We start from the raw sequence: 144,179 nt of genomic DNA on the forward strand, positions 1-144,179 counted from the left end.
AAAACACAAGAACATGAAAATTGAAAGATAAAATTCTATATAAATAAAAAGAGCATTACAAAAAGAAAAAAGGAACCACACCTAAACATCCTAACTTATTGCTCTCCTTTGGAAGAGAGAGAGAGTAAACTATCGACTCCTTATTATTCTCATTCTAGATAGATTAAACTACTGACTCCCTCTTATTATTCCCCTCTGAGAGAGTTGTGTACTATTTATAAGTCTTCTATTTATAGGTAAAAATCTCCTTCCTCCTTTATTGCTCTTAAGCTATCCCTCTTAGCTATGCCTCCTGTCCATGCCGACGATGTAACATGTTCATATAGCCATTGACTACAAAATGTTTGTGGGAAGTGCGGGACTGCGACTCCTTTCTTTTAAGTGCAGTGACATAGTGGTATGGATAGATTGATCAAATCTTCAGGGGCATTATTTAGTTGTGTAGCCTTGATCAGTGCATAATGATCGAAAAATGTGGTTTGACGACAAGGTGGAGCAATTAAGGCAGTGCACTGAAATGTAGGCTTTATAAGGTGCGGTTCATAGGTGGATGAGAGAGAGGGCGCTTTAATGAGGTGTACTGTTATTGACCAAAATTGCGTGCCTCGAACTACTGGTGCGCGCTACGTTTTATTATGAACAATAGTGCAATTATGGTTGTTGAGATGCGCTTTTGTGAGCCTGATGCAGGTTGGAATGAAGTAGTGTGCTCCCTTCCTCAGTGTGCTTGACATTGCACAGTAGTGATCACCCAAGGGAAATGGGTTATTCACTCGCGCATCCTTACACAATTTGGGCAGAGTCCCTTTAATGCGCTTGGTGAAGCACACGGTGTAAATTGGGCTTCTAAGTGCGCAATCCAAACTGCCATTGGAAGGTGTGAACTATAAGCGTGCTTCTCTCAATGCGCGATTAGAGTTAGCATTCCCATAGCACGCAATTTAGACTTGGCTCATACTAGTGCACTTTTTGGGGAAATTGGTGCTAATTAGGGTGTGCTATGAGTGACAATGCACTCCATTTAGGTGCTTTTTGTTCATGAAGTGTTGGAAGTGCGCCAAACGTGTCTTAACTTTGCAAAATTTTCACAAAACACATCAAATGAATTTTTCTAAGGTTTTAATAACAATCTGAAGTTGGGCATGTCATAAGTGCCTCAATCATGCTAAAGTTAGCTTTCTTGGAGCCATCTCAATATACAATCTGAGTTCTCATCAAGGAAATCTAAAGGTAAGTGTGTTTTAGGATCTAATGATTAGCAAAATTTTGAGGAGATTAGATGGGTGGAAAATAATCTTTTTGTCCCTAGGGCATAGAATAACTCTAATTCAATCATACTTGTCTCATGTCTCTAACTGTTTCTTATTTTTTTCGAGATTCCAACATTAGTAGCTTTAAAGATTGAGAAGTTGCAAAGCGATTTTTTTGGTTGGGGGCTTGGGAGGGCAAAAAGATCATCTTATCAGTTAGGTTCTAGTGTGTCGGTCTAAGGAGCTTGGAGGTTTAAAGTTTGAGAATATTTTTGTGAGGAATTGTGCTCTCTTAGAGAAATGGCTTTTAAGGTTCCTTAGGGAAAGTTCTGCCCTTTGGCATCAAGTTTTTTTTTAGTATTTATGGGATACATCCTAATGGATAAGATGCTAATATTCTAGTCATAGGGTCACATTGGTGTCCTTGGAAGTATTCCAAAAGTTTTTTGTACACACTCGTTTTATGGTGGGTGATAGTGAGACTTTGTTTTCAAAATATTTTTGGTGGGGAAATCAACCATTTTATTCACAATTTTCAAGTCTTTATAGAGTTGTCATTGTTAAAAATTCACCATATCAACTAGCCTTTGTAACTCTTCTTCTTTTTCTTGGAACTTAACTTCCATTGCAATCTTACTTATTTGGAAGTTGAGAACCTTCAAAGACTCATGTCTTCACTCACTCTTGTGCATTTGTCTCCATTTGTCTCATATGTGAGAGCTTGGTCTTTATCCTCTTTAGGCTTATTCTCAATAATATCATTCTTTATGGTTTTATCCAAAATATCAGATCTAATTGCTATCTCTCCAACCAAATTTTTATGACAAGACCTTTGCTTGGTTAGTGGTGTACAAGAAAGTAAATACTAATGACATGCTATAGTCGAGAAGACTTTTCAAATTCCTTAATCTTGATTGGTGCATCTTACGTATGAGTAGTGGAGAGTCGATTGACCATATTTTTCTGCATTGCCCGATTACTTTGGGGCAATGACACAATTTGTTCATATAAACTAGAATGGATTGAGTTCCAACTAGAAGTGTATGCGGCATGATGATCATTTCATATAGGGATTTTGGGAGTCCTATTGGAGGCAAATTGCTTGTCTCACATTGCTTTGGATTGTCTGGCGAGAGAGAAATGCTTGGATCTTTGGGGATAAGTGGAGAATGGTAGAGATGTTGTGGTATCTACTTCACTTTTATTCCTCTTTTTGGACCTCTTGTACGGATGCCTTTAAATACACTTCTCTCAATGTTATTCAACTCAAGTGACATTTGGTGTGTAAAGCAAAAGGGTTTGGGCAACAATGAGAGAAACTTAGTTAGGGATTCAGGAGATGACATCTATGTATATCCTTATGTAGAGTAAACCATTTTGTATAGATATCCTTGTATAGTGGAGTTTAGTCATACTTTGAACAATTTTTTGTAAATTCTGGGGAGGACTCGTCATCCTTCTCGTGTACTTTTTATCAATAATTAATACATCTTTTGTTTTTTATATAAAAAAAAATGATTATTCTGCCAGCTTGTCCATGTGGAGCTTGGAGCTTGAATCTAACTTGGTGGTTCTATTTCTAGATTCAGTTGTATTTTTAGCTATAACTTATTGGGTCATGCTGTTTATGCATGATCGACCGTGCTTAATTCTATATATGTAATGGAGCTGGTTTTTGTAATTTAGCTTATTCTTATTGTCTATTTGTTACATTAACTTGGAGCTTGTTGGTTAACACATGGTTTGATTAAGATTATTGAATTAAACTTGTTTAGGTGAAATCACAATGAGTGTTACTTTTCAGTGTGTATCTCTACTTTCATGAACATTATAGCTCTTGTTGATGTCAATTTCATTCAATTAGTAAGCATTTGTTTACATGTGTGAGTTTCTATAATCCTATGTGGCTACATGTTTGATCCTTTACATCTAGAAATTTTAAAATACAGAGGCTGAGAAGGGTCTCAATAAGGGGTATTGACACTTAAAAAAAATAGTGATAGGGGAAAAGAAAGAAGAAAGAAAAATCAATTAGAAATCAATCAAAAGAAAAGACATCTTTAAGTTCCTTACCTTCACTTGTTCACTTCACCAGCATCTTCTCACTATATCAATAGGATGTCTTTAATAGTTATGTTCTTACTCCAACAAGAGGATATCTCTAATAGTTGTTTACATGCTCCTCCAAGAGGGACATCTCCTTATCATATTATCATCATATGAAGATATCTTCTATATTTTTGTGGAAGATGTTTAGTGGCATAGCAATCAGATGCTTCATGGTTAACCAAGTCAGGACAAAGAGAGCCCAATTGAGCTTTGGGCTTGGTACACCATAGTGGTGGGCTTTGCATGCCTTGCCATTGGGTATGTGAGATAGTCTAAGGATTATGTTTTTCTGGCCAAATTTGGAGGCTTGCTATATGAAATAGGCCTAAATATTGTTAAGTTCATTTGGATTGGATTGAGAGGGAGATAAGACCATTTGATGGGACACATTCCACATTCACTGCTTGCTTCTCTAAAAGAATAAACTAAGTTTAAACACGATCCTGTCCTATTGCTTCATGTAAACATGGTACCATCTCATTGTTTCATGTAGATGTGGCACTATTTTCTTGGTTGGTCAGTTAATTAGCTTTTCTCCATAAAATCCTTATAAATAGGTCTAAGAAGTCACCATTTCAAAGATTGAAATTCTTGTTGTCGAAAATTAATTCTTTCCATTTCAAAAGTCTATTGATATTAACTACAATTTTCTTAAACCCCAATTAAGTTGTCTTTCACTTTGCTCGACTTTCAAAGTGGTACACCTCATCATCCATGTGGTTGACCCTGTCTTATAGTAAACATTTTGGTGACTCCACCAAGACACTTGAAGATGGTGACAACACAAAGTAGCGTACAAGATAATGAGGCAGAACTAAATGAGTCTTGTCAGCACCAACCTTGTGCCCTAGACTACTTCAAGGTTCATTGTGACCTAGTTCAAACTCTTAGATAAATTAAGAGCCAAATCTTGGAGCACCTTCAGTCTCTCAAAGTTTCTTAAGTCATTGCTTCTCATGGTCTTTCTGCTATTAGAACACCACTGCTTGCAGTTGCTTCTCATCATCCTAGAAGGGATACTCTCAAAGGAGTAGTTTACCCAAGCTACGCTAAAGTACAGGTCTTAGTATAAAGAAAGAGAAAAAGACACTTAGCTGCTACAGCTTGAATATGACATTTGTTTATCATATCCCGTTGAACTAGCTAGTCACCCCTTCTTACTTGGGTATTTCACCCTGACCTTCATTCCATCCAATGGTCACATCAACAACGCACATGAGCATCTTCACAATTTATTGATGCTCTCAGTATTCATGGTTTAAATCATGACCTTCACTTTAGAAAGTTCTCCAAGTTCCTTATTGATAGGACATATTCATGGTACTCCAACTTAACTCCTGAGTTAGTTCACTCACAGGATCAAATTGAAATAGTGAATCTTTTCCATGGCAAGTTCTTTAATGTAGAAGAGGATCTCATGGTCCATGTCAGCGGCTTCCATCACAGGGCAATGGATGGTTATCAGCCTATCTTTGAGAATTGTGCTATGCTTCAACTTCTAACATTCTCTAGGTCTATGAAGCTTGAGCCTCACTAATGCTTCCATCAATGGAAAATGAAGTAGAATTTGGGAAAACATCACCTTATGTAAGTTTGATTGTTAGTGTTCAACCTTGTGTGATGAACCATTGGTTAAAGTTTCATGAAGACCTAGCATCATCTCACCATCATACATTGAAGCCCCCCACCCCCCTCCTTCTCCCAACCTTGTTACTTACCAAGCTTTAAATGCGAGTTTGACAAGTTTGAAGACTTTAACCAATCACTTCAACTCTTACCAGACCACTAATTAGTATCTTTGAATTTTTTAGCCTTTTTGATAGGTTTTGGAAGCTCAAAAAGAGCAGAAATGACTTAGCCTAATGGTGGAAGTTGAGCTGTAGGAGTAAAAATAAGCAGTCCACCCAAGCAGATGAAGTAAACCCCTTTGAGAGTTCTTGAGGACTTGTGTATCCCAGTGGGCAAACTTAGTTATAGTGCTAAGAATGATCAGTATCAATTCTCAGTCTGCCTGAGTGGACTTGTAAGCCTCAAGGGGCAAGATTAATGAGACTACCTGCCATCACAGTTTCTGAAAGGAGAGACTATAGGCATGCCCAAAGAGATGTGCTTCACGATGAGCAAAGTGGGGATTAGTGCTCTTTCCAACACTTAAAGACCTTGTTGTTTGAAGTGTTTATATTTTGGGTTCTGGGCTGCCACTTGTTGCAAGAAGAATGGTTACTGGATAACAAATTTTGTTACATATGAGGGAAAAAACGGGTGTATGAGAACAAGTAGAAGACAGAGAGTGAACCAAGAAGCTTAGGCCTTACACTCCTGTTACCTTCTCTTTTCTGTATTGGACTCCTTTGTGTTTTTAAGTAATAAGAGTAGTTTCCTTTTACTGTATTCTTCTTGTTTTTCTGCAATGGGGAGTAGCTAAACTCTCACTAGTTGGAGCTTGGGGAAGCTGTGATTGCAATCTGCTATGGGTATTGCCACTCTGTTTATGGGTTTAGTGTTTGAACTTGATATTCTGGTTCAGAAAACTAATTTTTAGAAAATTGCATTGTTGTGGATCAAAATTAGTGTTAAGGGTTCCACGAGATTTTGGTATTGCTCTTAGCTTCCTGAGGTTGAGGGAATGTCAGTGTTTGATTATACCATTAACACCTCTTTTGAATCTGGTTGCAATTTTGACTTGAAGGGATCATTCTGAATTAAATCTCAGGCACTTTTGTGTTGATTTGAGCTTAACTGAATATATTCCTCTGCCTCTAACCTGACTATGGGAGGTACAGAGATTCTTTTTAGGAATTGAGATACTCCAGTGGGTATAAGTGAGTGGATCTGAGTTTCAAAATTCCACAACATGATCCATCTATTTTCCTCCATCTTTGTTTTTTGACTGTTGGAAACAAAATCCCTGTGGTTACAAAACTTCGGGGTACATTAATTGAGGTCTGTGTGCTTAGGGATCCAGCATCTGAGTTATCATTTGAAGTCTAGTTATACTTTTGACATGTGTATTTGATTCTCTGATTCAAGCAAATTTATCAAACAAATTCCAAATTTTTTGACACCAATGTCAATATGTGAGAGATTCACCATATGCTACTTCGCTCTAAGGAAATTTCTGTCCCTTTTGTTACTCTGGTTCCCATGTTGGCTTGTCAATTCCATGATGGTCATAAACATTTTCATTGCTGGAGCCACTTTGTTTCCGCGCCTCCGTTCTCTGTACTACAAATCTCATCCTCAATCTGAAAATCTTGCCAGTCAACCACATGAGACAGATCTAATTCATATTTCCTGAGCATAGATACATAGAACACATTGGGGCTGGGTTGCTTGGTTGTTTTTATTCCAAATCTGATGTTATTTTTACATGAGGATGCTTTCAGAAACAACCACAAGCATCAAAATTTTGAGGATCTCCTTCTGCGATCTATGTAGCTCTTTTGGCGATGTTGAGCTGTTTTAAGCCCATTCTTAATCACTCTGATCTTCTCTGTGGTTTCACGGACAATTTATGGTCCTATCAGGTGGCTATCTGATGACTCAACCCAAGGGAGGTCTACAAGGTCTCCCATAAGCTTCATTTAACAACACGCCAATGCTTGTTTGAAAACTGTTATTATAAGCATACCCTGCTAAGAGTTGACAGTCTCTACAACTGCCTACTTTTTATCTCCAAAACCTGAATAACTGTTTCTTACTGACCATATGACTGAGCATATCTTCCAATGTGAGCTCTCACTTGTTTTCTTCTTCATCTTGTACACATTCATCAGTTAAATCTCCCTTTTGAGTAAGGCTTCTGAGACTCTGACTACAGTTTTGTGATGAATGATCTCTGATTAGTGTCTATCATTCAACGCTTGTTTTGCTTCCCCAAAATCACTTTTTTATTTTTGAATTATTTAATGTACCATAGGAATTATGTAAATAACCTGGGAAGGCTGGGAGGGTATCCATAGATGGCGTCATATTGGTAGTGTGCTGATGGAGCATGATGCGGTAACCTCCATTAAGTTTCACCTTCACATTCCTTTTAGCAGGTTTACTATGATATTCTCTATTGTCTCGGATGCTAACTGCTGCTAAACCATGTCAGGTTTCAAGATTTTTGCCTGCAAAATGGAGATGAGGAAAAGGTGATGGAGTTCTTGAATGCTGGCGCTGGATGCAGCTGCAGTGGTGCTATCATTAGTTACTTATCAGTTATCAGGATCACATGAAATATTCATATTCAGGGTATGAACTAGCACTGATGCTCAATTTGCAGACTTTATTCAACATAAATTCGTTGGCACTTTAAGCTCAGTCCCAAACTTTGAAGTATGCATAATTGCGTCACTCTTCTTTTCTCATCGATTATACATGCCTCCTTCAATTTTGGGAAACAATAAATACAATCAGGTTATGATCTTTTACAAAACCAAAGGGTGCACTGTAGAACACTTACTGCTAGATTGGTTGCCTAGAAAATGCCAGAAACAAAATGAAAATTTACATCAGTTTTCATGTTTTTAGAAATTTTGCAGATTTTCTTTGAAGTAAATCCAGTGAAGTGATTAATTACATATATCATGGATGGATCCAATAGAAGATGAGTAGCTGATGCTGATGAAGAAAGCCAAGAGATCTGAGGCCTGGATAAGAGAAGGCATGGTGTTCAACTTGGAACTGCTGAGATTCCACCTCAAAGCCTGGATTACATTCTCTCATAATTGAGCTTATCTGACTGCAGACAAGCACAAGGATCAGGTAAATAATGATGACTCTCTGAAAGCTGTTATAAATAAAGCCTCAACATCGATTCATTTAAAATTTTTTTGACAATAGTTGCCACACAGCCTTTATAAATAGAGCTCAAAATTCAAATTTGATTAATTAAAAAACCAAACTTGAGCACATCAATGCTCAACCTTATTAAGACAGAAATTTAATCAAACGTTCAGGTTATGTTTGATTCCCGAAAAAATAAAAATAAATCTTTATATACTATTTAAAATTCATTATCTTATTTTACATTTTTATATGAAGATTAAATAATTTGAGAAGGTCGATGTTTTTCGTAGTAAAACCAAAAATGGAGGTGAGGAGGAGCAACCATGGTAAATAAGGGGAAGAAATGTAAGTAGTACCTTGATAAGCATATCTGTTGGCAGCCAAGCAGGAGCAGTTGGAATCCCAACCCATGCAATCTGTAAGAGAAGTAGTAGTGTTATAGTCAGTCTAGATACAAAACTGAAAGAGATGAGCTTTCAAAAGCTTTGAGATCATTCAAATTGGGGGGTTCTTGTTTATAAGGGATTAAGCTCTCTTATTGTTGAGAACTTTAAGCTAGTAAAACAAATGAAGCAGACATGGAAGCAAAAGAAAAGCAAATTAATCAAATATGAAAGAGTAGAGTGAAGATGAAAGTTACTGACAAGGGCATACTCTCCTGTCTCAAAAATACGTAAATCCAAGACCTGAAACACACATTGAGGCATCAAGGCAAAGCAGTTAAAAAGTATAATATACTTGAAATGGGCTGTGCCTGCCTTCCTGTCTCAATTCTCAATTCTGAATTCTCACCTCACCCCGGTCTTCATAGATGTAGTCCAAGCCCTTGTAATAAGGCGGATGCCCAACGGACAAATACTGAAATTTGAAGCCAAGGATTTTCAAATGAATGAATGAATCAGATATTTTGTATAAACATAAATCCAAAGGCACTTCCCCTTCCTTCCTGAGATTAAACAAACAACATGCCATTTCTTCTAGACATTGATCAAGTCAGCTTACATTGATACTATTAAGATACTTCTCCTTGTCCACCCTCACTATTTGGCCTTTCTTCACTGCCCATATCACAAATCAAAACTGAAAAATAAGAACCCACCCCACCATCAATTTTAAAACCAAGAAAAAAACAGAAGCCCAGAGATACTCACTGGAATAGACAGGTTTCTTGGGATACTTGGGAGCAGTGGTGGGAGGCTGGGCATTGGAGGAGTCTTGCTGGGTGTTGGATTTTGCAAGCTTCTCCTTGTCGGGTTCCGCGGATTTGACTGCCCTGATCGAAGTGAAACGAAAAGGGCTTGGTCTTGGGGTTTGTGGGAATGAAGATGAGAAGCATGACAAGGAGTTGTGCGAGAAAGTTGAAGAGAAAGCCATGGAAGATGATGAATGAAACACTCCTAACTTCCACCTCAACAAGCTGTGATTTTGAGTCTCGGGTTTCAGATAAGCATTTTTACGGTAAAAATCCGTTGCTTCGCGCTAACTTCAGCCAATCAATTTCTACCAACCACATCACCGTTTTCAGGGTCTGCTTAGTTATTATGAGAAATAGAACGGGGTATTATTGTGATTTCGTTCCTTGGACATAATTGTGATGTTGACGTGGCACATTCTGATTGGAGAATGTGGAATTAACAAGTTTGTAAGAGGAGCCAAAGCAGCATAACTTTCCTTTTTTTAAACTCGAATTTGAATTTGCTGAAATTATGGTTATGGATGACAATGAAGTGAGTTTTATTGGCTGCGTATCTTGTTTGTCTCTAATGGATGAGTTTGAAATTAAATAAATAAGTTAATAAGGGTGGCTTTGAGATTTAAAAAAAAAAACTCAGGTTCATGATGAGTTCAGGTATTATTTTTTTCCTTACCTTAATTATATATAAAATTAATTTAATTTAATTTGTATTTTCTTATAATAATAATAATAATAATAATAATAAATACTTTTTAATAAAATAAATTATAAAAAATTATAATATTTTAATTATTTATAAAATATAATTTTAATGTAATTAAAAAAATTCAAAATTTTTTTTTTTTTAAAAATAGAAATTTTACAAAAAATTAAATAGGGTGAAGTAGGACGGGTATGAGAATTTCCCCTACCTATTTTGTTTAATTTTTTTTAATGGAATGAGAATGAGAATTATTTGAATAAATGAAGTAGGGTTGGAATGAGGGCAACCCATTTCGAACTCATAGGTTGTCATCCCTAATTGTCGTATATCAAGAAGACCCTGGATGAAAATTTTATTTTGGTGGAATTAACAAAATAATAACACTAAATAGGAAAATATTTTTTAAGAGAAAGGTTAAATGAGATGTAACAAAAATAATTGGTAAGAAAAATTGTAGAGTATTTATTCCGTATATATTATGATTTAGACCAAAGTATATAATGAAATTTAAGTAGAAATATATCAATATCAAATTATATATAGAGGTTTAATTAGTAAGTTTATGAACTCCCATTTTGCCAAGTAAGAATGAGAACTGTGCAGGAAATAGAGGTTTAATTAGTAAGTTTATCACTTGATGTGAGATGAGACATACAAAGTTTTCAGTGTGCCATTTTGAATCTTCTCTCCAACTAAATGACAATCAATTTCTATGTGTTTGATGTGTTCATAGAAGATTGGATTGACTAGTGTATGTAAAGCAGTTTGATTGTTGCAAACAACATCACAAGTTTGTGATGCTTAATGTCATGACCCAAGACCCACTCCAAGGGCTTGACGGTCATTTCACACCTCAAACCCGAAGGTTTAAAGTGTAACCTGACCCAAACAATCATATTGTAACTGGAAGTAACCAATTACCAAAAACCTGTTTAGAGTAGCGGAACAAATTTTAAAATCTTCAGACTTAACTTTAAAACTAAGTATCCATCAACCAAAATCCATTATCTAAATAGATTGCAAACTCAAATAAATCAAGTGCTAACCAAATTTTCATTATCTCCAAATCTCAACTTCAAACTTATCAAAAAAAATATTTAAAATCTTAATATCTAAATAGCTTCCAAAAACCAAATAATCCAAATAAACATAAACTTATAAATTAACAATGTCCAAATAACATCCTAAGCAAAATCCTAATGATGACCATTCCCTGACCTAGCCATCACTCCTCGTCCGAACTAAGGGTGCTTGAAAAGTAATCAACAAATATGAATGAGCTCAAAGCTCAATAAGGAACATTAATGCAGTTCATGGATCAAATATTTCAAGTTCACTTGCAAAATAGGAGATATTATAACTAATTATTTTCATAAACCTTTGAGTCAGTTTTGACAATACATTCAAAACTTTTAATTGTGCACTTTCATTTCTGATTCAAACATTTTCATAACAAATTCGATCAAAGCATTCAAATTATTTATTTACTTTGATCATCAAACATCAAATAGTGCCCAATTAGGTAGGACTTTTCAAATAGGTGGCTAGTCTCAAATTGTTCCTTTAAGGTGGATGAAACCAAATACTACTAGTACTAGTAACCTCTAACTAAACCTCTAGAGGCTGGGGTCCAAATCAATTACATTCCTCACCAAGAAATGTAAAGGTCAACTATTATATCCCGTTGACAAGGGTCAAAAAGTCATAAGTCAACTAATATATCCCGTTGATAAGGGTCAAACAAACGAGAGTCAAACACTTATTTCAATTATTCGAATTTGCAAAACATAATATCTCCACATTTCTCCGTTGTAAACAAAATATAAAGTTCTAACATACTTTTCATACAAAACACATTTGATCCATGCATAAAACGAATATTAATTCAAAATATTTCCAAATAATGTATATAGAAATTTGTTTCTAAAAAAAAATTATAATTGCATTAATTTCCCTTACCTCAAAAGAAGTCCTCAAAAAACTTTGGAGAAAAAAATAATCCTGAAAATCTACTCTTCACCTAACAAAATATAAGAGAAATAACCATTACTATTTATCGAAAATTATAGGTTTGACAATCTTAAAATTTTAGGTATTCAAATTAATGTTTTTAAATCTGAAAGATAATTTAATCTATTCATATTTAAAAAAAAATTAATAAATTTTTAATTCATATAAAACTTAATTTACTTTTAATTTATTTCTTGGGACACAACTTAATTTAAATAAACTATAATTTATTTCACTAATTAATTTCTATGTTATTTATTAACTTACACTCATCATTAGTATAATTATAATACTAAAAACTTTACTTTCTGTTATTTAAAACTTCTATTCTCTCACTTTTTTTTTTCAAACATAAACTTTATCCCCAACAATTCTCCATTATTGCTGACATAATATATATATATACATTAACTATCAAACACCATCCATCCGTACAGATCTTCCCTTATTATTTATCTATATATATATATATAATTTTTTTTTTTTACCATTCTCCAACTTTCTCCTGTGTGCATGCGTGTTCTCCATTTTCTATTTTTTTTACATCCTCAGTGTGCACATGCGTTCCTTTTTTTTTTTCATCTAAAAACTTAAGATTTCCCAATTTCCAACAATAAATCAAAATCTTAAATTTTCACTATTTTGATATTAAAACGATTTAAAAAAAAAAAAACTAACCCTAATATAGATTTGGGTTTTCCAAAAAAAAATATCTAATGTGCTTAAAATTAACTAATGAATCTAAAATAATTTAGGGGTTAGAATCTTTCCTATAGAGATCTGTTCTTCAAACCTTGAAATCCGACTCCAATCTTACGTTCTTAGGAACTCTCTGCGAACAGGAATGAGATTAAGAAAAGAATAGGAAGAACATAATTCTAATTTATACCTAGGGTATTTATTCGCAAAATTACCTTTTCACACCTCTTCCATTTTATTAAATTAATTAATTAATTAATTTAATATTATTTTTATTAATAATTTCCTAAAAAGAAACTTGGACATTACACTTAATATTCAGATCCTTTAAAAGGTTGAGCAACCACATTAATTCACAAATAGCATTAGCCATGGACCTATATTTAGTCTCGACAGAAGACTTCGAAATAGTATGCTGCATTTTAGACTTCCAGGAAACTAAAGAATTTCCAATGAAGTTGCAGAAGCTACTTATAGACCTTCTACTGTCTGGATATGAAGCCTAATTCGAGTCTACAAATCCTTTTAGCTCCAGGGTAGAAGATGATCCAAAAAATAATCCTTGTCCCATCGTTCTCTTTGTGTATTAGAGTACACGATACACTGCTTGCAAATGTGGAACCCTTGACTTGGCTAGAAATTAACCAAGGTGATTTACAGAGGAAGACAAATCTGGCCTTATAATGGTGAGATACAACATCTTTCCAATTATTATCCTATATTGAGTCATTGTCTAATAGTCAAGTCTAGCAACTCTCCCTCATCTTGAGAGAATTTTACATTAGGTTTCATAGGAGTTTTACGCGTATTATAGACAAGGTAGCCATTGTCTAATAAGAGCTACAATGCATAGTGACATTGGCTAAGAGAAATGCCCTTTGTCAATCAAACTACTACAAGAGCTAAGAAATATTTTAATTAACTAAGATCTTTAAGCTTAAAATGATCATCAAGAAACCTTTTAATCTCTTTTATTTGTTTGACATTATTACTAGCTATGACTATGTCATCCACATAGACCAAAAGAGAAAGAAAAGAAGTTCCACTAAATTTGGGGTAAAAAGAGAATTATCAACAACTAATTGTTGAAAACCATTGTCAAGCAACATAATGGAAAACTTGGAGAAACATTGTTGGGAGGCTTGCTTCAGGTTATAGAGCAATTTATGAAGCTTACAAATGGCATTAGTGGGCAAAGGCTCCCCTTCACGGCGATAACCAAGAGGTAAGCACATGTATAGTTCTTTCAAAAGATCATTGTGGAGAAATGCATTGCTCTCATCGAGTTAGGTGATACTCCAACCAAAAATAGTAGTAAGAGAAAGAAAGACTTTTGCTACAATAAGCTTAGTAACAGGAGAAAAGGTATCTAGGTAATCAATACCTTTTTGTTGAGTGTGTCCCTCGACCACAAGACAAGCCTTGTACTGTTCTAAAGTCCTATTGATGTGATAATTTTGTAAACCCATTTACATCTAACTATGTGCTTACTTGGAGGTAAAAAGGCGATAAACCAAGTTCCATTACTTTTAAGAGCCTACAACTTGGCAGCCATGGCTTGTTGCCACTCAGGAACAACAACTTGGGAATAGATGGTTGGTTCAACATGAGAAGAAATAACATTAACAAGGACACGATGTGTTAGGGAGAGTTTGTCATAACCAAGACCTTGAGAGAGTGGGTCAGAATTTGAGCAAGGAGAGGGAAAAACAAAGTAGAAACATAGTCATAGAGATATGAGGGTGATCTGATAACTCAACAAGATCGAGACTAAGTAGACTTATTGTTGTTATGAGAAGAAGATGTTGGAATTGAGCCCTTAAAAACAAGACATAATGTAGCAAAGTCAGACTTGCCCCTGTTAGGACATTGAGTCTTGTTTATATGTTAGCAATTTTGTTTGATTTATGTTAAGAAGTCTTTTTAGATAATGAGTTGCTCTCCTTTGAAGATCAATGGTTGATGTTCGTCTAGCCACAGACACGTTTAAAAAGGTTTTACTTATGGCATATAAAACTTATTTGAAGTATAAAAGGTTCGGTATCATTTTTTGAGATAAATTGTTTTAAAATGATTTTTCAAAAGTAGCAGGGGTTGCTTAAGCGGTCAACTCACTCAAGTAGTATGGACCGTTCAAGTAAAGCGCTTAATTTAAGTCTGCTCAAGAAGTCATGATAGTCCTATTGAGTTTAGAAATGCATTTTGAATGAATTTCACTCAAACTCTAATTTGAAAACTTAAGATACCGAAATCTTATGGCTTTTGCCTATAAATACCTCTTTTATAGCCTTTTAAGGGTTAGAGATTCAGGCAAAGAGATAATAGAGATCTTAGAGTTTAGAGACCTTTCATTCTTGAGAGAGAGAGAGACTTCTTATGAGAAAGCCTTATTGCCACACCATTCCCGATCTCTCACTTAAGGATTTGATTATTTGAATTGTGGGTTGAAGACCTTAATCCCTTCGGAGGGACCGAATGATGTATTATGAAGCAATAGGGAGTTACTATGTAGCGGATGTGGATCAAGTTATAGGTGTTGGAGAGTAAGTCTTTAGGGTAAAACGACCAAGAAAATTTGTGTAACTTGATTTCAAATAGTGGATTTAGATTGGTAGGTCTTATGCCTCGTGGGTTTTTTTTATCTCCACAAGTTTGTGGGGGGTTTTCCAAGTAAAAGTCTTGTGCCTCATTATCTATATCTTTTATATTTTATATTCTATTTGAATTGCCTAGAATGGGTCAAATTGATTAATCTAGGCCATTCTTAAAAATGTGCATATCTATTTATTCTTGCTTATATTTTGTTTGATGACATTGATCATCTTAAATGGATTGGTTAATCGATTATTAAGATTGTTGGATTGGTTATCTTGGTGATTGTGGTAGTTATACTTATAATCAATTATTGATTGATTTGTTAGGATTGTTGTTGAGTTTGCTAGGTTGGTTATTTTTTGTAGTTATTGTTATCTTTAACATATCTCAACATACATTTTAGATATTAATAATTATATTATCTTTATCCCTAACTAATTGCAGGGTATCCCTAAAAGTCAAAAATCATATTTTATATACCTAAAGATTTTAAGTACAATCATTTATTTATTTTGAACATCCCTATTATATCTCAGGATAAAAAGTTGGTTATAATTTACAAATATTGTTTTTAAAAATTTTAAATCACCCATCACACACACCCCATCCCCCATTCCCTCATTTAAGTGTTTCCTATTGGAATTATGGTTATTATTCGAGTGGTATGAGTACGATACCATTTTTTTCAACCCCTTACCATCCATTTTATGCATTGACATTGATTTGAACATTTAATTCATATATCTTACATTGGACATGATTGGGGTGCATTAGGAATTGCACGGAGGATACAAGTCATAAGTTCCTTGTACGTAGATAAGTTGTCCACAATCAGTTCATGAATTTAGGAAATTTAGAAGAAACTGTAATGCATTACCTCCTAATTGAATGGATGACTTGTTTTGGCTATTGGGATGAGTTTCTCATGTTGAGTGCACTAGTGTATGTGATGCTCATTGGATAGGACCAACAGTGAATCATGATGTAAAGTTATCGATTGTCATGATCCACTAAACTACTATACTGTATGAACTTTCAATCTTGAGATGATATTAAACTTGTGCTAAAATCAATAAGAGACTTTGACTTATAGGTGAGACCCTAAAATGACCATGTATTCCTAAAAAATGGGTTACTATTAATGAAGGTTGATAGCAACAGATATTTTCAATAGAGGCACCATGATATCTTGTAGGTTTGAGACAACATATTCCCTTAAGTGATCCACACGACATGTAATCATGAAATCTATGATAATAGTAATTCCTTTACTGGAATTTGATATGTGCTTCTTTGAGTTAGAATATGTTAATTGATCACATAATAAGTGGAGTTTGTAACTTAGATTGGAGAGATAATCTTGATAGCCTTATTAGATTATGAACACTAGTTCATGAGGAGTCTACATGTAGTGGATAGTAGATTATAGACCTAAGCTTCGTTTTTTTGTTATTTAGATAGGGTATTGGAGTGCGAATGCTTCTCTATAGTGGGATGTTGAGTCAACTTCACAATTGGATTTTAAGGGAGCCAGTACTCCCGTGGGTCCTAATTATCCCTGTTTTGAACTCATATACCATAATGACACGATTTATGAGGGTTGAATTAACTATAAGTTTACTCTTGTATATAAGGGCATTTTGGTAACTACGTAAGGTTGTATAGGGGATGATGCAATTGGAACTTTGGAACCTTAAACTAGTAAATCATTAATGTGTAAAAATATGGAAAGATGTTCATACTATTAGATTTTGCCTTTAACAAATACACCCAAGTGAAACGTGTATAATCATCAACAATGGTGAAATAATTGGAAAGGCAAATAAGATAGAAATGAAGAATTGAAAGGCAAATGACATTGTTTAGCTAAATAAATTATACATTTAACATTAATATATGTGTGTGTATTAGAAGTGTTTTTTTGAAAAACACCTATCATGTGTTTTTCAAAAAGTACTATAAATAATTTTTCAACTTTTTAAATGTTTTCTCTAAATTTTGTCAAACACTTGAATTTACTTTATTTTTTTTATGCTAAAAATGCTTTGTAAAAGTACTCCCAAGCAGACTTTTAACTTTGGAGACTAATTGTTCCTTTGATGGTGCTTTTAAAAAATACTTTTAAAATTTACAAAAAATCACTTATAGTACTTTATGGAAAAACATTTGATAAGAGATTATTTTAAAAATGATTAAAAAAAAAAACATTTCAACTAAAAGTATTGTAAATAGAAACATTCTTAAATGTGCTTTTGGGCTCAATCCTACTAGTATGCAAGGTTTTTTTGGAAATTTTTGGAAACCATGCATCCCACATCAGACAAGTTTATTATCAAAGCAACATCCAACTATCTTAGGCCAAAATGTAGCCTAATGATATGGGCACAAACTTTGAGGAAAAGTTTTTTTTTTAAAAGCAAAATTAGGCTAGGTTGGTTCATCCATTTCATGGTCCAATCATTGATCAACCCTATTTAATACTAATTTGGTCCTTCTCGGTTTAGAAGGCGAATCGAAGTGGACTAGGTTTAGTTGATGTTTTAATTAATTGAACTAATCGATTTGGTTCTATTTTTAAATCATTGATGCCAACAATGAACTAAGTATGATAGTGTGGACTCATATTTTTCACCCTCATCCAAAGGTAAATCAGTGTGTCCTCATTCAATGGTGACACCAGGACCTTATAAAAAGTAAATATAAAAAAAAAATTGAAAACGGTTATAGGTTTGGAATTACAACTTATTTTATTTATTTAAAAAAAAGATAAAATAAAATAAGATAGGAAATCGTAAATGACTCCATGAATGGATAAGACGAGTCCACGAACCAAGATACATTCAAGTGTCTGGTTACTTGTAGTGCAACAAAAGGTTTGTTTCGAAATGAAATGAAAAAACACTTAAAAACAAACACAAAGATCATAATAGAATTTGGAAATTAGGGAATAATTATGATTAATTATATTGAACTCTTCTAACAGTCAATCTTTAAATAATGTTTGTAATACAAAAATAAAGGAAATAATTGAGATAGAAAACTAGAATAGGAGACGAACATAATTGGAAACTATAATAACTAGGAAATTAATCTTAGACAAAGTAGCAAAGCAAATAAACTTAAAATAGGGAATTGATGATGATCATGTGTTATAGGAAGGTACAACCATATGTCGTAGTACCCTTTAAGCTTGTACACATATAGTCTTTAGTAAATGAGTGGATGAAATATGACGTTTCAACAATTAACCACTGAATATATAACAAATGATATATTACATAGAGACACAAAAGTTACGGTGGATTTCATTTAAATGGAGAATAAAGATAAATAGAATTTATACACATCAATTACTAGCAATGAACCAACTAGGTGTATGTATTTTCAATCTCCATATTTATATAATTATTTTTTTAAAATAATTAAAACAATTAGCATATATTTTCAGAAAATACTATGTTTATTTTCTATTAAAAAATTATCAAAGTGTTTTCAAGTTTGGTGTTTTTAAGGAAATAAAATTGTTTTAAAAAACAGTTATAAGGGAAATCCCAATAGCACCCGACAACAATCCAATGGGTGGGTGGATGTTTTTCGTGTTTTAATTTATGGTTATCCAATCTAATTCTAATTGATGGGGAAAGTTCTAGGGTTTTATATTAAAATACAATATTATTTAAAATTGATTTAGAAATTAATTAAAATTAATTTATAGTTAGCAATAATTAAATTATATGTGGTTTTCAAAAATTGATTTAGAGCTTAATTAAGAGTTAATTAGAATTACACAATTATTAGAGATTAGATTATAGGTGGTTATCTAAAATTGGTTTAGAAATTAATCAAAATTAATCTAATCAAGTAAAGTATCTGTTAATTTAGAATTAATTTGAGTTGAGGACAATTTTGGTATTTTGATAAGAAAAATTGGCTAACTTTAATACTTGAGTCCTTTATACATTGCTAAACAACATTTTAAATAATTTAAAATACAAGAAAATTGCACTTTCACTCACTAATTTGAAAAAGTATAAAAAAAAAAATCAAACTTTTATAAACCAACTTTATCTTGGTACATTTAAAAATATTTTAAAATATATATATTTTTTTCATAAGTTAGATAATTATTTCCTAAAATACCATTTTTATTGATAATATTAAATAAAGTTATCAAAAAATTAATTTATCATTTTAATTTGATAAAAATATCTTACAGATAAATATATTATAAATTTTTTTACTATATGATATGAGATACAAATCGTTATAAAAAGATTCTCCAAAATTCTCGATGTCTATATTTTTAACTTTATAAAGTTTTTTTGAGTTTGAATTGTATTTTTAATTTTTAGAATTTTTTATTTTATTGATCTCAAATCAATTCTCACAATAAAAAAAATAAAAAATAAAATAAATTTAATAAGTTGTTCTCTATTATTTCTTAAATTTAATCATCTTTTATACAAAGTAACAAAGTTGGTCGTGTCCTCTTTGATCTTCTCTCTCTCCACCATTTTGCAAAAATGGTAGGTAGTGATGGAGAGAGAGAAATATGTATTTGATTATGTCATTAACCCCATACCCTAATCCAAGGGTCTCCAAAAAGCCCGTGGCCCGCTTTAGGCACGGCCCGGCCCGTAGGCCCCCCTTAAAAAAAGAACTACAAAAATAAAAAAAAATGTAACAAAAAAATAAAGTAGTAGGGGTGAAGTATGTTACTCAATTAGAGAACCGATGCAGAAATTCCTAGCAAATTTGAACTCTTGGAGCCACCAATGCTTGTTTTGCACCACCAACAATATTGTATAATTTGAGGGAAAAATAAAAGAATTTGAAATATTGTAGAATGTGAGAGAAATAGAGAGAATTTGATGAAAAAAATGAAAAGGAAGAAAATATATTTATAGGAAGGTTAAAAAATTCAAAATTCAAAATTCAAAATAATTGGTCATGTGACCGTTGGAGCCTTTAATTTTTTTTTTTAAAATAATATACTTTATTTATATATATATATATATATATATATATATATATATATATATATATATATATATATATATAACTAACTCAATTAATAAACATAAAAAGAATGTAGTTTAGCTGGTTAGAAGCTTAAAGTTTAAACATGAGGGTCCCTTCCCTTGGCTTTTTTGAAAGCCATTTTGGCTTAATTCAAAAAGCCCACCCGCCAGCCCGTGGGCTCATAGGCCGGGCCGCGGGCCTAGCATTTTAGCATGGCCCGGCCCTGCCCGGCCCGTTGAACAGTCAACGGGCCCATAGGCCCGGCCCGAGCTGGGCCGCGGGCCTCCTATTTACGGCCCGGCCCGGCCTGGCCCGCCCGTTGGAGACCCTGCCCTGATCCATGCGAGTAAAAAGATTGTGAAGCTGCGTGGTTGGTGGTTAAATTTCGTTTCTCTCTCTATTACATGCTATGAACTACTCTGCTCTCAGCCGCTCCTCTGCGCTTCATCTTCCTAATCTTCACTCCACCAACCCCACCAGGTTCCGTCAATTCTCCTTTTTCTCTAAGCTTTCAGCTGGGCATTTCTTCGAACACGTTGACGTGTTTTTCTTGTTCTGGGTTTTCTATTTTTTTCAGGTCTGTTTCTCTCTCTATTAGGAGCTGCATTGTCACTCAGAATGATGCCATTGAAGGGCAGAGCCTCAACTACTCGGTCACCACCCGCCTGGGCCAACTCACTCCCATTCTTAAGGACTGTTCAATTCGGATTCCTTCCGGACAGTTGTGGATGCTTCTTGGCCCCAATGGTTGTGGTAAATCTACGCTTTTGAAGGTATATTGGATTTTTATTGTTTTAATTGACCTTTTGTTTTTGGTATGGATTATGTTGGACTGTTGTTTAGTATATTGATGTGCTTGTTGGAAACGAAAGTACGTTTGCTGGATATGATTTCTTGGAGACAAAATCAAAATAACAATAGAAAACACAGAAATCACATAGCAAAAGCAAAAGCTGGTATTAAGAGGCATGGAGTGCTTGAATTGGGCATTTGATATTTCACCTGTGTAAATGTAAAGGAATAAATAATCATAGGTTGCACTAATTGGGTTGTGATGCTAATTCTGCAGATTTTGGCTGGGCTTCTGAATCCGACCAGTGGAACTTTGTATGTGAAGAAGCCCAAGAGTTTCGTTTTTCAAAATCCCGACCATCAGGTCAGTTTTTCACATGCAAATGTATATGTGGGTGCACACGCATGGGCCTGCACACACACACACACACATATATAGGGAAGACGTAGAGTTTGAGGGTATACTGTTGCAAGGTTCAACTAGGGGATGGTGGATATGGCCACAGGTCTTCCAATTTAATTATATCAAATGCGTTATAAGGTACTTATTCAAAGATCAAGATGTTAAGAGTACACATGGGTGTGTGTGTATGTGTTAAGAATGGGATTTAAGCTTGAAGAGTTACTAAAATCCATTTTTTTTCTCTCTACAATCTAAGAGCTATGAAATTTGTATGACTTTATGGTTGTACTTAGTCGTATTGCACAGAAAGGATCAGCTTGGGTATTTTAAAAGGTTCAGAGATCAATCTGGGAACTAGGAGAATTAAATATCTTGTGATTATGAAATCAATATCCATATAAAGGTCCTAGTATCAGCATAATGCTTTATCCACCTTGGTCCTTTTTGAGGGGTTTCAAAAGATTGAGTGCTATACCCTTTTTTGCCAAAGTTCTTAAGGCATTTTACAGCTAATTTTAGTTCTTGAATTCTGGAAGGGCTCAATGATTGAGCCAAAATTCAAAACATTTCTATCTTTTATGCATTTCTGGTGAATTTTCATTCAAGTTAAGAAAATATCAAACACATTTACACTGAATTTGTCTTTTTATTCATTTTCTGCAATCAAATTAGCAATGGTTGAGTGAGAAACCCGTATATTATTAGTATCACTATCAATCTATGCTCATCATTTATCAAGTCAGTTAAAATATAATTAATATTTCTGTAAAATTTTCTTGCTACCAACAACCCTATATTTGTTTTTTATCTTGTATATATGTATTAGTCATAATTTCTTTTGGCCCCGTGTGATTCACTCACTTGTATGATTTGTTCAAATATTCTGCTTGTAAGTGTCCATTCCTTTAAGCTACTTTACATAGCAATGATTGGATTTCGTGAAAGGGTTTGATGATAAAATTTTCAAACCTTTCCATTTCTATGATGGACTCACATATTCATAAATTAGAAATAAAAATGCCATGTCAAATTAAAGTATAGTTTGTTAAGTATGCAACAATGTTGCTCCCAGGAAAAAAGGGCTGTTGAAAAATAACCTTGGGATGAGCTTGTAAGGCCAGAGATGGTTAGACACTGCTATAAGCCTCGGGATGAGTCAAGGCCTTGAAATGGCTGTATTGTGTGGGATACGTTAAGCCCTACTGTGTACCTCTGGATGATTAAGTCCCAAGTTGAGTCTGAACATCAAACCACCTAAAGAGGATTAGCTTGACCTCACTGACAGCCAATTGGTTTTTAGATGAGATGGCTAAGTCCTTCATCCTGAGAAGTGGTATCAAAGCCAGGTCATGGGTTCAAGTTGTAGGAGTCACCTATTGGGGGAGGGATTGTTAGGTATGCAACAATGCTACTTCTTGGGAAAATTAACAAAAAATGACCTTGGGATGAGTGTACCATATAAAGAGGATTAGCTTGACCTAATTGGTTTTCAGATAAGATGGATAAGTCCTTGATCCTAATATAGTTTTTATCTGGGTCATATTTTCTTGATAAAGATTTTGGATTTGATATGCTAAAGTTTGCAGCTTCTTGACCTCTCATGATACTAATAGAGAAAAAGAGTAATGTGGCTATGTGCTTTCTATAACAGTTTGCAAATGGTAGAAAACCACGATGAACTTCATCCGCATTGTTTTCCTGCATGGATCCTTTTAAATCTGGGTGCCTTCCATACCCTTTTTCTTCTTCCTTTCGTTCACTCTTTTTGGATGTTGCTTGTCTTATTTGTCTCTCATTGGGTTGAGTGACCCAAATTTACGTGTACAAGCAATACCCCACTGCTATAAGGTTCTTCCTTGAACTCTTTTTCCTTACTTCCAGCCATATCATGAAACTGCTCTTTTACTTTTGTCAAGTCATGAAAAAGCTGGCTAAGGTCAAGTATACCTGTAACTGATAAATTTAAGCAGAAATGACCAAAAAAAAAGGCGCCTCTTAGAGCTTGAATTCCATATTTTTTGTGTTTTTACTCTGGATGGGAGTAAGATTTAGTTGGTAACTAATTTTAATATTGTTGAGTGTCTTTTTTTATATAACATGTGGTGATAGATGCAAAGAACTCAATAGAAGAGTACCATATGATTATTTTTCAATTTAGTTATGGGACCTGTGAATGAGTGAAAATTAGATAATCCCTGCTTTTCTAGGGAATGAATTCTTCCAAAGAACTTAAAAGAGAATGAAATTTCATTACAATTATCTCCGTTATGGACTTGAAAATTCTGCTGTCTTGTTTCAGGTTATAATATGACATTAGGTTTTTCACCATCATAGACAATATACCCAGCATGACCTTTCATGATTTTTGACATTCATATAAACTGTGAATCTAGTTTGTTACAGGGGATGAAATTTTTTCTCCCTGTACAAACTTGGGAGCTAGCTTGGGGTTTGTCCACGTAGTTGTCCTAAATTTGTATTCCTTAACTTTTACAAAATTTCTTTTTCCCTTTATTGCTGCTGAAAAATATAATTGGCAGTATCTTTTTATTTCATCCTTCAGTTATCATGCTGCCAGGTCAGCACTGATTATTGATGGCCAGATATTAGTTTCAGTTAACAAACAATTGGCATTAGATACCTTCTATATTGTTTTATAAAGCCTGTCACATTTCACTCCAGCTCAAGTTTTTCCTCCTTTATAATTGCCTCCTTAAATATATGTTCACATTTTAATAAAAACTGCTAAGCAGCAGTACTCTGCTGATGCCACAACCACCAGCACCATTTCCTCTGCTGCTGTCACCGCTCCACCACCGTTACAGTTGCAGCTGCCACCCATCGATACCACCCTGCAATTATTTCTGGTTTTCAGAAATGAGATGTATTCATTAACTTTTTACTTTTGCTTCTCAAAGAATAAGCAAATAAATAGTTGTTGTTGATTCATTGGAAAGAGGACAAGGAAAAATTTGGAAACCTACCTCCTCCTGCCTGTTTTAGTGCATTTGGAAGTAGAATAACCAGAGGATTCTTGAAGGGGTAGAGATGTTTAAAGACTAAACCACTCTTTCTTGGAACACGGTTTTAGTGCTCAGGGGCTTTTTCTTTGAGGAGAATTTGTCTCTAGTAGATTTCTTAGACAGCATGAGGATTTTTTACTCAGTTTGTGTGGCTGTGTTCTGCCCTGACCTTGTTTGTTTCCTGTCTTGCTTTTGGATATTTCTGTGTACCCACATGCACTAAGGTTCTCCCCCTTGGGCGATATATCTATATATATTCTTATAAAAAAAAGCGTAACTGAATTCTGAGTTTCTGATTCATTTTTCTTTTTGAATTTGTTCTTGACTGAAAGTAGAGAATACCAATGAGTTCTAGTTCCTTTATGTTGGAAGTCCAATCTCAATGCTCCATCAAGGCACTTACCTGGTGATAGGTGTTCTCTTCAGGATAATAGGTTTGGTAGACATAAGATAGGGTAGGGTGGGGTAGTGAAAAAAAAATTCAAAATCAAACATCAATGTGGAAAAAGGGTGAAACTTGGTAGCAAAAATGGAAAATTTTGATAAGAAACATAGGGAAATATGTTTTGTTAGATTAGGTTGGGGTGAGATAGGTTGCCAAAAAGAGGATGCCAAACTATTCAATTCCATGCCTCATACTGATTGGACATGCTACTTGTTGGAAAACCGAAACTGATATGGAAAGAAATAACTTTGTAAAGCTGTAAATTATTTATTAGTTGTCAATCTTTGAATTTTTAAAAAAGTAATTGTTAGGAGTTATTCTTTCCTTTTAATCAGTGATTTAGTTTCCTAATTTGAAGGATTTGTATATGTTGTAAACTCTATAAAAGAATAATCTCAATGAAAGAATATTATTCCCGTGAAACCCTATTCTTCAACTTGGTATCAGAGCTAGCAATTTGCTTGCCGAAATCCTCCTTCTTCCTCTCTTTCAATCCCTGTTCTCTGAAACCATGTCGGATATTTCAAACGAGTCCACTACTGTTCCTCAACCTTCTCTGAACAATCCCATCATCACTGATTCTTCAAAAACCAGTCCTACCACCTCGGAATCTCACTTTGTCCAAATCACCACGATTCGCTTGAATGGTGACAACTTTCTGAGATGGTCTCAATCAGTTCGGATGTACATCAGAGGATGTGAAAAGATGGGCTACCTGACGGGTGAAAAGAAGGCTCCTGCAGTGGATGATTCGAACCATGCTATATGGGATGCTGAGAATTCCATGGTGATGACATGACTTGTGAATTCTATGGAAGAAGACATTAACTCTAATTACATGTGCTATCCAACAGCACAAGAGCTTTGGGAGAATGCAAATCAAATGTATTCTGATTTAGGGAATCAATCACAGATCTTTGAATTAACCCTTAAACTTGGTGAGATACGACAAGGGGAGGACAACGTCACAAAGAAAATGGAGCATCTTCTTGCATTGCTGAAATCCAACTTGACATCCGGTACTTCTAGTGTTTCTTTGGCACACACAGGTAATGAATTATATGCTCTATCTTTTCGTTTTAAATCTACTCCATGGATAATCGATTCTGGAGCATCCGACCACATGACCAATTCCTCAAACATGTTTGAATCCTATTCACCGTGTCCTGGAAATAAAAAGGTTCGGATAGCTGATGGTAATTTCTCACCTATTGCAGGAAAAGGTCTAATAAAAATCTCTGAGGGAATAGATCTTAAATCTGTTCTCCATGTTCCTAAACTTACTTGTAATCTCTTGTCTGTTAGCAAATTATCTAGAGATTCTAATTGTTGTGTTATCTTCTATGAATCCCATTATATTTTTCAGGACCAGAGCTCGGGGAAGACGATTGGCAGTGCTAGGATGATCAATGGTCTCTATTATTTCGAGGATAATTTACCTAGTAATAAAATTGCTCAAGGACTAAGTAGTATTAGTTCTCTTTTTGTTCGTGATCAAATAGTGGCTTGGCATTGCAGATTAGGCCATCCTAGTTTCTCTTATTTAAAACATTTATTTCCAGTGTTATTTCAAAAGGTTGATCCTTTATCATTTCAATGTGGAAGTTGTTTATTGGCAAAGAGCCAACGAAAAACTTACATTTCAAAACCCTACTATGCATCAAAACCATTTTATCTTTTTCACAGTGATGTTTGGGGACCTTTAAAAGTAACCACAATTTCAAGAAAAAAATGGTTTGTGACCTTTATAGACGACCATACACATCTTTGTGGGGTATATTTAATGAGGGAAAAATCTGAAGTCAAAAGGATTTTTAAAGAATTTTACAGAATGATTGAAAACCAATTTCAAACAAAAATCAGTATTTTGAGATTTGATAATGGGATTGAGTACTTTAATAAAGTTTTGAAAACCTTTTCAAATGAGAGAGGAATTTTACATCAATCCTTGTGTTCTGATACCCCTGAACAGAATGGAATAGTTGAACGTAAAAATAAACACTTGTTAGAAGTAGCACGGGCTATGATGTTTTACATGAATATTCCAAAATACTTATGAGGGGATGCCATACTAACTGCTTCATATCTAATCAACAGAATGCCTACAAAAATTTTGCAGTATACCACTCCTTTGGAGTGCTTGAAAAAGGTATTTCCAGAATTTTGAATTAATTCTGAATTACCCTTGAAAATATTTGGTTGCACTACATATGTACACATTCCAAAAAGGTCAAGATCTAAGTTAGACCCAAGAGCAGAAAAATGTGTTTTTGTAGGATATACTCCTAATAAAAAGGGTTACAAATGTTTTAATCCCCTTACAAAATGTTTTTACACAACTATGGATGTTTCCTTTATGGAAAATGTCCCATATTTTACCAAAAATTTACTTCAGGGGGAGAAATTAGTGGAACCAAATTTTTGGGAAATTGTTAAACCTTTGCCTAGTGTAATTCTTGATATCTCTCTTGAAAAAGAAAATAAGGAAACTAAGCCTACTGAATCCGAATCTGAAATTGGTCTGTCAGAAGAAGAAATAGTACGAATGAAAAAAAGTAGAAACAATCTTGAGTCTGTGGTTTATTCAAGGAAAAAAGTCATTGGAAGAAGTAAAAACCAGCCGATCTTCTCAGCACATGGTCAACCGAAAGCCCTGGGCAATGGCTCTCTAAATATCTCAGGTAACCCTCCTTTTATTCCTACTCATATACATGTTTCTTCTTCTTCTGTTATTGATCTAAGTTTACCATCACACTTTGGTCCAAGTCCAGAAATGTCTGCACTCGAACCCGGTTTAGGATTAGCCCCAATTGTTCCTGCACAGGACTTTGACCTTGATCTCCCTATTGCTCTTAGAAAGGGAACCCAAGCCTGCACTAAACATCCCATTGCCAAATATATCTCTTATAGTAACCTTTTTGACAACTATAAAGCATTCACTACAAATATTTCAAAACTTGTGGTACCTAGAAATATTCAAGAAGCACTAGATGAACCGAGTTGGAAATTGGCAGTGTTTGAGGAAATGAATGCCTTAAAAAAGAATGGCACTTGGGAGGTTGTAGATTTACCAAGGGAAAAAAAAGTTGTAGGGTGCAAATGGGTGTTTACAATAAAGAGTAAAGCAGATGGAAGTGTTGAGAGATACAAAGCCAGACTTGTGGCAAAGGGTTTTACTCAAACCTATGGGATAGACTACCAAGAGACTTTTGCTCCCGTAGCTAAAATAAACTCGATTAGAGTTTTGTTGTCCCTTGCAGTAAATTCCAATTGGCCCTTACACCAATTGGATGTTAAAAATGCCTTTCTTAATGGAGACCTAGAGGAGGAAGTGTTCATGAGTCCACCACCAGGTTTTGAAGAAAGTTTTGGAGTTGGGAAAGTATGCAAATTGAAGAAGTCCTTATACGGACTTAAGCAGTCACCTAGAGCTTGGTTTTAGCACTTTGGCAAAGTAATAAAGCATTATGGATATACTCAAAGTCAAGCTGATCACACGATGTTCTACAAACATTCAAATGAAGGTAAAGTAGCCATCTTAATTGTGTATGTTGACGATATTGTGTTAACGAGGGATGATTGCAATGAACTAGAGAGGCTGAAAGGGAAACTTGCTGAGGAATTTGAGATTAAGGACTTGGGGGCATTAAAATACTTTCTTGGGATGGAATTTGCTAGGTCCAAAGAAGGTATCTTTGTAAATTAACGGAAGTATGTTCTGATCTTCTTGATGAGACAGGTATGTTAGGATGTAAGCCTGCTGAAACACATATAGAGCTGAATGTAAAACTGCAACCTACAAAAGCCAAGAATGTGAAGGACCGGGATCGTTATCAGAGGCTTGTTGGGAGATTGATTTATCTATCCCATACACGCCCTAACATAGCATTCTCAGTGAGTATGGTTAGTCAGTTTATGCATGCGCTTGGACCAGAGCATTTTGAAGCTGTTTACAGGATTCTAAGGTATCTAAAGGGGACACCAGGTAGAGGTCTTCTGTCCAAGTCACGAGGACACCTACAAATTGAAACCTACACCGATGCAGACTGGGCTGGAAGCATAGTGGATCGAAGGTCCACCTCTGGGTACTGTTCATTTGTAGGTGGCAACTTGGTTACGTGGCAAAGTAAAAAACAGAATGTGGTTGCTAGAAGTAGTGTTGAGGCTGAGTTTAGAGCTGTAGCTCATGGTATTTGTGAGATTATGTGGATAAGAAGATTACTGGAAGTGTTAAAGATGACAGGTTCATCTCCTATGAAGTTGTATTGTGACAACAAGGCAACAATTTCAGTAGCTCGCAATCTGGTTCTCCATGACCGCACCAAACATGTGGAAGTGGACAAGCATTTCATTAAAGAGAAGATAGACAACGGATTGGTCTGTATGACCTATATCCCTACTAAGGAACAAGTGGCTGATGTCTTCACCAAAGGACTACACAAGAGGCAATTCGAATTTCTAGTTGGCAAGCTGGCTATGGAAGATATCTTTAAGCCAGCTTGAGGGGGAGTGTTGGAAAACCGAAACTGATATGGAAAGAAATAACTTTGTAAAGCTGTAAATTATTTATTAGTTGTCAATCTTTGTATTTTTAGGAAAGTAATTGTTAGGAGTTATTTTTTCCTTTTAATCAGTGATTTAGTTTCCTAATTTGAAGGATTTGTATATGTTGTAAACTCTATAAAAGAATAATCTCAATGAAAGAATATTATTCCCGTGAAACCCTATTCTTCAACTCATGCTACTAATATATGCAGTTCACTTCCAAACTAAAATTATAGAATCTGCAGATCACAATATGCATATTTTGACTGGTTGGGATCCTTTTAAGGCTGTTTTTTGGGCCTGTTGGTTTTTGGGTCTCTTTCTTTTTCTTTGGCCTTTTTGGTGGTGGGTGTATAGGTTTGTATACCTTGAGTCGCTTTTCCGATGTCTCTTTATAAATGAATTTATCTTTACTTATCAAAAAAAACAATATGCATATTTTGACCTACAAAATACTTTAACTGGGTCAGCTCATAGTTTATGCCTCAAATGATTTTAGGTAGCTATTAGTAACAGAATAGATGACATGTTCATGCGTCTTTGTTGAAGCTTAACATGAAATTCTCACATTTAATTTTATCAAGGCAACATCTTCCATGTTCTGCAGGTAGTGATGCCTACAGTAGAAGCAGATGTTGCATTTGGCCTTGGTAAGTTCAACCTGACAATTGAAGAAGTCAGGTCAAGAGTGTCGAAAGCTCTGGATGCTGTGGGCATTTCTGACTACATGCAAGTAGGTTGTATATTATGCTCTCAATTATAGAAGCATAAATTATATTTTATGATTACTTTTCTTCTGTTGAACTTTTCAGCGACCTGTTCAGACACTAAGTGGTGGTCAGAAACAAAGGGTTGCCATTGCTGGTGCTTTGGCAGAAGCGTGTAAAGTACTATTGCTAGATGAGCTCACAACATTCTTGGATGAAAATGATCAGGTATTATTACTTGATAGACTGAGATTTTCTTTTATATCTTCTTGCACATCTTTCTTGTCAGTGTGCTTGGATGTGTCTTGGGCTGCAACTGTATGTGCTAGGTGCAAATTTAATACAATTAATTCCTTGTGATGTGATCTTTTGGTGGGAGAAATCACCAACACATTAAAATTCATTAGAAAGAAAAAGATATAAATGACAAGTTTTTTGAAAGTGACAAGTCGTACAAAAGATGAGTTTCCTTTTCTCTCAAGACTAGGAAGTTTTTTGTTTTAATGGATAAAATGACTACATACTTCTGCACTAATATTTTATTAGAAGAATATCATGTTTGTTGAAATAACAAGGGGTAGATCTTTTAGCCTCTAGTCATGAGGTGTAGGGAGGGTATAATTGGACTGCAGGACCCTGATATAGTGTTAATTGGCTACCTGCGTATATGGCTTTCAATTTTCCGATGTTTACCAGAATTTACATTCTTAAGGAAAACTCGTTTTGCTTGAAGAGCTGTTCTTAAAATAAGTTTCCAGAGAGTGCTCATCCAAACACATCTCCAGGTTTCCACTCAGCATTTTTGTTCTTCGATCCTGCCTACACTCTCTCTTGTAACAAGAACAGTGATGAATGATTGTATAGTGTTTAACTTCTGTAAGATATTGGCATTGTGCATACACTTCACTGACATCAAAATTACCTGTGACATCTTTATTATGAACGAACATCCATCTATTCACCAGGCCATAAAAACCAAAATTGTACCACTATAAGCATTGTCTAAACAAGATGGTCTGCCATTTTTTACCAGGTCGGGGTGATAAAAGCAGTGAAGAACTCTGTGGATAGTTCAGGAGAAGTGACAGCATTATGGGTGACGCATCGTATGGAAGAACTTGAGTACGCAGATGGTGCTGTGTACATGGAAGACGGGAGAGTTGTAATGCATGGTAATGCTGCAAGCATAATGGATTTTGTTAAAGCCAGGCAATCCTCCTACCTCAACCAATTGAAACTTAAATGACATAGTTCTTTTTTGTTCTGCTCATGCTTCTCTGTTTTGTTCCTCCTTCATTTCCTTTCAATTGATAAAGAGAACTTACAAGAAAAGCAACAGAGGAGGTGTAGCCCATGTAAAAATAGGGTGTATGCCGGATAGGACACGTGTTGAGTGATAGACACATGCATGGGCATCAAAGATCAGGATATTTGTGCCCTTCGACGCAAATATTTCTATTTATAATGTGATTATTTTCATAGTTGAACTGTGCTTTATGCTCTAGAATGGGTTTGGTGAGACTCCATATATAGAGGAGTTCACTTTTTTAGCATATCACAACCACTATATAGGAGGAGTTAGTGGGTATTTGCCCAACTCTTGGCTTTTGTGTTCTGTTCAAACTCTTGGGTCTTGGGTGGGGGTCACTACCACCACCACCACCACCACCATGATCACCAACACTCAAAATCTCAAATATTTTTGGCAGATTGGTTTATTATTCTATTTGGGTGGGTGACAGATTCCTCCAATCACATGACAGAAAGGTGTTCCAAAATTTGATCAACTTGGGTGAGTGGAGATTCAACAATGGTTGGCCAACTGTGAGTTGATAATAGCACACAGCCCAAACCCATTTTGCCCCCTACAAAACAAATGCAGAAATGAAATTCAAATTCAAATTCAAATTTTGAATGATGAAATATGGTTTAAGAAAAAAGTATCAATCTGAGAAGGGGACAGGAGTGAAGTGGAGTCAGAGGTTTGGTGTTTTTCTTTTGGGTAAGGTTTGGGTGCTTCTAATGAAAATTTTCATAGTTGATGTGTTCCTACTTGTAACATGCGAGAGTGCATTTCCTTCACATGTTATAATAAATTATTACTTGTCCCAAAAATTGTATATATTAATAAATATAAAGTATTAAAACCCCATTTGAGATTGATTTTAGGCTCCTTATATTTATTATAATTAATGTATTTTTTTATAGGTAAAGAAATTATTATAATTAATGTATGTAATAAAAAAATATATCAAAGAATTTGGCTCATTTTGCAATAATTTTGAGAATTTGGTAAAAGGTAAATTTTCAAAATTAATTTTCTAAAAATCACAACTTGTATTTTAAATTATCTATTATTTCTTTAAATAATTTTCTTTCATATATTTTTTTTACATATCCTTTTTTTCATTTTTTATAATGGTGTTTGTTTTTTTTATTTAATTTTAAATAGTACTTAACAGTGTTAAGTATTAGGTTGCTTGTTTTTGTAATATTTTATTTATATTAAGTATTAAAATATAAAGAAAAATTAGTATATTACTTTTTTTTTATTTAGAAAAAACCAAATATTACGAGGGTGTTTAACTTTTTAGTTTTTCATTAAAAACAATTTTCTTTTAAAATTTACATTGTTTTTTTTTTTTTTACTTTTTCAAGATGTATTATAAATTTTTTACTGAGTAAAAAAAATCAAAACATTTAGTTTTTTCTAAATGGAAAAAAATAATATATTAATTTTTATTTTTTACTTTTTAGTGTTTAGTAGAAATAAAATATTACAAAAATAAATAACATAATACTTAACACTATTAAATACTATTTAATTTTAAGTTATATTTAGAATTAAGTAAAAAAAATATAAATACCATTTTTGGTTTTTTTTTATTCTGTAAAAAAGTTATAATAAGTCATAAAAAAAATCGAAAAATAAACTATTTAAAGTTTGAAAACAAATTTCCTTTAGTAAATTTTTTTTTTAAAAAAAAACAAACATCCTCTACAAGTTATTTCATCGGATTTTTTTTTTATTTTTTTTTTATTTTTTTTGAAAATTTTAATAAAGTTGATGCCACGTAAGCTGGCATTGGTAAAGTGTGGAGAAGTTGGTGACTTGTGGGTAGGCTTGAAAATAGTAGCCACTTTTGGGTGGGTTTGACATGGTCAACGCGTCCACGACTATCACTCCATTCACACTTCAACTTATTTCAATTTCGAACTCTCCATCCAACTCTCATTTCCAATGATTTTAGGTTATGTTTGGTTTTCCAAAGAAAATGTAAAAAAAAAATAATAATTTTTTTTTATATATTTAAGATTAATTAGAAATTTATATATTTTTAAATTATTTAATTTTTATATAAAAGTATTAATATAAGCAAAATAGTTTAAAATAACATATAATAATTTATTATTAAATTTTAATCTATATTTTATTTATTTTTTCATTATTTTTTCCCTCATATTTTTCAGAAACCAAATATAATCTAAGAAAATATTTTTAAAATAGTATAAACTTAAAAAAGTTTAAAAAATAGTTTTGCTTTATGAAGAAACAATTGATAACGATATTTTTTTTAAAAACTATTTCAATTAAAAATACTTTAAATAAAAAAAACCCGAAACGTATTTATAGAATATCTATTTTTTTGAATAAAAATCGAAAATATCTCATCAATCAAATTATATTATATCTATATATCCAATCTTGTGGCCTAATTTTTGAGTCACATTTATTTAAAATATTATATCTTTATGTCATTTATTTATAAGCTTATGAAACAATTTACATTTCATCATTACAACAATGAATGAGAATGAAAGTTTGATGGTCACGATATCTTAATATATTCTCCACCTTTATATTCCCATCATATATTTTAATTAAATTTTATTTAATTAATTTATTTTGAGCAATAAAAAAGAAGTTGACAAAATATTATGATTATTGATGCAATATTGTAATGACTCAAATTCTAAAGCCAATTTTTTTTTTAAAGATATTTATTTTTGGTTTTAAAAGCAATTGACTATTATAATAAGATAATGAAACTTAAGTTCTAAAAATAGATATTTATGACATATTTGGAAATTGTTTTTGAGAAGTTTTTATTTTTATTTTTTTAGAATAAAAAATATAGAAAATAAGTTTGATAATTAAAAATAATTTTTTATTTTTTATTTTTTGTTTTTAAGAATAGAAAATAAAATATTTTTAAATAATATTTTTAGTTGATTTTTGTTATTTTCACCTGTTTTTGAAGGGTTGTTTTAAGAAACATTTAGACAAATATGTAAAATGATTAAAAATAAAATATTTATATAAAATTATTTTTAAGATATATTTAAAAATATTAAAAATATTTTAAAATTTTAAATAAATTTTTATTTTATAAAAATTAGAGAGCAATCTTCATAAACTATTTTTAAGAATTGCTTCCGAAAACAGTTGCCAAACACCCTTAAGTGAGCTATATTTAACGGATCCACGAGCCCTTTACAGACATGGGATTGGGGAGTGGAAATAGCAATTCCGGTGGTGGGCCCAACCCAATGCTATGGTGTACCTCCCGGACGGCGCATCCTAGCACCCAATGGACGGAATCTGTGAAAAACACACCAAAGAAGAATTTTCAAATCTAAACAAGTTGGGTCTGATTGGTTTTACACGTATATATATGATTCTGACTGTGTCTTCTTCCCATTCCAACTTCTGCGTTTTTCCTTCTTCTCTCTGATTTCCTGACTTGCCAGACCTTTTATTTCATTTTCTTGCTCAATTTCTCAGAAGGGGTCTTCTTTTTTCCTCTCCATTTTCTTGTTCTTGGGCTATTTTTGTTGTGGGGTTGTTTAGGATTACAATATTGTACGTGGGTCTTCCTCGTGCATTTGGAGCTTTTGAGTGTTTGGCTTAAATAGGTTCAAGGTAATCTCTCTCAATCTTGATCGGTTTCTCAAATTCTTTTGCTTTCTTGGGTTTTCATTTGATCATTCCCTTATGAACAGAAGAAAGTTTGTTTCAAATTTTTTATTCTCTGTTTGTTGTTTCTAATTTAGAAGATTATTTGCTTCTGTTTGGGTTTAGAAATCAATAATAGAAACTTGAGCCCCCTTTTTTCGGATAAATTTGTATTCATTTTTATATAGTCAACTCTTTCTATATATAGATGCATGCCAAGTTCATTGCTATGAAGTGCCATCTTCTGCTCTGGCACTGGTTGATCGCTGAGAAACTGTAGCTAAGGAAAAGAAAACTTGGATCTCTCAAAACATCCTCCACAACCCCAACATCACATATCATTCTAATTTTTCTCATATTTTTTTACTAGGTCTTCTTGGCTATTGATCATGTGGAGCATTGTGATAAAGTTGAGTTCTAATAAATGGCAAGATGAACTGTTGGAAGTGTTTAACTCTAGGTCTCCAGTTCATGGTACTTCTTGGGCTAAACTCAATTGCCTAACTTGGTAACTTTCCAAGATACTAGGCAATAACAGTTGCCCATATCTTGATTGGGTTATAGGATACTTGGTGTTTTTTAGGTCAGTCCATGGGAGTAATGAATGATCAAATCTCCAATTTTTTAGTCAGTTTTATTCACCATTTGTTTAATTAAGAAAATAAATAAATAATGAATAAATATAACTACAAATCTTGAGCTTCAGCCTCAATTGTGCCTTTGACAACACATGTATGGTGTTTTTATTTAGGACCACTCTTGTTCCTTTCCTCTTGATGACTTATTTGTGATAACAGAATTAGAAGAAAAGGAAATTAGAAGTAAGATCCTAAGTACCCTGCGTGACTCTTTTTAATTTTTTATATAGTGGAGGCAAAGAGAACATAAGTGATTTTTTAAGGAGATATTTTAACTTAATATCTTTTAAACTATAGTATGATAATCTTTTTAATAAACAAGTTTAACTTTGATTTTTCATGATAACAATTAGAAACAGTCAATGTGCAAGTCTTGTGCAGATCTTAAATAGTATATATTGTGTTGTATATCATCAGCATATTGTAAGGTACATTTAAGATTCAATACATTAGTCATCTGCTAACATATGCACCATGTCATATACCATACATTTTTGACAACTATGGTGGGGATAGAGGTAATTGATAGTGTAACACTTAAAAAATGCTTGAATGTGATACCCAGTTTTTTTTGTGTTTCCTAAACAATAGCTCAATCTGGTACTCCTGCAAAGGCTTTGGGTGCTTGAGTGACCACCTGGCTAGTTGATACATGTAAATTCCACCTCCACCATGTGCTTGCAATTTTAGCCAAGTAGCAGTGGAACTGGTGTCTAGGTTCTGTTTTGGTCTATGATTATTTACAGGCCAATACCAAGGTGTTTCTCTGAGACCATATTTGGAAAACATCTGTGACAGTCATGAAGTTCAGTTAACTGGATGTATATCATCAACAAGGTGAACCATATTGCTATTATGTGCTCCTTTGGCAGTGCATGGGGTGTATGTGGGCTCTATTTCTTGACCAGCTTTGTAGATCCACATAGTTGTTGATCAAAGTAATTTGTTGCTTTCATAACTGGGTAGACTTGGTAGAAAATTGCTCATGTGGCATTGATGGTCATCAATTGATTGAAACCAATGACATTGTGGCCTTGTAATGTGTCGATGTGTCATGTCCGTGTTTATGCTGAATAGTTCCTGATATAGCCTGCATTTGAGCCTACATTTGTGAGAATGTGCTCCTGATATTATCAAATTATAAGTGGGTCAAGGAAATTGGAACCTAAATTTTTTGAGGGATTTCAATGATTGGGAGTTGGATACGGTTGGGGAATTTCTCCATATGCTGAGGGGTCATAAGCCTTCTTTGGAGGAAGACTCAGTCCTGTGGAGGCAAGGAAGAAGTGGCCGGTTCAGGGTCAAGGAAGCTTATAGTTTGTTGACTAGGTCTAATGACACAGGTTTTCCTTCAAGAAGCATTTGGGTGGCAAGGGTGCCAACTAAAGTTGCATTCTTTGCATGGGAGGCGACGTGGGGGAAGGTGCTTACTTTGGATAGACTTCAAAGAAGAGGGGTGCAACTTCCAAATTGTTGCTTCCTGTGTGGATGTGAAGAAGAAAATGTAAATCACATCCTTATTCATTGTACAGTGGTTAGAGCTTTGTGGGATATTGTTTTTGGTTTAGTTGATGTGAAATGGGTTTTTCCAGAAACTGTAAAGGAGGTCTTAGCTAGCTGGAGGGGTTCGTTTGTGGGGAAGAAAAGGAAAAAGATTTGGGACACCATTCCGTTGTGCATTTTTTGGACGGTGTGGAAGGAGATGAATAAATTAGCTTTTAGGGGGGGTGTGTTGAATATTCAGAAGTTAAAGAATTTTTTTGTCTGTAATTTGTGGAGTTGGGCCAAATTGTATGTAGGTGAGGAGGCGGTCTCCCTTATAGGCTTCCTGGAGTGGATAGCATCCACCTAAAGGGAGGTGATTCTTTTTGTCTTTGTTTTTTGAGGCCTTAGCCGCCTTGTATACTCCCTGTATACTTTGTGGCGTTCTGCCTGTTTAATGCATATCCTTTACTTATCAAAAAAATATTATCAAATTATAAGAGAGGCTTCTGCAGAAAATGGTAATTGTTAGTGAATTGTGATCTTACATTCCCCTTTGCAATTGTCTGTGCTTCATTCTGCAGTTTATAGTGTCTAGTCAGGACTTTGGAATTGATGACTAATATCCTTTTTCCTTCTTTTGTGTTGAAGATCTCTGTTTGGTCCTTCTCTAGATTCTCCTGATCCTGTTCTGGAAAGAAATCTCATGGAAGATACAAGAACAGTTATTCGAAGTGGGGAAAGAAGCCACAATCTTCATGAAACAAATGGGGTGCTAGATCAGGTCTCTAGTCCATTGAGAAGAGAAGTGCTTAACAGGTATGGTTCCCTTAATTAAGGGCAGTTGGACTAATTTGTTTACTTGATAATGCATTTTCCAGTGTGCTTATATACTTGTTTCCTTCAATTTTAAGAACCGACAGGTTTTGTTTGATAGTCTTTCGTTGCCATTTTCTTAATGCATATTAACTTTGTTGCTGGATTTTCTTTCTCCCCTTCCCCTCCAATGGAATTTCTATACATGAAAAGATAGACAGCATTTGATTTTGTTACTCATTTTATTTATTTTCATGGCACTTGACTTGATTCAGACAATGGATACTACTGAGGTGGTAGAAAATGCCAATCAAAGACCTTCACTTTGAATGGATTTTGGACCACCAATTCTCCTTGTTAAAAAGAGGTTCATCTTTGTGTTGTGGAGAACAAGTTGATGGAAATGCAGACTTACATGGGAACAGATATTAGCTTCAAGGTCTGAAATCCTAGACTGAAAAAGAGTCTGAAAGATACATCATATGGAAAGAACTTTGTGAATTTTCCCTAGAAGGGTAATTAGGATGGAGGATATGAGAGTTTGCAATGGGCACATCATTATCTTTTGAAAAAGAATATAGACATGCAGTCTCTCCAGTAATTATCACTCTACAACTTGATTGTGCTACCTGTCCTAAAAACATATTTGGTATGAGAAAAACCAAGAGTAACTTTGGCCAGTAACATTCAAGAACCATAATCAGTCTTTTTATTACCTGCATAAAATTCCCACCATTGACTGGATTCTTACTTGTTTAAAATAACAGCATTCCAGTTGTTGGTTCATCTTATTTTTGAATTTGTCTTACATTACCTCTTTTGTGTTTCTGATATAACCCCTTAAGGCTCCTAGTACGCTGATTTTTTGCTGCATATAGTCATTACTTTTTTTGTTTCTTATGCTTCTCCTTCTTGAGTATCTACTATCTCTCTACCATATATATATTGGTTAAGCATCCCTTTTCTCCATTTTTGCATGCACCTCAGTGCAAGCCTTTTTGTTTAAGAGGCTTCTCATGGTCGATAATGTGAACCCCATAAATTTTTATGAGAAAAAACTCTGATTGCAAATTATGATGAGTTTGGTTTCCCAGCAATAAAATGCAGTTATATTGATTATAATGCTTTGCTTTTTCTGGAAGTTGTCCAATTCAGAGTGCAGTCTCTTAAAATTTGTTACTTTGCTGCATAACAATGGGACTACCTCTTCCTCTTTAGTTAACTTCTGTTAAGTGGAAATTCTCTAGTTGTTGGCAAGCTCAAAATCTGCCAACTAATTTTAGGATGGTGCTTTGAATGGATACTTTTGGGTTCTTGACCTTTCTCTTTATTATCCTTCTTTGTTTCCTATTTTCACAGCATGGTCGGGTATGTGGAATGGTAATGTCATCTTGACACTGAGAGCAAACCGATATCATTAATATGTCAGAATAACTGCTACTATCTAAAATGTGGATTTTGGTCTTCTTGAAAGGTGCAGAAGTCTTATGGAGATTATTGATTGCTAGAGCTATTATGAAGGAGTTAGGGTTTACTCACTTCCCAATGGTTGATGCCAAAGGGGACATGATGGAAGATACATATTTAAGTCCACTTAAAAATATTAATTTGGATAACTTGATTTTGGTGGGGTACATTGTATTTCTTGGTTTATCCGTGTCTGACTCTATTCTTTGCAAAAACAGAGTTTCTTCTCTTTGGACTCAAATCTAATTAATAATTGATTTGTAAGTAACCAACTTCTAAGATTATTTTTGATTCATTGTCCTCAGTTTGCTTGAAAGCACAGCTAATAATCTTCCTGAAGTCTTTTTTTTTTTTTTTTTGATAGGAAACCACGCATGAATATATTGATAGAAAAAAAAAATAGTACATAAGGAGGATGAGAAATCCTCCAGCCAAAGGTAAAACTAAACAACAAAAAAAGATAACATGACACTACACCGTCCCATTGGAACTACACACTGCTAGCCAATCTAGTTGTAAAATGTTAAGGGGAATGCCCTTAAAACCCGCTGAGCAAAAAGCCCAAAACGAAGCGAGGAAATGAATGGAGTCCCAAAGATTCTCTGAATTCCTAGCTTTGTCCTCAAATATCCTAGCATTTCTTTCCCGCCACACAACCCAAATTAAAGCTATGCACGCGTTTTGCCACAAAACCAACCCTTTCTTGGACTTGCCAAAACCTTTGTAATTGTTGAACATCATGTCTGAAATGCTTTTCGGAGGAACCCAATCCATCTTGGCTAGCTGAAATAGTCTATGCCACAACCCCAACGTCATAGAACAATGAAGGAAGAGATGATCTGCTGATTCTCCTTGCTCCATACACAACTTACAAATGTCAGGGCTAAGAGCTTTGTGGGGTCTCCTCAATTGTAGCAAGTCATTGGTATTTACCTTCTTGTGTGCCACAAGCTAGACAAAGGCCTTAACTTTGAAGGAGACTTGAGATTTCCATACAAACTTAGTGGGGAAAAAAGGAGATGAATTAGGCATTTGGGACAAGGCTGTAAAGAAAGACTTGACTGTAAATAATCCTGAAGACAATAAGGACCAAGATCTCGCATTTGAAGCGGAAGTGGATAGATTCATACAATCAAGAGAGCGCATGAGGCATTCTAGATCTTCTATATCAGAATCGGTTAGATTATGACGGAATTTGGGACTCAAAGAAAATGAGCAGTGAGGACGTGGTAATTGGATCTTTTTCTGTGTCAGTCAAGTTCTTGTTGGATGGATGTAGACCTTTGTGGTTGTCCGCAGTTTATGGTCCAAACAACCCCTTAACTAGGAAGGATTTTTGGGTGGAGCTATCCTTCCTAAAGCCCCGCATGTCGGGAGAGCAGCCCACTCCTTATTCCTAACCGACCAGACACTTCCTACAAACCTTCTGTCGCACACTTCTCTTTTTGTTTCCTAAAACATCACTACATCCGGATTCTGAAGTCGCAAAAAATCCTTAACCACCCTTATCTTTTTCCTAGATCCCAACCCCTTGATATTCCAGCTTATGATCTTCATAAAAACACCTCACTGACCCTATACCTCCTAACCAACGCCAACAGAACTCAAATGTCTGTGGCAATTCTTTTCTTTCGCCTTGAATACACCTTAATATCCAAGGAGCTTAAGACCTCACAAACTTTAGCCATTTTGTTAGGGGAAAGACTCTCAAGTTGGAACCCACCCATCTGGTAGAACTCAGTGTCTCTCTGGCTAATTGTATCCAGAATAGGGGCCCCATGAGGCAAGCTGAGTTTGGTCTTCTCATAATTAAAGCTTTTAGACAAAAGATTCAATCTAGCCATCTGGGGCACCGCATCATCACGGTTAGGAATGCCAACAAACCCAAGATGATAAGCCCCAATGTCATCTTTTTTTGAAAAAATTTCAGATAACACTTGATTTTTCGTAAGAAACTGGGATTGAAAGGCTGGAATGGAGAGATTGATATCAGAAGAACTCGGGTGTGGAGGAGCCACGCCAGAGGAGAATGAAAAGGCTGAAGAGGCTGAGAAAAATGATGGGAAGATACCTAAAAAATTTCCACTTCCGTCATTCCATAGTACCCCTCAAAGTTGGGCCCTTTTTCTCTGGTTGCGGGATAAGAAAGATGATCCGTGACTGAAGATCCACTATGAGAACAACCCACAAAACCCTTAAAACCTGCTCCGTCTCCTCTTTTAGCAGTATTGCGCATTTTCTCCTTCCTTTTTGACTGAAAAGGAGCCCTAAGAAGATTCCTTTGCTCCGCGTTATCCTTCGTCGGCGTCGTTCCTCCCTCGGGACACCCTTGAACCAATTGTGTTCCCGCTTCGGCGACGTCTTCCAATGGAAGAGTATCACTAACTGGCATCGATCTCTCAGTCATGAGTGGCTCGCTTCGGCTTCGATCCCCTTGTTGGCATACAGAGCTTGATGGAAACAGAGCATTCCACAGCTTCCTTGAACCGCACTTCATCGCGGAGCCCCTCTGTTGATTTTCAGGATCCTCGTGGCCTATCTTCGCCTTCCCCTTTGCAGAAAGAATAGCTCTGTGTAAAGGGCCCTTCGAATATCTGTCTTGATTGTCTCCCATCTCTTGGCCCAACAACTGAATTGGGCCTTTCCCATGGACTTCCCTCTTCCAGCCCACGTCAATTTCAGATCGTGGGAAATTGACGTGGGCTGGGCTTACTAAAAGGATGGGCTCTTGTCATATATTTGGAGGCCCGAAACCCATCATGGAGAGTTGATTGGGCTTTGACCCCTCCAGCCTGCTTTGGCCCATCAGATCCAACTCTTTGCCTTTTTGAATTCGAATGCAGTGGAGGTTGGGACCAACTGTTTCCCATTGACGTCCTGTTCTTTCCACGTGTCCTCCCAAGAGCGTTCTCAGCCTTTTGACCACCTCTCCACTCCATTGTTCTGCCAACTGCCCCAACCGAAGACCCCTTTCCTTGATCTATCTTCCTCTTCCCTTTTTCTGCCAACTGTTCCCGTGTGAACCTCAGCCAATTGCCAAGTTGACTCACCCATCTCTCTAACCTGCCTACCGTCTTCCTTCCCGACCACTGCGACTGAAACTGTGAAGTCCCAACCCCCATCTAACACCTCAATCAAAGCCGGGAGAACCAATCGTTCTTTCATTACCACTTTTACCCTCGCTTTGCTTAGATAAAAAAGTTTCAATGTTCGCCAATCGATCTCTGTCACCGTCCCCCACTGCTCCATAATTTTCTTCAAGTGAACCTCAGACCATAAATGAAATGGTAAACCCCTTAAATCTATCCAACCTTCCTTGAATTTCCCCTCTACTTCTGAATTTTCCTTTGGCGACCATCCTCTCAATAAGACTGTAGTTTCGTCCTTAATCCTGATGAACCTTGAATCGTGTAGTGATAAAGCTTCCTCTAAGGTTTCTACAAAAAACAATCCTTTTCCTTCGGCGAATGGGACGATTGTCACCACGCCTTTGTGCCCTAGCCTTCTCGCCATGGCCCGGCCGACCTCAGCCCAGTTAACAGCACCATCTTGACATTCGCACACCACAACCCTCGCCCATCTCCCAACTGGAACAAGGCCGTCTTTCCTCGGACCTTCGTTTCTGACTACATTCGAAAAGGACCGTTGCTAGGGACCCGCATTTTTGTGCAAAATCCTTCCTTCCCTGCTCTGCCTTCCCTTTTCATCAAAACTCGAGGAGGGGACCACCAACATAGAATACAACGCAGACTTTAAAAGTTCCCATCCCCTGCCATTCTCTCCCTCAGGTATTACCAAAAAAGTTGACTTCCTATTGGAGGCGAACTCTGATAATCTTATAAACCTGCCATGAACATTGAAGCAAACCTCCAGTAGATGTACTCTGGTCTTTCCTCTAAATTTTCTGTTGAAACCCATAAAAATCTTCATCTCAATGGCCTTTGTCAACTGTTCTATCAACCAACTAACCTCCTCTTTCTCAAAGCCTAAGACGAAAACAGAGCCTTTACTGTGGTCTGTTATCGAACACCATTTTCCTCCGACCTCACCCTCGAACCTAACCTAGAAGGTCTTCCTCTCCATAGAGACCTTCAAGGTCCTTACCATTCTCTCTCGTTGTGTTTTGATTGTATACCCCAATTCTTCCTGAAGTCTTTTTTTATTACCCTCTCTATTGAAAGAACGTAGTACTGATCTTTAGGGACACATTTGATATTTTGTGTTTACTGATCTCTAAGGACACAAAAGCCAGTCTATATGTTTTATGCATTTCCCCCTCTATTGAAAGAACATAGTAAACATTAACACAATTGAGCTTCAATTATAGGTTCTTTATTAATTTTTGTTGCATTTTTATGTAGGTCAGTATTTTCAATGAAGCCTCTGGGAAGTGAAGAAACAGACTTGGAAGATGGGAAGTTGGAAAAGGATAGAGAGAAATCAGTACGAAGTAACAGGGTAGTTAGAATACACAATCAGGCTTTATTGTCTGGCTTTGCATATTGCATCTCATCCTGCAGTATGATTCTGGTTAACAAGTTTGTCCTTTCCAGCTATGATTTTAATGCCGGGATATCTTTGATGATCTACCAGGTTACTTTTCAAATTTGATATCTGTATTCATTTACAATGAAGTTTCTAATGTTGTGTTATCACAATTATTTCTAATGATCTCTAAGTAGATCATATTAAGACAACTTTTGATGGTTAATTGTGGCACTGTTCTGTTGATGCAGAATCTCGTCTCAGTGATTGTTGTTACTGTATTGAGTTTTTTCGGCCTAATAACAACAGAACCGCTTACATGGAAGTTGATTAAGGTCTGGTTGCCTGTGAATGTTATATTTGTTGGGATGCTTGTTACAAGCATGTTTAGGTATGGAGTTCTCTCTCTCTCTCTCTCTATATATATATATAGCTCTCTTCAAGCTGATTATTTTCAAAATCAGCTGAACACCTTTCATGTTAATTTTTGGGTAAATTGCAAAAATCACTTTTCTTAATTTAGCTTCAAAACTTTTTAAAGCAATTTCACCCCTAAATTATGCCCAAATATCAAACAAGATTCAGATTTTTCTTCAGAATTTGATGAAAAAATTCATATGACAATCATATATACATTTCCATGAACTTTTATATGATATGTTTGGGTGTCCAATTTGTCTGTGCTTGTCACATGAGCTTCTCCAGTCAAGTTTTTATGAAAAATCTGACCAAAAGGACCTATTTGACGATTGGGCATATTGTAGGGTTGAAAAAAATGTTCAGGGGCTAAATTGATACAATGGTAAAAGTATAAGGGTGATTATATAATTTACCCTTAATTTTCTGGATTTCAATGGAGATGCAAAAATATTTTTTAGTTTATTCTTTTTCTTTTGGTGGAGAAACTTCACTCTTTCCTTGCACATTGGAAGAATTTTTTATTTGATGTTGTCTACTGATTGAAATTTTGCAGCATTATGACTAGTTCCTTTTTGAATTTTGTACTGAATAATTGTAGATGGCAACTTGGTTACCTTTATTTCCTGGGTAGTTGAGCATTAAATTTGATGTATGACAAGGTGCAAACATATTAAAATATTTCCAAGTTCTAAGAGGATTCTATATGAGGAAACATTAAGTAAATGAACCTTGAAACATACGGTACAATGATTTATGCTTGTGAATTTTACTAATAGTTTATGTTAGTATAATAGTCAATTCAACAGTTTGTCTGTAATTTTAGTTTCAACAACAGGTTGAGATTTCAGCATGCATTTGTTTATGGTTCAAAAAACCATGAACTCTTGCTTGCATCTTGTAGTCTAATTGTAGTACCTAGGACATGCGAATACTAGTGGTGGAGGATGGTTATGCATCCTGAACTGTGTTTTATTGGCATTTGAACTTTTTTCTGGTGTATTTGTTGTACTAATTGTTGTGAAACCTTAGTGGTCTATAATGTGTTGACAAAAATCCAATGAGAGATCTGAAATTCTAATTTTATCTGTTGGTAGACTAGGGGATTGTTTTTCTTTCCAATTCTAATATGTCATTTACTAGAATATTATTACATGGTCATGTCTTTTCTTTGTCTTCCAAGGGTATCATTAGATTGTTACAGTTATTAGTATTCTATAATTGATGGATTTGGTTTATCATTGCAAAGAGGAGGCAGTCATTCCAGTTTTATACATACTTCTTAGGTGTATATAGTTAATTAAGAGCATCGACACACATGAACAAGTTTGGAAGTTTAGTATTGTTAACTTCTTGATAAATGATTTTGATTATGAGAATTTCATTGTTCCATTTTTTATTTTTTTTTCAATTTTAAATTTTCAAACTCATTTATATTTTCAAACTTATTGTGCTGTGTCATTGGAAAAGGTAAAAAAATTCAACAGGCTAGATGGTCCAAATAATTTGATTTGTTCTAGGTTCTAGGTTGGGGAGGGTTTGTGGGAAGTTCTAGGTTCAAGTCCTAATGGGGACAAAAAATTTACCTATCAAAAAAAATAAAATTATGATAATTTGACTTTATTGATTGATTTATTTTATTTGGCATTGAAAGTCTCTTGGGTGGAATGCATCCAGTGGTGAATGTAGAGCTGTTGTCAGTGTATCCTCTTGTAAAAGTATTATGCTTATGTAAACCCATTTTGTGTTTTAAGTAGTGAGCCAGCACCACTCTGTTCTTTTGTTTTATTAATAAAATATGATAAATTTGTTTGCAGCCTGAAGTACATTAATGTCGCTATGGTCACAGTTTTGAAGAATGTTACTAATGTGATAACTGCTGTTGGTGAAATGTATCTTTTCAATAAGCATCATGACAACAGAGTCTGGGCTGCTCTCTTCTTAATGGTATGTTGAACCAGTTAAAATGTAAATTTGGGATTTTTTACATATTATTCCTTTACAAAACTAGATGGATTTGTAAGAAAAATACTGATTAACAATTCTTCTGTTAGTTATTGTCACCCTTCCTCCTGCTTGGATCTGCTTGTCTCTCATCTTCTATTGTCTTAGTTGCCTTTATTTTTCTTTGTTTGCCTGTTTTAAATACCTACTGTGTCTTATATGGATATCTGGGATTATCATTTGATAAGTCTCTTATTATCTCACATAACTATTGCTTTTTTTCATTTTGAGTATGCAATTTGTGGGAAAAAGGTTTTTTCAATGGCTAGGCAAGTGTGGGATAGGAGCTGGTTGTTTTTGTGTTTTTTTTATTAGTATGAGCTTGCAGTGCTATAGTGGGTGGGTGATCCATTTATCTATTTTCGTGCTTCTCTTCCTTTCTTACTTGGTGGGTGTGATGTGCACACTCCACATGTTCTTTGGCTATGCCCTTATTTGGAACCTTTTTAAATGTATTTTCTTGCCTATCATAAAATAGTATGGGGAAAAAAGTTCATCAAAATTTTATGCATATTCATTTTTTATCTTGGGTCACAAGGGGTCTATTTACTTAGTTATTTGTTTTTATTGTGGGATAGAGACGAGGGTGCAAGAATTTGAATAGGATTTAGGAGACAAATTGATGTAGGACAACCCTAGGATGGTTGCCTACACTCAAGGGTAGGTGGGCTAGGGTTTTATTTTTAGGGTGTAAGGAGAGGAACAAGGAATAAATTTTATGGTAGAGAAAATTATAAGATAAGAAATAGAGAAAAAGAAGAAACAATGAAGAAAAGATGGAAAACATTAGAGTCTCACTAAGGCCTTCTAGGAGAAAATCAATGGAGTCTCACCATTGAGGGTTGCAACCTTGCAATGAAAGAAAGTATAATATTATTCATCAAATTCCTCCCTTTGATTTACATTGATTAGCCTATTTATAGGCTTCTCTAAGAAATCCAAAGTCTACTAGGACTCTAATAACCTATTATAACTTAAATTCTAATTATATTATAATTCAACTAGCTAATCCTAATTAGACTCCAACAAATACCAATCCCAATTCAATTCTAATTAATATTAATCCTACTTAAAGTTTACTTAGGTCTTCACTTTCTTCCTTGAATAAACTTTAAAAGGCTTTCCCCCATCACAAAGTTTCATGATGCCAATGAGATTTATCTAAGTTTTTTGAGTTTGATTCTTGACAAAGTAGCATGTGAAAACCTTTAAAGGATTAGGCCTGCAGCATATTTATATTTGATATTTTTTTAACATGAACATGTTTATTCGATGTTACAATGAATTCTCTCTTGCTGGAGTTTTGTGTATATCATGATGCTATGTTTGCCATGATAAGTGACGACACACTTCCCTTCTTTGAAGATGTAAAATTTCACCAACTGTTTTATCCACCTTTTTACTCAGTGAGAAAATTTGGAGATTTATCAGCAAATTCACAAATTTCTAAAGCTTATTCACACTGATGTGCTTCATATCTTGTTATGGATTTTTGCTAAGGTTCCAATAAGGAAATCTATGAACAGGCTTTATTTTTTCTTTTACCTTGTGCAGATCATTTCAGCAATTTCTGGAGGAATTACTGATCTATCTTTTAATGGTATTGGCTATACATGGCAAATTATTAATTGTTTCTTGACCGCATCATATTCTGTGAGTATTTAATTTGGAGTCTTAGTCCTTTTCTATGTAGTAGTGATTTTTATGACACTGACACACACACACACACACATTGATCTATGTTTTAAGGCTATTGGTTATACATGACAAGTTATTCACTGCTTCTTAACCGCATCATATTCTGAGAGTATTTAATTTGGAGTATATGTGTGGATGCGTGTGAAATATCATAGTAAACTTTTTTTTTCTTATTATTAAATATGCCAAACCATAATTTCTTCTTGCTTTCTATTAATTTGTGATGCTAGTTTACATGTTTTTTGCCAGTACCTCACAGCCAAGGGGCGTGTGTCATGATTAGAAAACATTGGTTATTATACAAATACACATATGCACACATGTAAAAGAAAGCAAATAAATAAAAATTAAGGGGACATGTGAAATTTCAACTCGGTTCTTATATTCAATTCACTGCTCCAATCTTTTAATCAAATATCCATCACAGTCCCATCCTCCCCTAAATCTCATTAAATTCATAATAAAATTTATGATCCATCACTTGGTTCATACAAACAAAACACATAAGGTCTGGTGCCAAATCAACCAAATGAATGCCCATGTCACTAAATTATTTGTTATGAAGAGAAGGGAAATCTGAAAAGGTTGAATCTTCGAGCTTGGAACATTAATCAATTATTGATGGGACTTCCAAATTACCAACTGCTGGCTGAAGATTATTGCTGAAATAGTCACTCTTAGAATAGTTTGCTTTGTCACTAATAAGTCTGATTATTATGAAGTGAAGAACATCTTGCCCTTGTTAATATCATCAGGATAGTTATCTTTGTCAGTGGACCCCAGTTTACAAATCTCTTTTAATTGTTCATTTTCAAGACTACAGTCTGTTATGTTTGTTCACTGGTTCCATAGTTGCCTCCCAGAACCTCCATCATTGGCCTCATGCTCCTGTAACTGAGCCACTTGCATGTTTCCTGACAAATATTCTATCTTATGTTACATGGTAGTCATCTCTGTCTGTTGGGTTTGCTTTCCCCTTCCAGCATGGAATTGTGGTTTTACTCCATTTGGCCATAGTTGAGATTTAAGGTTTAAGCTCAGATACCAATTTGATGTAGTAAAAAGGGATTGGATCTGTTGTTCTTGCTGCTATAGTTGTGAGTCCACTAAAAGGAGAATTTCCAATGTTAAAATGTCAAGAAATAGCAAAAATCTGTGAGATTAAATTTGGAACTTTATAACTTGAATTTTTTGGGTCCACTAGACAATATCATTTGATTTTTTATTAGTGGTGGAAAACTTAATATAATGGACTTGAGTACGAATATTAAGTGTACAGTAGCTCTACAACCTGATACTTTTGCCTTTCAATCTTAGCCCTTCACCCTACTAAAAAGGGTGACATAACTACTATTTATAGGAGGATTGAAAACATGATGACAGTCTATAGACAAAAATAGAAACAAAAACTACTTTAAACAAAACCCAATGAAAACCAATCCTTAGGATAGAGCTGAACTAAGGTTGAATTCCAAGCTAACTCATGGTCCCTCTCAGCCTCTTCATGTTTTTTAAATGCTACTGTGTCACTTAGTGCTATTATACATGGATCAATACATAGTTTTTGGGTGTTTTTCTATTCAAGATGGTTCTGGGGACACCTGGCCCTCATACTTATGTTTGAGTAATTTACTTTACCATTGAGTCCTAATGGTTTTTTAGTTTGTTTATTTATTGATATACTCTGCCAGCTATCTCTCATTTTCTGTTAGTTGTTTAATTACTAGTTATTGTTCTAGAATATCTAGCTGATGGATTATTATTTATTTATTTTTTTATGTAGTTGACCCTACGTAGGGTCATGGACACAGCCAAGCAAGTAACAAAATCTGGAAACTTGAATGAGTTTTCAATGGTCTTGCTAAATAACACACTTTCATTGCCTCTTGGGGTTATCCTTATGTTTGTGTTCAATGAGGTGGATTATCTTTCTACAACGTGAGTTTTCTTCTTTTTTATTTTTTGTATTAGTTGTGTTATTAATTTGGTGCATGAAAGTTACAGTTAATTGATCCTTATCATTGTTTGTCTACTTTGATTCTTCTAGTGGATAAAAAAAAAAAAAAAGAAGGAAAATTATCCATAATGTTTATGATTAGTCATGAGTACTGAAAAGGGTCACCAAGTTTGCAAATTCCCCTTAACAAATATAATGATTTTGTTTTTTAATTATGGGAATGAAACAAGAATTTATAAAATTGTTATTACATTGATGTTATTATTATTACTTGATCAGCAAGCAAGGTTATATATATATACAATAATAATAATAATTTAATAATAAAAATTATTAATAGTAGTAGTAGTAGTAATAAATTGAAAAAGGAAAAGACAAAATAGGAATACATTTGATTTAAAAATGAAAAACATGGGTATATTTGACCTTCATATCTTTTAGATCTTTTTTTGGACTACAAAAAGGGATGATCCTTAAGGAGACTTACAAGCTACTTGTGACCCTTCTGGATAATTTTTCCTAAAAAATAGTCTTTTGATTTTGTGCTATCTGATATCTTTATTTCTTTTAAGTCAAATGATTTTAGTTCAACCAAATAACTATTGTCTAAATATTTAGGTGGATTAGGAATACAATGAGACTACAAATATTTCCTGATGTTATCAGTGTCTCCTTGTTTCTACCTTTGTATTCTGTTTTTTCTGAAGGGATTTTTCTTATTTCCTTTTTGTTCCCATTTTGTCTGAGCAATTTAGTTATCTTATTGAAACTCCTGCATCTTTGAATTAAAATTAACAGGCCACTTTTGAGGCTGCCTACCTTCTGGTTGGTGATGACACTGAGCGGATTTTTGGGTCTAGCAATCAGCTTCTCTTCTATGTGGTTTCTTCATCAAACAGGGGCTACCACATACAGGCAAGATGCATCTTATTGTGGAGATTTCATATTGGGTCTTTGTTATTGTTGTTCAATAGGTCTTTCGTAATTAAATTATCTTTTTTTTCTTTCACTCAAGTGATAAATTAGTGACCAAACAGATTCTCACAAATGTTCACTGTTAATTGTCTGCAATCTCAGCCTTGTGGGGTCATTAAATAAGATTCCTCTATCCGTTGCTGGCATTGTTCTATTCCATGTCCCTACTAGTTTGGAGAACTCTGCAAGCATCTTCTTTGGTAAGTTCTCTCCATTTAGTATGCCCCAGCAACATGATTATCTTCGTTAAACCTCTCAAAAAACATCATTTCGAACTGCATTTTGTAGGTCTAGTAGCGGGAGTATTTTTTGCCAAAGCCAAAATGAGGGAGAGATCTCAATCCTGAAGCAGAAACTGCTGCTTGTCCGTATGCAATTTTGCAGCTTTGCAGACACCAACAGTTATGCTTGCTTACTTGTTCAATATGTAATGTCAGCACAGTGAATCGGTTAAACATATTCCCTTTAAAGAGCTGGAAAAGAGATCCTGAGTGTCCAAATCTTCTTCCATTTTGGCATGGCCTTGGGTACGTTTTGGGAATGCCAAGGGCTTCTGTGTTTGTAATATTAAAGGAAAACACTCTTAGTAATTCTTTCTGACTCAGATTTGTATTGTATATCAGAAGCCCTTTTCTTCCACTGTATTTTGCTTCTTTTTTTAAATTTTTTTTTTTTTTTGAAAGAAACAATTTCTAGTGTAATGGTATAAGGCCAATTTCCATTGCCTTTTTCTGGGCAGATGTATTCCTCTTAAACCTTCCATCTCTTCTTTCTATTTTCTTTTTCCGCCTGAGTTGAAGTTGCAACATAATTTTAGTCTGTTTGTTTGTTTTTGAGATGTTTTTGTGGAAAATCTTAATGAATTTCAGATGTTTGCTTATTGATTATTTTTTCAAGTTGACTCTTATTATCAGATATATTTCTGAATATAAAAAATTCCCATTTTTGCATTGATCTCTTGTATTCAAAATCAGGGACAACTTTCACAGAAGAAGAGGAAGCAAAATTGGCTAGACGATATGAAGTAACTCTCGTGAGGTTAAGCCCATGCAAACAGGCAGGCCGAGTCTACCAATCTGATGTAACAGTCAGCCTCAGCATGGATTCACTTACTAGTCCTTCTAAGTCACCTTGGAATGTCTTGAGCCTTCATTGCTCCCATCTCTTTAGCCTTTACATTGCCTGTTTGAGGCTTTGTTCATTTTTTATATAACTTATATAAGCACACAAAATTACAAGGTTGACACTTCCCAACTTATATATTACTCTCTTTATGAAAATATAAGGTAACTTTCGTCAAAGACACCCACACTTCTACATGGTGAGTTCAATGCCTTGAGAAGGGTCTTTGCCCCTTTTTAGGGCTTTTTTTAACTTCTGCAGCAATTTTAAAAAATAATTATTAAAAAAAGATAGTTGGAAAAATATTGATAAATCTATCACACTTTTTGCCACGAGGAAGGTGTCTTTTGAAGAGGCATCTTCCATAATTTTCAAATTCATGATACGTATTTCAAATAATTGAATTTAAGTTAAATATGTCTATTGAAGAGACACTTTCTACTATTCCAAAAGATTGAATTTATATTAAAGGTGTCTCTTAAAAAAACATTTTCCACAATTCTACAAAATCCAATATGTATTAAAGGTATCTCTTCAAGAGACACCTTCCATAATTTGATAAATTTGAATTTATGCTACAAGTGTCTCATGAATTTTGACTTTAAGTTAAAGGTGTCTCTTCAAGAGACACCTTTTACGATTCGAAAAAAAAAATTGAATTTAGACTAAAGATGTTTATTGAAGAGACATTTTCCATAATTCCACAAATTCCAATATATACTAAAGATGTCTTTCCAAAAGATAACGTTCACAATTTCATAAATTTTAATTTATATTATGTGTCTCTTAAATTTGATTTTATATTGAAGGTGTATCTTCAAAAGACACCTTTCTACAATTCTAAAAAAATTGGATTTATACTAAAGGTATATCACTAAGAGACACCTTCCACAATTCCACAAAATCCAATATATACTGAAAGAGTCTCTTGAAGAGATACATTCTACAATTTCCAAACACTTGGATTTATATTGAAGGTGTCTTTTCAAAAGACACAAACACCCACAATTCCCAAAATTGGATTTATATTGAAGGTGTTTTTTCAAAAGACACCTTCTACAATTCCACAAAATCCAATATATACTAAAGGTGTCTCTTGAAGAGACACCTTCCACAATTTCACAAATTTTAATTTATATTTTAGGTGTCTCTTGAAAGACACCTTCTACAATTCCCCAAAAATTGGATTTATACTAAATCCATAATTAAAAAATAATAATTTTGGGCTTTATATTGAAAGTGTCTCTTCAAGAGACACTTTCCACAATTTCCATACACAATGGAAAATTTCAAATTTATGTTGAAGGCGTTTCTTGAAGAGGCACCTTCCACAATTCCAAAAAAAATGGATTTATACTAAAGGTGTCTCTTGAAGAGATGTCTTCCACAATTTAAAAAAAAAAGGGTTTCTATTGAAAATGTTTCTTCAAGAGACACCTTCCACAAAAGAAAAAAGTAAAATAAAATTTATCTCTTAATTAGTATTACCTTATATTTTGACATTCAATCCAAAACCAATCAAAATAAGTAAACCAAATACCAATTAAATCAACATCTTTCCAAAAAAGTAACAATACTATTTTGTGTAAAATAAGTCCAAAATAGGTAGAATATTATAGAATTTACGTTAATAAAAAGTTAGTCAATCCAAAATATAACAAGTATAAATATACATCTTGAGTATTTGTCGAAAATAATGATATGCAAAATACTAACAATATCCAAAATAAAAGTCATATGTAGTAACATCCTCAATGTGTACCACATGAAGGAGTCTTTCTCTTTCGTTGTGGATGTCCATGATATGAATGTTCCACTATTGGCTCTATGGGGCTGATATGTACCCCCCCATGAGCTCGATGACCACATCTCTTACCATGTCCTCAACCACTATCATTCTTTTGTCCTTGTTGATTATCATTTGCTATATGAACTAACTCCTCATCGACCAATGTAGTCTCTATCGGTTGTGGTGATGATGCAACAAGTGGTACTGTAAGTGTGGTGGATGACACCTTTATAGGTGACGGGCTAATGTTAGTCGATGGTGCATCTCTAAGAACAAATGTATGCCTAGTCCCTCTCGTATCAACCCCTCATCCTCTAGTCCGTACACCTCCTGATCGAGTAATGGATGAGTCAAATATTAATGAGGTGGTAGACTAATGTCAATCAATAGTTGCACTCGGGCAACAATTGGTGTATGCCTAATCTATCTCGTACGAGGCCTTCGTCTTGTAGATCATACATCTCCTGATCGAGGCTAGAGTTGTGTAGTAGCATCAACACTAAATGGAGCATCTAAGCGATCCATCTCATGTATGGCCTCTAATACAGTAGTCATTTGGGAAAAAAAACTTCCACAACTAATTGCCATGATTCATAGTGCCATTCTTACCAAAAGAAAACACCAAAAAACAAAATATCTATTCCCTCTTATGATAATGAAAATTTTAAATTAAATAACTAAATAAAACTAAAAAATGATAATAAAAGAAACCTTCACCCAGAGGCAGAAAGAACTTTAGGAAAATAATTAAAGCCAACAATTGAATAAGATATTATCTAAAGGACTATCTTATCATCATAGTGGCCTAATTACCAACACATTTCTTAACTTATTCTTCTTTTTATTTTAAAAAACTAAAACAACATAAAATTATTGTTCAGAACATTATTTTATCTTATTTTCATGAATTTATCCTATAAGATCCAATCATTACCAAATCAAATTGTTTCAAAAAAATAGAATTCCATGCTTCATTCAATACATCAGACTTGAGATTTTATTTTTAAAAAAAAAACCAAAAAACATAAAACACAAAACCAAAAATGTGTTCTTTTATTTCCTAAATTGTCACACGAACCGACATCATAATAACATCACATTTCCATGCATTATCAACCAATGGTTGTCTTAGTTAATCAATAACTAGGTCATAACTTGAGATGGAACAAATACGATGCCAATGTAACAGTTAAAATATTAATAGATAGCAAATAGAATCACAACAAGCTCACCCATAAGCAGAACCACAAAATTTTCAACTGTCCCACACTTTCTTAACAACCAAATAGAATCACAACAAGTGAAACCACAAAAAAAATAAAAACGAAAACTTTCTCCATAATTTTTGGTTTACTCAATTTCATTGTAAAAAAAAAAAAAAAGAAATGAAAACTTTATATATATTTTTTCAACTTTCCTACACTTTCTCAATAACCAACACAACCACACCACCAAACATAATCACAAAACTTACAAAAAACACTCGAGGGCAATGGTGTCTCGGATCTACACTTTACCTCATTCCTATCGGTGTTGATGCAAGGAGCTCCACTTCATGTGAGCCTGCGGGAAAATGAGTTTTGAGGCAAAGAAAAAAATGGGTTAGGGAAATGGGTTTGCATTTCTCTTAAAATATAAAATACCATTTTTTTTCCACTCTCAATCCTACGTGTTCAAAAGTGCCGTAGAATTGGAGTTATTTTCCAATCTACAACATTTTAAAAAATAATTTCCCCATTAGCCGTACATTTATAAAAAAACAAATAATCCCCCTTTTTCATATAGGCTAATGGCAACAACCACCCCTAAATATCTAGGAACAAACTAACCATCCAAGTTTACATTTTCAAAGGTCTTCTAGCCTGTTGAAATTATCTTCTCATATTCCAATTGCTGCCATGTGTCCAAGTTCAATAGACCCCACTATGCACAATCAAGATTAGGCTGCTCCACTTGCTCATGTGGTTAAGAGATCCACTCAACCCAAGCTAAGTCTCCATCATGACATAATCCATATTGTTAAGTCCTTATTATTAGGATAGAACCCTTAAAAGCATGACATGATATTCTAGTTCACTTTTATCCATTTTTATTCCATGCATTGTACTTTATGGGTATTCTCATTTAACATCTCTTATATTGTAAATAAATTGAGTGTATTAGGAGTTGCACAAAAGATCTAAGTCATGGTTCTTTGCAAGTAGATGACTTGTTCATAATTGGTTCATAGATTTAGGTAATCCACTAAAAGTTGTAATGCATTACTTCATAATTGGAGAGATAACCGGTCTTAGTCATTGTGATGTTTTTCTCATGGTGAGTGCATTAGTTTATATGGTTATACATTGACATGACCTATGGTGAGTCATGACGTAAGGTTATCAAGTAGTCATGACTTCACCAAACTACTATGTTATATTGTCTCTCAACCTTAATAGAAAACTGAGTTTATGCTAAAATTAGGAGTGACTTTGACCTACGGGTGAGATTTTAAAGTGATCATACATTCCCTATAGATTAGGTCACTGTTAGTGGAAGCTAGTAGAAATGGGTATTTTTTATAAAGACACCATGATAACTTATAGGGTTAAGATAATGTGTTTTCTTGGATGATCCTAACGATATTTGTTCAAGTAAACTATGACTATAATAGTTCCTTAAGTGGAACTTGACATTAGCTCTAGTGAGCTAAGATATATCAATTGACCATAATATAAGAGGATTTGAAACATAAGGATGGTAGAAACAGTCTCAAGAGGTTAATAGTTTTCATTTTGTTAGATTATAGATAACAGTTCATGGGGAGACTGTATATAATGGATAATAAGTCATGGGCCCGAGCATTTAATGTCACACCTTAAGTCTGAAAACTCAAAGTGTAAATTAATCCAAACATTCATCTTGTAATTGGAAGTTACTAATTACCAAATTCTTGTTTTGAGTAGTAGAACAAATTCTATAATATTCAAATTTCAATTTTAAAACTAACACATCAACTAAAGTGTTATTGTCCAAGCAACTTCAAACTTGAACGATAGCTAACAGTAATCAAATTCTAACATTTAAACAAAGTCTAAAAAGAAAGTTTAAACAAATTCCTAATAACACCAAATTCTCATCCTAACCGTCATTCATCACCTAAACTAAGGATATCTGAAAAATTGTCAATGAAGGAGAATGAGCTTAAAGTCTAATAAGGAATATTAATATGATTTATTAGTCAAACAAATTTTAATTATAATTACAAATATGAGATATAATATATATATTTTTTTCATAAAACTTTCGAGTTCCAAAAACATATTAAAACATTTAAAACTTTTTTACCAAATATTTTTATATTTATATCAAAATAATTTCATATCAAATTCAAATAAAAAGCATTCCAAAATATTTGTGCTCGAGTTATAATGTACTCCATTTTTCTTTTCTATGATATTTTAAATTGTTTATACAAATTTTTATCTTCATAGAACAAATAATTTTAAATTAAGTTTTTTTAGTAAATTTGAATGATTTAAAACAATAAATCATTTTATGAATACAAAAAATTTCAAATGATTAACTTTAATAACTTTAATAACATAAATACATTTTTTATGAATACTAATTACATTTTATATGGAAAATGTTTTTATGAAAATTGTGAAAGATGTTTTTTGATCATAAAAAAACGTCTCTTTGAAACACTTTTAATATAGATTTAATTTATTTTATCATACTACTAAGATCAAGATTATAAAAGATGTGTTTTCAAGAGACAACTTGGATATCGGAAAAGTTCTTATGCATTCCTTTATGGTTTTACAACTACCCGTTTTTATGATTATGCGGAAAATGTCGTTATGGCAGGTCAACTTATAACAGGGCTGATAACGTGACCAGTATTATATACGTTTTGAACAAGAAGAAGAAACGGTGTCGTTTAAAAGGCTTTGGATGTGAAGACAAAGCCGAGAGGTGGGGAGGTCTTGGGGTTGGTGGTGGCAATGGAGACTGGCAACAACCCTAATTCATCCTCAGCAACTGCAATGTCGAATCCTGGATGGCCCACAATTGATGGTCCACTAGGCCTCTCTGAGGAAGAGTCTGTGGCTTACGCTCGCAGATTCTTTAGATTCGGATTCTGCCTTCTTCCTTGGCTTTGGGCCCTCAACTGCTTCTACTTCTGGCCTGTTCTTCTTCGCTCTCGTTCCTTTCCTCGCCTTCGCCCCTGTAATTCTCTCTCCTTCTCTGCCTTTTGCCTTTTCTTTTTCATATTCTCAAGACCCATTTCAAGAATTTCTGGATTTTGACAATTGTCTTCTCTTGAATCTCTACCCTTACATGCGAGTTTTCTTTATAAACTTTCACGTTTCCTTTTTGTTTTTTTTTTGTTTTTTCATATATCTTATATAAGACTTTGTGGGTTTTGAGTTTTGACAAGTGGGTTCTCTTGAATCCTCATTGTTGCATATGGGTTCGCAGGAATATCTGGGTCATTGCCCCATTTGATTTCTGACTGAGTTGAAATTTCATTTTTTATGTTCTTGGTGTTGGATAATTCTCACTGTCCAGTTGCTAGTGTTTGATCTCCCTAAGAGTAGGATCTCGAGAAGTTGGATACCTTGCTTGTTGGATTTGTATGATATTTAATTGTGATATTTTTTGTTATTTGGTGTGTTTTGGATTTTATTGTCATGAATTTTCAATGGAACTGATCAAAATTTCTAAAATATTTAGTTTCTCACTCCCATAAGTCTAGAATTTTGTACTTCATATATATATGTAAATCTGCTAGGGGGCGTCTGAGCAACCTCCTTTCCTATACCCATCAATGAAATGGCACTTGGATTTCTCCCTCCCAAAGGAATCACTGAACTCCCTTATCCAAAAAGAAAAATGAAAATTGCTGAACTGAATTTGGATTGTAGCTACTTGGGTAATTATGCTCATTTGGGTATTCTGAGAAATATTATGTCATTTACTTTAAAAAACATTTTATGAATCTTGCTGGGGGGGGGGGGGGGGGGGGGGGGGGGGGGGTGGGTGTGGGGGGTTGGGGGGTGGTGGTGGTGGAATCAATGTTGAGCTGTTTGTTGATAATCTTAGATATTGGAGATTTTGAGTGATAGATGTATTTTTTTATCAGCAACAAAATATGTCTTAAAGATGCTGAGTATATTTAAAGCCATGAATTTGCTTATGCATTTAGGTCAAATCATTTCTTTTTGTTTTAAGAAGATTTTGAGTCCCCTTGAGAGTTACCTTCACGGCCATTTTAATTTCTCTCTAAGTGGGGAGAATAATTTTGTTTTTCCTAGGAAGGAGGTTTGGGGATCCCGTGTTCCTCTTAGAACTTGCTTTTTTGCTTGGGAAGCTGTTTGGGGGAAGATCTTAACTGTAGACATCTTAATGAAGAGGGGATGACAAATGGTCAATAGATGTAATTTTTGTAAAGAGAGTGAAGAAGCAATTGATCACATTTTGATTCATTGTACCAAGACAAGAGAACTTTGAATCTTTTTATTAGCCCTCTTTGGAGTGGCTTGGGTTTTTCAAGATTTAGTGAGAAATCTCCTCCTTCAATGGAAAGTTAAGGGGTTTCAAAAGAAGAATAGAGTAGTTTGACACTTGGCTCCCATTTGCTTATTTTGGTGTGTTTGGAAAGAGCGTAATCGAAGAATCTTCAAAGATGAAGAACTCTCTGACTAGGGTTTAAAGGATCTCTTCTTTCGGACTCTTTTTGAGTGGACTAAGGATTCTTTGGAGTTGGATTTCCCCTCTATGTTGATTTTCCTAGAAAATCTTTTTTGTGGTTAACTTTGCTTTGTTTGTTTGTGTGTACTTTCTTTGTTTGAGGTGTGTGTTGGTTGTTTCTGTGCATACAACCTGTATATGTAGGGCACACCCCCTTTTTTTTTGGGGTTTTTTATTGCATGTTCTTGTTGTCTATCAAAAAAAAAATAAAGGGTTACTTATGAGCTGCAATCACATGCTCCTTAAAAGAACAGGGTGGCACCTCTTAAGTTGGAATACAACTCGTGTTTCTCCAATTTTTTCCTTAGGCAAACGACCTCCAAAATTTTTGAAATTTGTTTAAATTTAAGTTCAAAAAGTGAGAAATCCAACAAAATTTGTTTCAATTGGATTGGACATGTCTAGCCCCTTCAACTGCTTCAAAACATTTTACTAGTCAAACAGGGTCAACACTCGAGAACTTCTTGCAAATTCATTCTTTTGGTTCAATTCACCCTTCATTCTTGTGTCTGGGATGTCCCATGAGGATTTCAAGGTCATCATTATTCATTAAATATGCCTATAAATATATATTTGTTTTTATCAGTAAGAAAATATGTATATTGCAAAAGAGGCGCTAAAGAAGCGACTCAAATAGATACAGAGAAGAACAACTCACCCCCTTACAAAAGAACCCAAACCACTAAGAGAGCACAAAAAAACCCTATTCCTTAACGCATACACACCCATTCCTTAAAATCTATTAAGGTCAAAGACCCATCTTTTATCCACAATTTGGTTTTCGACTAAAGTAAATACACAAAAGAAATTTTCAGTTTTTGGATGGACAACACACCGTCCTCAAAAGCAATTGAATTCCTAGTCTTCCAAATAATCCAAAACAAGCATAACGGCCCCAAAAGCCACGCCACCTTTCTCTTCTTGCCCACAAAGGAGCCTCTTCAACCTATGAGAGTTTCTTTCACCAAACGCGGAAAAACCCAAGAAACTCCAAAGAAAGAGAGGAACAAAGTCCACACCTCCCTTGTTCTTTCGCAATGAAGGAGAAGGTGGTCAATCGACTCCCCACACTTTTGACAAAGAAAACACCTATTTGCCAAAACCCAACCCCTCTTTTGCAACCGGTCCAGAGTCAAAACTCTACCCTACGAAGCTTCCCACACAAAGAAGCTAATCTTGGGCTGAGCACATGACCTCCAAATAATCTTTGAAGGGAACAAAGCTGAAGAAGTCGGCTGCATTGCCTTATACAAGGACTTTACCGAAAAAACTCCGTCCTTTGATTTCACCTAACTCACTCTGTCCTCTTCATCCACCCTCACCATCTTCCCTTCCAGATAACAAAGTAACCTTCCCACTTCTTCCATCTCCCAATCATTAAACGGCCTATTGAAAGTAGGAGTCCAACTTCCCCTCCTATCCCCCTTGGCTGTCCAAACTTCATTTACCCAAGCCTCTTTTGACGTTACTAATGCAAAAAGTGAAGGGAAAGCCTCACTTAAAGGGCTGGTACCACACCACTTATCTTTCCAAAACCTCACATTCTTACCATCCCCCACCTCAAAGCCAAAAAAAGGGGTTACAAGCTGTCCCACCTTATTTATAGCTTTCCACAAACCAACTCCGTAAGCCTCCCTTATCTCACAAGATCTCCATCCTCCAATTTCCTCCCCGTACTTCCTTCTGATCACCTGATTCCAAAGGGCCTTTTTTTCGTTAGCAAAGCGCCAAGACCATTGCTCCTATTTTTATACAAAATATGACATTAATTAGTCGATGTACCATCTATTATTAAGTAATAGTGTCATAGGTACTGTCATTTACTTTAAAGTTTTTGCATTTTTAGGTTGTATTCAATTATTCTCAAGAACTACTAAGAAAAGAAAAGAAACAGACAGAAAAAGAAAAAATAGAAGAAAAATGTTGGAGAATTGGTGTAGTACTTTCCGGATTATACAACTTGAATAGGTTGGGATTTGATTGGATTTGATTCTTTTTCTACACAGTTGACTCGAATTTACTTATTGATTTATTTCTTGTAATTGAAGGTTGATTTAGTGGAGTAATTCTAGGCCTAGAATAGAGTAATTTCCTTCTCTTTTCCTATTGTGAAACATTATAAATAGACTGCAAATATATTTAGTGAATATACAAGTATTATTAAAAAATTATTCTCTGTTTTCATGGTATGAGAGCCCTGTGTTCAGTAGCCTTTTTTATCTTCCATCTACTGGTTCCAATTCTCAGCGTTTGTTCCAATTTTTTCCAGTCTTAATTGCTGGAATTGTTTGTGTATCCTTTTGGTCTTCATTGCTAGGTTTAGTTCAAAACCCATTTTTCTATGTCCTTTTTTCCACCCATTTTTCGATGTCCTTTTCTCCTTTTTTTTTTTCATATATATAGATAGATATATATGTCTATGTGTGTGTGTGGTCCTTTGTATTATAGTAATCTTGTCCTATCTTCAATCAACACAATATGACAGAAAAATCCGATGCCTCTTCCATTATTACTCAAACAACCATAAACGCTCAATCTAGTCCCAATGCAAGAGGAATTCTAGAGTATTCCAAGCGCATTTAAATCGAATGGAAGCAATTACCTAGAGCAGTCATAGTTGAAAAGAAAAGAAAATGACTCTATTTTAAGTCTAGAATTACTCCACCAAATCAGCTAACTGTACAAAAAGGGAAACAAATTCCAATTAAATCCCACCCTACTTTGGTTGTATAACCAGGTAATTATTGCACTGATTCTCCAACACTGCCCCTTAAGCTGGTGAATAAATGTGCTTCATTCCTAGCTTGTTAGTGATAGATTTGGAATAGTTGAGTTGCAAATTCCTTGGTCAATATGTTTGCCAACTATCCTTTTAAGGATATATGGGGGGTGCATACCAATCCACTATCTAGTTTCTCCTTTGAATAAACTCCCCATACATCATCACATCCTTACCATACTTCATTTTTAAATTTTGATAACAATCTAATTCAAGCCACAACCCTGATATAACATTGTAGCACTCAAGCACTGAAAGATTACCTTATTTGGTATTATGAATTCTAGTCTTGAGTTCATAAATCTTGAGCAACATCTCTAACTGATGCAATACAGAAAGTAAAATGCAAGGAGAGTATAATTGAAAGGACCTTACGAATCACTCCTAGAAACCTTAGGCTTTACACCCAAGTAGTCTTTGCATCTCACAAAGGAAAAACTGGCTGCTGAAAATTCATTGATTGATTGATTGATTCCAAAAGATTAATCAACTACTATATAAGACTTTTCTAGGGACTTATATCTCCTTGGAACTAGACTCAATAAATGCAACTTGAAAATGACAAACTTGGATTGATTACTAACCACATTAAAGACCGTTGGAAAATGACAACAATAATGACTGAAAATGGTAACTTTAACCATTGACTAAGCCCATAACTTAATTTCTGAAAGTACTTTCTAGGCTGAACCCATATTGATTTATATAAGATCCCAACTAAGCCCATTATCATCTAGAGAGTGCCAAATTAAAGCTTGGGCCTTGGAGTCCACTCCTTTGCGCCTTTGATAAACGTTTAAAGGTGGCTGCCACTTGTCTCTATCAACTCTCCTTGGCTTAGGAAAAATCGACCTTGACGAGTTAAAGGCATGAAATCTCTCATAAAGGTCTTGATTAAGTGTTGGAATTCCCCATCCGTGATCCATGTGCAATCTGAAAGTGGCTTTCCTCTCCATTTGACAAGATACTTTTGATAGCCCCCTCCTCTAGTTGAAACAATTTGGTGATCAATAACATCTTCAATTTCCTCCTTTAAACGCGGAGCTGGTGGTAAGCGAGCGTTGGGGCCACCATTAGTTATAACATCTTCAGGATTAGAACATAGGGTGAGGTCCTCAATGTTGAAGATGTTACTAATACCCATATTTTCTGGCAAATCAATAACATGAGCATTTGTGCTAATTTTCTTGAGCACTCTGTATGGACTAACATTCTTTGAGTGAAGTTTCTTGTATGTACCTTTAGGATATCGTTCAAGCCTTATCCTTACCATAATCATATCTCCTTCCTTAAAATCAACAAACTTCCTTTTCAAATCAGCTTGTGCCTTGTAATTCTCATTGCTAAGAGCAATCTTCCTTTGAACATCCTCATGTAAATCATGTATATGCTTACTAAAAGCATCGGCTTCAATACTTGGTTGTCCTTCCATTAGTAAAGGAACTAAATCAATAGGCTTCCTAGGAAGCAAGCCAGTTACGATCTCAAAGGGGCTGTGACTTGTAGAACTATTTACTGAACTGTTGTATGCAAACTCAACCATAGGAAGAATTTGATCCCAATTAATAACATGTTCTCCAACTAGGGAGTGAAGTAGATTGCCTAAACTTTGGTTAACAACTTCTGTTTGGTCGTCAGTTTTAGGGTGAAAAGTTGAAGAAATTTTCAGCTTTGTGTTCAGCATCTTTCATAAGCTTCTCCAAAAATAACTCATAAACTTTGCATCTCAATCAGAAACAATAGTCTTTGGCAAACTATGCAGTCGGACAATCTCTTTGAAGAACAGTTTAGCAATATGGACAACATCCAAAGTCTTTGAACATGGGATAAAGTGCACCATTTTAGAGAAACAATCTACCACGACAAATATGGAGTCATGTCTCTTGAAAGTTTTTGGCAAACCAAGGACAAAATCCATGCTTAGGTTTTGCCATGGCTCATGTGGCACTGGAAGTGGCATGTATAGTTCGGTATTTTTCTTCCTTACCTTTGATGGTTGGCATGTGCGACATTTAGAAACATTCTTAGCCACATCTCTTTTTAAACTTGGCCAATAAAAACGATCTTCTGTCATTGCAATCGTCTTATCTCTTCCAAAATGACTAGCTGCTCCTCCAAAATGCAATTCTCATATCACTTGCTCTCAAAGTGATGTGTTAGGTAAGCAAAGGCGGGTCCCTTTGAAGAGATATCCATCATGCAGCGAAAAATCTGGATATGCTCCTGCAATCCCTGTTGCTTAGGTATCATATATAATGTTGAAATCCTTGCAAGAATTATAATCCCGCTTCAACAAATCAAATCCCACAACCTATATAGCCATAGAAGAAAGAATATACACCACTCGACTAAGAGCATCAATTGCCTTATTCTCAACACCAGATTTATGCCGATTAACAAAGGTGTATTCTTGTAAGACAGAGACCCACTTCCCATGATGATGGTTAAGCTTCTTTTGAGAGTTAACATGAATGAGAGCTTCATGATCAGAATATAAAGCAAACTCCTTTGGAAGGAGATAATGATGCCAATAGCGCAAAGTTTGAACCACAACATAGAATTCTTTATCATAGATTGAATACTTTTGCTTTGCTTCATTCAATTTTTCGCTGAAAAATGCAATAGGATGCCCTTCTTGACTGAGCACACCTCCAATTCCCACATTCGATGCATCACAAGCTACTTCAAATACTTTTGAAAAATCAGTAAGTTGTAGAACAGGTGCTTCAGTTAGCCCCTTCTTTATTTCTTCAAAAGCCTTTGTTGCTGCCTTTGTCCAAACAAACTGGTTTTTCTTCATACGAGCAGTGATAGGAGGCATAACAGTGCTGAAACTTCTGATGAAGCCTCAATAAAATGTGGACAACCCATGAAAACTTTGTAGCTCCTGCAATGTGCTAGGAACTGGCCATTCTAGGATGACTTTCACCTTACCAAGGTCTACTTCTAACCCTTTGGCTGAAACAACTAAACCCAGGAACATAATAGCTGAGGTCATGAAGGAACATTTTTTCAAATTTATGTAGAGCTTCTCTTGTCGAAGGATTCTCATAACTTGTTGCAAATGGGAAACATGATCTTCCTTAGTCTTGCCGTAGATTAAAATATCATCAAAGTAAACAACTAAAAACTTGCCAATAAATGGTTGAAGCACTTGATTCATGAAGCGCATGAATGTGCTAGGAGCATTGGAGAGGCCAAAAGGCATAACCAGCCACTCATAGAGACCATCCTTTGTTTTAAAAGCAGTCTTCCACTCATCCCTGGGCCTTAACCGTATTTGATGATACCCACTTTTCAGATCTATCTTTGTAAAGATGCAAGAACCAGCCATCATATCCAACATATCATCAAGCTGAGGAATGGAAAACCGATATTTGATAGTTATCTTGTTGATTGCACGGCTGTCTACACACATGCGCCAGCTGCCATCTTTTTTAGGGGTTAGTAAGGCTGGGACAACACAAGGACATAGACTTTCGCTACTTAATCCCTTGGACAGCTTCTCCTCCATTTGTCTTTTCATCTCCTCATACTCAATTGGATTCATACGACAGGCTGGAAGATTAGGCAATTGAGATCCCGACATAAAGTTTATAGACTGTTGGAAAATGGCAACAATAATGATTGAAAATGGTAACTTTAACCATTGACTAAGCCCATAACTTAATTTCTGAAAGTACTTTCTAGGCTGAACCTATATTGACTTATATAAGATCCCAACTAAGCCCATTATCATCTAGAGAGTGCCAAATCAAAGCTTGGGCCTTGGAGCCCACTCCTTTGCGCCTCTGATAAACTTTTAAAGGTGACTGCCACTTGTCTCTATGACTAACCTTGGAATAAGTCTGATTGATGGCCTCCCAAATCTCTCTTTGTAGAGAAGAACATACAAAGTTTGCTAATCTTTTGCTGCATTGAGTTTATAATGAAGACGTTATTTGAGAATCCTCCTCACTTGGAGCATTGAATTCTTCTTTAGCTTGAGTAAATGATTCAATTTCCCATTTCCTTTCCCCATTATAAAAATTTATAAATAAACTGTAAATATGCCTAGAGAATATGCAAGTATTATTCAAAAATCACTCTTTGTTTTCAGAAAAGAACTAACATGAAGATCAATCTGGTGTTATTGCTTGTTAGGGTGCCTAGTTTGTTAGGGCAAACATCGTGATTTATGGTAGAGGTGGATGGTCTTAGGTTTGCTTTCTACCATTGATTGAATGCCCTGGATTGCCTGGTGCTGGCTGTGGCAGGCGGGGTCAGTACCCCAAGGTTTGGGTCCTCATGCATAGTCTGAGCAGCTCAGCCATGGAAGGTTCCTTGGCAATTAAAAAAAAAAATCTGGTGTTACTTGAAGACATCTTTTTATTTTTATTTTTTTTAAAGCATTTCTTTATCAAAAAGAGACCAGGATGCAGGGTTTGAAGAGAAGAAAAAGTATAAATAAGAAGAACAGTAAGAGTTCTCAAATCCCACTACATTCTATAATCACTACCATACAAAGACCTCCAATAGTAAAACTTCAGCTTTGCCAACTGATCTACTATCTTGTTGGTTGATTTAGGCTTGTAGTGGAAAGAACATCACATCCTGGATCTTTGAAAATTTTGCAAGCACACAAGCCAAACATCTCCTCAAAGACACTGAAAAATCCTGTTTTAGGGTTTTCTCTAAGAACCATTTTATAAAAAAAGGTAACTAAACAAAGTTTCTAGGTGTTTATTTTTTGCCCCCATTCTTAAGAACAGAAAACTGTTTTGAGAAAATTAAACAAAATGTGCCATGAAATTGGATATTTTTGGGAATTGTAATCATCTATGTGTTGAGAATAGAAAAGGAAGAGGGAGAGAGGATGGGTGGAGGAAATGATAGCTAGCGCTGGTTAATAATCTTCTTTCATATGATCAAATTTCCATGTTTCTGTTATCATACTATGAATCTATGATTTCAGTAGTAATAATAGCAGTAACAAGAGCCTTTATCCCAAAAGCACATTGCTTAGCCAATAAGTCAGCTGACTGATTAGCTGGGTAATTAATTCCCTTAATGGAGCAAGCTAACTCAGAAGATGATTCAAAAACTTTCTGCAACAAAGAATCCAATTTCCAGGGCCCTCTTTTTCTTCATCTCTTTGGCCCAAAAAATCATTGAGTTTGAGGCCAGTAAATTTTATTTTGAGTTTAGTTTGAATAGAATAACTTCTTAAATTCAGCTATGTATTGAATTTTAAAACATGATTCTGATTTCATTTCCTTTGATGTGATCCACCATAAAGTAAGGCTCGGTTTGGATCATGGAAAATTTGAATGGAGGGATAGGGGAAAGAAAATAAGGAGGAAAAAAAAGAATAAAAAAGAAAAGAAAAGAAAAGACAAGGTAAAGGAAAAGAAAAATAAGTTTAAGTACAATAGTTTATTTGACTAGCCTTTTATTCTTCTTTTATATAATAAAGAATTTGAAAATAGCTTTTAATAATTTATCTTATATTTTGTTTTTCTTCATACTTTTTGTGGCAAATAGGACAAAGAATTTGAAATTCTTCCTTTATTCCACTTTCTTGACTACTCTCAAGATCTAAATGGAACATGAGAGAAAAAGATTTAATTCAATTAATTTGTCATTAAAAAGCCTCAGTGTGCAACCTTCAAGCACAATATGCAACATCAAAGGGGAACATTGTCTTGTTAGGAAGACTGGATTTCAAATTTAACATAAATCTGTTCTGCAAAAATGCATAAAATGGATTTGTCAACTCACTTTGTTCCCCAATGGAGATCTATTAGAAACCAAGCTGCTTCTTTCTTAAATTGATCAGTGGCTAGATCCTGTATTAGGTGGATGTGATTGTAGGAACAAGAAATATACAATATTTGAGACAGGGTACATGTTTTTGAGTCTCTCAGCTTGTCTTAATGTTAACTTTGGTTTGTTTGGGTTTGGTAATTTGCATATTCTTTGTTATAGTTTATCATTCACTTACTAATCTCTTGATGGAGCAAATTTTGTTTTATTTTTCACAGCTTTGAAAAATGCAAGTTTATGATGTAAATACATTTGAAACAGGGTCTTTTGTCTGGACTCTGGAACTATGTTATGACAAATTATTATTAAGAAAAAGAAAATTATACATCATGTCATGAAAATTAGAATGTATTTCTGTCAGGGTTTCATCCTTTTTGTCCTCTGAAACTGTCCCCCATATGCATTTCTGTTTGATGGTTTTGATTGTCTTTCTGTGTTTTATAGATGTTGTAGGATCTGCAGCCGGGTTCACGGTTTTCACAATTCTTCTCTCCTCATGGGCTCTTACATTTATCATAGGAGGGAAGCATCTCTTTGGCCATGTTTGGGATGAACTAGTAATGTACAATGTTGCTGACAAGTTAGGGTTGACAGGTTGGAGTTAGTCATATACCTTCCCCTGGGTCCGAAGGTCACAACACTTCCTCTCTTTACCTATTTTAAGTGCTCATAGATGTATATTTTGTTGTTGAGAGAGATTGAAAGACTTAGTTATGTAAGTTACTGTTGTTCATGGTGGAAATTCAAATCAGGAAATGAAGTGTAATTTAAATGATGCTGCTCATTCTTGAGATTGCCACATGACCAATATATATTTCGAAGAACAAATATATCATGAGCTAGATGAAGCTGACATGCTAACAGGGAGGAAACCTTTGTCCATTCTGTAGAAGGCCTCTGGATGCTTATTTTTTTTAATACAGTTTCTAGGCTTCACTTTTCCAAGTGCCAAACAGTTCCAAAACAACTTTATTTGATTTCGTGTGCCTTAAGCCGTGTGATTAAAATGCTGGGTAAACTTTGGTTTTGTGGGCTTATCTGAAATAGCAAACCATAATCAAATCTGGTTTTTTCCTTTATGAACCCATCTGGTACATTTGTGAATGGTGTATGCAAATTAAAAGCTCAGTGATGAATGGCCTTGAGGCACTCTCTCACATGAATGGATATATTGCTTGTAGCAAATCCTGCATTGCACAATCCTCAACTTACCATTCTGAAGACAACCCCGTTCTTTTTCCTCTCATCCATTTGGTTTGCTCGCTTTGATCTGTTGTCAACTTATATATATAGAACAAACCACACCAGGAACAGCAAAGCTTTTATTATTGTACGCAACAACCCTACTTGCGAATTGTTGCACCACAAATGGTTACATGTCTTTGAGTTCCTTCACACACTCTCAAGTCGATTACAAGAAAATATCCAAACTTCATTTGCCAGCATGGAGATGATATCCTCATCAGCCAAATTAATCACCTCCATGCAGAAGCAACTATTAAGATTTTGTCTTCCCACCCAAAATGAAGTGCACCACCCTCCTGCTTCACCTTATACCGGTTGCAGTACTGTTTTAGAAGCTCTTGGATTGAGTTATTCACAGATGAGCTCAATGGACATGGTCTGAATCCGGCCATTGTCATCCTTGCCCTCCATTTCCCCGCAACCTCATACCTCTCTATCCTCTCCTCGCCTTCACATGCTACAATGTTTACTATATCTCTAGCAAGGCAGTGCTTTTCAACATTAATCCTGTCTGGGTTCTCTCTGGGCAATGTTGCATCAAGTGATTCAAACACAGCCGAGTAATAGTTATAAGCTTCAATAAACCTGGGGAAAAATGGGGCAGTGTTTGTGTTCACATCCTGCTCTACAACAGTCACCAGTTTAGGAGTCAAGCTCTTTATCATTCGAAGGAGTTGGTCCCGTTGATTTACAGTTGAAACACTCTCATCTGGCATGTGGTGAAGTTGGAAGGCACAGTTCACAAGAAGAGCCTCACCTGGCAGGCAGTTGAGCATTGATGGGGTTATATCTGCAGTTTTGGCAGCTATTGCTCGGAACTCAAATGGCACACCACATGCCTCTGCTAGCTGCTCCAGTCTCTGGCCGATGATCTTCAGACCACCAACTTTTCGTTGAACCGATTCAGGATCATCCACCCCAGTAATCCTCACGCAAGGCTTAGCAGGTTGAGCAGCAAGTGCCTGTATCAGGGTTATGTATTGGCTCCCTTGATTTATGTCAAAATCTATTATATGAACTCCTTTTTCACCTTTGAAGGCTTCTGTGATTGCACCATTTGCTGCCATGAAACCAAACTTGAAACAAGGGCACACCTCAAAGAGGATTTGCATGGCAGAGAGCCGGTCGGAAGTGGGTGGCTCTTTGCATTTCAGAGCTCTGTATAGTCCTTGGCCTGATGCAGCCATGCGAGCTGCAAGTCCTTCAACCATGTAAGCCGCAATTCTTTGGGGAGGATCTCCTTGGATAGAGACCATCCTCCGGAGAGTGGCAATGATGGTGGACGCTTGTTCCATATTGCCTTCTGAAAGGGCAGCAGCACAATTGAAAAGCATCTGCTTTGGGGTTGTGGGCCTAGATGTGCACGCTGATGTTTCTTTGTTGCTGCATATGTAACTGAGGTTGGAGTCAGATGAAGAGTCCTTTGGTGAATTTGGCAGCAATAATATATCCTTGATCGAGTCAGCCCATTCACTATCAATATTCATGTTATGTTCTGGACCGCTAATTCCACCATTATAATAATAATCATCCTCATCATTATCATTCAACAGTGCACTCTCCAGTTCTCTAAGCTTTAACCTAATATTATCTTCACCAGAGTCTATTGGATCCAAGATTTTCTCCAAATATGAGTTGTGTGCGGTAGCAGAAGAACAGGAAACTTGGGGGCAGAACGCCCCCCCAGGAACACCAGAGTTAGATGGGTGATAGACGTTGGCTTGCAACGCATGCAACTCTGCAGTGGAGGACTCGGGGAAGCTCTGCTGGTTGTAACTGTCCAAGTGGTTAGATTCTGTAACATGCTTAAACTTCTGTTTATTTGAACTGTACATCTGAGTGGATAAACCAGAAGGGTTGCTGCTTCCTTTGGCCTGGTAAATTCTTGACTCCCCATATGAAGGAGCAGATGAATCTGCAGGTCTGATTAAAGACATAATTTTGTCCTGTTTCAATGGTGATCTTACAACAGAAATAAAAGGCCCCAGCACTAACAATAGTATTTTGGGCTATGTTCAGCGAGCTGCACGTCCACCACCATTAACTGTAATAACTACCCAAGACTACCTCTCCACCTCTCTCTGTGTAAGGATAACCACCTGAAAAAGAAGGTTGGTGTTGGCTATGCAACCATCAAAAAATCGTTTCCAGGATACAGGCAAAGAAAAATGGACGCATAAAAACCGCAGTAATATGGCAAATATAGGAGAGATTGATTTGTTGGGGGTGACAAGCATTGTAATGAGCTCATAAAGAGGTTCTGAATGAGCCCTTCTTAGTATTGGAAACCATTTATAAAGAAACTGAGCCATTACCTAAGAATTTTTGTCCAGAAAATCAAATGGTTCCTGTTGAAAGCAAGAAATAGGTTTAGCTGTCCATTCATTGTCATGAAGGGCAAAAAATCAGCAAAAGGGCATCCATGGTTTATAACAGACTCATGGCAGAGGCAAACTAGAGTAGAGTGAGAGCCATCTCAAAAGTCCAGGGATAAGGGTTACCTAGCTAGATCAGGCTATCTGGAGTAAGTTCCATCTAAGTGTGATTCTCTATCATGTTTCTAAAAATGTTACCAGGCTTTGGTTTGATGTGTTCATCAATTCCATTCTAGGACTTTCAATCTACTGCCCAACATAATTTTTAACATAGCCATTGCAGAAGAAATTAACACACAAAACTCATATCTACCCTAGTTGGTTTGAACTACTGACCTCTCAACCTGAATTGTTTGAACTACTGATCTCTCAATCTGAATTCACTTGGGAAGCCCTTCTGGTATCAACTGAGACAAAGCTTGGATGAAATTTGAGAAACTTGAAGAAGGGTATTTAATCCTTGACTTAGAAAGAGCTGTTGATGATCTGTAACTCTAAATACTACCCTTTCTCCTTTCTATACATATTGTTAGGTAAATTGCAGGAGTGGTAGGTCTTCTAATCAGGATCAGGTAAGATTTATACGCCAACAAATCTATTATTGCATTCTGCAGTTTGACTTCCTTTTTCTCCAAGCAAAATAGTGCCTGTTAATACTATTTCCTTCCTATGTATAAATTACCAAGAAGGCTGCAAAGCAAATTTTTTAACCTGATTTAAGACTCCTCTACAGCATAGTCAAAGCAAAAATAAGAAGAGATGAAAACAGGATGAAAGCTGAATGGAACTGTTTAAAGGGAGAAATTCCAACTGATTTATACACCTTCCATGTGTAAACATGGGTAAAAAAGATATGTCAACAAAATAAAATTTTCTAATAATGATGACAATTGGCATTAGCTTTCTCATTCAGATATCAATATGGCAACTCCCACCTCAGACATCTAGGAATAGCAACAGAAACAATTCACCATATTGAATTTGTAAAATTATCTCAAACAAAGTAGTAGCACTTCATCTGCAAAAGAGTACCACAGATGAAGCAATCCATAGCCAACCAATAAAATTTCAAAACAGAAATAATGATAAATTAGAAGGGGAACAGAAAGAAACTAACCCACTAAGCAAAACAGCTAGAGGCAGCTCTTAAGGCAACCAGATACAGGATGAGAAATCCAACTGTGGGCAAAAGAGAGCTATCAGCATTCATATGGAGATTTGAGAGGAACCCAGATGGACAAAAAGCCTTTAAAATGGCTTGGAGAAGGGGATAAGATTGGGGTTTGACCATGCCTACAGGAAAAATGAGAATAGTTTAAAGGCAAGTTGACACTAAAATAATATCTCCAACATTAAAAATGAGGCAGATGGATGTGTTCTATATGGCAGAAACCCAATAAAATACATTAGAAAAAATAGCAATGAACCTGAAAGAAGAGCAGAGATGAAGAATTCAACGAACCCAAATCCACAAAGGCTTAAGAAACGGAAAAAACAACTATAAACAATGTTTTTTGAGGGTCCCATATACCATATTCAAGAATCCAATGGATGCTCACATCCAATGCACCATTCTTACAGTTCTCTGTGAAAATATACCACAAAGAAAAGAGGTAAAATGGATAGACAAAATCTCACCCCAACTATTCCATTTCAGTGATCTTCATCTCCATTTCCCCTTCATCCATTATTCTTCTCTAAAAGCTCTCTCTCTCTCTCTCTCTCTCTCTCCATAACCATGCCTGTACCAAATCTACTATTGTAGCTGAGATCATTTGAATTTAATCATGGGCATTAATCAACTGACTAAAATCATGTGAGAAATGAAGATGGTGCATGCTAGAGTGCATGGTCCTCAGCACTCCTCAGCAGCAGACAATTGTTCCCAACACTTTATTAGGAAGTCAATGGGACAATAGCAAACTGCTTTCCAGATGCATGGTCAGTAGATTCTGAGACACATTCATTTCCTTGTCAAAACTCAAAACAAGGGAGAAAGTACAAAAAAACTCTTAACCTGCTTCACTTCCATTTTACTTTTAATTATCTTTTCAACTAAAAAGTTCATACACTTTGTAAATAAGCAGATGAGCCTCCAATGGAAGATATGACAAGTTAAGAAATCACTCACTTTCAAAGGTAATTGATCATTCAATAATAAATTTGAACAACTCAAGTGTATGTGAGACTTTCTTTTTTCTTCTTTCAAGGATGATCAACACTTTAGCATAAAAATTTTAAAAAAAGAAAAAAGAAAGTTGGAATATAAAATAGTGTTACCAGATCATATCATATTTTTAATTATAGGTATTATCATCAATAAGGATGGACAATTTGTGTTCAATTTTCATTTGTAAACTATCAGTTGGAAATTAATGCATGTCTACTCAACAATGACCTGCCTCATTTGTCATTGTGTGGCTGTCTATTTCATGGTTGTCAATGGAGTTTCAAATAATTTATTTCCATCTTTTTTAAAGTACTCCCCTACACCCTTTTGATAAATTTTGCTTTTCTCTTCTATTAATTAAAAACATGCTGAGCTTTGCCTTTCTTATCATGTCATTTTTTTTAATGAAAAAAATGTTTATGATTTATTTAATTCCCTAATAAACATTGTTTTATATAAGAGAATTGTAATTTTCTCCACTCTTGTATTCTTTGTTTAGACCCATAAAACAAAAATTTTAAAAATATTAGGGTTTGCTTGTGAACTGTTTTCAAGAACAATTTCTGTTCTTCAAAACAAAAAACATAAAAAACACGTTTGGTAATAAAAAAACTGTTTTGTTTTTTTTTTTCTTAAGAATAGAAAATAAGTTACTTTTAGAAAACATATTTTTAGTTATTTTCATTTGTTTTTTTGATGATTTTTTTAAGAAATAATTATATAAATATATAAAATGATTAAAAATAAAATACTAGATATAAAAATTATTATTTTTAAAACATATTTAAAAATATTAAAAACAAGTTAAAAATATTTTAGGTTTTCAAATAAAATTTTATTTTACAAAAATTAAAAAACAAATTTTAATCATTATCAAAAACTATTTTTCAGAATTATTTTTAAAAATAGTTATCAAACAAACTTGACTTTGTTTGGGAGGTGTTTTTGAAAATAGTTTTATAATATTTTATAAAATAAAAGTTTGTTTGAGAATGTGAAATATTTTTAACCTATTTTCTATATTTCTAAAAATAAATTTTATTCGTTTCATTTTTATTCATTCTCTATATTTATATAATTATTTTTTAAAACAATTATTAGAAAACAACTTAAAATAGCTAAAAAAATATTTTCTAAAAATACCCTATTTTTTGTTTTTAAGAATATAAAATTATTTTCTATTTTCTAACTGCTAAACATGTTTTTTTTTTTTTTTGAGAACAAAAAATTATTTTTGAAAACTATTGGCAAACAAGGCCTTAGTTACATTTTTATTTTATTTTTGAAAACTATTGGCTGAAACATATGTGTGATGCAAGATGGACCAGAAGCCCAACCCAGAGTTGTGGATTTTTTGCAGGCAAATATGTATTCAGCCATTTAAATTGCCCAAAATCTGAGCCCGTTTATGATTTATGGCCCAGCCCAGTTAACTTCTTGAAGAAAATAGAAACCCACTGAACCCTCTTTTCCTCTTTTGAAGAAAAATTCAAGTTTTTTTGGTAAAAAAAAAAAAAAAAAAGAAAAGCTAACAAAAATCCATGATAATTTGAGATTTGATAAGGAAGATGAACTTTTCATTTTGAATATTGTTTCACAAAATATTTTCTAGAAGGCCATCAACTGAAGTCATATTCATTCTAGAAACATCATCTTGGATGTATTTCTATTTTCCTTAGTATTCTTTTTTTATTCACTTAGAATTTATCAATTGAAGAATGGTTAGTGAGAGCCATCAGTCTTCTAAATAAAGAATGTATTTAGAAATAGTTTTACTAATTTTGTTTCCTTATTGGCTAACACGTATTGTTTTTGTTTGCTTATTGGCTAACACGCACTATTGCCCACTAAAAGCAGTCTAATTTATGGAACCATTCAACAAATTTTGCTACATTAGAAATGAGAAAAAGTAAATGATACTAAGTGCCCATTTAGAGTGATTTTAAGTGGTTACAAACATTTCCTAATACTTGAATTACCTTTTTATAAATAGTAGGTGACAATCGCTTAATAGACAATTTTTATAAAATTACTTTTTTGTTTTATGTATATGTTAACGTAGACTAGAAAATAAGGATTCGGGTTACCTTCTCATATGCCCGAAATCTCAATTGATTGTTTTACGAATAAATGAAAGTCACTATTTCTATATCACAAGTGTCTTGAATTTTGTTTTTACGGAGAAAAATAGAAAAGAATTTTAAGAAAGAGAATTTTTTCGCAAGTTTGTTCCTTCAGATTCTTTCAAAGAGAATGAGGGAGAAGAAAAAAAAAGCTTGTTCTCCTATTTCTCAATTGTTGGGTTAGTCGGGTTGCGTCACTTGGACATCCAAACCCAATTCCAACAACATCCAAGTATGAGTGATTCTCTTAAAAGCACCATCACTAGAAAATTCTACTAATAAAAATGTTACAAACTAAAAACATTTTAATCATATTCTCTCATATTGATTCCAAATGAGATATAATTAAGGCTATATTTAATTCACGAAAAAATGAGAGTGAAACGAAAGGTTTGAGATGTTTCTTACCATCTCATTTGAATCTTGGGAAGTAATATTGTTGAAATTTTTTTTATTACCTTTTGAAAAATCTAGGATCCAATAAAAAATCGTTTCATCGTTTAATTCTTCATTATAGGTAGTGTATGGAACCACAATCAAATCGAAAACCACTTCGTTCTACAGCATAAAAACTTAATTTCTACCTACTCTTTAGGGAAATTTTCCTTTTAAGTTCTCTTTATCTTTATTTTCAAAGAAAATAAAAGTGAGCCAGAGAGTTTGAAAGTGAGAGAGTGAGATCTATTTTTTTTTTTAATTTATATATTTAGTGGGGTAGTTTTTGACAGTTCCAACTCTTAGAAATCGCTCCCCCCTATCTTTAATTTGTTGGATCGGGTTGGGTCAACCTGACTTGACTTGGGCACCCATTCAACTCCAACAAAAATATAAAGCGGAAAAGGACCAAGAGAAAAAAAAGAAAAAAAAGAAAAAAAAAAAAAGAAAAAGAAAAAAAGAGCCAAATATTTACATTTGATTTACGATAAAAAATAGAAAGAAAAATAATATATGATGATAATTATTTTAAAACTTATAATAAAAGAAATAATTTTTTTAATATCCTATTTTAATTAATTTCTATGAATATTCATATAGAAACTTAATAAAATAATAAAATTTCCTTATATATTGATATATATATATATCATCTCCGTCATCTTCTATATATAATTTTACATGTCCTAGTTTAATTAGTTTCTAGGCAAAGTGTCCATACATAGTAACATTCCTTTTGCTTCAATCAAAATTAATTCAAATAAGATAACACCATGTTCCACCCCAAAAAAGCAAGAAAGAAATTAAGGAAAAAAAATGACCTAATTAATTTCTTCCAGACCATAATAATTCATTTGCCTTCTAATTAAATAAATCAGTAGAAATACAGAATCATAAATGAGTTTATAAGCAAATGAGAGAAGGTGATGGATGGATGAGGAAACCACGAAGGTTGTTCAACTGTCATTTTCTTTAGCCACTATCTCAATACCCACAACCTGTCTCAATCAGTAGTACATAAGCTGCAACCTGAAGAATATCACATTTAGTATAATATTCTTGTTGCCAAAATGGCGGTGAAACCAAACTCATCATCATCATCATCATCTTCTTCTTCTTCTTCTTATATATACTTGTATTTTTAATGGGTTTAGTTTGAGTAAGCATGGAACAACAAGAAACTTCAATCCCATCAAACCAATATTGGTCCTTCCGTGCGGGTTACTTCAGAGTTCAGATGTTGATCTTGTTTTGGAGGTCAGATCGATCATAACCTTCCAAGAATATTTCCTTGGAAATACTGTTTAAAAGAACCGTGCTTAATGACTTTGGGAATGGAATATTATTAGTCTCCTAATCAGCTTGATTCCGGGTCAAATCATCAACCAACTAGCCCATTTTGACACATGAGATGAAATATGTGTCTGCATGTGCGGTCCAATCAGGTGCCCCCTGCAGGGATTTTTAATTTTTGTCACAGATTTATGTAGGTCCATGTGTCAATTTCTAATCTATGATCATTTTTTTTTCCTGATTCAGTCTGTACTTCAAGATGATGTGAAGTAGATATCAAGCTTAAGCATACAGTTTCCATCATACCATGTTGAGAAGTCTGAAATCAATGGTTGAGAATTTTATCTTAACACTCTCGGAAGCTTTTGTAACGATTAAGAAACTCTCCAAACAATAAATCCCATGTACCATGTTGTAGGGTAGAAAATGTTACACAGACAGGTTACTACTGAACTTCAAAATTTTTGACATGCTGATCATTAACCCTAATCTCTTCATGACCAACTCAGATCTTCTTGAAAGAGAAATAGTACTTAATTTATCAGTGATTCAGTGGTGCTTAACAATGCTAAACATGGAAAGTTGATCATGGATTAATATTCCATGTTGAAACAAAACTTAGAGAAAGCTAGGTGGCTAGCCAGCCAGCCAACATGTAAGCCACTGTAGCTAGCATGCAACAAAATGCATTAAATGAGAACAAAAATGGGATGAAACATAGAGAAAAGTTACTAAAAATTAAACCTAAATGTTTAGCAGAAATGGAAGCATAAGATATGGGGGGGCCACAGGTACTGCAGAAGAGGGGCTTAATTAATATCAGTAGTAAAAGCTGAGGGGATGCCATTGAAGATGGTAGTGGGTTTTGATGCTGAAAGTGTCTGTGTGTCTATATATATATATGCATATATATAATAGAAAGTTTGATGGTGGTTTTCAAGTGCTAGTTGATGTCACAACTCACAAAGGGGTGTGGTTGGGAAAAGAATGGGTTATCTAGAAATAGTGAAGATGAGCAGAGTATATTTCCACATATATATGTTGCTTAAATGGACTTGCTTTTGGTAGGGTAGGCTGAGGTTAATTTTTGTTTTTGAAAGTTTTCATGAAGAGAAGACAAAAAGGCAAAGTGCACAACTGCACATCCATGGAGAATATACTCTGTTATCACCTTTTTCTTTTCCTTTTCCTTTTCCTTGCCCCCATATTTATTTATTTTTGGGAGAGGAGTTACTTGACTTTAATGCTTCATGATTGGATTTAGAAAGGTATCTTCATCCCCCTGAAACTCTCTTTACCACAAAACTGCAACAACTAGGATGGAATTTGCAACCCACTTAATATCTATATACAAATTAAGTCATGGGAGGAACTGATTAAGTAAAAATATATCTATTTTTTACCCCTATAACAAGAAAATTTACTTATTTTTTTCTCCTTTTTATTTATTTATTATTTAAGGGTGATGTTTTTTTTTTTATCTGCAATCTGAATAGATATATCTCAAATGTTTTATTATCATTTGTGTTTTTAATTAATTCTTATTAATTGCAAATATTTTATCTAATTAAACATAAAAGAAAAATTAAATTTTTTTACTTTTATCTAAAAGTTGAAATCTATTAAATAATTATTTTTTGTATAAGTTTTTATTCATATTTCGTACAAATTGAACAAAACAAACACTTGTTTTTAAAAATAAATAAATAAATAGAGCTTAAAACTAAATACCATGTAAGAGTATTAAATATTAAGTTATTTGTTTTTTAGAAGATGTTTGTTTTTTTAGTTTTTTTTGTTGAAAACAGTTTATTTTCAAAATTTAAGTAATTTTTTCTACTTTTTTTTTATGACTAATTATAAATTTTTGACTGAATAAAAAATGTCAAAATATTTGATTTTTTTTAAATGAAAAAAATAACATATTGCTTTTTTTTTTTTTTTTTTACTTTTTAATACTTAATAGAAATAAAATATTACAAAAACAAACAATTTAATATTTAACACTTTTAAGCACTATATAGTTTTAAGTTCTATTTAAAATTAAGTAAAAAAAAAAAATACCGTCTTAATATTTTATTTTTATTAAGTATTAAGAAATATCAATAAACTTACTTTTACTATTAAAAAAATGCTAAATATTTCATCTTTTTCTATTCAATAATTTTTTTTTAAAAAAAAAGTAATAAGTTAAAAAAAAAATGATTTGAAATCTAAAAAGCAAATTGTTTTAAACAAAAAGTTAAATAAAAACAAACACTTTTAGTTGTTATATATTCATGCATGTTAACTAGCACAAGAGATTAGAAGCTCAACATCTTAGTGGAGAACAGATTTACTAGCTAATTTAGCTTTTGTAAAAAAAAAAAAAAAAATCATCTTTAAGCAAAGAGAGAAAAGAAAAAAAAAGAAAAAAGAAAAAAAAGGAGGATGAAGAAGACTAGAAAAGCTTTTCTTGGTTTTCCATCTAGAACCCCTTTCATGACATGCCACATTCACCTATATTCAGACATCCATGTTGAAATTTTAACAACATTACTTGTTAGAGCAGACATTGCTTTTCAACCATGCATCAAATAGCTAGTAATTCATATATATATATGTACACATCTGTTTCAGGTCATTTTCAGCAGCCCTCTCTCTTTCTCCATAAAGAAGAAGACCAGATTTTTACATTTTGATGTAAACTTTCCCACTTTAAGATGGCATCTCTATGAAGTAATGTTTTAAGTACGGAATCTTGAAGAAATGGTAAAAGCAATTTACCAATTATCATATATTTAAAATGTTAAATTATTGCTGTATGTTGCCAAGAGTCAATCATACAGTGATATGTTGCTGAAAATGATATTGATTTCTAAGCATCAGATGTTGAACATAAATATATTATAATGATCGGTCTTACAACAATCCATTATACTCGGGTTTCTCCAATTTGTGCAAATTTGTCCACCAAAATTAATCCGGCATAAGTGACCATGAATTTCCCTTTCAACACAATCCAAGCCAACCAAGATCTTGGGCTATCAGTTCTTGAATATTTTTTGAGTTGCTGCCCTATTGTCCGTATGATTTTATGTACAAGTCTCCAGTACCATGATAGAATCAAACCCTTTAAAGAAAGTGGAAATTTTAATGCAACAATATGCTAAAATGCTTTCTTAAAATGTTCAAAATTACGGAAGAATATGGTTTTCATAGGAGCAATAAGGTCTGATAAGATCACAATGTGATACCGGTTATTTTGGTTCTTTTGAAGCTTTACTGCTCTTGTCACCTGTTTCCCAATTCCTTAATCAACATATTGAAATCAAAATCCACCAAAATATACTGTGAACTATCAGCAAAAGAAGTGCCTCAGATGTCATAAGAAGTCTATACATATAACTTAGCAATTGCAAGAAAAGTTATACCAAAGAAGGGTCTTGGGGTGGGTCATATTCCACCATTATTGAACAATTCTTTATTTGAATTTTTTTTTTTTCTTTTCACCTTGTTCTTTAGGAAGAGATGATAACAATGACTGCATAATACTAATGTTGTTGGTTAAGGATAAGCTGTGTTAAACTAATTTAGTTGGAAGGACAGAAGCTGAGAGTCAGATTTCTTGGGGTGTAAAATCTCAATCAGTCAAGAAAGCATTTTATTAACCTTCTTTTGTTTGACTTTACATCCACATGAATGTTGAGAAATGAAGACACAACATCTTCTTGGAGTTTCTTCTACCCATGATGCCGTGCTTAAACAACAACTACTCTCCTGTTAGATTTAACCAAGCACCTTTTTCATATTTAGGAACTGATAGCTACATCATCTTTGTTTTTTTATTATTTTTCCACCCCTTGAAATTGAGTACTAATAAGCCTTTGTTTATCATTAATTACACATTAACTTTTCTAAAAATAGGTAAAAGAATATGGCTTATCATTTTGAAACAGCATATGTTCATGTGTTGATAAATCTGAAGTTCTGAATAGGGACAAGGTATGAGATTCAAAGTGAAAAAAAATAATTAGTAGATGGGAACATGTTTCGACTTGTTTTTACAATCCATGCGATTACAAGTTGAATGATTCGCGGTTTGAATTAATCAGAAAATGATATGTATGTTTAATCACATGTATTTCTATATATATAATCTTTACCCAGCTGAACCTAGCACTTGTTGCAGTCTGTTCATCCAGCCTTTCTTGTTATGAATGGGCATTCTGTTTGGCCTGAAAAAGGATGATAGTTCCATTAACTCAGAGTGCAGCAGGTGTTGACATGTAACTCGGGCCTCAACTCCCCACATATGCATATATGTGTACATAAATGAAAGCAACATACCATATGGTTTTTAATTAAAAGACTTACCATAGTTATATATATGCACGTATTGAAGTAACATTATTGTCATTCGATCCGTCCAATCAGGTTTGACAGCAACCAGTTTACCAACTCCCATCTTACACAAATCAATAAGCTATCCCCATTTCATTACCCTAATAAACTGCACTGAAACAAAAAAACTTCCAAATTTACAAAGGCATTAATGAAGAACATATATGGCATGAAATGGCCTGGATAAAGCTATCACATGGAATAAGCTCACCATTTGGATTAACCATATATAGAACCATAGATATATATGGTGTACCAGTGAAAGGGAGAGGGAGAAGGCCGGGAGAGAGAGAGAGAGAGAGAGTTGTTAAGGAAGTTAGGAGAATAGGTGAGAATTTATTTGGAAATTTGAAGGTCCAATGGAAGTACACGAAAGGGTTAATTATATACATATAAAAACCATATGTTACGTGCGAAGTACATGTATATAAGCGCAAAATGTCGTGTAAAACCAACAAAAGGGACTTTTCATCCAATACCCTAAAGACTCAGACCAACCCACTTCCTTATCTATCTCACTGTACTTGTATTCATTCCTCTTAGTCTTGTTTCTTCTTCTTTCTTCTTCTCTCAATAATATCATTATTTGATCATATGCCACAAGCTATGCAGTTCGGTGCCTGGAGTCTCTCTCCGATGGAGGATTCTGCCGGCGGTAGCAGCGATGATGGGAGGAATTGCCAAAGAGGACACTGGAGGCCTGCTGAAGATGAGAAACTCCGGCAACTCGTCGACCAGTATGGGCCCCATAATTGGAATTCCATTGCAGATAAGCTTGAGGGAAGATCAGGTAGTTAGTAATTAATTATCACACCATCTTCTATCTTCAATCTTCAATTTCATATGTATTCTTACTTGATTTTTCTAGGATCAACCCAATAGGTCTCTTAGCCTCCCAGCAATTTGGATCCTGATCAAATTTGTTTTATCAATAATTAAATTCTATTTTCTTACTGGATGAACTCAAGCATGGCAATCTTCCATACCTTCAAATTGTCTCAAAATTTGGTAGCTTGTCCTATACCTGACATGGACTCTATTACTCATGTTCTAAGAAATGGGGTTTTCACATTTTCCTTTTTCTCTGTAGGGAAAAGTTGCAGACTAAGATGGTTTAACCAACTTGATCCCAGAATTAATCGAAAACCATTTACGGAAGAAGAGGAAGAGAGGCTCCTTGCAGCTCATCGGATTCATGGAAACAAGTGGTCTCTGATAGCTCGCCTATTTCCCGGTAGAACCGACAACGCTGTGAAGAATCACTACCATGTTATCATGGCAAGAAGACATAGAGAAAGGTTGAGGCAGTGCAGTAAGAGAAGTTGCCAAGATCATCCTAATGACTCCAACACAAACCCTAGTAGCTTTTTCTTGAAGTTCTCCAGGCCCCAGCTAGAGTATAACACTAAATTAGGGTTTCCGGATTTCCAAAACCATGAAAGAAACGGAATCTTCCCAGTTTCATTCTCGAAGTCATTGCCTTCATGGACACACAGTGGATCAACGAATAATCCAAATTCACTGAGGCTTGATAAGATTTTTGGTGCAAGTTCTTCTTCCTGTTCGAAAGAGCCATCACACAACGGTTTAGATCAATCTCTTAGCTCTTACTATTCTAACTCTTCCAGCTATGGCAGTTACAGGAATTTAAGTTCACTAGGGATGCCTTACCTTGGCGATGATCGGGGAATCCATGGAGCGATGAAGAACAAGTTAGTGAAACTCAGTGATAATTCAACAACATTTCCCAAGTTGCGAATAATTACTGAGCAAAAGCAAGAAGAATCAATCAAGAGCACGGATGTTCCCTTCATCGATTTTCTTGGTGTTGGAAGCTCTTCTTAGTTAGGGGAACTCATGATCTTCATGACTTAGTAGTTCTTTTGGTCAGCTGGTATAATCTTAGACCTTTAGCTCTTCTCATTTTCGTATACATGTAGCTGCCTATGTCCTTTAAATTTAAGGTTGGTTAACTGGAATTTTAGGAATAACACCCAGAGGTGTCTCCAACATTCCTTTGTGGTCATACATATATATATCATTAGAGCTGCAATATTAATGTTTAATTTAATTACGGTTTAATCACGAAGCTCTGTTTGTTTCTTTGTTTTAATTCCTTCATCTGAAGAGTATGTAATGACTGAGATGCTAAATTTTGTTCTATGTATGCCAGTGATTAATTAAGTTGTTTCTGTTCATGGCGGCTCGTAGTACAGAACATCATGCCATATGTTTAATGATAAAGGATTTATTACAATAAAACAAATTTTGTGTTTTCATAGTTGAGGCCTTAGGGCAAGCTTTCCATCCTTTATAGGTGACATGCAAGTTCATTTGATAATTGGTCCTAAAATTTGATAGCTGACATGTTCCATTTTGTGATCAAGCGATGACGGGTTCGTCATTGGTCTGGTCTATTGGTGATGTTAAAAACATTCCCATGCTTCCAAAAATGAGCTAATCAACAAACAATTCCAGGGTTTATGATCAAGGTTAAGTCAAAAAATCTTTCAGAAGAACAATGTTTTATACATAGTAATTGTTCTATTTGCAATAATGGAATTGACACATGCATGCAGTATCCTGCACACTTGTCTGGGCAGATGGAAACACCATGAATATCAAAGGTATTCAGTGCATTATTAGCATCTGGATCGAAGTTTCAGAACTCTGAAAGAAGAAGTTCGCTATGGGGTGCATCAAGTAACAAAGAAGTTTAATAATAGGCATGTTACATACTCCTTTGAAGATTTCCAAATGGCACAGTACATATTCCTCTTGGGGTTTGAGTTGGTAAACCTCAGACCTATTTTCAACTGGATCAAATCCAGTGGACATTGATTTAACTAGAGAGTAAACCACCATTTCAACCAAATACCATTCAGAGCTCCATCCAAGTACTGGTCCTTATATATATATAGATTGGTGGATTATGGAGTCCCAGGGGTTGAATATTGTCAAGGTTGGCATGAGAATTAATGAAGCCTTGTCGAATTTAAAATATCAATCCATGTCGGCAACTTTGACAGTTTCTACTAGGATCCATGCTTTTGACAGAAATTCAAATACGAGCGGATATGTTGGAAAATCACAGAGATACGCACATAAATTCAAAGATGAGTACTTGAGAAGTGGGTACACCACTACACCTGGAGAGCCCATTTCTCACCTGAGAGAACCCTCTATACACTTTTCAACCAAGTCCTCCTCCTCTAGTTGTTCCTCTCTCTAGTAATTTCTCATTAGACTTTCAAGAGAGGAGGACTTTATTAACACTATTAATTGCATGCATCTCAATTTTCCATTATATATATATATATATATTCCATATGCGTTGTACTCTAAAGACTATTAGTGACCACTCTTACGTAATGGGCTTGGTTGTATATTCATGCCCTAAGACCTACTTCAAGGGTATAACACTCATTTCACATCTCAAATCCAAAGACTTTAAGTGAAAACAAATCAAGCAATTATCCAGCGTTTTGATATAAAATTTTTATTACTTATTTTATATCCTTATTTTGCTACTTTATTTTAACCATCATCAATCGGTCAATTTAGAGTGCATTTGAGAGTGATTTTAGAAAGCGTTTCTAGTATTTCTAATACTTGAATGATCAAAATTTTTAAGTATTAAAAATATTAAAAACGCTTCCTATAATCACTACCAAATAGACTTTTAATCTATAACAAATTATTGGATACAATTTCAGCTATAAATTCATAATCTTCAAATTAATTAACATTTTAACTATACCTATTTACAACATCTTATGAGGACCTACGACCTATCTTAATTATCAATAAAACTTATGCATGTATTTTCAAATATTAAAAAGAAATGGCAAATTAAAATTGCATTTTCCAAGAGATGAATGGCTTTTTAAAATTTGAGAAGCAACTAGAATATGATCACAAACTCAATTAAAATGAAAATTTCCTATCTAAGATCATGCGGAACCACCATTAACTTCACGTTAAACTTTAAGGTACATAGGGTGTAACCCTCCTTTTGAACCCCAATATTGATTGTGTAGGAACTTCCTATTCCACAGGGACAAAAAATAGAAAAATAAAAAGCCCTTTGCTCCCCAAATATTCATTTTAAATTTCATTTCAAAAGAAAACTCTTTGCATTTCCCTTTCAATTTTTAAGAGTGTGTTTAAAAAAGAATGTCCATTCATTTACCTTAAAAAAGCAAATCAATTTCTTCCATATATTTTCATAATAATTGTTACAAGTGTCTTATATTCTTACTATAACGACCTACTTTTGACCATGTAAATATTGTTCATTTTGGATCCAAAAAGCCTTTATAACTTTAAAATATGTCTACAAAATTAAGAAGAGTGTATACATATATAACTTTAGAAACTTTTTTTTCAAATTCGATGTGAGATATCACATCACCCCTCTTCCATGCAAACATAATGTCATTTTTGTATCCCATGGGATTGTAGGGCTAAACAGACAAATGTCTTTCATAGGGTCAAACAAACCTTCACACTAGGGTTGATGATTGATTGATACTATTTGTAATGACCCGTTCCCAACTATGTAGATATTATTTACTTTGAATCCAAATGACTCTTATGACTTTAAAACACATTTACAAGGTTAAGAGAAATATATATATATATATATATATATATATATAGTTTTAAAAACTTTTTCGCGTATCCAATGTGAGATACAAACAACTTCAAATTTAAATAATTGAAACAATAATTAAATTTTAACATTTAAATAATGTTTAAAATTAAAAGTTTAAGCAAAAAAAAAAATTCCCTAATAAAGACAAAGTCACATCCTAACCATCATTTCTCGCCCGAACTGAGAGTAATTGAAAAAAAATGTCAACAGAATAATAAGAAATATTAATACAATTTCATAAATAAAAAAAGTTTCAATTATGATTACAAATAAAAAATACAACGTTTAATTTTTTCATAAATTTTTTTCAATTCAAACATGTTAAAACATCCAAAACTTTTCAACCAAATATTTTCATATTTAAGTTAATAATAGTTTCATATCAAATCCAAATAAAATGTAATCTAAATATTTTTACTTTGGTTATCAAATAACAAATAGTACCAATTAGTTGAGATTTTACAAATGAGTGGCTAGCCTCAAATTTGTTCATTTTAAGGTGAATGAAACCAAACATTACAAATATTAGTAGCATCTGGCCAAACCTCTAGAGGTTGGGGTTCAAAACAATTATATTCCCTACTAATAAATGTAAAAATAAACTATTATATCTTATTGATTAAGGTAAAAAATTAAACATTTATAACCCGTTGAATAGGATAAAAAAAAGGGTTAATAATTATAACCCGTTGTCAAACACTTTGTTTCATTCCCTATCAAACAAACCCGAGCCAAATATGTTATTTCATTTATTCAAACTTACAAAAACATAATATTTTCATATATTTTAGTTATAAACAAAAGAAAATGTTTTCACATATTTTTCATGCAAAATATATTTGATCTATACATAGAAACAAAAATAACATTTTACATAATTCAAAATAACATATAAAAAGATATCGTCTTCTTTTAGAAAATTTGTATTAATTTTCCTAGCCTTGTAGAAGCACTCAAAAGCATGAGGAATTTAATCCTAAAGAACTACTCTTCATCTAAAATAACATAAGAAAATAATTATTACTATTAATTATTTATTTAAAAATTATGAATTGACAATCCTAATAATATCTTGTATTAATATTAATATTCTTAATTACAAACACTAATTTAAAACTCTTGCTCTTAAATCCAATACGAAGATATTTTTGTTTAAACTAAATCTCATAAAGAACCACTTCCATTTATTTAATAATAATTATTATAATTTTATTTTTCTCCTCATTTAAACTTAAACCAAGAGTCATCTATCCAAGCAACAATCCTAATTATGCTGTAATTTTATTTTTTATTTTTTTACATATTGTCTGTCCACATAACAATCATCATATTTACTTTATTGTTTCGCATACCATCATAACATAATATTTCATCTTCATTGAAGCCATTTTTTCTCATTATATTATTATAAATTATTTTCTGCAATTCTTTACAATCTAAACATTTCATCTCCACCACACACATTGCTTCTTTTTATTGTCTTTTTTTACCCCCAATGCATACAATCTTCCATCACATACACATAGTGTAACTTTTTTTCTTTCTTCCCCTATCTCACTCTCTTTTCCTATAACCAAGTTATACAAGCAAACACATTCTCACGTTCTCTCTTAATTCTTACATTTTAACATGTGTTATTTCCTTATATGTATTTTTTATTTAATAGATCTACTTGTTCAAATAACCTTTTTTTTTTTTTTTTTCTTAAGTACAATAACCCTATGCAAGTTATCCTTTATACTTCCTACTCCAACACCACATCATCTATTACACCATAGTTTTTTTCTTTCTTTCTTTCTTATCATATCCAATATCATAGTCACACACTTTTATTGTAACCATTTTTTTACTATTTTTTTCCACATCAAGATCTATGATTTCTTTTATTTTACTTATTTATTTTATTGTTTAGATCTATTTAACTGAATATTTGAAATTTCTTTATCTCCATTAATAAATCCTTCTGCATTAAAATATTTTCTATTTTTTTATTTAAAAATAGATAAATTAAACCTTAATCTAGATTTAGATTTTCTAAAATAATAATTAAATTCTTCAAAACTATTTAACAAATTTGAAATATTAATTTAAGGGTTAAAATTTTAGCTGAAGAAACCAATCTTCAAACCCTAAGCTTCAAAATCTTTAGCCCTATATTGCCTTAAATTCTCTGATATTTCTGATTCGTGCCCACTTGGTGTATCAGCTGATTCATGTCCAGCTGGTGCTCCTTGATTTAGGGAGTAATAAACAAAATTTATAACCTATTACACCATGAACTAGGGTAGCAAAGACAAAGCTACTATAGCATAGTGGTTCTAGGATCGTTCACTGGGATGAGTTTTCACTTCACAATTGATATTAATTCAAAGATGAATTGGTGCCTTTTCATTTCAAGGTTAGCTTTAAAAGAAAACATAAAGATGTTTGAATGAAAAAGGTTTGGTTTTAAACTAACCAAAAATAGTAACTGATTTTACTTACAAAGAAAATTGTTTCTTGGAGTTTAGATCACTAGGCTCAGGTTCCTTATACAAAAAGGGAGTTCCGGTCACTTGTTTCTTTTCCTCGCATTGGGGATTTAACATATAGTTATTTCCCGAACCGGTGTGGTACAGATGCTTCCCTTTAATGGGTTCAAACACTAAATCCCTCTCACTGATGCATCTTGCAATGACTCATACCTCTCACCTAGCACTTGCCATTCAAGGTGATCTTTAACCTTGGATTTCCCTTCAAAAGCTCGCAAGAGATAACTAATGGATGTCTCCTTGAAGTCCAAAAGCTTACCAAGTGTTGGTTATTCTAGAAAATCCTACCTTCAAACCACTTCTCAAAGGCTCACAAGAGGTAAACTAGTGCATCTCAATGGATGGAGATCACTTGCCTTACCAAGTGTTGGCCCAGGTGATTTAAAGGCGTTTTAAGTTAACTAAAAAGATAAAAAACCATTAATGGGTCACACTTTCTCTTCATTAAAAACTAAAACAACAAAACTTCCAATTTATGCATGTGGAAACTTACCCAGCTTTCTTTACTCCAATAGACAAAGAGCCTAGCCTCTCATCCTCTGAGGAAAAATCCTCAGAGTTTGATTGGCTATAAATAAAAAAAGAACGAGAAAACAAAAATATATATGAAAAGCAAAGCAAGTGCTCTGTATTTTACTTCATTGCAAAACTGTACAAAGGATGCGTCTCTGAGAACAAGCTCCCAAGATATTGATTGATATTCTAAAGAATATTACAAACTATATATAAGGGGTTTATTCACCCTTTTTCCAAACTTAATAACTAAGGAATCCTATAATTGGTGGGTTACAAGGAGAGTTTGGGGATTTAGACATCAAATATTTAAAGCAAAATATCTCAAAATGTCGGTCGGACATATCGGGAAGCTTCAAGAGAATATTGCGGCACTGTGCAAAATGGTTGCGAAACTCTCCGGATATGTGTGACCGGGGAAGTTGAAACGTTCTCCTCTTCCATCCAGCGTCAGAATTCCGGATGTGATACATCCGAGTGGAATGGCGGCGCAGCAAAATTCTGGATGTGAGACATCTGGGTGTAATGTCGGCGGAGCAGAATTTCGGATGTGAGACATCCGGGTGGAATGTGTGATGCCACACATCCCGCCGCCCTCCGATGGTGTGTCCGGACGCCCTGTCCGGATGATAGCATATCCTATCCGGATAGCTTTTCATTGCTTTGCCATGGATTCCAAAGAACTCTCCTCAATCTCGGATTGCTTTGGTGATCAAAAAGCTATCAAAACACCAAAACTTAACACAATTTGATTAGAATTGATTGCAAGGGTTCTTAATATGTTAATTGGGTTAAAATGTGATAATTACTACTCAAAAGTGTTTAAAAGAGTTAATTACAAGATATGAAATAGTACTTTTTGAGTAGTAATCAATTTCTAATCTTTGTGCAAAAAGTGTTTTTGTATAAAGAAGTCAAGGAATCCAATTTATACCTAGGGTTTTTAGTTTGAAAAAAACCTATCTACCCCTAAAATTTAGTTCAAGGTGTTACATCCTTTTCTCCTTAACAAAAGTTTAGTCCTCTAAACTTGACATACCTGAGTTTTGAAATAAATGTTGATGCTTTTATTTCATTTCTTCATTTAATTCCCAAGTAGCCTCTCAAATACTATGATTGCTCCATTAGACCTTTACCAACTTGATAATAGCATGAAGTAATATATTATCCATCGTATCTACAATCTAAATTAATACTTCTTCACGAGTTAGCAAAATCTAAATAGACTTTAATTCCATAACATGAGAGAGAGCAAAAACATATTTCTTAAAAGTCGATACATGGAATACATTATGAATTTTAGATAAGCTTGGGGGTAAGACTGCTTTATGCTAGGAATACTTGGATTTCTCTATTTCTTGGCCTCAGATCATGTAGGGTGCATGCATCTATCTTAGGCTTTTTCTAAATCTAACGCAATAAAAACTGTGAAACCAAGGTTTGGTTAATCTTTATTTTGATGATAACAAAACAAGGTTTAGAACTAATGATCATATTTCAAGTGTGATTAGGCAAGACGACTTCCAAAGTGGCAATCCAAAGACAAATCAAGCCAAGGAGAAATCATGAAGAAGAAGACCACCTCAAAGAGAAGAGTTTTTTAAGACCAAAGCTTCTTAAGATCTCTTTGTAAGGTTGTTGGTGCACTAGGACTTTCATGCATTTCATTCTTTATTTATGCACCAAAATCATCCAAGAGTAATATTGTTTTTAAATATCTTAAGAATTGGATGATTTCATGTTTTCAACTAAAACCTTGTGTTAAATGATTTTCAAACTTGTGTTAAAAGGTTTTAAGTTGAAAAATGTTGAGTGTTGAGCCAAAAAAATGGCTCAACTAGTTCAACCGGTCGACCGATTGTGCTCGTCTGGTCGAGGGCCGGTTGAGGGAGGCCAAAAAGTTTCTCTCTCTCTTAGTGGCCTTCTCTTCTTAGTCAAGGTTGAACCTCAACCGGTTGAGGTCCGGTCGAGGACTGGTTGGGGTCCAATTGAGGCCCAACGGTCACTTTTCCTAATGGCTAGTCAACCGGTCGACCCCTAGCTCGACCGGTCGAACCCCCAACAACTAGTATGACTTTTTTCTTCTATAAAAATGCTCCAAAATTCATTGTTTCATAAGCTAAACCTTCCCAAATCTTTCTTGATTATATTTGAGCCTTGGAAGAGTATTTTTTAGTGCACCATTATTCCAAAACTTATATATCTTTAGTGCACCATTCAATCTTAGTTTCTCTTGTATCATTTGAGCTTAAAGTTCTTGTGCTAGGATTTTTTTGAGAGATCATTTTATTTGTAAACCTTTGAAAGGAAGTTTCTCAAGTGTGAGGTATCACTTGAGGGGTTGTTCAAAAGAGGGATATTTCTTGAGAAGTGTAAAGGGTGCTTGGAGCCAAAAGTCCAAGAAGGTGAATTGGAACCATAATCCAATTGTATTGCTTGAAGGCTTGGTTTGGAAGCCTTGGATTAGTGGAACCTCAAGCTTGGGATTGAAGCTAGAGGAGAGTGGATGTAGGCCGGGTTGTGCAAAAACCACTATAAACCCTTGTGTTTGTTTTCTCTCTTTCCTACTCTTTAATTTATATGCAATTGTCTTTATATTGCTTATTATATACTTGCATATAATTGTCTCTTCATTCACATAGTTAATATTTGCGAAAAGAGACCATCACCCTATTCACCCCCCATCCCCCCCCTCTCTAAGGTTATTACCATAGGTTGGATTAGCCTCAAATTCCTAACAAAAACAAATGACATTAAAAACCATTATTAATGTAGATATAAAGTTAGAATGCTCAAACATGTGATCTAGATGTTCCTAGATCAATTTCCATCTGATAAAGACTGAAACCATAATGGTCATCGTAGAACTCATCTACTTAACGATCTTTCACCCAATCTCTCTCTTTATAGGTCTTGGTATGAGGGAAATGTGAGTTTTTTTTCTCTCTCTAGAGGGTGGCAAGGGTTTCTCGACCTCTTTGGAATCTCAAAACATATGAGAGAAAGAATGAACCCCTAACCCTCTTTAAGGGGTTTACATAAGCTTCCATGTGGGCTTAAGTGACTTGAGTCTAAATTAGGTTTGGATTACTTAATCTAGCCTATGTGGGTTTTAATTAATTAATTATTGCTCAAATACCACTCGAATAATAACCAAAAGTTCAATAGGGAACACCTAGATGAGGAAATGGGGCGTGAATGAGTGATTTAAAAAATTTTAAATGAATTATTTATAAAATATGTTTAAACTTGATCTCAAGATTTCGCCCTAAATAAAAATATGATTTTTATGATTAATTGATATCCAAATATTAACAACATATATTGATATATGTTAAGGACAATAATAATAACCACCAAAATAACCAACCTAACAATCTCAATGGTAATCTCAACAAATTAATTAATAATTGGTTATAAGTATAAATATATATATGTACTTTTTAGGAAAGCCCTACAATATATTCAAATTAATCAAATTAACCTAATCTAGGCACTTAAAACATAATATCAAATATAAACAAATAGATAATGGAAAACCCCTACAAACTTGTGGAGATAAAAAAACCATAAGGTCTAAGACCTACCAATCTAAATCCACTATTCAAAATCAAGTTGCACATATTTACATGATCGCTTTATCTTAAAGACTTACTCTTTAGTACCTACAATTTGATCCACGTCCGCGACACAACAACTCTCTATTACTCCCTAGTTGATCATTTGATCCATCCGAAGGGATTTGGGTCTTCAACCAACAATGCAAAGATCCAAATCCTTGATTGAGAGATCATGAATGGTATGATAATAAGTCTTTTTCTCAAGGAGTCCATCTAAAGAATAAGAGGTCTCTAAAATCTTAGATTTTACGATATTTAATCTTTTAGCCCAAATCTCTAACCCTCAAGGGGTTATTAGAGAGATATATATAGGCACAAGTCAAAAGAGTCCTAGTATCTTAAGTTTCCAAATTAGAGTTTGAGTGAAATTCATCCAAAATGAGTTTTTAAACTCAACATGACTTTCATGACCACTTGGGTAGGCTTGGACTTCTTGAGTGCTCTGCTTAAGCATTCCATGTCATTTGAGCAGGCTAACGGCTTGAGTGAGATAAACCACTTGAGCATCTCCTATTTTTCAAAAATCATTTTAAAAATATTTTAAGTCCAAAAATAATACTGAACATTTTTATACCTGAAAGAAACCTTATATGCCACAAGTCAAACCTTTTTAGATATACCTGTGACTTCCCCCACATGAATGAAAATTGTCTTTAAAAAAAATGCAAATGACAAGCTAATCAATCAAGAGAGTACAACTTGGAAAGTAATTGCGTCAAGATAGATAACTTGTGACTTTGAATCTTCCTTAGTTAAATATTATCAGATTTACTAGTTAATTAATGAACGTGATATCTTGAACTATTTAGCTATTGATGTAAATCAAGACAATAATATCCACACAATTCCCTTCCAAATCACTATTGATTCTCATGGTTGTGTTCATTTTGGCCTTGAATAGATCTTGGTTTCATGGGTGTTATAGAGAATTTTAGCCTTAAAAATTCTCATAGAAACCACCCCATTTCACACTCACATAGGTGATTCCTATTAAGAGTATCATGCCATACCCCACTCATTTTCCAAGCTATAGGACTTATTAAAAGCAAAACTTAACCTAGTTAATGTTGCAAAAAAAAACATTATTTCATCATAGAAATAGGTAAGAAAGATTATCTCTTTAGTGTTTCTCTTAGTCATTCATAACTTAGTTGTTCATTTGAACCTAGATCTTAGGATCTCCTGTCAATTAGGTTGGGTTACCATTATGAAGACTTTTTGGCCATAGGCTTTAATCTCATTTCCCCTAATAAGTAGTTAACTTTATCTCTTACTGATTACTACTCAAAAAGTGCTATTTGATAGCCTATAATTAATCCTTTTAAACACTTTTGAGTAGTAGTTTAGGCCTTTTAACTCAATTGGCATGTTAAGGATCCTTTAAAGCAATTTTAATCACTTTGTGTAAGTTTTGGTGTTTTTGTTAGTATTTTGATCACCAAAGCAAGTCAAGACTGAGGAGAGCTATGAGGAATCTTGGGCAAAGCTTAGAAGTCATTTTCCAAGAGTAAATCCGAATTGCAAGGAGAAAAAGCAAAGAGAATCTGCCATAAAGCCTATTCTTGATGACAGTCGTAGCAGCCACTTTTGGAGTACTTTCTGAAGTCCAAATGATGCATGCTATATACCATTTCAAAGCTCAGGAAGTCAAAAATCCAATGCTTCAAACGGCGTGCAATTCGGAGTTGAAACGAAGAAGTTGCAGCCATTATAAGCCAATCACTCCGAGCTGAGGGAAGCATTTTGCAAAGTGTTGCGAAATCACCCTTTTGTTGCGAAGTGATTTCGCAGCCTTTTTGAACAGTGTGATGTTTCTCCTTCTGACGATACCCGATTTATGCCGCGAGAAGGAAGCTGGGAACCTCAAGGTGGAAGCCAACTTCGCAGCCCTGCGAGTTTAGCTTGGTGTTGCGAAATTATTTCGCAGCCCTCTTGAGTGTCTGCGAAATCTCGCAGACACCATTTTTCTCCTGCGAAATGGTTCCTGAAGCCTTCCGATATTTGCTACCGACATTGGGAGATATTTTCCATTAGATTTTTGTTGTCTAAATCCCAAAATACTCCTTGTAAACCACCAATTACAAGATTCCTTAGTTTTTAAGTTAGTAAAAAAACTAAATATCTATGTAATAATTAGTTTTATATTATGTTCATATATATACCTCTCGGGAGCCTGTTCTCAGGGAGGAGTTCCTTCTGTAAAAGTTTGGGTAAGCAAGTAAAGTTTATTTTCTTTCTACTGTCTTACCTTCTCACTTTGTATTTTTATTTTATTTCTAAGTTATGAATTCTCTGAGGAGTTTTCCCCAGAGAATGAGTAACTAAACCTCTAATTCCTTGGAGCTAAGGTTGTCGGGGAAGGTTCTAAGTGCAAGAATGCAAAGCTCTGTGGTTTTTGCTAGTAATGAAGAGGAAGTGAAATCCTTTAGTGATTTCTATGTTTTTAGTTAACTTAAAACACCTTGGAGTCACCTGGGCCAACACTTGGTAAGGCAAGTGATTTCCAACCATGGAAATGCATTACTTTACCTCTTGCGAGCCTCTGGGAGGTGACTTCAGGGTAGGATTTTCTAGAATAGCCAACACTTGGTAAGCTTTTGGACTCCTAGGAGACATCCATTAGTTATCTCCTACGAGCTTTTGACGGGTAATCCAAGGTTAAAGATCACCTTGAATGGTTAAGGCTTAGTGAGAGGCTTCTATCATTGCAAGTTGCATCAGTGAGAGAATTAAAGTGAAATCTAATTGAAGGAGTTTCTGTACAACACCGGTTAGAGAATTGACTATATGTTGAATCTCTAATGCGAGGAAATGAACCATCTGACCGGAGCTATGTCTTTTGCATGAAGAACCACCCCAGTAAACCTAACTCTCCAGGGAATGCTTTTCTTCCTAAATTATTCCAAACTTCTGTTATGATAGTTAGTTTAAGTCTAAACCTTTACCCATCAAAGTTTGTGTTTTACTTCTTAAGCTAACCATGAAATGAAACAAAACCAATTCACTTGGAATTGGTATCATTGAGAGCTTGTTAATTTTTCCCAGTGGACGATCCTAGAGCCACTATACTATAGTAGCTTTTTCTTTGCTACCCTAGTAGATGGTGTTATAGGTTATAAATTTTGTTGATCACTCCCTCAATCAAGGAGCACCAGCTGGACACGAATCAGCTGAGACACCAATTGGGCACGAATCACTTACCAAACCTTTAATAAGAGAATCCTCAAGGTTGTTCTTTGATTTGATGTAATCAATGGAAATCACTTCCTTTGAAAGTAATTGTCTTGTATTTTTTTCTCCAAGGACTCCCAAAGTTCCTTAACAGTTCTTATTAGACTATACACACTGTATAATGTGTTGTCCAAACTATTGAGAATATAATTCTTGCATAGGAAGTTAGAAGGATTCCAAGCTTCCAGAATTATTTGCACTTGTTCACCAATTTCACCATATTTTAATATAAGGGCATTCTCATATAGGATTGGAGCAAGATTTAGGGTTGTAAGGTAGAACAACATTTTTGTTGTCACCCCTTGAAGTCCGTCCTAGTGAACTTCTCAGGTTTCTCACCATGTGCGGTAGCCAAAGGTATAATAGAAGATGTAGAATCTATCTTCACTAAAAAAATCAATTGTAATAAAATTAGAACTAAAAACAAAATTCATCTTAAGATTGTTATCCAAATCGCTAAAAAATATATGGATAATAAGTGTGTACAATAAATATACAAATAAAATAAAGTAAATAGAAAATTGAAACTCACAAATAAGGTTGAATGAAGCTAAAGTTTGATTCTATGTCCTTAGGACGAATTTGTCTCACTCAGGTGCTTATGGTTTATTGATAATAATCTCTTAGGATACAACGATTACTTTCTTGTGATATTAGCACTTTAAATCACAAGAAACAATGATTTACTTGATAATTTGTACTCTCTTGAATACCAAATATTTGGTAGAAAAGAGAAATGACTAGACTTGAAGCTAAAGAGGACTTGAATGTTTTAAATGACAAGAAAGGAGAAAAAATGGAGAGAACGAATGAATGAATGAAAAATGAATGAGAAATGGGGAGGAAGGGGTCCCTATTTATAGATTTGTTGGTGACTTATTAGAAGAGACGTGCCTTTAAAATACTAGATAAATCCTTTGAAATAAGTAACATCCATTAGGAAAAGATGTGTCCTAATTTCCATTCACCTATATTAGACACATTTTTTGAAATAAATAGCATCCATTAGGAAAAAATGTGTCCTAATTTCGATTCATCTATATAAATATTCCAACATGATCTAATTCCCCTAGAGATTGCAAATTGCAAAAGGGAAAGGCTAAGGTCTTGTTCAAAAAGCTTTTGATCTGGACAATTGCTCAAAGGACAGTGACAAGCATTTTGAAGTTGGTTCATTGCCATCGATTGATGATTTTAGACATAAGGAATGTTTTGCCCAGTCCAAGCTTGTTGAGGAGGTGTAGATCAAAATTTTACTGAAGACATTGAGCTATTAGGATTTGGGGATGTAGTTTTCTATGAGAGATTAAATGGTATAGTTGATGGGGACCTGCCAATGGGAATAGAAACCGATGGTTCAATAAGTAGTATTATGGAGTTCACACTTTTCCCTGAAGTTGCAACTACCAACACCAATAGTGTAGTCTTAGTTGCACCTTGAATTTCAGTCCTGCATGGCCATACATGGGCACCTTGGTGCACACTATCATTCTTCTAATGCTTTTCTTTTCCTTGCAATCTTACTTGTTTTAAATTTGGTTTTCAAAACCTTTTTCATTAAAATAATCTCAGTTTCTAAATTTCATCCTTAGGTTAATAAAATCCAGATTTTAATAAAACTTTTGCTGCCAAGTTTCATTCTAGCATGCACCTTTTTTATTTTCCTTCTTTTTAATAGTTTTTTTTTTCGATTTTTAATAATCATGAATAAATTTTCTAATTCCAAAAATAATGTAATTTCTTCCAACTTTCAATGATCCTTCCACATGATCATCGAAAAGATGGAGTTCATAAAATTCATTCATGGAAATAAATTAGGCCTTGGTGGGAACCTAACATCCATGATATTTTCTTTGATAATAATTCAAGTAAATTGCATGATTGATATTGATTAACTTTGATATATTTTTTAATATACATGTGAGATATTTTACACTTATCATTATGCACTAACCTTGTCTCTCATGATAGCACTAAGCTTGTCGTTAAGGTACAACCCCGAATCTATCTTGTTTATTTATCTCTTATTATCATGATGATCATCCTTGGTATCCATTGATTAACTAGTTGATCGTCATACTTGCCTTAGTTGATTAGTAGAGACCTAATTTTAGGGCTTAAAGGAGTGTTACGATTTTTCATCGTACCTTCCTAATTAGTAACCTGACCCTCGGATCTAGACTCAGTTTTTACAAACTTGTTTTTCCTTTCCAAGAGTCACATTTAGAGTTTTCTTTCATATTTTATTTTACCTTTTAAAAATAAAACAAAAATAAGTAGTAACTTAAAAAACTTTTCCAAAAATTAGTTTTTCATCGTACAATTTTTTTGTAACTTTTTTTTACATTTTTTATCCTTAGTTTCTTTCAATGTTTATCAAATTGTCATCCTACAACACCCCAATTCATCCATTAAGAATGATATTATTGTAATTTCATCCAACTTCAACACATTTTCTAACTTAGACATCTTTTGTTATGATGATATTTTATCCTTATTTTTATATTATGTTTACTACACTGTCATTCATTGCGTTTAGTGATTACACTCGTTATGAATGATATTCTTATAATTTCAGTCAACTTCAACTCTCTTTCTCATTTGGAGACTTTTTTTTTTTTTTTTTGTAATTGTATTTTATCCTTACTTTTATATTATATTTACCAAATTACCATTCAACTACTATTAAGAATGACATTCGTGTAATTTCAGTAAACTCCAACCCCTTTTCCCACTTAGAAACCACTTCCCTATGCCTTGTTTATACTATATATAAAAGTTGAAATGTGGACAATATTGTTGTGATTGTCTTTTACCAATATTTTCATGAAAGATTTACCTAGTTGTCATTCCTTTTGCAATGTGCCTCATTTTTTGCCCCACATCACTTGTAGATTTTTTTTTTCATTTCAAAATAAACTTACCCATTTTCCATTCATTCGCACCACAGGAATCATTTCTTCGTCTTCCTCATATTAGGGTTTCTTCTTATTTTGTTCAACACCACTGTTGAACCTAAAACCTCAAAAAACGCTTATGACTATTTTTTAGCCCAATTCCTTCCAGTTATTTACTCGTTTGTCATTCATTCACACCACAAGAATCTTGTTTCTTCTTCTTTTGGATATTAGGGTTTCTTCTTATTTTGTTTAACACCACCACTGAACCCAAAACCCCAAAAAACAAAGCAATTGCAAAGTGTACTTCAATGCCAAAAGAGACGAGGAAGAGAGTCGGATTTACGGAAGATAATGGAGGGGAAAAACAGATTGGGAACTGTAGAGATCGATGGATCGGAAATAACAAAGTTTTTATATGTTTGATTTTTACTTGTAAAATTTGATTGTCATATTAATGTAGAAATATGTTCTACCATTAAAGCAGTCAAATATCTATATAAATATATTTATAAAGGACATGACCGAGTTGCATTTAATATTAACTATCAAGAAGACTCAGACAATATAGATGAAATTAAGAACTTTCAAGCCGCACAATGGATTCTACTCTACATTTGTTATGCCTCAATGTGAGTAGGTTATTTTATCTCATTTGGTCTTCTATCCTTACAAGGTTATTTTTCTATTTTTGCTGCAAAACATCATACTCGAAATAAAACTCACAAACAACATCAACCATTATTTGATGACCCATGTGTTGATCTTTAAAGCATCGTCAATCCAACAGCTACATAATGCATAAGAAATCACAAAAATCATCAACTATTACAATTTTTTAAATATGCAATATTGACTCTATTGGAGGAAGATAAATATAAGAAATGTAGGTAGATTTTTAATAAAAATGCAACTGTTAAAATCGAATAAATAATCATAAAAAAATACATATATCAAAACAATAGAAAAATAACACTGATATTCCTTTTCACTTCCTTTTTCCAATTTTCATAGCAACTAAATAAACATTAATTTCAAAAGAATTTTAATTGAATATTTAAAATGATATCTAAATATAAAAAAAATAAAAAAATTATACTAGTACCCAACATTTTACGTTCCTTGTAAACCAAACCTAGTATTATATAAAAGTTTTGATTATTTTCTAATTTCAAAAATAAATATAAAACAGAAAAGCAAAGTGAGCTTGGGGCTAACTTTGATGGGCTTTCATCAAGACCTATCTATGGAAGTCGCACCATTTACCTGTATTAGAGATCAGCCCGCTTAAAGGCCAACAGTTAAAAAATTGGGCTGGCCCAAGTTAAGCCCATTATCTGACTACTGGCTAGACTCACTCTGTACACCGCTCTAGGGATTGCTTTGCGGCAGATGGAGCCACGATCACTGCTTACACAAAAGCGTCCAATCATTTTCTTCTCCAAACGCTGCTGCGTTTCGATCGATTTCTGAGTTCAAGGTATTGCTCCAATCTCTATTCCCAATTCAATCAATCAACTTCATTGTGTGCAGTAGTTTGGATGTTGAGAAATACTTATTTACAGTCGTTTAGATGCTGAAAATAGTGAGAAAATGAGAGAATTTTTAATCATAGATTTTTCACTATCTAGGGCTCGAGAATACTGAAAATGACAGTGTACCTAAGGCTCCTATGACTCCTTCGCTTAGTTGATTTGAGGGTTTTTTTTTAATTTTTTAATTTTTAATGTTTTTGCTTGTTTGGATTTTTGGCAGCAAAGAAAGAGAGAGAGAGAGAGAGAGAGAGAGAGAGAGAGAGAGATAATATAGGAATTACGGTTAGTTTTCTTTTATTTTTCTTCATTCTCTTGGTAACCAAACAGAGTGTCGGATTTCACTCTGAGGGCTTTGTAACTTGGGAATGCTATTGCTGGAAGGTTCAAGTTCTAGGGTTTCTCTTTGAACAGCCGTGGAACTGTTGCAAGTCTGGATTACAGCTTAGAATGAAATTTTTGTTAGATTGACGGTTATTGCTATTTGGGAATGCTTTCTTCTTGTGTAAAAATAAATTTGGTTCAGAGAAAATATGAGAAAAGTAACTAAAATTTTAAATTGTAAAATTTTTGCAATTTGGCAATACAGAAAACTGCCACTTTACTTGAAACTTGCATTGACTGACTAGAGGGTTTTATTTATTTATTTATTTGAAGCAAAGGATGAGAGATAACACAGGAATGAAAATTTTGCTTTCTTTTGCTGCTCTATTTTCTTGCAGACCAAAGAGAAAGCTTGGGCTTCTCTTTGAAATGCTGTTAACTTGTTAATGCTATCACTGAAAATTTTGAATTCTAGGATTTCATTTTGGACTACGGCTACAATTAGAATTTTTATAAAATTAACTACTTAGGAGCCTATTAGGGTGCCCAGTTGGTTAGGACAAATATTGGATGTGTGGTAGAGGTGCAGTATACTGGATTCAATTCGTCCCGCTGGTTGAATACCTTGGATTACTCAATGCTGCGAGGTTTGGACCCCATGGAGTGTCTGGAGGGACCAGCCATGGAAGGTTCCTTGGTTGTAAAAAAAATAAAATAAGATAAACTACCTGAGAACATTATCTTATACAATTATATATTGAATTAACATTCACTAATTTTAGCATGTAACATAAATGGTACCTACTATGCTGCCATGGAATCCCAGTATAAATGAAAGCCTTGGGAAAAAAATGAAGAGAATCAAAACGAGGGTAAAAACTCTTTATCTTAACAGAAGAAAAGAAAGAATTTTAAAGTGCAAAATAGGTAAAATGAATTTGATTTTATTCATTGCAACCAATAAAAAATAAACTGGTGAATTTATTATGATCTTTAAGATGAAGTTATTATTATTATAGTTGAATAATAAAGATGTAGAATATGACAGAAAATAAGTGATATAATCAGGGTACTTTAGGAAGAGAAAAGTCTACAAACTCTACATATAATATGGATATAGATTTATTTTCGTCTCTATTTTTTTATGAAGTTTGAAGAAAATTGTCTGGGACTTTTGGGTTATGGTATTCTATTTATAAATTGTCTTGCTTAAATTATATAGAATTGAATATGTGCATTATTAGCTTGTGTCTCACCTTGCTTAGGTCTGTACCTTATGCCTAGGCTTCAAAAGGAGTATTAGACATCTCTTGCACCTCTTAAAAGCATGTTCAAGGGTCAATAAGGCGTAATGCTGTTGCGGTGTTCTGCAAATTCCATGGTAGGTCATGTTCAAGGATCATGATGTTTGCCTCTGTGTAACTTGTGCCTCTTCTGGACTATTTGAAAAAAGATATATAAAAGATCTTTTGAGAATGTGGAACTCTCAATCCGAAGGTTGAAATACTTGTTTTTGTGTAACTTGTTAACTTGGACCAAACTGTTTATTGGTGAAAGATTGATGTCCATAGTATATTTCATTGATTAGTTGGGGTCGGTTTGAGGGAGTAGCTTTTTGTTTCCTCTTCCATTTTTTTTTGGCGCTTTTTGGCTGCCATTGTATACGTTGTGTGTACTTTGGTGTGCCCTTTTTGGCGCTTTTTAATATAAATCTCATTTACTGATCTTTAAAAAAAAAAAAAATGACGTATGCCTCTCTGTGGTTGGGTTAAACTGGAGGTGTGTTCCTGATCTTTTTTGAACTCCATGTAATTGTGGCTCTGGTCTTGTAATAGTAACTTTTCTCTGTGAAATGTCCCTTTATCTAACCAAGTAATGATTGCTCTTTTCCACAGGCCATAGATCATTTTTCTCTGATGGTTTTGAAAATGATATTTTTTAGTGAAAGAAATTTATCAAATAAAAAAATGTGAATGATTCAATTTAGGTTGTTTTTAGATTGTGTGCTGCCTCTGCCTTTTATCTCTATCTTTATTAATTTGATATGAACATGGTATTTTGTCTGTTTCTTTTTGCAGTAGCTGGTGTTAAGTTAAATCTTGAGCAGTGGTTTGGGATTCCACAGAAGATGGATATAATTGAATCCATCCTTGACATTCCAGTGCAAGATCCAAAAGAGGAAGAGTTCTCTTCTGCTGATTTGAATTGGACCAAGTTTGGAAATCCCGAGCACCATGATGATGTAGCTCTTATTCCTTATGCACGAGTTGATGCATTTATAATTGGAGAATGCTCTAATGTTGAATGTCCAACACGGTTTCATATTGAGAGGGGAAGAAAACGATCTAAAGGCAGCTTAAAGGAGTACAAAAATGATGAATATTTGGAATATAGGCTGTAAGTTTTTATAGTATTTGTTGACCTCGATATCCTTGTAGCTTTGTGTTCATATGTCACTGTATGGTGCTGGGAGGGGACTACATTATGTTTAGAACCGTAGTATCCAACTTGGATAAGCTCATTATAAGCATGCAAACTGCAATAAGGTTCTGAGCAACTTGATTTTATGGTAAACTTTATATTCTGTTTTGACACTTTCTGATTCAAAATTTTCAACAGTATGTATTCTAATTGTTGAATATAATGTATTTATAGTATATAATCTTTCCTTGTTAATATAGGTCACATGTATGGTAGTTAGGACTCCTAGCCTTGTATATATATATTGCTCAATTGTAAGTAAACATATGAATGAGAATTAAGGTTTTTCTTCTTTCTCTCTCTCTCAACATGGTATCAAAGCCAAGGGAGAAAACCTAATTCTTTCCTGTTTCCCGTGTCATCAACTCCGGGAAACCTTCCGGTGACCGTGTTTCATTCCGGTCACCTTCTCCATCTCCTAATACTTTCCGGTCAATCGGATTGTCGTCAGAAAACACTCACCACCGGCAAACTTTTCCCGTGAACTTTCCGGCGACGTCTTTTTCCGACACCGACCATACCAGAAGGAGCGCCTGGAGGAGATCTCCAACTTTTGTGAAGGCACCGGAACCAAAAGACCATCCACGCACTGGCCACGTGCAATTTTCCGGCCGGCGACTGCGTCTCATGCGCTGGCGCGTGAGGGCGCGTGAGGCCTTTTCTGGCGACGCGCCTCCTCCTCCAGCCTCGCCTAACGCCGACCAGCATCCCTACCTCCCTGGTTCTCCCATTCGAGCCCTGCACGTACCTCTTTTGGGGATTTTTGTCTCCGTCAGCCCTCCAAACAGTCTTTCCGGCGAAGGTCCGGCTACTTTTTCTCCACCCCAATCCCTGCACGTGCCTTGGGAAGTGTTCTTCTACCTTTTTGGTGTTACCACGCCGCGATCTGAGGTCGTCTCCCTTTTTCGGTGGTGCCACGCCGCAATCTGAAGCCGTATTAGGGCTCTCTTCGATCCAAACATATTTCATTCTCCAGATAAGTGGATATGACTACTAAAACTTCCATTTTTTCCTCTGTCATATCTAGATCTCCTATGATTACTTCGGAGAAATTGGTTGGCAGTGAAAATTATCTTTCCTGGTCTGCCTCTGTTGAACTTTGGTTTATGGGTCAAGGATATGAGGATCACTTGGTTACCCAAGAGGCAGATATCCCTGAGGTTGACCGCGTACAGTGGAGGAAGATAGATGCACAGTTATGTAGTGTATTATGGCAATCGGTTGATCCCAAGATTCTTCTTCATCTTCGGGCCTACAAAACTTGTTTTAAATTTTGGACTCAGGTCAAAGGATTATACACGAATGATATCTAGCGTCTTTATAAGGTGGCTTCTGCTATTGTCCATATCAGCCAACAGGACTTGGATCTATCTACTTATATTGGTCAGATTGCCTCTCTTAAGGAGGAGTTCTTGACTGTGATGCCTCTTACTCCTGATGTTGGGGCTCAACAAACACATCTTGACAAGTTCTTCATGGTTCTTACTCTTATTGGCCTTCGTCCGGATCTTGAGCCTGTCCGCGATTAGATTCTTGGTAGTTCATCAGTTCCGTCCTTGGATGATGTGTTTGCTCGCCTCCTCCGTATCTCCTCCACTCAGACTTTGCCATTTGATAGCACTTCAGATTCTTCTGTGTTAGTTTCTCAAACTAGCTCTCAAGGAGGCCGCAGTGGTACCCGAGGTAGAGGTCAATGTCCTCATTGCACCTATTGCAATAAACTTGGCCACACTCGTGATCGTTGCTATCAGTTACATGGACGGCCTCCTCGCACTGCCCATGTGGCCCAGTCCTCTGATTCTCCGTTGCCTCAGCCTCCGAGTTCTTCCGCATCTCAGGCTTCTGTTGCCTCTGTTGCCCAGCCTGGTAATGCCTCTGCCTACCTTACCCACACATCTTCTCTTGGACCCTGGATTCTAGATTCTGGAGCTTCTGATCACCTATCTGGTAATAAGGATCTTTTCTCCTCTATTACTACTACCTCTACTTTACCTAATGTTACCTTAGCAAATGGTTCTCAAACTGTGGCTAAAGGTATTGGTTTGACCCTTTCTCTGCCTTCTCTACCTCTTACTTCTGTCCTTTATACTCCTGAATGTCCTTTTAATCTTATTTCCATCAGCAAACTCACTCGTACTCTTAATTGCTCTATTACCTTTTCTGATAAATTTGTGACCTTGTAGGACCGGAGTACGGGGAAGACGATTGGCATAGGACGTGAGTCTCAAGGCCTCTATCACCTCACCTCGGATTCATCTCCTGCAGTTTGCATTTCCACTGATGCTCCTCTCCTCATTCACAATCGTTTGGGCCACCCTAGTCTCTCCAAGTTCCAGAAGATGGTCCCTCGTTTTTCCACTTTGTCGTCTCTTCCGTGTGAGTCATGTCAGCTTGGGAAACATACTCGTGTCTTGTTCCCAAAGCGTTTGAATAATCGGGCAAAGTCTCCTTTTGAACTTGTCCACACTGATGTTTGGGGTCCTTGTCGGACTGCGTCTACTTTAGGATTTCAGTATTTTGTCACTTTCATTGATGACTATTCTCGATGTACTTGGTTATTTTTAATGAAAAATCGAGCTGAGTTATTCTCTATTTTCCAGAAATTTTATGTTGAAATCCAAACCCAGTTCAATATTTCTATTCGTGTGTTACGCAGTGACAATGCCAGGGAATATTTTTCAGCCCCATTTACTTCGTTTATGTCTCATCATGGGATTCTTCATCAGTCTTCTTATGCTCATACTCCTCAACAAAATGGGGTAGCTGAACGCAAGAATCGACATCTGGTTGAGACAGCTCGTACTATCCTCCTCCATAGTAATGTTCCTTTTCGTTTTTGGGGGGACGCTGTTCTTACCGCTTGTTATTTGATTAATCGTATGCCCTCCTCTGTCTTACACGATCAGATTTTCACTCCCTTCTCTTCCCTGACCAACCACTTTGTTTCCTTCCTCCTCGTGTCTTTGGTTGTACTTGCTTTGTTCATATTCTCACTCCTGGACAGGACAAGCTTTCCGCCAAAGCCATGAAGTGCCTCTTCTTGGGATATTCTAGACTTCAAAAGGGTTATCGTTGTTATTCCCTTGAGACTCATCGATACTTTATCTTCGCTGATGTCACCTTCTTTGAGGACTCACCATTTTTTTCCACCTCTTTTGAGTCTCTTCCTGTTTCTAAAGTCTTGCCCATTCCCATTGTCTCCTCACCTGATGCTATGCCTCCTTGACCACTTCAGGTTTATCATCATCGTCCTCGTGTCGTTGCTCCTCTCCCTTTTGCTAAGGCACCTGCTGACTCACTTCCTATCCCTTCGGCTTTACCTGCCCCGGCTCTGCCTTCTCCTAATGACTTACCCATTGCTATTCGGAAAGGTACTCGCTCTACTTGTAATCCTCATTCTATTTACAATTTTTTGATTTATCATCGATTATCTTCACCCTATTCTGTTTTTGTTTCTGCTATATCCTCTGTTTCTCTTCCAAAGAGTACCCATGAAGCTCTTTCCCATCTAGGCTGGCGACAGGCAATGGTGGATGAAATGGTTGCTCTGCACTCTAATGGCACTTGAGATCTTGTTGTTTTACCCTCTGGTAAATCTACCGTTGGCTATCGTTGGGTCTACGCAGTTAAGGTTGGTTATGATGGTCAGGTTGATCGCCTTAAGGCCCGCTTAGTTGCTAAAGGCTATACTCAGGTTTATGGTTCTGATTATGGTGACACATTCTCCCTTGTTGCCAAGATTGTTTCTGTCCGTCTGCTTCTCTCCATGGCTGCTATGTGTTCTTGGCCTCTTTATCAGTTGGATATTAAAAATGTCTTCCTTCATGGTGATCTTGCCGAGGAAGTTTATATGGAGCAACCTCCTGGTTTTGTTGCTTAGGGGGAGTCTGGTTTAGTGTGCAGGATACGCCGTTCTCTATATGGCTTGAAACAATCTCCTCGAGCATGGTTTGGCTGTTTTAGTTCTGTTGTTCAAGAGTTTGGCATGCTTCGCAGTACATCAGACCATTTAGTTTTCTATCATCATAACTCCTTGGGGTAGTGTATTTATCTGGTTGTTTATGTGGACGACATCGTCATTACAGGCAGTGATCAGGATGGTATTCAGAAATTAAAGCAACATCTTTTTACGCACTTTCAGACCAAAGACTTGGGGAAACTCAAGTATTTCTTGGGAATTGAGATAGCTCAATCCAGTTCTGGTGTGGTCCTTTCCCAAAGGAAGTATGCTTTAGACATCCTGGAAGAAACCGGTATGTTAGACTGTAAACCGGTAGACACACCTATGGATCCGAATGTCAAACTTGTACCAGGACAGGGGGAGCCTTTAGGAGACCCCGGGAGATATCGACGACTCGTAGGTAAATTGAACTATCTCACCATTACTCGTCCAGACATTTCTTTTCCTATGAGTGTTGTTAGTCAATTCTTACAGTTACCATGTGATAGCCATTGGGATGCCGTAATCCGCATTCTTCGATATATCAAAAGTACACCAGGCCAAGGTGTGTTGTACGAGAACAGAGGTCATACTCAGGTTGTTGGTTACACAGATGCAGATTGGGCTGGCTCACCCACAGATAGACGTTCCACTTCAGGGTACTGTGTTTTTATTGGAGGTAATCTAATATCTTGGAAGAGTAAGAAACAAGATGTAGTGGCCAGATCTAGCGCTGAAGCCGAGTATCGAGCTATGGCTTTGGCAACATGTGAACTCATATGGTTGAGACATCTTCTTCGAGAGTTGAGATTTGGAAAGGATGAACAGATGAAACTCATCTGTGATAACCAGGCCGCATTACATATTGCATCCAATCCAGTCTTTCATGAAAGGACCAAGCATATTGAAGTTGACTGTCATTTCATTAGAGAGAAGATCGCATCAGGATGTGTTGCTACAAGTTTTGTTAATTCAAATGATCAACTAGCAGACATCTTCACTAAATCTCTCAGAGGTCCTAGGATTAAATATATTTGTAACAAGCTTGGTGCATATGACGTATATGCTCCAGCTTGAGGGGGAGTGTTGAATATAATGTATTTATAGTATATAATCTTTCCTTGTTAATATAGGTCACATGTATGGTAGTTAGGACTCCTAGCCTTGTATATATATATTGCTCAATTGTAAGTAAACATATGAATGAGAATTAAGGTTTTTCTTCTTTCTCTCTCTCTCAACACTAATTAATATCTCCTTAGTGCTAATAAAAATGCATGTATTGAGAAATTTTTTGTTGCTATCATTATTATTATTGTTACTATTCAAACTTCAGTTACTTATCGAGATTCAAAACCAGGGCTTAAATCCTTGTTTGGACAATTGCACATTTTGAAGTGCTTCCCAGTTAAAACTTTCTGGTTTTTTTCACATATAGTTCCACAAGTGGTGAATGATCAAGGATGACAGTTGACCATAGACTTAGATATGTGTTGTAGGATGATTGAGTGATATAGATTATATTGTTTATATTGTCGCAAATTATTCTTTAAACCATAATTTAAGTTATTGTGCTGATCTTTTTTTCTTTTTCTTTTTCTTTTCTTTGTGAAGGTATTGGTGTTCATTTGGTCCTGAGAACTATGGGGAAGGTGGGGGTATATTGCCAAGCCGGAGATATAGACTTAACACCAGAAATCGTGCTGCTAGACCTCAATCTATGCGGGGCTGTACATGCCATTTTGTAGTGAAACGCCTGTATGCCCGTCCCTCACTTGCACTTATTATATATAATGATAGGCGTCATGTGAACAAGTCTGGTTTTGTCTGCCATGGCCCCCTAGACAGAGATGCAATTGGCCCTGGTGCCAAGAAAATTCCATACATTTGTAGTGAAATTCAGCAGCAAACAATGTCTATGATCTATCTTGGCATTCCTGAGGAAAACGTGTTAGAGAAACACATTGAGGGGATTCAACGTTACTGTGGTTCAAATGCCAAAGTTAATAGCCTTGCTTCCCAATATGTTCACAAACTTGGTATGATTATCAAACGCTCTACCCACGAATTGGATCTAGATGACCAAGCTAGCATTCGAATGTGGGTTGAACGCAATAAGAAATCCATATTCTTTTATCAGGATTCTTCAGAAGCAGATCCTTTCATTTTGGGCATTCAAACAGAATGGCAGTTGCAACAAATGATTCGATTTGGCCATCGCAGTATTATGGCAGTTGATTCCACATTTGGAATAAAGAGGCTCAAGGTAATTGACTCATTATGCTCATTTTTTTCAAGCTGTTCAATATTAATAAACAGGATATTTATATGCTATGATTGGTTTGGATGGCAGTACCCTTTGTGCACGCTTCTTGTGTTTGATTCAAGACAGCATGCACTCCCTGTTGCATGGATTATTACCCGTAGTTTTGCTAAGCCAGATGTGTCTAAATGGATGAAAGCTCTTCTTGATCGAGCTCGTGGTATTGACATTGGGTGGAAGGTCAGTGGGTTTTTGATTGATGATGCAGCAGCAGAGATTGATTCTATAAGGCAGGATGCTCTTGCTCTTTAAGTTTAATTTAATTTATATATCATATGATATAATATAGTTTAATTTGTTTGGTATCAACCTGTATTTCAGGGATGTATTTTGCTGCCCTGTGCTATTTTCCCTCTGGCGTGTCCGTAGATCATGGCTAAGGAATATCATCAAGAAAAGCAGCAATGTTGAAGTTCAGAGGGAGATGTTTAAACGGCTGGGAAAAATTGTCTACAGCATTTGGAGTGGAGTGGATTCTCTGGTTGCCTTGGAAGAATTCACCCAGGATTTTGTTGATCAAACTTCCTTCATAGAGTACTTCAAGGCATTGTGGATGCCTAAGATAGGTTAGATGACTTGCTCTCTCGCACACACGTACTTGCCCGCATGCGCACATACACCCATCTACCACACATGCATACATTCACCTACACTTGCATCTGGATATTGTGTGTAACTGCCTCAATGTTGTCATATCTAAAATTAGTATCATTTCTGTTGCAGAAATGTGGATTGATATGATGAAAACACTTCCACTTGCAAGCCAGGAGGCATCAGGTGCCATAGAAGCATATCATGTGAAGCTGAAAGTTAAACTATATGATGATTCACATCTTGGTGCACTCCAGAGGGTTGATTGGTTAGTGCATAAGCTAACAACTGAGCTGCACTCAAGCTACTGGCTTGATCGCTATGCAGATGAAAGTGATTCCTTTCAGAATGTTAAGGAAGAATATATTGCTTCTACATCTTGGCACCGAGCACTGCGAATTCCTGACACTTCCGTTATCTTGGAGGATAAGAACCAACTTTTTGCCAAGGTTTTAAGTCAAAAGGATAGCAATCTAACACATCTAGTGTGGAATCCTGGATCAGAATTTGCTTTTTGTGACTGTGAATGGGCAATGCAGGGTAATCTTTGCAAGCATATCATCAAGGTCAATATGATCTGCAAAAATCATCAAGCCTATCAGTCTTCCATGTCATTTCAGTCATTCAGAGAGATCTTAATGAATCTGTGGAGAAAACCAATGGATGATTCAGTTGCATTGGATCAGGCGGTGGCCTGGACACACCAGATGCTTGATCAAATTCAAAAGCTTGTTGAACTGAACAGTGCCAATGACATTGGCAGTGTGGTAAATAATCTGCCTTTGAAATGGGTTTCCAAGAAAGGTAGAACATTTGTTGGCAGACCATCATCCGCCCCATCACTTCCCTCTAGTTCCAAGAGTAAACCCCTGGATGCTGCTGCACGCAAAAAGAATCGGAAGCGGAAAAGATTGTCACGGTTGAGATAGTTGAATGATTTGGTAGATTAGGTTTTCATCTTGGACAGTTTTGACCTATGCAAACTGGATTTCTGCTCATGATTCAGATACTTTCTTTGGGTATCCAATTCAGTTCCTGGTGGACACTTCAGTTTTCCAGAAACTTGTAATATATTCCATCTATCAAGGATGAGTGCGCTTGACCTTAGCACCAAACTTGTATTTTGGCGCATGGTGTGTTTATCTGGTAGATGCTGGAGTTAAAGATTCCATTGAAGAAATGAAGCATTCATTCTTAAGTTTTAGCTTCCTACACCTCTTTTCCTCAGCCGAATATCAAAGAGACTTTTCCATAGAAGATAGATGGATGGCTCTACCATTAATATGATAGTCTTGGGCACTTTCATTGGTTTTTTGTTCCCACAGTCCTCAGGCTCTGTTACATTATTTGGTTTTTTTGGCCTCATGCATAAATCTTTTGTTAGGAAGAAAGAGTATGGGGAAAATCTACTTTGATATTGATGATTGTATGAGCTCCATATTTTGTAGATTTACACCTGAGAAGCATGTATAGACCAGTTACAGAAGTAATAATTGGAACTATGTACATAGATTCTGTTTCTTAGCAGATTGCTAGTGGAGAGGGTTTTGTAATAGACCTTTATTATTTTCAGAGATTTTAAATTTTTTGCAATCAAATGCAGTATTTTCCTTTTTTTTTTTCTTTTTTTTCTCCTTTTACTTCAAAGAAATATAATCATGGGGGAATGCTTTGAACTGCTTTCTGACTAGCACTTCCTCTCTATATCTGAAAGTTTTTCCATGACTGGAAGCTGTCTGAAGAACTAACAACTAATGGCACACGCAGTTCCCTAAAGAGGCTGTGAATTTATGGAGTTTGAAATGGCACATGAATTCCAACCCTCTTACATGAACTTCAATAGAACTTTTGATGTTTTTGTCTCCCAAAATTTGGATTATTTCAGTGGTAACAATATAACAACAAATTTAAAAACAGAATGAGATATTCTGAGCAAGGGGAGCTGAGTTGTCATTTGCCCACATGGAAATAGGGGTGGAGAAGCAAGAGGAATAAGAAGCCACATGATTTGATGGCCAAGGTGGACCCCAAGACTCCACAACCCACCACACAAATTCTCATACAAAGGCTTTGTAGGCTGCCAATAGGAGTGAGGCAATCTCACCTTATCCACACTCCCACCACAACATTGCATTACACTCATCATCTCTTCCTTCCACATCACTCCTTATCAATTATCCAGCCCCCTTCCAAAACATTGCTCAGTCTCTGAATTTGCACTTCAGCTTCTCCTCTTGCACTTACAGCTGCAGCAATGGCATCAGTCAACTCCAGTGTTCTAGCATGTAACTATGCCATCTCCGGTGCTGGAGCTCCGGAGCTTAACTCCAAGCTTGTTTCAATGCCATCTGCTGCATCCCCAGCTGTGGCTGGTCTCAAACTGCCTGCGATCAGGGCCCAACAGGCCAGAGTTTCTGATTCCAAAAAATGGGGTGCTGGAGAGGGGAGAAGAGCAGCCCTTGTGTACTTGGCTGCCACCCTTTTCACCACTGCTGCTGCCTCCTCTTCTGCCAATGCTGGGGTCATTGACGACTACCTGGAAAAGAGCAAAGCGAACAAGGTTTGTTCCAGGATCCTTCTTTTTATGTTTTTATTTTTATTTTGACTCCTATACAATTATAAACAATACTTATACTGAGGTCGGATCATGAATAGGAGTTGAACGACAAGAAAAGGTTGGCTACAAGCGGAGCAAACTTTGCCAGAGCATACACTGTTCAATTTGGAACCTGCAAGTTCCCTGAGAACTTCACTGGCTGCCAGGATCTCGCCAAGAAAAAAGTGAAACCCATACTCTCAACTAATGTCCTCTGTTTTCCCAGTTGTATTACAATGATGACTGTATAACTGATTTTCTTCCGTTTTGTTGGTGCAGAAAGTGCCTTTCCTTTCTGAAGATCTAGAGTTGGAGTGTGAAGGAAGGGACAAGTACAAGTGCGGTTCCAATGTTTTCTGGAAATGGTGAAGAGGGCAATCTGTTTATCTCTCTGGCAAACCATCTACTACCCTCCAACATGTATCTAATTTTCCATCGAGAATCTTTGAATGCTTTACTCAACTTATGTTCTCTCTACAGTTTCTTTCTGTTGCTTTCTTTTCCTTTTATTGAGTACTCAGAGGTTATTGTGGAATGGTGGGAGTTTTGTGCCCAAACCTTGTGGCTGGGTTGGACCTCTAAACATGGCTTTGGGTTTAGGTTCCTTGGTTGGATCATTCTTAGATCGACTATATTTGATCAATACATAAAATAACTAATGGGTTGATCAGGGAACTCCCCCTCTGCCCCTACACTTAAAAAGCGTGAGTGATCTAATAAGGGCTGTTTGTGGCATCTGCAAAATTGGGCTGCTCGATCACCATTACAGTTGCTTCCTATTTTAATTTACTGATGGTTGGTTTTCCTGCATACAAGGATTCAAGATCATTACAGAAAGGCATTCTTCAATAACTAATGTAATTACTTTGCAGAAAATCAAACCATTCCCTTAGTAGGCAGATTGGGGTGAGTAGGGGTTAGCTCCCTGATGAGTTCAGGATTCTGTTGGGACTGTCCCATTGCCATCCCTAATGTCACAGATTTCCTGCTAGATTTCCTGCCTGTGTGCAAGTTAGAGAAGAATAGATAAATGAAAACCAACGAGTTTGAGTTCAAAATCCTGTTTCAACCAGTTGAGAACCAAGATGACAATGTGAACATCCCATTTATAAAATGAATTTGTTTTCTGTATACATATCCCAGTAATCTGTATACGTATCACAGAAATCTCTACAAGAACTAAATGGATTTTTCTATATGAACCTGTGATTGTATAACCTGAGCTTGAAATAAAAAAAGACAGAAATTACAGATGGAACATGGTTAAGAGAACCTGCCCAACATAAGACAAATCATCCTGACTAGCCAGTCCAACCACTCAAGATGATTGCACCTTCAGCAGAATCTTGAGGTAATAATGGGCTATAAGTGCTTTCAACCTCAAGAGCACTGGCACTAGATTGAATTTTTGCTCGACAAAATGCACAACAATCCCAATCCAATGGTTCCCAAGCTGTAGTATGGTTCAAATTTATCTCATTTGCTCAAAGCTGACGCAGATCGCCAATTGCTGAGATGTGATTCAAGTAAATCCTCAAGATCAAATTCAGTTAACTGCTATCAATTTGTAAATTTCCAAGGTGGTCTAAACACCATGATGAAGAAACATTGCTCTGCATCTGGGGACATGACACTGGAAAGACCGCATCTGTAAAACCTGAGACAAATTCGCAGTGCCATTTTGCTGCTGGAGCAAGACCAAGTAGAGTAACATTTTTCATGCATATCCCTTCATAAGGTGCACCCTCAATACCCTCCAAGAGTGGGGCTTTCGTTGAATTCAAACTGACCACATTACTTATAAAAATACCCTTTATTTTTGGGACAGCTTTTGGGTCCCATCCGTCATCAGGGTGGTCATTGGAGCCTCTACTGAACCTTATAGGTACCTTAACTCTCTCCATTCTTATGTTATTTATGGTAATATTTACCACATATCCTCCTCTCCCCTTATCAGTCTTTATTCGTACCCCAGCTGCAGAATCCCAAATATGCAAATCCTCCATAGTGACATTTGAAATTCCACCTGACATCTCACTGCCTATTCCAACCCCAGAACACGTTGGAGTAGTCCCTGAAAGCCTCCTCACTATGATGTTTGAGCTTGGACGAGCCATGGCAATGCCGTACTGATCCCACCCACTTTTCACTGCTACAAGATCATCCCCGCTCTCAATATAACAGTCTTCAATGCAGACATTGGTACTTGAGTCTAAACCATCAAGTAAGAGATTAGAACTTCTATTCAGTTTTTTAATCCTTCTTTCATTGATCTAGCAAATATCATGCTTAGATGAAATGCAGAGGGGGAAGGAACAAAGGAAGGAGAGCATACCTGGATCAATACCATCAGTGTTTGGGGCATTAAGAGGAGCCAAGATTGTCACGTCTTTGATAACAACATTGCTGAAACAAGTAAAAAAACAAATTAGCTAAGACCATAAAATTTACTCTCAAATAACAGGCAGAAAAAGAAGAAAAAAACAGTCATTAATCCTATTGTTTATGAGTGTTGTAATTCATTACATACTTCCCCTGTCCCTGTGCCTGCAAATCAATCCTTGAAACAATTAAGCCCACCTTCAGGTCAGCTCCCATAAAATGTGTTCTTTTATAATGAAATACCCCACTATTTCAAGTTCTTATAGAGCGTCCCCTTTATTTTTCCCTTGAGCTCAAGGCAGTTTTCTTTGCTATACAAAAGGGACTAATTAGGTCTACTAGTTAGTTTAAGATTGGATTGAGAATTGAGTGAAGCTCAAGGCTGCAAGCATAGCTATACTCAGTGTTTATATAGTCACTAATGTCACAAACTATGTTATTCTTCACTTTCTTTAGAGCGTAATCATTTTCTGATATTAAACCAATTATCTTTATCATGGTCCAAGAATGTCTATTTCATATCAAAATGAGCTTGATCATCGAATAACTGGGTAAGCATATATACACTTGAAATTGCTAAAACTACCATGTAAAGAAAACATAAAGAAGGTGAATGGAAATTAAAAATAGACCACTCTAGAGAAGCCAAACCTGCAGTAAACAGGATGGATAGTCCAGAAAGGAGAGTTCATGAAGGTGAGGTTTGAGATGAGAATGTTGTGAGAGTTCTTAATTTCAAGCAGGTGGCCTCGGGTGTGCTCCAATGTCCTGTTCCACCACAGCTCCCACCACATCTTTCCTTGACCATCAATTGTTCCATTCTGTCCTGAAACCAACCAAATAATACAGAGTGATGTGATGCTTATAAACCATTGGTTAAAGCTACCGACAGTGCCCAAATTGGAAATGTCACAACCATCCAACCCCGGGTGTCTGAGGGTACACCAAAGGACTCCTTTGCTACTTTTTCTTGTTGCAAATATTTTCAATTTCATGTATGCACATTAGGGAGCAAGAGATAATGTTCAACCACACAAAAAACTACCACAATGGAAACACCATCCCAAAAGGCGAATACAGGCATAGCTCAAATTTCAAAAGTGAAATAAAATGGATTGTTGATGCATCATACCAGTAATGACAACATTGGCGAGAGCATCTCCATGGATAAGACTAATATGTCTTCCACCTAATCTCTCTCTTCCTCTTCCATATGAAGGCAAAGGCTCTATGATTGGCCAGTCCTCCAAATCCTATTTTTAATACAATCCAAACAAACAGAAGTATTTAGTAACTCACCCACAAACAGATGCTTACCCAGAAAATTTTGAAAAGAAGAATCAATAAGGAAGTGTTTGGATTTAATTAATCTACCACTGGTTCAACTGATTCAATCACAACTGCATTATGGTCTGAGCACTCAAGAAACACCATCACCGTAATCACCAAAACAAACAACATCCTAAACATATTTCACTAATTTTTCAGAAGAAAAAAGAAAACCCAAATCCAACCACAACCCTCAATTCAATTAAATCATCCAAATAAACAAAAATCAAATAAACCCACTTCAGAGAACATAAAAACAAAAAATAAATAAATAAACCCATTTCATAAAATAGGAAAAACCAAAACAGTAATTTTTTATTTTAGAATTTTGGTACCTGGGAACCCAGAATCACAGCACCCTCTTCCAGAAAAAGGGTGAAATTGCTGGTGAGATTGAAGCTTCCCGTAACCCATCTTCCTCTTGGAACGTTAAGCTGGGACCCACCTATGTTTCCGAAACTTTGCATGTACCGTATAGCCCTCCGAAACGTTTCGGTATTGGACGTCACGCCGTCGCCCACCCCACCGAAATCTCTTATCGACATCACCACCTTCCTCGGCGGCACCTCCCGGAAAAGCCCGAAACAGCTGGGTGCTTCTTCCGATATTCCGGTTTCTCCGCCGCCCAACACGACCCATCTCGGGAAAACCGTTTTGGTGCCGATTTGGAAACAGGAAACGACTAGAACTATAAATACAAGTAGCAGAAATGCCCATGAAGGCCTGGTAAAACCACCCATTGCTGCACCAAACCATGCTTTCTCTGAATCCATTTTACACTTTAGATACATTAAACCTCTGAAATCTTCCAACTTGAAATTTATAATTTATAAATTTAGAAAAAATAAATTAATTGAAAATAAAAACTGGGGTAGAAAAAATGGTGTATGGTGAGACGATGGGTGATATATGTACGAGGAGAGGAAGAGGGGAGGCTCGTGCTTAAGGTGGAACAGTGCGCATTGCGCATGCTTGAGTGCGCCGTTTAGAAAGTGTGTTGTCTTACGATTTAAATTACGCTTCTCTCCCTTCACTTCTAAATAATTACAAAAACTTATCTTGCTAGTTTTAACTTTTAATTAATTAATCGGTTTATTAAACTTTACCCGTAACCTCTAATCTTTTTCACATTGCTCTCTCCCATTTAAAATCTAACAATATACCCTTCTTATTTCGTAAATACATATAATGTACATTTATTATATGACAGTGTTAACTATAATGAATGAAAAACATATATATTAAACACGTGACATGTTTAAATTAGGATAAAATTGTCATTTCAATTTAAAAACTCCGAAACCCAAAACTATATCATTGTTTAATGAATATCAAAGAAAAATAATAGATATTATTAAATTAAAAAAATAAAGAAAAATAATGTATATTATTAGATTAAAAATAAATAAATTTTGTGTGTTTTTTAAATTACTTTCATGATCAAGAGAGTGATAAAATGATCACAATTATTTTTTAAAAGTAAGATTAAGTGCATATCATGAAAATAATTTATCTTTATTTTCTTAAATTAAAATAATTCAATATTGATTTTAATGGGTAACATTAATTTATTGATGTTCATTTTATATTCTAAATTTAGTAATATTTTAGAAATATAAAGAAAATAAAAGTAGAGGTGTAATACTTATTATTTAATAACAAACTTAATACTTATTATTTAATAACTTAAGTTAATTTTAAAATAAATTATATTTAAATTATTAATTTAAAATCTTATTATTAAATTCTTACTTTAAGTGGTAAGGTTATTTGATAAAATTAATTTAAAATTTATTATAAATCATCAAATTAATATATTTATCATCGATAAAGAAGATCAAGTAATAATGAAAGTCATCGAATAATAAAAAAAAAATATTATAAAGGTAATTACGACAAATGATGATAAAAAGATAAAATAAAGATATGAATATAATAATAAGTTAATTATTTTTATTTATTAATTAAAATTATTTTTTAATTTAAATTATAATCATTAAATTATTTTATTAAATATATTTAATTTATTTAATGACTCCGAGGCACAATAATTTTTATAACTGACATGCAAATATTTTCACTTTATTAATTATGGAAAAGTTGATGACAAGAGAAATAATTTTGAAGAAAAAAATAAAAAAGTAAAAAGGAAACCGGTAAGAAGAAGGGAAGGGAAGCGTGACCACATAGGAGTAGAAAACGCGGAGGCGGAGGGGCGTATATTGCGCATAGAGGCGTGTGTTAGCAAAGAGTTTCAAAGCCGGACGTTGGGCCGAGTTTGGAAAGTTCGAGAAAGGCGTGATCTGGTCTGCGTGTCATGAGATTTTATCGTCTGTGGTTGAGACCAAAGGTCCACCAATATTCCACCGATATTTCATAGCCACGTCAGAATTTTTTTTTTCTATATTATGTGGCGAAGATCAGTTGGTGGAAGGTTAGGTACAAATGTGAGGTGCTCCGCACCAGATATAGAGAAAATTGACAAGGGCGTGATAATTAAGGTGGTGTAAACGAAGCCGCTCGTCACGGGGAACTTTGACAAACATTTAAAAATGTCAACCGTTTGGATTCACGTCGTACTGACACGTGTCTAATTTGTTTTGTTATTTATTTAAATATCCTTTCTCAAATGATTAATAGTAATTCTACTACATACCAATTTAGTGTTTTTTTAATTATTATCAACAGTAAAATAAAAATAAAAATATTAAAAATAAAACTAAAATTAAAAATTTAAAATAGATTTATATATCTATCCTTTTTATACATAACTCTCTTTTAAAATGTTTTTAAAAGATAATAAGTTTTTTTAAAAAAAAATATTAAAAATATAATTAAAACAAAAAATATAAAGCTAAATATCGATTCCCGTCATAAATTAAACCACTCATTTACCAATAATCTCCCCTCAGTAATACCCAGGAATTTGAATCCGTGACCTTGACTTTGATATCACTTATAGAACTTCAAATACTACCAATTCTCATAAAAGTAATTATTGTTAAGAAATATGTATACCCTAATTTTATATTGCATTCACTCAAATATTTACACACAAGGTGAATTGATGGACGCCACTAACCTCTAATTTGTCAACAAAAAGTATAAAAACACTTCAAATAAAAATATTGTTACATGCATTTTAAATCATATAAAATTTTAATCTTCTCACTTTAGTATTCTTATCTTACTTCTTCATATCTTCATACCTTTTTTTTTATTATCAAGAACTCATTGTTAAAATTTTATTTTTCTACAAAAAATTTACAACTTAATTTTCAATCTTTTATTTTTTCATAAATTCATTATCTTAATTTTGTTTATGATGATTTTGAAATCCTAATTTATTTCTTCATTGCTTATCTTATAGCATAACTTTTTTCTACCGATAATAATTTTGTTAATTTCTTTCACAAAAAAGGTTGTCTTATTTTTATATATTTAAAATATAGTACTTTTGATAATTTCTTTCACAAAAAGGTTTTCTTATTTTTATATATTTAAAAAAAATCGTAAAATGGTGATTATGAGTTGACAAAAATTAATATTTTTTTATATATTTAGTTTTAAAATTTTTTTTAATTTAATTGTATCTTTAATAATTTTTATTTTATTATTAAACAGTTTTTATTCAATTTTAATGGAAATAGATAAAATGATGAGATTACATAATTAAGTGTCCAATTGAATACATTTTTTAATTTTTATTTTTCTATATAAAACTAGAATACTTTATTTTAAAATTACCATTAATTTTTTTTTTTTAAAATTTGAAGTACTAATTTTTTTTTTAATAACTTAGGGTTTGTTTAGAAATTAATTTCGGAACCGTTTTTTGTTATCTAAAAAAAAAAGGAAAAAAAAACATATTTGACAATCAGGACTGTTTTATATTTTTTTTTAATAATAGAAAATATGATGTGTTTTAGAAAACATCTTTTAGTTATTTTTTTATTGTTTTCACTTGTTTTTTTAGAGCTATTTTAGAAAATAATTATACAAACATTTAAAGCATTGGATATACAAATTATTTTTAAAATATAATTAAAAATATTAAAAATATGTTAAAACATTTTAGGTTCTCAATGAGACTTTTGTTCTACAAAATAATAGAGAATAATTTTAAAAAATTATTTTCAAAAACAGTTATTAAACAGGAACTTAATTTTTAAAATTATTATTATTATTTTATAAAAACTCATAGCATACCTAAAAATTTTATCTTTTATCCGATATGAGGTATTACATTTTTAATATAAGATATTTCTCCTATTTTATATAAAATTTATTATTTTTATTTTTATTTTAAAAATATAAAGTAGAAAATGCATTTAAGCAGGATACCAACAAATCTCCAAATTACTTTTGCAATGAATAATAAATCCAACTTTTTTACCATCACCAAATTTTAAAAACTAAAACCAAAGGGAATTTTATTCCAATTGGGCATGGGCTCAAATGTACTCCTCATCAACCCTACCATTACTTGACCTTTGCTTTTCAATTTAATTATTATTATCTAAAGTGTACGTATAATATTGCATGAAGATTCTTATTGCTTCAAAAATATTATTAATTTTGCTTTTCAATTTAATTATTATTATCTACAAGGTATGAATAATATCCATGAAGATTCTTACTACGTAGAAAAAATATTATTATAGCCGAAAAGGAGACGTAGTGGTGGTGGTGGTGAATGTGAACATGGAAAGAGAATCTTGGAAACGTATATTTTTATTTTAGTTTATATTTTTCAACCTTTCAATAAACTAAGTTAATGTCAAGGACCATTACTAGATGTAATAGACCTTAGTATTATTTAAAAATAATTTAATATTCTTAGGCTTTCTCAAGTGACACATTGACACATGGACCATTACTATGAACTCCCTATCATTTTTGAAAATCTTTATCTAAATATTTTTTACCAATTTAAGGTTGGTTTTTCTTCAAATTGATTTTCATTTTTGTATCTTCTTGATTGCTTCTAGAGAAATCTTTTTTTTTTTACCCAAAATAAAGAATAGACTATTGAGTATAACACTTCCATTAAATTATAATCGAATATAAAAGAGTATCGTGGAATCTCAAATCCCCTACCAAATTATCATGAAAAATATGAAAACAAATAATTTAAAAATTTTATTGCATGGACGAAAGCTTTGATACAAACATCGGTAATCAAGAACACAAGAGATAAAATAATCAACACAAACGATAGGTGAAGTTTTAACGTGCTTCAACCAATTATATCTATGTTCACGGATGAAAGAAAATTATTTCGCTATACAATAGAAAACATTATAGAGGATAAAACCAAAATATTATCATCAGATACATCTTGTTATTTTTCACATCTCGATCCACCTTGTATAGTCTTTATATAACCATCTTCATTTCATAACTTTTTTCCTTAATGACTTATAATATTTATAATGATATTTCTAACAACATTCCTTATTATTTTATAAGGAGCTCTAAAAATTATTTCCTTATTCCTAATTCTCACTATAAAACTCAAGTGAGCAATTGGGATGATTGCATTGTGTGAAGCCAAGTTGTTCAGAAGGATGGCTAGGGATGGCAACGGGGCGGGTTCGGGGCGGGGCGCCCCCCTCCCAACCCCGCCCCGTTTATTTAAATCAATTCCCATCCCCGTCCCATTTAAAAAATTAAACGGGGCGGGGCGGGGCGGGGCGGGGCGGGCGGGTATGCTACATTCCCATACCCGCCCCGTTTAGCTTTTTATTTAATTTTAATTTTAATTTTTTTTAAAAATTACTTTTAAATTTTTTTAATTATATTAAAATAAATATATTTTATAAATAATTAAATAATTATATTTTTTATAACTTATTTTATTAAAAATAATTTATTATTATCTATATATTAAAAATAATAAAATAAAATTTAAATTAAATTAATTTTAAATTTTAAATTAAATTTAATTTTAATTTTAATTTTATATATAATCGGGGCGGGGCGGGGCGGGGCGGGGTGGGGCAATACCCGAACCCGCCCCGAACCCGCCCCGGGTTTCAAAAAAAATCCCAAACCCGTCCCATACCCGTTTAGAAAAATAATATCCCACCCCATTAGGGGCGGGGCGGGGCGGGTACCCGAAATGACCCGCCCCATTGCCATCCCTAAGGATGGCGATAGTGCGGTTTTATTTGCTATTGATTATAAAAATGTCACCCACTTTGACAATGTACTTGATTAAAAGTACAAGGAATAAAGTAAGTGAGAAACACTTCATTTTGAAGATCTTCAATGGATGCATAGAGGGCGTTCATCGGGTATAACAAAATTACGACTAATGACTTTGGATATTGTTCCTACAAAATTCAAATTCAATCATGATGCACCCCACTATTTGGAGAAAACAATCATTTGAAATTAATTTTAATCCACATTACTTCCTCTTTCTCATCCCATGTTTGGCATGTATACATCTAACACAAGGAAAATGCAAATGGGCTAGAAATAACATCTCTTTCCATAATGACACTACTAATTAAATCCCTTTTTGAGTTTTAAATTATTTTAAAAAACTAATATATAAGTATAATTTAATTTGAAATTTATTTGTTTAATGAAAAGTCATGAATAAAGAAAAATTACATTTAAAGATTTTCGGTATCTTGGGTCATGAAGAGAGAAGAAGAAATATTTCATATTCAATTTTATTTACTTTTTATGATCTTTTTTAAAAACTTTTTTACATTTTTTTTTGTTTTAAAAAATTGATGAAAATAATTTCTACTTCTTACATAAAAAATGTTCTCTATTTCCTTTTATTTTTAAAAATTAGAAACATAAAACAAGTGCAAAATAGTGCTATGTATTTTTAATAATAATTTTCTATTTTTAAGAATAGTAAACTTTTTCTTTTTAAATTACACTATCAAACAAACTCGATATTTCTATATAAAATATAATAGCTATTAGGGAATCACGTAGAAAGGTTAATGGTTTGAAAAAACTAAGGTTTTATGATCTCAAATTTTAAAATTTTGAAGTATTTTTAAATATATAAGATAAATTTATATTTTTTTTATATAAATGTTATTACTAAATACTTTTTGTTATTAAAAATAAAAACCTTAATGTTTATTTAAACAAGATTAATGTTTGACAAGAGAAAGGAGAGAAAGTGATTGTTTCCATTATGTTATGTTTGGTTCGTAAAAAATATTAAGAAAAGAAGAAAAAAAATTCCAATATTTGGTTTTTCTATTACAAATATGGAAAAAGACAAATATAATCAAAATTAGTAAAAAAAATTATATATTTTAAAATTATTTAGTCTTTATATTAAAAAGTTAAATAAATGAAATGAGTTTAAATTATTATATGAAAATAATTTATTAATTTTGAATTTTCTTTTCTTCGCATTTTCCTTTAAACTTTTTGAAAACTAAACAAAGCCTTAAGATAAAAAATTAATTTAATACTTATTGACTTAAGTTAATTTTAAATTAAATTATGATTAAGTTATTAAATTATATTAAGTCATTTAGTCAATTAATCAAAATTATATTAAGGCTGTCATCTAGGATGCGAAGCACTTACTACCTCATCTGCCCCTTTAGAGGCCACTATTCTTGAAATCCTGGCATTAGATTGGTCGCGTCCTTCAAGAGAGTTAATAGGGGGATGTGGTATCTTTGCAAAGGGATCCACTCGATGACTAGTCCCTACTAGATCACTGACATCCCGCTGAGAAACCAGACCAAGATTGTTGGCAATGTGGTGCAAAGCTTGTATACAAACACACTGATTTTCCACCTGCGTCCACAACAGGACATTCTCCTGCCTTAACAGCCCAGTCTGCTCAAGCGTGGCTTCCATCCTCCTTTCCTGGTCTAACTGACGACTTTGAAGTTAGCTCGGAATGCATCCAGGGTAAAAGTCTCCCCACGTTCTGTTTCATCCATGATCCTTCCTTCCCAAGATCGTTATTTCCCTTTTTTTAAGGGTGGTTAGTTCCCACTTTGCTCCGTCGTGCTTGGCCGCGTTTCTTCGTGGGTCATCCATTTTTATTAAGTTCTCAAGATGGACTTATTTCTTCTATCGTCCCAAGAATGTAGTCCATAGTCCATGGTGTTAAGCCCATAGCTCCTACAAGATAGGCAAAACTAACAAGGTTGCCCGTGGCCTTGGGGCTTGAGGTGTTACTCATAAGCTCTGTGTTGAGGCTGTTACATTGATAAGTTTCTTTTTTTACCAAAACTTTTTCAAGATTTCTCTTGAAAGCTTGAAAGATGGAAAATTAGAGTTAAAAGAAAGGCTATTTGTATCTTAATTCTAACTTGAAAAAATCAAACCCTAAAGTGTAATGTCTCAATTGTAGATGACTATATTTTTGAGTCTCAGTTCTAACTTAGAGAATCTTAGAGCTTGTTCGATTGTATGATTTAAAAACAATTTTCTATTTTTAAATGTAGAAAACTATTTTTAAAAATTCCTAACACTGTTTGGTTATTGTTATTTGAAAACAGTTTTTAAAAATAAAGTAAAATAGAAAACAATTTTTAAAGAATAAGTAGAAGTTATTTTTACCAATTTTTTAAAATAAAAGGAAAACATAGAAAAATTTGAAAAAACTATAAATAAAATTGAAAATGATATCATTTCATTTCTCTCTCCACGATCTGATTTTGATACTAAAAATCTTAAAATGTGGTCTTCCTTAAAATTATAGACACTCTTCTAAATTTCTTTGAACTTCTCTAAAATTTTTTATTAAGAAAATATATTTTCAAAAATAATTTAAAACTCAAAAACCGATTTAATTAATACTAAAAAGTAATAGAACTTAATAATATTAGTAAGTCATAAACCAAAATTTATTTTAAATGTCTAGGTTAATTTCTTCTTTATATATATATGAATATCATATTTTTACAAAAAAAAAATATTAGGAAAATAAATTATAAATTAAGTAAGACTTAATGCGTTGGATTCATTAATGAGTTTAATAATTTTTAAAAATGATTTAAATTTCAATAATGAAACAATTAAGATTAGAAATTTATGGATAAATATTGGTTTGAAACAACTTTATTGTTTCTCTTTTACATAGAATCCTTATTATCTATTTTTTTTTTCATTAGGCAAATGAATTCCAAATTAAACAACAATACTTAATGTGTTGGATTCATAAAAGCGTCTAATAATTTTTTTAAATAATTTAAAACTCAAATAGTAATATGGACAAAAGTTGGTTTAAAATGATTGTATTGTTTATCTTCTACACATAATCATTATTTTAAAATTTTTTAATTAGACAAATAAGCTCCAAATTAAACAAGACATCATGTGTTTGATTCATTAATAATTTTAGTAATTTTTAAAAATAATTTGAAACTCAAATAATAAATTCATTAATACCATAAATTTATGGATAAAAATTGGTCCATAATGGTTCTATTATTTTTTTATATATATAATTATATTTTTATAAATTTTCTCACAATAAAAATGAACTTAAAATCAAGTAACACTTTGTATTGTATTTATTAATGGGTTCAACAATTTTTGAAAATAATTTGGAACTCAAAAAATAGATCAATTAATCATTACAAAATAATAATCAAAATTGCTATATTATAGATCGTGACTTTATTATTTCTCTTATACACACATATATATATTCTTTGAATTTAGGTAAATAAATTATAAATTAAGTAAGACATAATTAATAATTTAAATTCTTTTAATGAAATTTTAAAAATTTAAAAATAATTTTGAATTAAAACAGATCTAATTAATTGTAGATTAAATCAAAACATTTTAAAATAATATTTTGTAATTTAGTATTAAATATGTACAAGAAATAAAAAACTTGACTTACTTACATGTTAAAAAGGTTAAACTTTATTAATTATTTGTTTAAATAAAATATTTTTTAAGATTATTATTATTTTTATTTAACAAAAAAAAAAATCCACCAAGATGTTAATTCTAGATGACTATATTTTTTAGCCTTGGTTCTAACTTAGAGAATCTTAGAGCTTGTTTGGTTGTATGATTTAAAAATAATTTTCTATTTTTAAATATAGAAAACCATTTTTAAAAATTTATAGCACCGTTTGGTTATTGTTATTTGAAAATAGCTTTTAAAAATAAAATAAAATAAATAATAATTTTTAAAGAATAAGTATAAGTTATTTTCACGAGTTTTTAAAAACAAAAGGAAAACATAGAAAAATTCGAAAAAAACTATAAATAAAATTAAAAATGATATCATTTTATTTCTCTTTCCACAATCTAATTTTGATACTAAAAATATTGAAATATGGTCTTCCTTGAAATTATACGCACTTTTCTAAATTTATTTTAACTTCTCTAAAATTTTTCATTAAGCAAATATATTTTCAAAAATAATTTGAAACTCAAAAACCGATTTAATTAATACTAAAAAGTAATGGAACTTAATAACATTAGTAGTCATAGAGCAAAATTTATTTTAAATGTCTGGATTAATTTCTTCTTTATATATATATTTATATCATATTTTACAAAAAAAAATTATTAGGAAAATAAATTTGTTTTAAATAAAATATTTTTAAAGATTATTATTATTTTTATTTAACAAAAAAAATCCACGAATAATATCCTTATGTTTTATAACATATACTAAAATAGTATTTTTTTATTAAAAAAAATATAATTAATAATTTTATTATAATATTATTATTCATATTTTACAAAAAAAAAATATTCCTATTTTTAATTTATTTATAATTAAAAACTATTTTCATTTTTAATAAAACTTGAATTAAATTTAATTTATATTATATAAATTGAATTTGTAATGTTTTTATAAAACCAAAATAAAAAATAAAAAAGATATTTTTAAAAACAATTTATCCAAACAAATTTCTTAATTTTTATTTTATTTTTAAAAACAACTTCTCAAGCACTTTTATTTTTATACAACACTAAAAAACTGTTTTTTCTTCTTTTAATTTAAAAACAAGTTTTAAAAAAATACAACTAAATAAAACTTTGTACGAAACCTAAGAGAATTTTGGAGAGCTATTTGGTAAAACAAACTAGGCCGCATTCTTATTCGAGAATTTTACTTGTACAATCTTATAGGTGTGTTACCATACATCTTGGTTCTACCACAATTCTTATTAAGATTCTTTTATAATTTTAATTTCATTATATAAAAAATCAATAGTATAAATACTTTTTAAAAAAGAAATTATGGTGGTGTTTATTTTTTGATTGAGTAGAAAAAATCAAAATATTTAATTTTTTCTATTCAACTAAAAGTAACTAATTGATATCAATTAACATAATTAAACTAAACTTATTGATAACAAATTCACTTTAATTATATTGATTAATACCATCAAGGTATTTTTAACTAAATAGAAAAAGTCAAATATTTTGATTTTTTCTATTCAACCAAAAAATAAACACTACTTGAATATATATATATATATATATATATATATATATATATATATATATATATATATATATATATATATGTATGTATATATATGTATGTATGTATATATATATGTATGTATGCATGCATACTTGTATTGTTTGTTTTCATTTACTTCGTCAACAACGACTATATAAAAACGTAAAACTATGATAAGATAGAGACATTAGAATATCTTTTGATCGGAGAAGTCTAGAACGTGGGACACATAAGTTAATGGACATCCTTGGAAAAAATGGTTGACTTGAGCAAATTCCAAGGAAGTCTTGTAAAATAATGGGACAAACCCACTCTCTTGGAAGCTTCACCTTGCCTTCCCCCCTACTTCCACCCTCCCCCAAAGCCCTTTCCTTACACCCAAAGTCACCCACTTCTATTGACAAATTCAAAGCCTAATGCATAAAAAATTTATGAAATTAACATTTTTTTTTTCTTTTTAGTTTGTAACTACCTATTATTCATTCAATGTTTTTGGTATTTTTTTTAAATTGTTTTTTTTATTACATAATATTTTATTAAAAATATCATTTTTAGCTTACATAAAAATATTTATTAATCCCTCATAAAAAAATGTTTTTGATAGAAGTTCATTGAAGAATGGTTTAAACTATTGCATTTTGATGATCAAGATTGGTTCAATTTCATTATTGGGCTTATAAAATTAAGCCGCCATATACCATAGAATATCATTTAATAAATTATGGCCAATGGTCTTGTCTCTTAAATAATACCTCTCCATCCTTTCCACATTAGTCCCCACCAAAATTATAGAGGTCCAACCACTATTTGGTAATTCAATTCAAAGCCAAGGTTACTTTGAAGATTCAAAGTCTACCCCTCTTTTTAAAGTGCAACCTTGTCCCCAAAACGTGATCCTCAAGCTCCATCTTCATATCCACACTTTTGTACAGGAGGAAAATTGAAGTCCCAATTCACCATGGATGTTGAACAGGAGGAGCTCCAATTTCTTGGCTTCTTTGGCATCATCAAAGAGTCTGTCAAGATCATATACTCATGGAGGAAAATCTTCAGCCAAATCACTCTAGCTCTCATCCTCCCTCTCACCTTCATATTCCTCGCTCATATTGAAGTCTCTGATTTCCTCTTTTTCAAGATCCTCAGGAATGAGGACAAGCTGGATCGAACCCGGGCTGGAACCCCCAAATATGAGAAGCTCTCCGATGTTATTTCCTCCGAGTGGATAGTCTTTTGGCTTTTGAAGGTCGCATATTTCACCTTCCTCCTCATCTTCTCCCTCCTCTGCACATCCGCAGTTGTGTATGCGGTTGCCTGCGTGTACAGCGCCAAGCAAATAACCTTCAAGAGGGTCCTGAGCGTAGTCCCAAAGGTGTGGAAGAGACTCATGGTCACCTTCATATGGAACTTCGTCATTGTTTTCTGCTACAACGTTGTCGCCGGGGTAGTTTTGTTCATGTGGGCTATCCTGATAGGAAACAACGTCTTTGGACTCGTGATCCTCCTCCTTCTCTTGATCATATACGTCATGGGGTTTGTGTATATAAGCGTAGTCTGGCATTTGGCGAGCGTTGTATCGGTGTTGGAAGACAGCTATGGGATCCAAGCCATGGTGAAGAGCAAGGCCTTGATTAAGGGCAAGACGGGAGTTGCAGTTGCAATTTTCCTCATCCTCAACATCTGTTATTTCATTATTCAGCTGGCTTTTGAGAACTTGGTCGTGTTGGGGTACCCATTGAGCACCCCGAATAGAATTCTGCTTGCAATCATCTTCTTCCTCTTTCTGTTCAAGTTGATTCTCTTTGGCCTCGTCATCCAAACTGTGATCTACTTCGTCTGCAAATCCTACCACCATGAAAACATCGACAAATCTTCTTTATCAGATCATCTCGAGGTTTATCTAGGCGAATACGTGCCTCTAAAGTCCAAGGATGTCCAACTGGAGCAGTTCGACGTTTGATTCAATTGAATTGCTATGGAGATCATCCCTATGTTTGCCAGAAATTTTTGGGTGTTTTCTTTGTATACGCTACTGTTTATTAATTTGTCGAGTATTATAATGGAAGAAGAAACTGTTTCATTTGATTGGCTTTCCATGTCGTAATTATTTGGCCACTGATAATGGCCTCATCGTGGCTTACTAGCCAACAAAAAATGAAAGAACCATGATGATGATGGCAGCATTGGACTAATTAATTAAATTTAAAAATATGTGTTAGTTTTCCTGTCATTTGTCAAGTTAGATGGCCATGGCTTTCATGTATGCTAACCTAGACATTACAGCAAGCAATGAATGCTTCATTTATTAAATATCATTTGGAAGGAAAGTTGATCATAAAAAAAAGGGATCACCCAAAATAATAATATTATTTTATTATTATGAATATTAGTTTTTAGAATTATTTCATACCCTAACAACTTTATTATAGTTTTATAACTTTGATTTAAAAGTCAATGGAAGAGAAATAAAATAAATTAGAGGCACAATGACCATGTTTTTTTCTTTCTTCTTTTCTTTTCAAGCAAGAGGAAATTTTATCGGCTAGAGAGGAATAGGGTTTTACATTAAAGTAAACCCTTCAAAAAATAATTCAATTTTCATATTTAAACTATAATGATCTTTTCCAAGAGTAACTTTCTATTTTCCTCCTTAAATTTGGAAATAGTTTTTCAACATTCATGCTTAAAAAATTATTTTTAAAAAATATTATATTTAATAAAAAAATCCCCTCAACTTCAACCTTAGTAATGAAATACATGATTTTGAGAATTATATCTTAGAATTAGCTCCTAATTGAAGTTTTGTAGAGAAAATGTTACTAAGTAAGACATGTTGGAAAATATCTATACTATTGTTCAAGTCTCCAATATGCTCCTACAGTAGTAATATCAAGAATATTGATTTATAAAATATTTAGAGTTAATTAGATGTCTTCTGGTTATTGGACAAACTAACATGCTTCTATTAAAAAAATCATCAATCTTGAATGATTGGTTTTGTGTCATTACTAAGCAAATGTCACATTTTCCCATGGACAAGACTGCGAATGTGAACGAGGATGTGGTAAGGCCATAGTAGACATAGTTCCTAACATTATGATAGTTATATATGCACCTTACCCTTAGAAATGGAATAAAATAGAAACGTTTTCATAGAAAAGGAAAGATGTATAGTACAAAAAGTGTTATAGATGTAATAAGAAAGATGTTAGCCCAAGGGTTCTCCTAATCGGGTTTTGATAATAACAAATCATGGTTAAGTGACTAATTGGTTTAGTGGTTAAGAATCTCAAGCATAAACTTGAAAATTCATCAAATGACCAAATAGATACAAGATCAAGATGCTTGAAAGACTTGTGATCATAGGAAACTAATGTAAGATGAATGCATGAGTGCACTTAGGATTTTCACACGTTTCATGCATCTTAAAAAACTCGGTTTATTATTTAAAACTTCGATTTCATTAAAACCCGAGTTTTTAACTAATGTGTCTTAGGCAAAATGTTTTATAATTGGCTTAATAATTCACTTAAAGACCTTGCCTAAGTGTTAGAAAATAAAGGAATTAAAAAAATAGGTTTTCGGGGCCAAAAAGACTCAATTGGTCGAAGTTATGGTCAACCGACTCAACCGAGTGAGGAACCGGTCAATCGGTTATGCTCGTCCGGTCGAAAACCGGTCAAGGGATGCCAAAAACTTTCTCTCTCTCCTAGTGACCTTCTCTTCCTAGTCAAGGTGATTCTCTTATCGGTCGACATTCGGTCGAGGACTGGTCGAGGCAACGATAACCTGTCAAACATTAAATGCTCCAACGGCTAATGAACCGGTAGACCCCTAGCTTGACTGGACAGGGTTACCTTTTGCTGTTTTTGACTCCCAAGCTTAGAAACCTATAAATTGAGAGCTCCACTTCATTTATTGATAAGAGAACACTTGCATTCAATAATCTACCTACTTGTTCTTGATAAAAAAGCTCTCATTTCTTTCATAGTGCACTAAATCACCATTTGCATATCCTTTATTGCACTATTGTGTGTCATCCTAGCTTTGTCTTGTATTTGAGCTATCCTAAAGCTAGGTTGAGGGATTATTTCTTGTAAAAATCTGAGTGTTAAAGCCTTCAAGAGGTTTGAATCTTGAAGAGATTGTGTAAGAGCTCATTAGAGCTGGAATCCAAGTGTAAGAAAATTGGAAGCTTGGTTGAAGCTTCAAGATTAGTGAAACCCTCACTTGGTTAAGAGATTGAGGAGAGTGGACGTAGGCAAGGAAGTGTCGAACCACTATAAACCCAAGTTTGAATTCTATAACTCTATCTCTTTATTTTGCTTATATTGTGTTTGAATTTGTTGTGATTAAAAAGATTTAAAAAACCCAATTCATCCCCCATTTTTGGGTGTTTTTCTTAATTAAGCATAACCTTTTTTTCTCAATTGGTATCAGAGCTAGACCTCTTTTTTTCTTTTAAAGACTTAATCGTCTAAGAGGAAATGGCTATTCCATCAAGCTCATCCCAAGCTGAAAATTTTTCAAAACATAGAACTTCATTCTTTACGGGAACTGACTGTCCCTATTGGAAAACTAGAATAACTTGGTATTTGCAATCTACTGATTTAGATGTATGGGATGTCATTGAAGATGACCCAACTTTTCCCACTAAACTAGTTGATGGAGTTTTGGTTCCAAAACCCAAGCAAGAATGGAATGAGCTTGATAGAATAAACTTTCAATTAAATGCTAAAGTCGTTTTTACTTTGCAATATGCTATGGATAGAAATGAATATAATAGAATATGTCAATGCAAATCGGCTAAAGAAATTTGGAGGTTGCTTGAAATAACTCATGAAGGAACTAATCAAGTGAAAGAGTCAAAAATTAATTTACTTGTTCATAACTATGAATTATTTTCAATGAAAGAAAATGAGACTATTGTTGAGATGATTACTAGGTTCACCGACATTGTCAATGGTCTTGAAGCTTTGGGAAAAACCTACAAGGAATCCGAGAAGGTGATGAAGATATTGAGGTATCTCCCATCAAAGTGGCATACCAAGGTCACCGCAATTCAAGAAGCAAAATATTTGACTAAGCTACCTATGGAAGAGCTTATAGGGTCATTAATGACATATGAGATCAATTTGACAAAGAAGCTACAAGAGAGTGAAGACAAAAAGAAGAAGAGTATAGCCCTCAAAGTTACAACCAAGGAAGAAGAAGATGTTGAAGAAGAAAAACCAAGTGATGAAGATGATGATTTAGCCCTCATCATAAGAAAGCTCAACAAATACGTGAGAGGTGAAAGGTTTAGAGGAAGGAAGTTCACCTCTAGAAGAGATCCTTTTAAAAAAGAATCTTCATCCCATGGTGATAAGGAGAAATGGGAAGAGAAAAGAGATTTGATATGCTTCAAGTGCAAAAAGTCGGGACACATTAAATATGATTATCCTCTCTACAAGAGTGAAGCCAAGAGAAGAGTGAAGAAAGCAATGATGACCACTTGGAGTGAAAGTGAAGAATCCTCCGAAGAAGAAAAGAAGAAAGAAGTGGCAAACATGTGTTTCATGGCAATAGATGATCTTGATGAGGTAAACTCTAACTTTAGTGATGAAGATATGCATGATGTTTTTGAAGAATTATATGAGGATTTTGAAAAACTTAGTTTGAAAAATAATTATCTTAAAATGAAAATTCAAGAACTTGAAAAGGAACTTGAAGAATTAAAAGAAAAATTTTCAATTGTTGAAATATTTAAAACTCATATTGAAAAAGAAAATGAGATTTTGATAAGTAAAAATAAGATTTTGAAAAAGAAAAATGAATGGTTGACCTCCTCTCTTTCAATTTTCTCTTGTGGACAAAAATATTTTGAAATGATCTTAGCTAGCCAAAAATTTGTCTTTGACAAACAAGGGCTAGGATTAAAAACTTCAAAAAATCAGAAGTATTTTAAAAATTATTTTGTAAAAGAATCCGCAAGTGCAAGTCTTTCTACTACTTGCAACTTTTGTGGAAGAGGAGGGCACATTAGTAGTACATGTCCCTTAAGAAATGGTTCTCAAAAGAATTCAAATGTTAAAGCTAAAAAATTTTGGGTTGAGAAATCCAAGGTCATTAACCCTCAAGGACCCAAAAAGATATGGGTACCTAAATCAACTTAAATTTTATTTTGTAGGGATCAAAGAAGGATAAGTGGTTCTTGGATAGTGGATGCTCAAGACACACGACCGGGGATGAATCCAAGTTTGCTTTTCTTACAAAGAGAAAGGGAGGATACATTACCTTTGGAGACAATTCAAAAGGAAGGATCATTGGTCAAGGCAACATTGGTAATGACACATCCTCTTTTATTGAAAGTGTTTTATTAGTGGATGGTTTAAAACATAATCTTTTGAGCATAAGTCAACTTTGTGACAAAGGTTTTAAAGTGATTTTTGAAGCATCTCATTGCATCATCAAAGATATTGAAAATGATAAAATCATTTTCATGGATCATAGATGTGATAATGTTTATACAATAAATATTTCAAAATATGATGACCATGATAGATGTTTTTCAAGCATGCATGATCAAAGTTGGTTGTGGCATAGGAGGTTGGGACATGCTAACTTGGACCTCATTTCCCAACTCAACAAAGATGAACTTGTTAGAGGCCTTCCCAAAATAAATTTTCAAAAAGACAAAGTTTGTGAAGCTTGTCAAATGGGAAAGCAAATCAAAAACTTTTTTAAAAACAAAAATTTCATTTCAACAACTAGACCTCTTGAATTGTTGCATATGGATTTATTTGGTCCTTCTAGGACACCAACCCTAGGAGGAAAATCTTATGTTTTTGTTATTGTGGATGACTTCTCTATATACACTTGGGTATTATTTTTAAGTCAAAAGAATGAAACCTTTTATGAGTTTTCAAAGTTTTGCAACAAGGTTCAAAATGAAAAAGATTTTACAATTACTTGTATAAGAAGTGATCATGGGAGAGAATTTGAAAATATTAATTTTGAAGACTATTGCAATGAGCATGGTATTAACCACAATTTTTTAGCTCTTAGAACTTCTCAACAAAATGGGGTAGTTGAAAGGAAAAATAGAACTCTTCAAGAAATTGCTAGAACCATGCTAAATGAAAACAATTTACCAAAATACTTTTGGGCCGAAGCGGTTAACACTTCTTGTTATGTTTTAAATAGAATTTTATTAAGGTCTATTATTAAGAAAACTCCCTATGAGCTTTGGAAAAACAAGAAACCCAACATTATTTATTTCAAAGTCTTTGGGTGCAAATGCTTTATATTAAACACCAAAGACAATCTTGGAAAATTTGATGCAAAATCGGATGTTGGAATTTTTCTTAGTTACTCAACTTCAAGTAAAGCCTGTAGAGTTTTTAACAAAAGAACCATGGTTGTTGAGGAGTCCATCCATGTTATTTTTTATGAATCTAACAATTCTCTCCAAGAAAGAGAGAGCTTTGATGATGATTTAGGCTTGGAGACCTCCATGGGAAAATTACAAATTGAAGATAGAAGACAACAAAAAGAAATTGTAGAGGATCCTAAGAAAGAAGAATCACCTTTGGCACTACCTCATTCTCAACAAGTGCAAGGTAAATCAAGCCAAGACCTCCCTAAAGATTGGAAGTTTGTCATCAACCACCCACAAGATCAAATTATAGGTAATTCATCTAGTGGGGTAAGAACTAGATCATCTCTTAGAAATATTTGCAATAATCTTGCTTTTATCTCTAGTTGACGAAAATTGGATGATTGGTATGCAAGAAGAGTTAAACCAATTTGAAAGAAGTGAAGTATGTGAATTAGTGCTAAGACCTCAAAATCAAAGTGTTATTGGAACTAGATGGGTCTTTAGAAATAAAATGGATGAAAATGACATAATTATAAGGAATAAAGCAAGATTGGTAGCCCAAGGTTTTAATTAAGAAGAAATGATAGATTATGAAGAAACCTTTGCTCCCGTAGCTAGATTGGAAGCCATTAGGATGCTACTTGCCTTTGCATGTTTTAAAGACTTTGTTTTATATCAAATGGATGTGAAAAGTGCTTTCTTAAATGGCTTTATAAATGAAAAGGTATATGTTGAATAACCACCCGGTTTTCAAAGTTTTAACTTTCCTAATCATGTTTTTAAACTTAAAAATGCACTTTATGGTTTGAAACAAGCACCTAGAGCATGGTATGAAAGATTGAGTATTGATCGCATTGAGAGTCGTCAGGCGAGTTAGCATGAGGAGATGATGGCTTACCTCCGCTCTGTGTTTCCTCCTCCACCCCCTCAGTCTTGAGATTAGCTAGAGTTCCCCCTCAGCTTCTTTTTGATGTTGCCAAAGGGGGAAAAATATATAGGATCTAGGAGACCCTCATGCATATCATTGTCATCATTGTCATATCTATCTTGTTTAGCATATGTTTTCATGTACACATGAGGTTACCATATATATATGATATGCATATCATTGTCATCATTGTCATATCTATCTTGTTTAGCATATGTTTTCGTGTACACGTAAGGTTACCATATATATATATGATATGGTATTTTCATGATCCATTGTTTCCTATTCAAATTTTCGTGCTTTACATTATTTCCTATTAAAAATTATTTGATTAATCCATGATTGGTTTGAGGGTGAGACTTTTTTTCTCTCTCCTAGATAACCAAGGTTTGTCATCATAAAAAATGGGGAGATTGTTAGCCCAAGGGTTCTCCTAATCGGGTTTTGATGATAACAAACCATGGTTAAGTGACTAATTGATTTAATGATTAAGAATCTCAGGCATAAACTCGAAAATTCATCAAAGGACCAAATTGATACAAGATCGAGACGCTTGGAAGACTTGTGATAATAGGAAACTAATGTAAGATGAATGCATGAGTGCACTTAGGATTTTCACACGTTTCATGCATCTTAGAAAACTCGGTTTATTATTTAAAACTTCGATTTCATTAAAACCCGAGTTTTTAACTAATGTACCTTAGGCAAAATGTTTTATAATTGACTTAATAATTCACCTAAAGACCTTGCATAAGTGTTAGAAAAGAAAGGAATTAAAAAAATAGGTTTTCAGGGCCAAAAAGGCTCAACCGGTAGAGGCTATGGCCAACCGGCTCAACCGGGGTGAGCAACTGATCGACCGGTTGTGGTCATTCGATCGAGGGATGCCAAAAAATTTCTCTCTCTCTCAGTGGCCTTCTCTTCCCGGTCGAGGTTCGGTCGAGGACTGGTCGAGGCAATAGTAACCTGTCAAACATTAAATGCTCCAACGTCTAGTGAACCGGTCGACCCCTAACTCGACCGAACGAGGTTACCTTTTGCTGTTTTTGACTCCCGAGCTTAAAAACCTATAAATTGAGAGCTCCACTTCATTTATTGATAAGAGAACACTTGCATTCAATAGTCTACCTACTTGTTCTTGATAAAAAAAACTCTCATTTCTTTCATAATGCATTAAATCACCACTTGCATATCCTTTAGTGCACTCTTGTGTGTCATCCTAGTTTTGTCTTGTATTTGAGCTATCCTTAAACTAGGTTGAGGGATTATTTCTTGTAAAAAACTGAGTGTGAAAGCCTTCAAGAGGTTTGAATCTTGAAGAGATTGTGTAAGAACTCATTGGAGCCAGAATCCAAGTGTTAGAAGATTGAAAGCTTGGTTGAAGCTTCAAGATTAGTGAAACCCTCACTCGGTTAGGAGATTGAGAAAAGTAGACGTAGGTAAGGAAGTGTCGAACCACTATAAACCCGAGTTTGAATTCTCTAACTCTATCTCTTTATTTTGCTTATATTGTGTTTGAATTTGTTGTGATTGAAAAGATTTTAAAAACCCAATTCACCCCTTCCCCTTCCCCTTCCCTTTCCCCTTCCCCTTCCTCTTTTGGGTGTTTTTCTTAATTAAGCATAACCTTTGTTTTCTCAAAAGAGAGTGGTCGTTTACCTATTATATACTAAAACACTTAATCTACCCTACTTTTATTATTTCTAAACAAAAACACATATTGGAGAAACACTTTGCTTTCTATTATAGATTGTATCATAGAACCATCATATCAATTAAGTCTTATGAGATAACAAACTAGAAACTCAATGACTCAAATACAGTTATACTTTGATATGAACAAACTTGGTCACCTAAGGTCCTCTAGAATGTGTTGCATCATATGTAACTCTAATGGGGATTTTTTGAAGAACCAAAAGATTCTTATGCTTAATGATTACAATTGTGTTATCAACTTACAAGAGAAATTGATTATTACACCATCTGTTACTATTGTGGTCTTCATATCACCAATTCTTCTAAAATGAATTCAAGGAGATATATCCAACCTATTCATCTTTCTTAATTGTAAATTATTTATTTATTTATTTATTTATTTTTTATGGTGTCAATAGATGCTTCAATTAGATGATTACATGTTTTCCTTTGATCTAGGCTATTTTCTCAACCGATCCATCTAAGGGCTCAAATCTCAAATTATCTTATCATGGAAAGTAGAATGTAGAGAGGCTTGTAGTTGTTGAACACCACATATGTCGGTCCCGATGATGATAATATCATTGACGTAAACAAGAAGAATGGTGATACCAACAACAGAACGATGAAGAAACATGACATGATAATTAGAACTCTAAATAAAATCCAACTTATGCAACAATTGGTGAAATTTATCAAATCATGCACAAGGAGCTTGTTTAAGCCCATAAAGAAAATGTTAAAGACAACATACATGAATTTTGGAATCAAATCTTACTCTAAGAGAAAGACTCATGTAGACATTTTCTTGAAGAATCTCATGTAGAAAAGTGTTTTTACATCCATTTGAAAAAGGGGCCATGCATCCTTGTGAACGTGTAATGATTAACAAAGTTTGAATAGTTGTCATTTTAGCCATTGGAGCAAATGTCTTAAAATAATTGATCTCATATTCTTGTAAATTTCTAATAGCAACTAGACAAGCTTTATCACAATCCAAAGATCCAAATGGTTTTTGTTTAATTAAGTCTATTTGCTCAACCCATTCAAGCAAGGAACAATGTCTCAAGTACGATTTTTTGTCCGGGCCTCCAATTTTCATTCATAATTGTTTTACCAATGTGAATTTATTTTAGCTTATGAATAGGAATTTGGAACATCGATGGTGGTTAAGGTAGTTATGAGAGACAAGTGATTATGAGGTATAATTTGTCAAGTGGATCTTTGTAGAGGAGGTGCAATTGTCGGATTGGTTGCCTCATGTTATTCATGACTTGGATCAAGGCAAGGAAAAGTTTCTTAATGAGGAACTTTTGTTTCTTGACTCCTAATTATGCCTCTCTCCTATGCACTACCCCAAGTTTAAACCTTATGACATTAGAAGTATCATGGTCAAAGTTATGAAGATAAGAATATGAAGATTGAGAAGTGAGAACATTAGAATTTTGGAAAAAAAAAATATTTTTCAACAAAAATGACATTTTGAGAAATGCTAGATGATGAGTAATGGGATCATAACAACGGAAACCTTTGCAATTAGATGCATACCCAAGAAAATCATATCTAGTAGACTATATAATCGATTTATTCCTATTTGATGACAAAAGATGAGCATATAAGTGATAGAGTGCAATCAGGATATTGGTTATGCAAACAAAAGTACAGAGACTCATTATGAAAATTAAATAATAGAAAATGATTAATTAAATGCATGGTTATAGACAATGCTTCTACCTAAAATTGAGAAGGTATTGATGCATCAAGAAGCAAAGTTTGAGTAACATCTAAGAGATGTTAGTTTTTTATTCGACTACTCCTATTTGTTGAGGAATGTCTAGACAAGATTTTAGTGAAATTATTCCCTCATGTTGAAGGAATGTTTGAAATTCATTAGATGTGTATTCGAATAAGATCTCAAGATTTTGATAGAAGTGGGAAATTGATATTTTACATAAGCAAGAAATTGCTTGAAGTTTGAATATCATGCAAATATTAGATTATTGTGGCCAACCAGTGAACACCAAGTACTAAGTAGGGAAGGGTGGCTTGATTGTTTCATTAAGATACATTTTTATCCTAAAAAGATTTATCATTTAGATAGATCCAAAGAAAAATTGGGTGTTCATATCAAATTATTGAAAGAAGTGTGATAAAGTAGGATAAGTACAGCTAATGATTTTTCTTTTGAATGGACAAAATCTGTCGCAGCCAACTGACAAAACTCAAGAAAAAAAACCCAAAATAACAAAGAAAAATGGGTGCCTGTAAGGTTCCACCCATATCCTGTTTCCTCCTGCCCACACCCCCAAACTGCAAAACCCCAATCCCAATCCGTCAAAAATTAAACCCCAGTTCTCCAAACAGACGGGGTTTGTTGATTTCCACATCCAGTCTTCTTGTTGTTCTTCTTCCCCCTCCCACTTCCTCCTCTGCTCTTCCCACCTTCGACCCCGTCTCTCCAAATGAAAGAGACGCAAGCGCTGACGTCTCTCAGAGAGTCTCCGAGGCCGTCAGTTTGTTGGAGAAAGGTAGAGAGTTGCAAGCTCAGGGCGACTTCGAACGGGCTCTTCAGTACTTCACTCAGGTCCGTTTGGCTCCCGAGAAACCTCTGGAAAATAATAACAAATTCGATGTAGTTTCGCACCAACAACACAGAATCTTCTTATCTTACTTGGGTTTCAGGCCTTATTCGAATATAGTGAAGTGTTACACTTCACTGGTAAATTCATTTCTGTGTTTGGGCGGGCCTGGCTGCTACTTTACTATAATTGCTTTACTATTCTCACTGTTTTATTTTCATTTGGATGGAATTATTTCTTTCATTATGATGTTATACACTATAATTTCTCTGCTGACATAACAATATCACGCAGGGACATGGCTTGTTTACATGGCTAGGTAGCTAGATAATTAAAAAAAGAAGATAAAATTGAGTGATGTAGGGAGTGATATAGCTGTGACACCTTGAACCGAGGCAGGGCACCAGAATCATTTCACATATGGAGCTGGAAAGCCCAATGTATGAATGAATCTTCAAAGGAAACAAAATGTAGCTAGATAAATTAGACAAATCAGAATAAAGGAAAAATAAAATTACTACTTGAAGAGATGTTACCTCAAGAAATGAGAACACTAGAAATCCACTCCAATTGTCCCAACCCCACCTCACCTAGGCCAAGAATCAATAAGATCATGACCATACTTTGTTAGTTGTTACCATTCTGTGATGCCTCTGGATCTACCTGCTCTTGGGTCTGAGTGTCACAGAAGCATCTTCCATGCCAGTTTGGTCTCAGGAAAATGCTAACCTGCCATGTTAGTATGTGGTAATGCGATAAGAGTATCATCTTCCAAGTCCAAAATTTTGTCCTTTAGGCAGCCCATTAGAGTTTTCTGCCCAAATGTGGATGTGGATGCAGATAATTACTTGTTGAATTTTAAACCATGAGCACTTTCGTTGGCTGTTATTTGTGGTTATTTTTTCAAGATTGCTTCATCTCACCTACCCATAAATGTTTTAATTTCTTAAGTGATTGAAAAAAATCAGCACTCTTGCATGTGATAATGAAGTAAATTGATATACACAAGATTGGCATTATTTTACTCCCATTTAAAATTATGTTCTAGAAATCATATTATTTTTTATTTTTAATAAACAAAGCAATGCCAATTTGTTTTCTTCTTGCATAATTTGGAGTCTTTGACAGCATTATTAAAGACTTTGGACATCTGCTATTTCATTTTTGACCAACTTGGGTAAGTTTGACACTCAATTGCAATTTGTTTTTGCCATGATTTTCAGTTATCATGGTCAAGTTCTTAGTCAGAGAAACACTGGCCAAGTTTGACACTCAACTGCAATTTGTGATACTTACCTACTAGCTGATTTAATTGACTGGTACCAACCATTTCCTGGGTTTTCACACAAGGAAATTATTGGTTTGAAAGGCAATTAAGCAACTGTAATTATTTTATACCAATTCTCTTCATACTTTGACACTATAGAGTGAAAAAACTTGTATTTCTTCCAGAACTCCACCTTTTATCATAGAAAAGAAAGAAATTCATCCTCTTTGAGTGACACTTGGTTACACAATCATCTTCATAATGAGATTTTTGTTCCCATTATTTCCATAGAATTCCTGAATGGAACTTTTTTCAGATTGTGGGACATTCCTAAGAATTCTGGCAAAGGAATACTTTAAAAACGCAAATGGGATTTGGATTAGATAGTGATTTTTTTTCCCCAAAAAATTACACCCGAGGTATGTAATAAGGATGCTCCCCTGTTTTCATTTCTTGTCATGTCAAATCTGAACAGAACATCTCTCTCTATTGCAGCTCACAAGAAGCCTCATCTTTAAAAAATACTAAATTTTGTCGGGACCGAATAATGTTTTGGGCAATCTGCTTGCTGCTTCAGAGCATATGTTTGTTCTTCTCTATTGCAAGTGTTTCTCCATTTTGTGTCTGAATATGTTCCTGGTGATATCAATTATCTAGCTTGTACCCAGTTAGAGGACAGATGATTTCAATTCCTATTGGTTAAGTTATTGAGATTCACTGAAATGTTGAAACACCATGGCAGATTTTCCTCCTATTTTGTGTCTCAATATCGGCATTGCTGTCCTTATACTGAAGTAATGCTGCCTTTTCCAATTATTTACTCCCAGAACTGTTTGATGCTGCACTAAGAACTGATCATGCCATCATGGTTGGATAAATGTGTGTTTAATATGAACATTCCATCTTGGTTGTCATCATCTGCTTTTCATCACTATAATTATGTAGCCTTGTGAGTGAAGGTTATCCACATGGAAATGCATCTTGTGATTTAGGTTTCCCAATGAGTGAGCATAAAATTTCCTCATACAGATGAAGCTTCTCTCTTGATCTTCTTTGCATAATGTGAATTTCACAAAGGGCATGTCCAGGTTTGCAGAATATTAACAGAGATTTAGTAAATGAAACAAAATAAATTTGGTTCTTACACAATCACATATAGAGTGAAAGGACCCAGTTCAAACTGGTATCCTTTTGCATGAATAGCAAATTGCTGAGTGAATATGATGTATTATAGTTTGAACATTTTTAGACCTGAAGGAAATTTTGTGTAGAATCCTCATTTTTGTGAATCTATTATAGTTGCAATGCAGTTCAAATCTTGTTTATAATGTGTGTGTGTGTCTGTGTGTGTATACACTTTATTTGCTTGTCTATCACACAATCTAACTCAATATGTATGGCCTTCTGCTAGTTTGAAAATTTTATGACATCAGCTAATAGAGGATCATCTTTTTTATTTTTTCTTTTCCTTGTAATATTAAGCAAGGCATCGAAAGAACATGCCTCTTTCAAATTTTAGATTGACCTGA

The 144,179-nt window shown here is 34.1% G+C and overlaps 11 protein-coding genes and 1 long non-coding RNA gene across 17 annotated transcripts in view; 8 read left to right on the forward strand and 4 right to left on the reverse strand.

The window, feature by feature from the left end:
- Positions 1–7,612: 7,612 nt before the first annotated feature.
- On the reverse strand, positions 7,613–9,567 carry LOC100248924 (NAD(P)H-quinone oxidoreductase subunit O, chloroplastic). Of its 2 annotated transcripts, XR_785707.3 has the most exons (7): positions 9,287–9,567; positions 9,138–9,193; positions 8,928–8,993; positions 8,780–8,821; positions 8,492–8,551; positions 7,927–8,088; positions 7,613–7,824 (listed from the first exon to the last, which is right to left on the reverse strand). XR_785707.3 is itself a non-coding variant. In XM_002280602.5 (6 exons), the coding sequence occupies exons 1-6, from the start codon at positions 9,507–9,509 to the stop codon at positions 8,059–8,061; spliced, it is 477 nt and encodes a 158-aa protein (XP_002280638.1). In that variant the 5' UTR covers positions 9,510–9,567; the 3' UTR covers positions 7,613–8,058. The 2 variants fall into 2 exon arrangements, 1 of the variants encoding a protein (XP_002280638.1); XM_002280602.5 differs by having other exon boundaries at positions 7,613–8,088.
- An 11,115-nt stretch (positions 9,568–20,682) lies between these two features.
- On the forward strand, positions 20,683–31,761 carry LOC100254018 (ABC transporter I family member 10). The gene is made up of 6 exons (XM_002280579.4): positions 20,683–20,839; positions 20,937–21,132; positions 21,429–21,515; positions 30,175–30,300; positions 30,380–30,502; positions 31,308–31,761. Exons 1-6 carry the CDS (start codon positions 20,769–20,771, stop codon positions 31,518–31,520), a joined length of 816 nt encoding a protein of 271 aa, XP_002280615.1. The 5' UTR covers positions 20,683–20,768; the 3' UTR covers positions 31,521–31,761.
- Positions 31,762–34,702: 2,941 nt separating this feature from the next.
- Positions 34,703–52,050, forward strand: LOC100259141 (GDP-mannose transporter GONST1). 2 transcript variants are annotated; one of them, XM_059736536.1, is made up of 11 exons: positions 34,756–34,919; positions 35,061–35,198; positions 38,003–38,170; positions 43,996–44,227; positions 44,371–44,510; positions 46,354–46,483; positions 48,095–48,193; positions 50,022–50,176; positions 50,994–51,110; positions 51,273–51,370; positions 51,459–52,050. In XM_059736536.1, exons 3-11 carry the CDS (start codon positions 38,058–38,060, stop codon positions 51,515–51,517), a joined length of 1,143 nt encoding a protein of 380 aa, XP_059592519.1. In that variant the 5' UTR covers positions 34,756–34,919; positions 35,061–35,198; positions 38,003–38,057; the 3' UTR covers positions 51,518–52,050. The 2 variants fall into 2 exon arrangements, with proteins under 2 accessions (XP_010649370.1, XP_059592519.1); XM_010651068.3 differs by having other exon boundaries at positions 34,703–35,198.
- Positions 52,051–57,857: 5,807 nt separating this feature from the next.
- On the forward strand, positions 57,858–69,188 carry LOC104879178 (probable gamma-secretase subunit PEN-2). Its single transcript, XM_010651069.3, has 2 exons — positions 57,858–58,296; positions 68,849–69,188. The coding sequence occupies exons 1-2, from the start codon at positions 58,071–58,073 to the stop codon at positions 69,007–69,009; spliced, it is 387 nt and encodes a 128-aa protein (XP_010649371.1). The 5' UTR covers positions 57,858–58,070; the 3' UTR covers positions 69,010–69,188.
- Positions 69,189–69,692: 504 nt separating this feature from the next.
- On the reverse strand, positions 69,693–73,361 carry LOC100854518 (scarecrow-like protein 1). The gene is made up of 2 exons (XM_010651065.3): positions 73,142–73,361; positions 69,693–71,748 (listed from the first exon to the last, which is right to left on the reverse strand). The coding sequence occupies exon 2, from the start codon at positions 71,584–71,586 to the stop codon at positions 69,880–69,882; it is 1,707 nt and encodes a 568-aa protein (XP_010649367.1). The 5' UTR covers positions 71,587–71,748; positions 73,142–73,361; the 3' UTR covers positions 69,693–69,879.
- A 9,527-nt stretch (positions 73,362–82,888) lies between these two features.
- LOC100242035 (transcription factor MYB54) lies at positions 82,889–84,624 on the forward strand. The gene is made up of 2 exons (XM_002274170.2): positions 82,889–83,218; positions 83,519–84,624. Exons 1-2 carry the CDS (start codon positions 83,023–83,025, stop codon positions 84,271–84,273), a joined length of 951 nt encoding a protein of 316 aa, XP_002274206.2. The 5' UTR covers positions 82,889–83,022; the 3' UTR covers positions 84,274–84,624.
- Positions 84,625–101,232: 16,608 nt separating this feature from the next.
- LOC100247174 (uncharacterized) lies at positions 101,233–112,689 on the forward strand. 4 transcript variants are annotated; one of them, XM_059736537.1, is made up of 8 exons: positions 101,243–101,357; positions 101,633–101,694; positions 103,018–103,114; positions 103,812–104,130; positions 109,769–110,420; positions 110,508–110,707; positions 110,799–111,043; positions 111,201–112,689. In XM_059736537.1, the coding sequence occupies exons 4-8, from the start codon at positions 103,862–103,864 to the stop codon at positions 111,995–111,997; spliced, it is 2,163 nt and encodes a 720-aa protein (XP_059592520.1). In that variant the 5' UTR covers positions 101,243–101,357; positions 101,633–101,694; positions 103,018–103,114; positions 103,812–103,861; the 3' UTR covers positions 111,998–112,689. The 4 variants fall into 4 exon arrangements, with proteins under 4 accessions (XP_010649364.1, XP_002274170.1, XP_059592520.1 ...); XM_010651062.3 differs by lacking the exon at positions 101,633–101,694 and having other exon boundaries at positions 101,233–101,357; XM_010651063.3 differs by lacking the exon at positions 101,633–101,694 and having other exon boundaries at positions 102,999–103,114.
- Positions 112,690–113,322: 633 nt separating this feature from the next.
- Positions 113,323–114,143, forward strand: LOC100232935 (photosystem I reaction center subunit N, chloroplastic). Its single transcript, XM_003631865.4, has 3 exons — positions 113,323–113,628; positions 113,724–113,849; positions 113,944–114,143. The coding sequence occupies exons 1-3, from the start codon at positions 113,323–113,325 to the stop codon at positions 114,031–114,033; spliced, it is 522 nt and encodes a 173-aa protein (XP_003631913.1). The 3' UTR covers positions 114,034–114,143.
- A 594-nt stretch (positions 114,144–114,737) lies between these two features.
- Positions 114,738–118,336, reverse strand: LOC100252291 (probable polygalacturonase). Its single transcript, XM_002274102.4, has 5 exons — positions 117,711–118,336; positions 117,179–117,299; positions 116,698–116,872; positions 116,000–116,070; positions 114,738–115,876 (listed from the first exon to the last, which is right to left on the reverse strand). The coding sequence occupies exons 1-5, from the start codon at positions 118,164–118,166 to the stop codon at positions 115,215–115,217; spliced, it is 1,485 nt and encodes a 494-aa protein (XP_002274138.2). The 5' UTR covers positions 118,167–118,336; the 3' UTR covers positions 114,738–115,214.
- Positions 118,337–129,627: 11,291 nt separating this feature from the next.
- Positions 129,628–130,906, forward strand: LOC100255146 (uncharacterized). The gene has a single exon (XM_002262802.5). It carries the CDS (start codon positions 129,783–129,785, stop codon positions 130,779–130,781), a length of 999 nt encoding a protein of 332 aa, XP_002262838.1. The 5' UTR covers positions 129,628–129,782; the 3' UTR covers positions 130,782–130,906.
- Positions 130,907–140,904: 9,998 nt separating this feature from the next.
- Positions 140,905–142,193, reverse strand: LOC132253661 (uncharacterized). The gene is made up of 2 exons (XR_009465570.1): positions 141,920–142,193; positions 140,905–141,412 (listed from the first exon to the last, which is right to left on the reverse strand). It is a non-coding gene; the product is annotated as an uncharacterized LOC132253661 (long non-coding RNA).
- The window catches only part of LOC100260231 (uncharacterized), a 4,424-nt gene continuing 1,235 nt past the window's right edge, over positions 140,991–144,179 (forward strand). Inside the window, exon 1 of the mRNA XM_002262691.4 lies at positions 140,991–141,388. Coding sequence (XP_002262727.1) covers positions 141,059–141,388 — 330 coding nt within the window. The 5' untranslated portion in view covers positions 140,991–141,058. The remainder of the gene's footprint in view (positions 141,389–144,179) is intronic.

The sequence above is a fragment of the Vitis vinifera genome, chromosome 4, assembly GCF_030704535.1.
Source record: "Vitis vinifera cultivar Pinot Noir 40024 chromosome 4, ASM3070453v1".
Lineage (NCBI taxonomy): Eukaryota > Viridiplantae > Streptophyta > Magnoliopsida > Vitales > Vitaceae > Vitis > Vitis vinifera.

Bases quoted from the DNA above. Each gene is read 5' to 3' on its own strand.
- LOC100248924 (XM_002280602.5), bottom strand. From the start codon at position 9,509: ATGGCTTTCTCTTCAACTTTCTCGCACAACTCCTTGTCATGCTTCTCA. The intron at 8,822-8,927 runs GTGAGAATTCAG...TGTGTGTTTCAG, and splicing joins TCTATGAAGACCGGGGTGAG to GTCTTGGATTTACGTATTTT. The intron at 8,552-8,779 runs GTCAGTAACTTT...CTTCTCTTACAG, and splicing joins AGACAGGAGAGTATGCCCTT to ATTGCATGGGTTGGGATTCC.
- LOC100254018 (XM_002280579.4), top strand. From the start codon at position 20,769: ATGAACTACTCTGCTCTCAGCCGCTCCTCTGCGCTTCATCTTCCTAAT. The intron at 21,516-30,174 runs GTCAGTTTTTCA...CATGTTCTGCAG, and splicing joins TTCAAAATCCCGACCATCAG to GTAGTGATGCCTACAGTAGA. The intron at 30,503-31,307 runs GTATTATTACTT...ATTTTTTACCAG, and splicing joins TCTTGGATGAAAATGATCAG to GTCGGGGTGATAAAAGCAGT.
- LOC100259141 (XM_010651068.3), top strand. From the start codon at position 38,058: ATGGAAGATACAAGAACAGTTATTCGAAGTGGGGAAAGAAGCCACAAT. The intron at 44,511-46,353 runs GTATGGAGTTCT...ATTTGTTTGCAG, and splicing joins CTTGTTACAAGCATGTTTAG to CCTGAAGTACATTAATGTCG. The intron at 50,177-50,993 runs GTGAGTTTTCTT...TAAAATTAACAG, and splicing joins GTGGATTATCTTTCTACAAC to GCCACTTTTGAGGCTGCCTA.
- LOC104879178 (XM_010651069.3), top strand. From the start codon at position 58,071: ATGGAGACTGGCAACAACCCTAATTCATCCTCAGCAACTGCAATGTCG. The intron at 58,297-68,848 runs GTAATTCTCTCT...TGTGTTTTATAG, and splicing joins CTTTCCTCGCCTTCGCCCCT to ATGTTGTAGGATCTGCAGCC.
- LOC100854518 (XM_010651065.3), bottom strand. From the start codon at position 71,586: ATGTCTTTAATCAGACCTGCAGATTCATCTGCTCCTTCATATGGGGAG.
- LOC100242035 (XM_002274170.2), top strand. From the start codon at position 83,023: ATGCCACAAGCTATGCAGTTCGGTGCCTGGAGTCTCTCTCCGATGGAG. The intron at 83,219-83,518 runs GTAGTTAGTAAT...TTTTCTCTGTAG, and splicing joins TAAGCTTGAGGGAAGATCAG to GGAAAAGTTGCAGACTAAGA.
- LOC100247174 (XM_010651062.3), top strand. From the start codon at position 103,862: ATGGATATAATTGAATCCATCCTTGACATTCCAGTGCAAGATCCAAAA. The intron at 110,421-110,507 runs GTAATTGACTCA...TTTGGATGGCAG, and splicing joins TTGGAATAAAGAGGCTCAAG to TACCCTTTGTGCACGCTTCT. The intron at 110,708-110,798 runs GCAGGATGCTCT...CCTGTATTTCAG, and splicing joins GCAGAGATTGATTCTATAAG to GGATGTATTTTGCTGCCCTG.
- LOC100232935 (XM_003631865.4), top strand. From the start codon at position 113,323: ATGGCATCAGTCAACTCCAGTGTTCTAGCATGTAACTATGCCATCTCC. The intron at 113,629-113,723 runs GTTTGTTCCAGG...GATCATGAATAG, and splicing joins AAAAGAGCAAAGCGAACAAG to GAGTTGAACGACAAGAAAAG. The intron at 113,850-113,943 runs GTGAAACCCATA...TTGTTGGTGCAG, and splicing joins AGGATCTCGCCAAGAAAAAA to AAAGTGCCTTTCCTTTCTGA.
- LOC100252291 (XM_002274102.4), bottom strand. From the start codon at position 118,166: ATGTATCTAAAGTGTAAAATGGATTCAGAGAAAGCATGGTTTGGTGCA. The intron at 116,873-117,178 runs GTATGATGCATC...GGTTGGTTTCAG, and splicing joins CGCCAATGTTGTCATTACTG to GACAGAATGGAACAATTGAT. The intron at 115,877-115,999 runs GTATGCTCTCCT...TTGATGGTTTAG, and splicing joins CACTGATGGTATTGATCCAG to ACTCAAGTACCAATGTCTGC.
- LOC100255146 (XM_002262802.5), top strand. From the start codon at position 129,783: ATGGATGTTGAACAGGAGGAGCTCCAATTTCTTGGCTTCTTTGGCATC.